Genomic DNA, 122,992 nt, shown 5'->3' with positions numbered 1-122,992 from the left:
AATTACTTGCAGGATTCAAATATAATGCAATAAAAATAAATAAATAAATGACACAGAAAAAATAAAATAAAAGGACTTTTTAAAAATAACCATAATATCACTAGAACATCTGAAAACGTCATAGTGTCCATCTAATGCAGTGCATACACGTCCCTGATTGCCTCATAACTTCTCCACTTCCTTTTACACTTCTTTCTCTTCCTCTTCTTCCTCTTCCTGCTTCTCCTCTTCCTTTTTTTAATTACTTGCAGGATTCAAATATAATGCAATTAGTTGATATGTCTCTTAAGTCTGTTTTAGTCTACCCATTTTATTTTCATCTTTTTATTTCTTTATTGAAGAAGTCGGGCTATTTGCCATACAGTTTCCCACAGTCTGGAGTTTTCAGATAGCATCCTTGTGGTTCCTCTCTCCACAGTATTTTTGTAAAATGGTGGTTACATCTAGAGCCTTGATTAGATTCAGATTTTTTTTTTAAATACTACTTTATAGAGTTTTGTTTTGTTTTGTCTTATCTTGTCTTCATGAGACATCTAATGTTCTGTTGTCTCTCTTTTTCCAAAATTAACAGCCATTAATAATCATGACCTGGGTCCATTATTTCATCGGGGGTTGCAAAGTGGTGATATTCTAATTCTATCCATTCCTCTGTCATTTACTACCTGGAAGAATTCTATAAAGAGAAACTTCCTCTCACTCACTAGTTGGTTACACTAAGGTGTAACAGGGCTTGATTCTTTCTCTTACTTAGCAGTTTACCAAATAATGAGTTGGTTCCCTAGCATCCTTCCAAGAAAATAAATAAGGTTTTTCTTTTAAGTATAATTATGTACTTATAGATTTAAATATACTTGATGAGTTTCAATCAATTGCAGTTATTATTCTCATGGATGCTCAGTTGTCTCATCATTGGCCAATGGGAGCCTTTAATTAGTGCACAAGTTCTTTTGACATGATTCTAGTAGTCTTTGAGAGCTTCCTTGCTTTCTGGTATGACAAGATTTTCAGAATTATCTTGTACATGCCCTGTTTCTGACCTGGAATCTTTCATTTCCCCCAAAGAGCCCTGGTTCCTTTTAGTGCAAAATGTTACTTAAAGACCACAATCTGGAGACTAGAGGTGTTATTGCTACGGAGTTGGTTAGTTTCTTGTCCTTTTCAGTGGATAGAGCCAGGAGATACATTTTTTTAAAGATAAAATGCATCAAGAATTATTACTGATACGTTCAACTGAAATTCAGGGCTATGGGGATTTTACTAATCATCATTGATCTTCCATCTGTTTTTGTTTGTTTGTTTCTCCCACACCAAAAAACTCCAAGAACATCAATATCATTACTTATTTGCTTTATTAGTGTATATCCCACTAGGGATATATGTAGAGTCAATTACTAGATTTTAAATTACTTGAAATAGTTTCTCTCTATGTGTTTATGACACCAACTCAATAGATAGGTTCATTTGTTTCATTTTGCTTTTAATTTGGAGGGGATTACTTATTTATTTACTTGACTTTATTTTGTTATTATATAAAGTATTTACATGGTTTTAAAGTCAAATCAATAAAATAAGTTATACTCAGTGATGTCTACTTTCTACCCTGTCCTCTCCACTTTGCTTCCTCCCTTCTGCAATAGATGATCATTTTTAAGAACTTTTTTTTTTTTTTTTTGAGACGGAGTCTTGCTCTGTCACCTGGGGCTAGAGTGCCGTGGTATCAGCCTAGCTCACAGAAACTTCAAACTCCTGGGTTCAAGTGATCCTCCTGCCTCAGCTGGGGGACTACAGGTGCACATCACCACGCCCAGCTAATTTTTCTATTTTTAGTAGAGACGGGGGTCTCACTCTTGCTCAGGCTGGTTTCGAACTCCTGAGCTCAAACAATCCGCCTGCCTCAGCCTCCCAGAGAGCTAGGATTACAGGCGTGAGCCACCACGCCCGGCCAGGGGGCTGCCTTCTTTTGACCCAAGCCCAGGCCCCTCCATTCTGGCCAGCCACACAGAGCTGTGGCCTGTCCGGCAAAGCCACTGCCACTTCTTGCCTTCCCAATTTTTTGCTCAATTCTTTCCTGTCCCAGGCTGTAGCATCCCTCCAGAAGCTACTTCCAGGCCTCTGCGGCATCCCGAGGAAGCTTCTTTTCAAGCTTGGAAAGGGCTCTCTCTCTCCATTCTCAGGGCCCTGCGGCTTACGTTGAGAGCTCCACCCTCTTCCTCTGCACCGTCTTTGAGGCTTTATTAAAGTGTGACATCATCACCACACTCTACCATCATGTCATTGCATCACTGTGTCAGGACATCACTACTGAGTGAACATGATCACACTGTCAGGTTGTCACTTCGTTGCTGGGTTGTGTGCCTCCTTACAGTGATGTCAGCACGTGGTATCACTGATTACATGGTTACTTCATCACAGCCCAGAATTGTTAACCCACAGTGCACTGACCCACCATTTCCTGGTCAATGTTAGTAAATTTCCATATGGTCATCCTGTTTCTGGGTTACATCTTTACGGCCCTACACTATCACTTGCATCTTTTCTTTTCTTTCGGTGTGATCATAACTCACTTTAACCTTGAACTCCTGAGTTCAAGTGATCCTCCCTCCTCAGCCTCCCGAAGTGCTAGGATTATAGGTGTGAGCCACCACTCCCAGCCTTCACTTGTATCTTTATGGTGACACATCTTTACTGCATTATGGTATTATGGGATTATTTTGGTTCAGTATTATACTGTTATTTTGTTGCAGAATAACATTGGCCCATCCAAACCGAAATTTGGAGGCTGGGAGAGTGGAGCAGGAGGTATATCTCCCAGTCCTACATCCCAAGGCCAATTCAGTCCCCTAAGCTACTTCTCTGTAATTATGTCTGTTGGATGTCATGCCCAAGCGTGGCCAACTCAGGCACACACACTCACTCACTATACAAAGGTGTGCCTGTCATTTCTAGTGCTAAGTCAGCCTCTTTTCTTGCGTCTGCTGATGGCCCCATCAGCTGCAGCTACAGTACACAACCCTTGGAGGCAGTCATCCTCGCCATGTCTCTCTCCCTCACCTTCCTATCCAACTGGCAGCCAAGCGCAGATATGCTACTGCAGTGAGGCTCCCCACCCCGGTCTTCTTGGGCCAGACACTTGGAGATAGAGGCCACCCAGCTTACCTCATCCCCCTCCATCTCTGTCTGCCTTTCTCATGATGATACTGGCCTCCTAATGGTCTCCCTGCCTCAAACTTCCCCTTCAACCACCCTGTCTGGTATCTAGAATTAACTTTGCAAATAAAACTTTGCATCTGACCGTCCTTAGAAGCAGTCAATGACCCCCTATTAAGGACAGAAAAAAGGCCAAACAGGCTGGCATTCATTGCCCTTTGGAAACTGGTCTCCTTCTCCCTCTCCCTCACCTCCCTCATCCAGTCAGTATCTAAGCCCTGTCAGTTCAACCCCTGGTAAATATATCAAAATCAGTTCTGGAAAACTCCCTTTCCAACTGTTTTCCTCCCTCCTCCCTTGAACAGCGCTGTGCTTCAGCCGGCCCTTGTCTCTGCACAGAGCTTGCTTCTTTTAGACCCTGGGCTTTGCTCTTCTAGCATGTCCTCTCAGCCATTCTCTCCACCATTCTAAGCCCCAGCTCTCAGCAGCCTCTCCCTCATCCGAGCCCACCCAGCACAGCTGGTCTGGGTCAGTTCGATGGGCTCACAAGTTGACTGAGTGTTCTCTGAAAGTTGCTCATCTCTCCAGCCACCCCAGCCTGTCGCAGGCTGCCAGGAGAGTTCTGACACTGGGAAGCTTGGCCCCAGAGTCAGGCTAAGGGTAGGGCTAAAACAGGGCTAGTTATTTCTTCATTCAACAAATATTTTCTGGTATCCATTAAGTACCAGGCCTTGAGAATAAAGTCAGGAACTCCATTCTCATGAAACCTAACATTTTGGTGGAAAGACAGACAATGCACAAGAACTTACCAGAGTGACATGTTGACGAGTGAGGAAGTTTGGGGAGCTGTGTATCAAGGGGTCAGGGAAGACTTCCTGGAGGGAGTGATATTTAGTCTGAGATCTGAAGGAGTTCTTCAAGTGAATGGCGGGGGTTGCAGGGTGGAAGGAGTACTCCACGCTGAGAGAAGGACAGCGTGTGCAAAGGCCAGGGGGAAAGGCAGGAGGGCTGGAGCAGAGAGAGCAGAAGAAGCATGCTGGAGGGGAGGCCAGGCTGGGGGTAGAGGCTGGAGTTTTGTGGCTTTTGAGCCAAGTCATGAGTTTGGACTTGATCTCTTGCAGGTCCACGGTGGTCACCCAAAGAACATTAAGCTGGAAGTTACTGTGTGCTGGGGGATGGCATGGCAGGATGTTACTTGTATTTTTAAAGATAACATCTGGTACTAGCAAGAGCCTAAATCAGGAGCACAGGCAGAGCTGATGATGGCTCAGCCTTGAGTGGTGGCAGAGAGCTAGAAGCAAATGGACCAGACTTGACATGTTCATGGAAAGTTGAACTGTTGGGACTTGGATTCTGATTGGATGAGAGGGATGAGGGAGAGGGAGGGGTCGGGGATGATGGCGGGATCCTGGCTTGAGCAGCCAAGTGGACAATGGCGCCATTTACACAGGTTCGGATCAAAGAATGGGACAATCCTGCCTGGGTTCTGCACAAATAGTCACCCAGGGTGGTGGAAGGGAATGACAGAGAAGTGCAGGGAGTTCTGGGGCCCAGCCTAGTCAAGGGCATGAAGAGGTCTTCCTGGGTTGGCTAGCTGATGGCAAGGCCGTGACTAAATATGGCTGAGGGTCCAAGATATGAGATTGGGCCTAGGACTGGGATCTGGGGGACCTGGAGGTCAGGGGAGCAGGAGGCCTGCAGACATGGAAGTGGACTCAGGGTGGTCCAGGGCCTGGGTGACTCCAGACTTGGTTGGTGACAGACGGCTAGGCTGGGCTGGGCTGCCCTCTCCTCCTCTGATAATTAATCCCGCACGGGGGCCGCTGGCGATGACAGGGCTGTCTAGCGTGCACTTAAGCATTAAATGACCAATTTCTGTCAGACTAACTTCCCCAGCCTCCCTATCCCCTCCCCTGCCGCCCACCCCCGCCTGTACCCCTCCCTCCGCTCCCTGCACTCTGAGTTTTTCAGCAACTGATGGCTCCTGGTTCATTTCTGTGGAATTAATTGGTCCCTGAATGAATTCTGTTGACAGGGCAATTTATCATGTGTTTGGGCTGACAGTGCGGGTGTCGGGGGGTAGGGGGTGGGGAGATGGACGGCGGGGTGCGAGATGAAGGGGAGGAGGGGGTCTGGGTTGGGGTGAATATTGACCATAGATGGGGGCCTGAGAGGCACCAGCCCAAGGGCTTGGGGTACCATAGAACACCCCAATCATGGGTTCATCCTTGGCTAGACATACTAATCCCACAAGTTTGAGAGAAAACCCCAAATTGGAGAGGACCCCCTAAACTTTGTCTGGCCTCTCCCCAACGCTTCAATCATCCCAAATGGGGGTATCCTCATTGGGGAAACTCAGCACCACCCTACAGTAACCCTCTGAAGGCTGGAATGGGGCCTGGGGCTCCAGGAGAGAATGAGGGAATGTGTGTGCATGTGCACGTGTGGCAAGAACGCTCATGCACTCAAGGAGTGAAGAACTGATTAGTCTGGGGGGTAAAGGAGCTGGTCCCCAGGGAGCTGGGCGCTCAGCCGGCCGGGCTAACAGGGGCCTAAGGGGCTGGCTAATTAGGGTACTGGAATGGTTTCGGCCAGCAGGGGTGTTGGGAGGAGGCTGGAATCATGGTTGGTCCCAAATAGCTGCTTCCTTTGTTTCCCTCCCCTAGTGCCCTACCCTGCACCCTCACAGGTCACCTCAGACCACCGTTCATCTGCCTCAATGCTTACAGCCCCCACGCCAGAGCCCTCTGCACAGACAGCAGGAAGAGAGAGAGGAACAGGCAGTACTAACTCCCAGATGGGGCAGATGGTAACAGACAAATCCATGTCTCCTCCTTCTCTAGTTTAAAAAGCTCCCCCTCGTTCCCTTCCCCATCTGAATGCATCCACCCCACCTTCACAGAGGGTACATGAACTTCTGGCCACAGAGATTGCCCGAGCACCTACAGTATACAACTACGGAAGCCTAGAGTGTCCAAGTGGGAAGGAGCCCTAGAGGCTATCTAGTTCTATATACAAGGACACCGGGCCACACAGAGAGGGTAGGGCTTGTTGAAGGTCATGTAGTGTCCTTATCAGCCAACTTCTGGGTCCCTTCTGCCCTTGGCTTGGAGGTGCCTCCATTCACACATGCTTTTTGTTCTGCCTCTAGGTTGCCTGTGGGGGCCGGGGATTCCTTGGGGGGTGGGTGTGGCTCTTCCACATAAGGCAGCGGAGGCCACACCTGGGCACTTGGCGATGGACAGTCACAAAGATCAGACCCTGCGAATGGGCCCAAGGTGCTGCTGGGATTCAGTCAACTGGGGAGGCTGCATGGAGGAGGGAGATGTGGATCGGGTTCAGGAGGGGAGGACAGCATCATCTTGAGGGTCCTGGCTGCTGTGTCCTGAGGATGGAGCCAGGGCAGGGGAGCCTAGGATCCACACCCAGCATGAACTCCCCCTGCTACTGGCCAGCGGTGTGCGCCTTCTGCTCTCACAACTGCCTTCAGAATCCTGGGAGAGATTCTTCCAAAATTGTCTACCCTCCTCAAGGCTGGACCCAGCCCTGCTCCCCTCGACTCTCAGCAGACAGCAGCTATGGCTCCTGTAATCTCTTGCAGCAACCCTAGCAGCCCCTATCCCCTCAAGACCTTCCTCTCCCCAGAAGAATTGTCTGCTTCCTCCACACCCTGCTCCGCAACCCTCCACCCCATTCCTTCAGGCCTCTTTCCACAAGCCCTTCATGTCTTCCACGAACAGCCTTCCATTCCCCTTCGTCCCCTTCGTCCCCTGTGACCCTCTGCCTCAGCTAGCAGGCTGGGTCACAGAGCCCTTGGCCTGAAAGAACCTTCTCTCGAGCTCCCCAACCACACAATCTCCGGGCCCCTCTCCTGTTCCCCTCCCTTCCAAATCTTTCAAAGGACTCCCACACTCCTCCACTTCTGCTTCCTTAGGTTGTAGCCACACCCCCACCTCCAGCAGCCCTCCCTCCGCCTGCAGAAAGCACCAGGTATCCCCTAGTCACCAAATCCAATGGCCTTTCCCACAGGTGTAGAACAAAAAAAAAGACTCAAATTTGTTTTATTCATGAAAAAATGTATCAAGGACCTGGTTTTAAATTGAAATTTTATTTTTCAATAAAGCCAAAATTAGATTTTTAAAAAAGTATTCTACAATACAGAAATCTCACCCTTGCCCTGTCCCCATCCACACTGCTCCCTGCCCAGAGACAACCATTTTTGTTAGACAGTTGTTTATCTTTCTGTTTATGTATATACAAGCAAATGTGATAAAAAAGATTTTTTTCTCTTTCTCACACAATGTGCCCCTCTGTTCTGAACTTTTCTTTTCTTTTTTGCTTAAAAATATAACCTTGTTATGTTTCCATGTCAGTTTCCTTCTGGAGCTAACCTGATCATTAGTGTAGAACCTCATTGTCTCTTGCCTTGGACGGTTCCCCCTGCACCCACTGTCTCTCTTTGTACCCCACTTCTCACATTATGGACAGAACACTCTTCCAAAAATGCAGACTTATTAAGCCCTTCTCTCTTGCTCAAAAATTTTCCATAGCTCTCACTCTCTGGAGGAAAAAAAAATCCACAGCCACTGGATCCAAACAGGGCATTCACGTCCTCCAGAACTGTTTGTCAGAACATTTTGGGTTGCAAATGACAGACCCCAACACATTTGCTTAAGCCACAGAAAGGAGAAGGTATTGGTTTATGGCCCTGGAAATCCAAAAGTAGGTCTTGCTTCAGGCTGAGCTGGTTCCAGAGGCTCACATGACAGCACCGGGGCTCTCTCTCTACCACTCGGCTCTGCTGGTCTCTGCTTGACTCTGTGCGTGGCTTCATGCTCCACGCAGTGGAGGGGAGTCCTTAGGGGTCCTAAGCCCTCATCATTGCAGCTCACGGTCCAAAAGAAGAGACTCTGACTCTTCCAGTATTCAGCAACAGCCCATCTACAATAACAATGAGAGAGAACCCCCATTGTTTCTAACTTGAGGTCTATGTGTAGTAGCCAGGGACACGGGGTTCTCATTGGCCAGATGGGAGTCACAGGCCCAAATCTGTGGTCAGGAGCTGATGGGACACTCTGATTGACAGAACTACCTAGGGTGGTGGAGGGGAAGTTTTCCAATGGAAGGAGGGATGCACCCTGGGTGCCCCCCATGGGGACTGGGGTAGGTGCTTTGCATTGTAAGGACCAGAGAGTCACCCCAGGGTCCAGGTCATGTGGGAATTATTTGAGGAGTTCAGCGCTTGTGAGTCTCAAACCTCTGGGCTAATGAGCAGAAACATGTGCCCTCCTCATTAGCAACTCGGCTACTCTCTCTGAGAGTCACTCTCCCCCATATGTGACCGAGGGCTCCTGCCATCTCCCTCCCTCCACTCTGTGATCTCTCCCCTGGCTCAAGCCCCCTGCTTACTTGTGGTTTCTTCTTCCTCATCACTGCATTTGTTTATTTGTTGAACATGTCCTGCGTGCCAAGCACCGTCCCAGGCATCAGGGAAACAGCAGTGAAGAGAGGGGACAGAACTCTACCCTCATGGAGCTCACATGCTAATGGGAGAGGAGGGGACATACACAAATAAAACATGTCATCTGCCAGGTGGTGGCAAATAGTTTGGAGAAGCAGGGAAAGGAACAGAGAGTGATGGGAGGGGTGTGCTACTTGATTTAAGGTGGTCAGGGAAGGCCTCTCTGTCAAGGTAATGTCGGAGTAGAGACCTTAAGGAAGTGAGGGAGGGAGCCAGTCATGGGGGTGGTGGGGCAGAGTCCACAGACAAAAGGCACATCAGGTGCAAATGTTTCTGCAAGAAGCACATCCCAGAGGCCATCGGGCTCAGAGAGCACAGTGAGCTGCAGGAAGCAATGGGAGGAGATTTAAGGTAGTTGTAGGGATGGGGGTAGGGTGAACAGCCGAACATGTAGAGCCTGATAGGTCAGTTTTAGAATTTTGACTTTGACTCTGAGAGATGGGGAGCCACTGGAGGATTCTGAGCGGAGCAGGGACATGGATTGCTGTACATTTTGGAGGATCACTCTGGCTGCTGGAGGGAGGCAAAGATAGAAGCAGAAAGACCAATTAGAACTTTTTTTTTTTTTGCAAGTTCAGGTGAAGGATCATGGGGGTTTGGGCCAGGATGGTACAGTATGGGGAGCCGGAAGTGATCATATTCTGGATCTATTTTAAAGGTAAAACCATCTGGTTTAGCTGACGGATCCGATGTGGGATGCAAAAGGCAAGAGGGAAGATCTGGGTTTGGGGCTTGAGTCACTGGTAGAATGGAGCGACCTTCACTGCAATGAGGAAGACTAGGGAATCCCTCAGGGTCTCCATCGGGCTTTGCAGCTCATGCTTAGTGGCCTAGTTCTCTCTATACTTCCTAGTTTTGTTTCCTGAGAGAGGAGGATTGATTGGTTCAGCATGGACTGTGCATCAGTCCAATTCTGTACTAGTGACAAAGTCACTGGCACAGATATGTTGTCTGTATGGGCAGAAGGTGGCTGTGGCTGGGGTGGCTTCCTTAAAGGAGCTGTGTGTGTGTGAGAGACAGGTACCATTTTTGACATTTCCACTGTAGTGTCCTTGTTATCAACTACTGTTAAGCTTAATCTCCTGCTACCTCCTCCTGCTCCCTATCTCTCCCCAGGTACCTGATACTCCAGCCACATTTTATCTGGTATTTTTCCATGCCTTCATGTGTTCCCTCAACCAGGGACACATTTTCTTATCTGTTTCTAACTGTCATACTTGGTGTACCTCAGCTGGGAACTCTGTAGGGGTGGGTGGGGACATTACTAGCAGAGTCAAATGAGTTTTGGGGAAAACAAGCCGAAGCTGGAGAACAGGCCCTCTTGTGCTTGGGGTGGGTAGATAGGACTGCAGTGAGAACAGGCAGCTGGCCAAGGACTAGAGAGCATGTTTTGGAACCCTTGGGCTGATTCCAAGATGAAATCAGCACCCCAGGAGGGACAGAGCAGGAAAGTTTCTGGGCAGAAATGGTAAACAATGGGGTCCTTGCTGTCCAACTCGGTATGAGGGAGACCAGAAACAGAAGATAAGAGGTCCTGGTGGGACCCATGTCAGAGGCCCTGGCTCCCAATTTGACGGATTGGGCAGAGCAGAGCTCCCTGTCTGGGGGGACCTGGAGGCAAAGCCAGGCACTGGGGACCAGGTACCTGCTATATACGATGAGGGCAGTGAACCCAGTGCCTTGGCAACTTCCAGAAACTCACATGCTGGGCATTAGGCAAGAGTCAGGAGTTCTGGGTTTTCGGGGGTTCTAAGCAGGATTTCCAAAATAGGGCGCATACCTTCCAGGGGATGCAAGATAATCAATTTGGTTGTGAGAAGAAAACATTAGAAATTCTATTGCTATGTATTCCCATCTCATCCTTTTTCTAATACATGTTTTATAAGATTTATGTCAATCCATTAGTATATTTGTGGAATTTGTAAATAAGTAAATATATTGGGAGTACGAGTTCAGAATTCTTTTGACCAATAGGGTGCATGACCAAAGAAATTTGAAGACCACTCTTCCAGGAGACTGGTGGTCAGATGGGGTGGCATCCGGCAAGGGACTGCCATTTGTTGAATTGTGGAATAAAGAGGAGACACAGGAGGGAAGGAAATGGACTTGAGGGGGGCGGGGGTGTGTGTTTGCTGATTTGTTGGGGGTTTTGCAGTTGTCATGATATGGGCAAATTGGCTTGGGGAGAGAAAGGTCTCTGGGATCCTGGTAGGGAGGAGGTGCCTCGGAGACACTGCCACAGCCAAGGGAGAAGGTCATTCCTTAGTCTGCCCCAAGGCCCTGCTTGTACACCATCTCCCCACCCCCCACCCCCGAAGCTATTCCTGGTAGCTCAGAGTTTCAGGGGCCTTTCAAGTGGGAGAAGGCTGAGATGGAAGCTGAGCTGGGAAGGTTTCTCCGGAGTGTAGAAGGAAAGTCTCCCAGGGAGAGACTGGGTGGACGCTGGGGCCTTTGTGTTGGCCAGAGTGTGTGAAGGCTAAAACTGGGAGGTTGCTGAAGGGATGGAGAGGGGACCTCCCAAGTATCTCTGATGCAGCAGGACAATCCTGGACGGTCACCACATCCCTCCCCCAAAACAGGAACAGAGACACGGGGACAGACACACAGATCCTACACTGGACACCCGGACACAAGAACAAGGATGTCTAAGAAGACAAACAGTTCTACTATCTCACCCCAAAACATACCCATGGACATACAGACCCATGCAGACGAACAGAAATCTGCTCACATGCAGGAAGCCAACCACCGACCAGCCCACCAACACAGGCGTCTGTGCGCCCTTTCTGGGACAAACCCAGACCACAGTACAAGGCACACTAGTCCCAGCAGCTGATTGCCAAGGCCCGGACTTGACACATGGGGCGCGCCAGGTCCCAGGAGCCCGCTCCCTGGGTTTCCGCTGGGCTGGGACCAGAAGTAAATGCAGATGGAGGAAATTTGCGGCAAGCGTCTGTGGTCTCCGCGGTTTCATTGCAGACTCTGGGGATAAAATTGCTGCTGCGCCGACGCGAAACTGCGCCGGATGGGGAGCACAGGGAGGAGATAGGACAGCCGACACCCCCCTCCCGCACGCACGTGGAGAGGGGCTTGGAGGTCCAGGTCTGAGAGTCTGCTGCACACTAAATCTGGGTGCAGGTGGAGTGGCAGGACAGCAGAGTCGGCCTGATATAGATGTGTTATTGAGTTATTCTGAAGTTTTGGAACGTGAGAACTCGCCCCAAGGGTGGGAGTGCCGTGTTGGAAAGTGGCTACTGCTGGGCAGGCTGGTCGCGGCCTTCGCCGAGATGTTCTCAAAGCGGTTGGAGGGAGTCGCAATGGGAGTGTAGTTGGGAGGATCACTGAGGGGGTTACTGGGGATAACCAGTGTGAAGGGAGGCCCGCCCCAGAGACAGGGAGAGACAAACCTGGAGCCATGGGGAGTGACATACAAAATTTTATTATTTATTATTATTATTAATTATTATTATTTATTTATTATGTGCACAAAAAAAAAAAAGAAAAAGAAAAAGAATCAAAACGAACCGAGGCGCTGAAAGCGGCCGAGGAGACCAGAACCGTCGGGGGACCTTTCGAAGGTTAGGCCTGGGCCGGGGTCCACGCCTCTGCCCGGTGGCCCCACAGGACTGGGATGGGCCGGGCCTCGGAGTTTGGCCCTCGGCGTCCTGGCCGCCCCGCTTGGGCCACTGGAGCCTGGCTGGGCGCCGGTAGTTCCCTTATTCTCTTTTCTCGTTTTCCTTTTCAAATAAAAAGGCTCGAAGGGGCGAGAGATCTGGGCGAGGACTCCAAGCCTTTTCGGATTTGTTCAAGGATTTTTATTTATTTATTTTCACTTTTATTGACTTTGTTTCTGTTATTTCGAGTCGTCACGATCCACGGGTGAGGAGACATGCAGGGCGCATCGCCGCTACCGAGAGAGCAACTACGGGGCGGGGCGGGTGGCCGCGAGGGGGCGAGCCCGGGGGCGGGAGCTGCCACCTCCGATCTAGCCTGCGAGGACAGGGCGGCCGGGGCAGGGCTGGGGAGAGAGGCCGAGGGAGGAGCAGAGACAGACAAGAGAGAGAAGGAGAGAGACAGAGACAGAGGGCGAGAGCAGCAGACAGGGCAGAAATGAAGAGAGGGGAGAGATGCCGGGAGGAAAGAGCGAAAACACGCAATTACAGAGAAATAGCCAACAAAACAGGCGAGAGGAGTCCACAGGACCATGTTCGTCATTTTGCATAGAGATTTCTTTTCTTTCGTAATTTTTTTGTAACATAAAAAATGCCCCCCTCCCCCAGGACGTGCTGTGCTTTAGTGGGAGTGTAGCTGCGTCCCCCCTCCCCCCCAGCGAGCGGCGACTCTCACAGCACAGACAGCGGGGCGTATCTACAGGCAGGGCGGGCGGGCGACCGGGACTCTACAGGGCGGGGCCGGACCGCGAGGAGGGGGAGGGGTTATATACACAGGGGTTCGCCTTCACACGACACACACCGTCTTTCTACAAAGCAGCAGCCTGTGGGGTTTTTGTGTTGTTTTGTTCCCTTTTGCAAAGACCATCATATTAAATAAATGTAGACTTTTGTGGCTCTGTTCAGTTCCTGCCGGAGGAGGAGGCTGGGAGGTGGCGGCGGGGAGTGGGCAGCCTCACACTTCCACCCTGCGGCAGCTCGGATGCCAGCTCAGAAGCGGCTCCCACCATTGGCAGATCGAGAGTCTGTGTCGGGGGAGGGGGCATCAAGTATCTGCTGGGGTGAGACCACTGTCCGCGCCCTGCGGAAACTGGTCCTGCGGCGGCCCGGGAGAGCGTCCGATGGGGCGGCGAGTTAGGGAGAAGAATGCAGGGTGTCGTGGGATGGGCAAGGCCGGGCAGGGGGGAATCTGGGAGGCCAGCAGGTGGAAGAGACGCTGAAGTAGGGGCAAGGCAGGACTGAGAGTCGGATCACGCGCTAGGAGGTGCCTGGGCCCTGGGGAACTAGGCAGTCCAGGTAGAGCAGGGAAGAGCCAGCAGTCCGGCTCGGCCGGTGCGGGCTGCTGGGGCCTGCTTTTTGGTCCCAACCTTGAACCTGATACCCTGAAAGCCCGTTCCTAGAGCCCGACCCCACGCCCCCATTCCACCTTCAGAGGCAGGGCACACCCAGAAGGCGGGGGCGGAATGGCTGGCTCAGGGGGTAGGGCATTTTTCCCAACGGTTCGACAAGGGGCTCTTCCTCCTTCTGCAGAAAGTCATTCTGTTCTTAATTTTCTTTGCCCAGTCCCTCCAGCGAAGCCTTCCGGCGCCCGAGCGTCCAAGACCGGCTGCTCCAGGTCTGGGCCGCGCTGCAGTCCGCGCTGATTGTGTGTCACAGAAACGTATCCCGGGCGCGCGCCTGAGGGCCGGGCCCGAGTCCGCGTAGTGGCTGGCCGGCTCCGGGGCCAGCGCGAGGGAGGCCGGGGCGAGCTGGGCCCGGCCCTCCTCGCCGAGCCGCGCAGTCCAGGCAGGCGGGCGAGGTTGGGGGCGGCGGGCCTGGGCCTGAGGGTCCCGCCTGCGGCTCCACCTGTCCTGTCGGGCCTTCGACGGGGTGATGTGAAGGGTTGCGCGGGTCCTTGGACGGGGATGGGGTTGGGGTGGCGGCCGGGAGGCATCGCGTCGCGTCGGTCCTCCCTCCGGGGTGGGCGGTCAGACAGGGACGATGTGGAGGCCGAAGCTGTCGGCCTGAAGCTTGATGTGGTCCCCGCGGTAACTAGTGGCGGTCATAGGCAGCGGCAGCAGCGGCAGGGGCGGAGCCCCGGGGGGCGGCACTATAATAATAAGGGGAACCTGGAAGTTAACACAGGAGAAGAATGGGCTGGGTGAGAGGACAAACAGGAGAACAAAAAAGGAAAGAAAAGCAAAGCAAAGACCTCCCGGGGCTGGGGTCCGGCGGGATCCGGGCTGGGAGAGCTTGGCTGGGCCGTGAGGCCAGTTGCCCCGAGAAGAACCGCGTTCACGTTGCAGGAGAGGGACCCGATCGGTGACGCCCGGCTGCGCGCCCTCCAGGGGGTCTGAGAGTGAACATGGCGTAAAGCCTCTAGCGAACCGGGAGGGAAAGCAAGGGAGAGAAGAGGAGGGGAGGGAGGCGGGGGCGTCCTCGAGGGGTCCCTGGGCCTCAGTGCTGCACTAACAAGCTTGTTCCCCTGGCCCGGCCGGGCACCCAGAGGTCAGGACGCTGGAGTGGGACCCACGTCCGGAAGCGGCCCGGCGTAGCCGGAGGGCGGGAGGGCGGACGCGCTGAGCCGCCGGCCAGCCAGGTGGCGTACTCACTTAGTAAGGCGGGGTTGCTGAATCTCCAAGCCTCGTTGTAGGCCGTGTACTGGGGGTGGCTGTACGGGTTGCCGGAGAACTCGCTCCCTGCGGGAGGGTGGGGAGTGGGGATCAGACACGCGCACACCGGGGCGGACCCGACGAGCCCCGCCGGCCGATTCTCCAACCAGCTCCGGGCCTGAGGCGCAGGTGTCGCGGGCAGGGTAATGGCCGTGCCGGGCGTGCGGGCCGCGCGGAGGCGGGGCAAGCCCGCCGTCTGCGTGGGGAGAGCGGGGGTGGGGGCGGAGGTGGGAAGCACCGATGCGCCTAACACATCGGCGTGGCGAGACCTGTGGGCTCGTGCCAACCCGGTGCTCCGGCGCTCCGGGCCACCCAGGAAGGGTTTGTCCGGGTGTGCCCATCCCGCTGCGTTGGGGACCAAGAGCCTTTATAGTGGACACTCCGCTTCTAGGAGTAACAGCCCCACGGGGTGGAAGCAGGGGCCTTAGGCTGGCGAAGAAAGGCCCTGGTGACACTGTCCCAGAAAATCCTAAGAGTGGCATCTCGGCGCGGTGCCAACACAAGGGGTGGGGGCTCTGCTGGGAAACAACCCCCTTCCGCCTTTCCCCTCAAGAGGTTCGATATGCGGGCCGCGCGGCAGGGGATGGAGGCGGCGGGAGGCAGGTGGACTGCCCGCTGGTCCGCGAGCGGTGAGCGGAGGGCCCCGTGGGCTGGGAGCCGTCGGAAGCTGCCTCCCTCCCTCCGCGGGAGAAAGGCCAGGCCTCCGGGTTTCCCCCTCGCCCTTTCTCCTGTGTGATGACCCCAGACTGTTTACAGTGATCCCTAACCGCGGGTTAAGTAGAGGAGAAGGGGCCCCTCTCCGAGAGGGAGCTGGGATGGGGGTGGGGGATGCAGCCACTGGAAAGCCTGTTTATTGACGAGGAGGGAAAGCATGCGTGCAGCAGGATAATGAGCTTCTGAGCTCAACTGTGACCAAGAGGAACTGAGCTATCTCCTTCCCCATCGCTAATGAAACAAGTGTAATTTCCTCATCAGCACTAGATTCTGTTTAACGACTCCCCCCTTGCCACCATGAGCTCTCTGCGGCTCCCCTCATCCCCACCTCCCTGCAGACTCCCCACCCCCACCTCCCCACTTCCCACTCCTCCCTCACCCCCACCTCGCTAAGACCTCCTCCAGCCTCCATCTGCTCACTTCTGGGACCTTCCCCCACAACGTCTCCTTGCGACCCCCCCCCCAGGCTTCTACTTCCCCTCCCTACTGGGCAGGAATCCCTTCACCCACACCTGCAACTCCCTTCAGCCCCTATTCCATAACACCCTGCAGCAAACATCATATTTTTTTTTTTTGCCATCACCCCTACCCCAAGGTCTGCTCACCCAGGGTTGTCCCTGAATGTCCCTGGATAGATGGGGCCAATCACCCTCCTCTATCCTCTTCCCTCCTCCTTTCCCCCACCAATGAGAGTCCAACTTCAGGGAAAGGCTACACAGAGGGTGTCCAGAGGGAGTGGGTTGCGGGCTGAGTGAGTCTTAACCCTCTTTAAGACAAGAGTTTTTTGATGATTATGCAAATAGGAACTTCAGCTCTCTTTGGCTTCAAGTCCCCCCCCCAAATCTGGGGTGAAGGGTTGGGGACAGCACGACCTCCAGCTGCAGTCACCAGACCATAAACACAGCCTCTGCCTCTCTGATCCACATAGCCTAAACCCAGCTCCTCTCCGAAAAGGGGTGGGTCAGAGCCCCGGAGGAGCAGTGAGGGCATGGGTTCCTCTGAGATGTAGGGTGTTCTGGCTTGTCTCTCTGAAGCCACAGTCTCTCTGGTTCCTGCCTAGCCTGTCTTCTGTTCCTCTTAGGGACTAGCTGCCTCCTCTCTCTGGGTTGGGGTAGGTTCTCAACACTGGTCTTCCCCTGTGGCTTGGTGTGGACCAGGGTGGCTTTGTCTGAGTGACTGACATGCCCCTGGAAATGGTTCTTGGCTCCAAGTTTCCATGGAAACCAGGGCAGGCTCTTCCAGGCAGTGTCAGCTGGCTGGGGTGGGCTGGGGCACTGAGGGCGGAGCTGAGGCTGAGTGCTCCTCAGGCACAGGCTTGGGTGGGTGGGCGCTGTGGAGGGGCCATGACATACAGTGGGTTGCACACAAGGGGGCACTTCTGTTAGTTTTCTCCCTGGGTTGCTTATGAGGGAGGATGAGGGACCAACTGCAGCCTCTGGGGAGAGAGAGGGACAGAATAGCAGTGGTTTGCAGTGTGGGATGTTGGGTCTCCTCCCACCCCCAGCCTCAGACTACAGACCACTCAGCAGCTCACCCACAATTTAGTTACCCCCGCCTAGATTAGGCAGCTGCAGTATTGTCACCTACCAGGCACCATTCCTGCCAGGGTGGAGGTGGGGTAGCTTCCCTGGCCAGTGGGGGGCACGTGAGGGGGATAACCAGGCAGAGTGGTGCTCGCCATGTCACGACCTGGAAAAACACAAAGGGGAAGGGGTGAGGTCTGGAAGAGAGGGGCCTGCCTCTACTCACACCAGGGTACTCCATGGAAAGAGGAAAGAGCTCTGCAGATGTGTGGGGGGTATGTGTGCAGCTCTGCACCTGAATGAACAGGCCAGTTGTGCCTTTGCATGTGTCTAAGCTTGTTAGCTAAACTCTGTCTGCTATCAGCTGTGTACGCTCCTCTGCGCTGTGTAGCTCTTTGCGTCTCTGTGTGTTCGTGTGTTTGTGTCTGCCTTTGCCTGTGTCTCTTTGCATTCCAAACCCAGATGGGGATGGGAGGAAGATGACCTGGTTTTACTCCTCCTTCTCAGCAAGATACTCAGCTGTGGTCTCTCCAGTAGCCAAATGGACTTCGATCATCTTGTTTGCCTCTCCTCTCCCTAGCACCCCATCTTTCCTTCGGGCTTAGAGGACACCCCACCACCACCCCCATAGGGGCTGATGGGTATTCCTTGTCCTCTCCAAGTGGAGCTGCAGGTGCTGGGCCTGGCAGGTGTGGAGAGCAGGAGACCAGCCAGTGGGCTGTTTTGCTTTTAGTGTTTATGGTATTTACATGATAGAAAACCATCCCTGAAGTGAATCAGGAGCTTTGAGCCAACAGTGTAAGTGGATCAGATCAAGTTCCAATGAGCAAAATCTGCTGCCCCACCAGCTGCTGGACTTGTGTCTCTGGAGGCCTCTGTTAGCTAGAGCCTGGAGGGTGGAAGGCAGGGCTTTCCTTAGCAGTGTCCTGGAATGGAGGCAAAGCGAGTCAATGTGAGGGAGGTACCCCTGGTCCACAGACATGCCTTCTGGAACATAGCTGGCCTCCCTTCCTTGCTTGGCCCCTGCATTGCTACAAAGGGGTCACCACCTCTCTTTGCAATTTAGCATGCTCTGATCTTTAATAACAATAATTTGCTCTCTCCTTTCTCCCATACTCCCTTTCTCCTCTCCTGGGCCTCCTGGGTCCCCTTTATCCTCCAGATGCCCCTCATCCTGCTTACCAGCCAGTACCACTCTACCACTCTAACGCCTCTGTGCAACACTGGGAAGGCAAGGCGTGGCTGGAGGAAGTCTGAACCGTGTATACCTGGCCTGGTTCACTTCTTTTCTTCGGTTGGGCCCTAGTCATCAACCTCCCGATGGCTATTCCAAAGCATCTCTGTCTTTGCCACTCTCCCTTTGAAGATGACCTCACCTTCTACACTCCTGAGATGTATGGGTTTCCTCACTCCTACCGTGACACATCTGAGTGATTCATCCTTCCCTAGGAATACAGAGCTACAGCTTGGGTTTCTGCATGTCCAGCAGCCTGCTGAACATTTTCATTAGCTGTCCCTCTGTCACCTCAAACCTAACCAGTATAAAAAGCAGATTCATCTGCTCCCCAGTCAGTTCTACTGACCCTCTTGAAGACCTTCAGACAAAAAACTTTGGAGTCCTTCTTAACATAGCCTTCTTCCTCCCCCTCTAGATGCAGTGCGTCACCAAGTGTTGTCAGTTCTCCTTACATCTTTACATCTGCTGGGTGTCTACTTCCTCCACTACCTTCACAGCTCAGCTTCTAATCACCTGCCCTTGGTTTGCCACAGCAGTTTTTTGTTTCTTTTCCCTGCCTCCATTCTTCCCCCTCCTATCTGTCCCAAATGTGGCTGCTTGGCTAGTCCTCATGAAACACTGTTTTGATCACACTACTTTCCTTGTAAAAACCATCATCAATTCCCTGTAGCCTACAGTTTGAATCAAAATGCTGCAGCTTTCAAAGCCTCCTAGGTACTCTCCCCACTCAACTTTCTCAGCTCTGATTCTCACCCCCCGCCCCCCGGTTTAATTTGACTGTTTTCACTGGCTTTCATGCTATGAACCCTTGTGCTTTTTGCCATGACCTTTTCTTCTTCCTTACTCATATAGTTTTCCTCTCCTTCCAGCTGAAGCCTTAAAACCTGACCATTCTACCCATCAGGGAAGTTTCTCTCTTGCAAACTTCTGTAGCATCTGTGCTCCATGGTTTACCATGCCATTATATTTCATCATGCATCAGCCTTGTTGTTTCGTAGCGTGGTTGCTTCTCCAAACACATCATAGCAACCTGAGGCAGGGCCCTGCCTTTTGCTTTATCCTGCATAGCTGAGAACATGCGGGATGCACAATAAATACCTGATTAGTCCTTGATCATTCTATTGCACTCACAGCCAATTCCTAATGAGTTATAATTTTTTTCTAATTTTTTCATATATGTTGGACTTCTTTAAAGAGGTAAGGACTGAGACAAAATATAAATGTTTGAATCTGCCTTTTCTTAAAAAGCAGTTTAAACAATAGATTATGAGTTTTTATAGGATGAGAGATTTACAATGAGGGACTCATATATTGTGACAGCTTTATCGTGCAATAGAATGATTTTCCTTTATACCTATCTAGTGTAGCTAATATCTTACATTTCCTAAAACTCAAGAACAGAGTAGAACTGCCAAGCAAGAGATCATTTCTGACTCCTAGAGAGATAGAAGAAAGAATTTGTGTTTGCTTTGTTGTGAGTTTTCTTTTATTGGCTTCTATTGTCAATAAAAGGTATACTCCTTCTGACCATCTCAGCGGAGTGGACCTAAAGTGGACAATGACAGCAATATCTATCAATTTCTAGAGAGATTAACGATATGACACTTACTGGTCAAAAAAAGGGCTAAGACAGAGGAGAGTTAGGGAAGATGTAGAGGTTTTGAAGCTAGACAGATACAGAAACACAATTTCTCCTGCCCTGTAATCTTAAAGTCTACAAAGCAGCCAGGAAAAGGAGAGTACCTCTTCCTTAATAAACAGGAATTTAAATGCATCTGAATTTTGATTTTTCAGCTACATGATTCCCACAGCCTGCCACACATGAATTCTTTGTCATTTAAGGTTTTGTCACAAAATCTCCCTAGCTTTATGAGAAAGAAAGGCTAGATGCCTAGAAAGTGTTTCCAGGGAACCTGGGGGCAGTGCTATTGCAAAGTTTATTTCTGTTGGCTTTATGTCTTGCAAAATGGTAAGGCCACTTCCAGCATATAGAAACTTTTGCATGCTGAAATCGACCCACTGAACTGTTGGTTGAAAGGTACATTTCCAAATTCTGTTTGACAAATGGAAGCTGGGAAGTGCCATGCAGAAATTTTTTAAAATGTGAGAGAAGAGGCCCGTGATGCAGAAAAAGCACGCACACTTCTTGGTGTTCTGCATGTCACTGTGCTCCTACTGCTGCAGGTTCTGTGACCTCAGTATCACCATTAAGAAATGCCCGTTCAGGACCCCTGAGCCAACAAAGGTGCTAGCCACTGCATACAAAGCAGTCTCAATGGCTTCATTAGTACACAGGTGACACCTGAAGAGCAGAAAAAAATTGACCAAACTCTTGCCAGAGCCATATATTCTTCTGGAACACCATTGTCAATAATGGAAAACACATACTGCAGGAAGTTTTCAAATTACTAAGACTGTCATACCATTTGCCCAGCAGCATTCTGTGAGCAAGCCTCTTTAGTGAAAGAATATGAATGGGTAATAGGATCTGTGCGAGGAAGACTCAACAAAGCACTGGGCTTTGCAGCACTACGGGTGGGTGGGCAAACGGCAGTGCAGACGGACTCTAAAACTGTAAGGCAGCACAGCCACCTCCTTTATACAGATAGGCAAAAGCACAGAAAAAGGAGGAATCACGGCGGACTACAACAGTTATAAAATAGGAAAGCAGTAAAGTATTTGCTTTGCTCACTGATAATGCCAGTAACATAAAAACAGCATCAGGAATCGCAAATGGATACAAACCCACGTATTCTTACAAGAGGATGCGAATTCATGTTGGATACTTGCTTTCTAAGGTTACAAAGATTGTTTTTTTCCTCCTAGAAACAGGGTCTCACTCTGTTGCCCAGGCTGAGTGTAGTGGTGTTATCATAGCTCACTTTAACCTCCAACTCTTGGGCTCAAGTGATCCTTTGGCTTCAGCCTCCCAAGTAGCTAGCATGACAGGCCCGTGCCACCATGCCCTGCTAATTTTAAAAATTTTTTGTAGAGATGGGATCTCACTATATTACCCAGGCTGGTCTTGAAATCCTGTCCTCAAGCAATCCTCCTGCCTCAGCCTCCCAAAATACTGGGATTACAGGCGTGAGCTGCCATATCCGGCCTAGGTTACAAAGTTTTTAAGGATGGAAGAACCTTCCGGATGATCAGTCTAACTTCCTTGTTTTAAAGATGAAGAAATGAAGGCACAGAAGGGCATAATGACAGCTAGTAAATGACAGAGCCAAAGTTTGAAGCCATATCTATGCCACACTGCCTCTTAATGATAATACGAGGTCAGATACTCCCCAAAAGAGCCAAAGAAAAGGAAAAGAAGTCATCCAACAAAATCTATCATCATGCTGCCATTAAGATTAGGCAAGGAAAAAGGGGCAGAGAGAATAAAACACTGACACCAAAAGTCTGTAGTAAAACTCCATGGGGTGAAGCATTGCTCTCCTTTGAGAGTTTTCTAAAAAACAAAGGCTTTTCAAGAAACAGTAGTAGTGGAGAATCTTAAAGTGCTCAGAAGTGTTAGAAGCACTGTACTTGATGAGGATGGCTTCTCAGTTCAACTGCAGAAGTCCCTGAAGATTCTAAAGCCAATTTCTACAGCAGTCACTACATCTGAATCAGACAGTGCAATTTTGTCAGACATTCCTTACCAAATGGGCCAGATCAAATCAACTGTTTTGGAGAATCTAAGTGCAGCTCCTCTTAACAAGTACAGAAAAGCAAAGTAAAAGACTTTATTAAGAAACTGAAAAATTTTAGTCATCAGATAATTTGTGCTACTTTAATTGTCAGGTCTAAGATTCAAGGGCAGAGTTGTGTTTCTTTCTACTTGTACCTGGACTAGCTAGCATTCATTGAGCACCTACTATACTCTGGGCACCGTCCTTCATATTTTATATGTATTATCTCATTTAATCCCCATACCACCCCCATGATATTGACATGGTTTTAATTCCCATTCCGAAGATGAGAAACTGAAACTCAGAGGGGCTAAGTATTATGTCCAAGATTTCACAGCTGGATGGCAGGCCCTGGACTACAGAACCAGCAGTTCACCTGGGAATTGATTACACAGTGATATTCTTCAATATTGTAGACCCAGAAAATAGATAACATATTTGGTCCAGAAAAGCAACCTAAGATCATGCTAAGCTAACCTTTCCTCCAACAGAACATCTTGTCACTTCTGGTTTCTTGTGTGTTTCAGTTTCTTCCATTTTGCATAGTGAGGATTTTAAATTGGGATTAACTGATCCCGTAGAGCCCCACAGATGCACTTCAGGGGTTCCATATAAAGCTGCTCATTAAATGTTATAGGTATTATATGTGTGTATCTTTCTGGGTAGATGGTACATGGCTTTTATCATATTCTTAAAAATATTCATGGATTCAAAGATTAATAAGCACTTTATAAAAAACCAAAAGAACCTCTGTTCTTCGTCATAAGACACTGATTTATTTGCAACTACTTGAATTGTACCAAGAAACAAGATCATATAAAGAACGGCAAAATAACATGTGCAGTAGCAGGGAGGCTTATCTCAAGTCAAGGAAAATGTCAGCATTCAGAAGATCAAAGAAATAAAAAGGAAGCCACCAAAGAAGCAGAAACTGCTGCTAGTGATGGCTCAGACAAGACTTATTAGACGTAGATTTATACAGCGAAAGTTATCTTCAATGAGTTCAGAGATGCTTTTCCTCAGCATCTTTCTCTGAAAATGAGTACTTTTGCTACCCAGTTGACACCACGGAGGACCCTAAGGCCAGAAAACATAACTCTTGTTTTACTATCCTCTCCTCAAGTTTTGTCTGCTTCTCATAAGGTGGTGGAAATGGAGACATTAGATTTCTTCAAGGTTGGCAGTCTGTGCCTGCATCTGACACACGCATTTATAATGCTTACAAGCACACACAGTTACAAAATTCGTAATTACTGCCCGAGTCTACTGTTCCTTTACATTACTATACCAGTTAGGATCACTTTATGACCCATCCTAGTTATACATAATACGCTAAAGTAACAAACTTTAAATCTGTCCAAGATGTTTTAAAAGGAGAGGAAAAGAGTTTTCTACATATTTCATTTTGTTTCTTATTTCCCAGGTTTCTAAATCCTCCCGGGGCTTTGTCCTCTGGGGGCCGGGGGACTGTGTGAGGGCCCCCAGCCCCAGGCACTGTCTTGGCCCCACACTCAACTGGCGGCTTGCCTGCGCCGGGTTCCAGCAGAGGGGGCTGTGCCCACAGCTCAGGGCAGCAGCTCCTGCAGCCGGTCTGGGCTTCCACTGACAGCTGGACTTTGGTCCCTGGCGTGTCCTAGGGGCTCAGTGAGCTCTGCACCTTGACAGCTAACCAGCTGGACACAACCAGTCATGCCGTTGCCACCCCTTCTCCTCCCAGCACACTGCCCTCATCTGGGCTGTGTAGCCTGCTGGCACCGGCCTCACACGAGGTGGTTTCCTTCCGCCTCAGCTGGTCCCTAAATGGAGCCGCCGCATCAGAATCCTGGGATCAGACTAGCGAGTGTTGGGGAGAATCACATTTTCAAAGGGCTATCTTCTAGTCCCACTGCCTCATCTTACAGAGGAGGGAACTGAGGCTCAGGGAGAGGGGAGATGTCTCCAGCCCTCTCCTCAGTTCACTTCCCCATGCTGCCTTCTCTGGCTCCATTCGAGAACTGCAAATGAAGACTGGAGCTGGGCAGGTGCTGGCACTCGGGAGGCTGGGCCCTGGCTCACGGATGGGCTCAGAGCAGGGGAGACCCTCGTGCTGGGTGGGCAGAGGTTAAGCCTGTTTGCACAGTCTCCTGATACTCCAGGTCTCCCAGTTCCTCTCCGGCTTTATTTTGTTCTCTGAGAGCACTGAATTGTCAGCTCTAATCCTTCCGAAAGCGCGGTGTTTTTCAGGCGCTCTGTGTAAGTGAAACCCTAATCCCAAGGAAAACGGCCACTTAAGCCGCTGGAGCATTAGGCTGCTCTCGGAGCCAGAGCCGCGGGATTTCCTCCCTGCCTGCCCGCCAGCCCAGCCGCCACTGCCACTGGGAGGAGAGGGGAGGATTCGGGCTGAAGGCAGGCAAAGCCCTCTCAGAAGTGACAATAGTGGCAGAGCTTGCCTCCCAAAGCTCAGGGTTAAAAAAGCACTGGCTTGTTTGTCCTGAGGCTATAGCTAACAGTGGAGGAAGAAAGGCTTCTGATCACCCTGGGGAAGGAGGGGGGGTCTTCCTGTCACCTTAGGAGTGGCTGGCCCTCTGGGGGAAACAGGTTTCAGGTCTTGCCTGGGTGGCTTTGAGGCCACCAGGATATTTCAGAGCCCTTGGTCCCAATACAAACCTGTATCATTCATTGGGACACCACTATTAGGATTTCTGGTCATTCAGAAAAGGTGGGGTTGACTGATTCACTTAGCTGATCTTTTGTTCTTAGAAAGTGCCAAATAATGGACTAAACAAGCTTAGTGCTAGGGGATCCCCTTTTGGAGAACTCCCCTTTGGGACACCCCAAGGATCTCTAAACAACATCTACAGCAGCTGAAAGTTTCCCTAGGTTACCAGCTAATCATGAAAACAGTGTCCCAGTATTCTTAATTAGGCACCCTTTGTTAGCCTGAGTTGGCTACTACGTGTACTTGATATAAAGATCATCGATTTCTTAAAAATATTTTTATTCAAGTTCAGACTGGCCTCTCTCTCTGATCTCTACATGCATTAGTGAGACCATACTGTGGGGGAACAAGCACAGTCCATTTGGCATGTTCAGCCTTTTGGGCCTCACAGATGGAGAGAAGAGGTGAAGGAGAGGAGGTGAGAAGAAAGGCCCATGGTAATGGGTCAAATTTGACCACAGACCTACATCTTTGCTAAGATGCCCCAAAACCCTCCCCACGACACTCCTCCTCTCTGCAGCCCATTCCTGGCCTATGTGCTTCTGCCGTGGCACCCTCCTGGGGAGGGCAGGCCAGCATCACCGGGTGGCTGGTAGGCACAGACGTGGACATGGGCTTGGAGCTGGAGGTTGCATGGCACAGCTTTTATGCTGCTCAGATTTGGCTTGACTCTCTGATCCCTAGAGTGGATTAGTGCCTCTTCTTTTTCACATCCTTTACCTCCAGAAGTGGATTGGTTAAAGGAGGAAGGGAAGGAGCCCTGATCCGACGACTCCTAGGCTGCAGGCCCAGGGCAGCCGCATATCTGTCAATGTCTCATTGCTATGGAAATGCCCTGGTAATTAAATCAGAGCTGAGGTTGGGGCAGGAGGTCCTTGGGGATGTGGCTAGAGGCCTCAGGGGTATGGGGAGGAGGCTTATTCTTTTCTTTGGGCCTCCTCAGTCTCAATGAAGGGTCTAGGACCTATGGGTGCTGAGGGGGAGCCCTCTGGCTTGGTTTGGCCTCCACAGTAAAGGGCTCTCTGACTTCCACATGTCTGAAGTTGCCCTAGCCCTCTCCTTTCAAGGTTGGAGAGGAACTCTGATGTCTGTGCCCTAAATTCCTCTAGCTAATCAGGGGCTTTGAGCTGACAGACAGGACTAGGAGACTCCCAGCCTCCTTCAGAAATATTTCTCGGCCTTTATTGCCCTCTCCTCCCCCAGAGGGGCTGGCCAAGGGCTAAGCTGTTTGTTTTATGGAGGGAAATGCAGTTGCATTGGAAGGGGGTTGTTAACTACAGGAAAGAAGCAGTTCCTGGAGGTCCTCAGGACTCTCTGAGTAGTAGGAGGAGGTTTCCCAGGGTCCACACCTCTATCTGCTAAAAGTCCACTTGGCAGACCATCTTACATGTGGGCAATGATCTGAGCTTCTAAGAGTTGGCGGTCCTGTCTCGGAAGCTACACCCATGCTGCTCTTACTGGTCCCCAGGACCCTGGGGCCAGCCCCTGCTTTCTAGCTGTGAACTTTGCCTCAATGGCCTCTCCCACCTCCATTCAAATAGGCCAGCTTTGCAGAGACCAGTGTCTTCTGTTCCCTCTCCCCGTCTTGCACACTTCCCTCTGCCCGGATCTTAGTTACAGCTTCCTTCTGAGCTGACGTCTCCAGGCATTGGGAGAAGTTTCTCCCAAGCTCTGGAATAGAACCACCTTCTCCCTGCTAGGGTGGGGAAGCTAATGAGGCTTCCCCCCTACCCCCCACTTACTAGGGAGGAAAGTACTGTCCTTGTCCCTAGCTCTCTAATGTTCAGACATTTTCACAAAGAACAGGTAAGATTCTCTGTTGAAACCCGCAGTCTGGGAGCCTGGATAAGCTGGGAACAGACTCCACTCCCAGAGCTGCCTGAGGCTCCGCTCTTTCCTTGCCTCCTAGACCCCAGGCAATAAGCCATCGTGTGATCTCCATTCTTTGCCCTTTGCTGTCCCCATTACTGACAATTTGTTGAGCACTGGTGGGGCAGGGGACTTGGGGATCCGGGTCTGTGATGAAGACACGACTGAAATTTCTCTTTGATCTTTTTTGGAATATTAAACATGCTTAGTTTATAGTGCTTTTGGATTATTTTATTATCTCCAGTTCTCAGGGGGTGTTAATTGTCCTATTGCTTCTGCTAACTCTCCCTCGTGAGAGTTTGTATTCACATGAGTTGTGTGATTTTTTGTAGTGAGCTCATCTTTAGTGGTGGAGTTTTTTCCTGTGGGAGTCCCAAGTGCTCTAGATTGTAGAATGTCTCCACAAGAAGGTCTGCCTTCATTCCTGCTGGGGTTTCTGAGTTGGTTACTATCCTGGACAAATTTTTTTTTTTTTTTTGAGATAGAGTCTCACTCTGTTGCCTGGGCTAGAGTGCTGTGGCGTCAGCCTAGCTCGCAGCAACCTCCAACTCCTGAGCTCAGCAATCCTTCTGCCTCAGCCTCCCGAGTAGCTGGGACTACAGGCATGCGCCACCACGCCCGGCTAATTTTTTCTATATATTTTTAGTTGTCTGATTAATTTCTTTCTATTTTTAGTAGAGATGGGGTCTTGCTCTTGCTCAGGCTGGTCTCGAACTCCTGAGCTCAAACAATCCACCCTCCTCGGCCTCCCAGAGTGCTAGGATTACAGGCGTGAGCCACCGCGCCCGGCCCTGGACAAATTTTTATGTAAGTTCTTGGCTTGGGGTTCCTGCAACATATTCATAGTATAAATCTGGACTCTGATCCAGGGTCAGGCCTGGGGTCTCCATTTCTCATGGTGACATTTCTTCCCCCTCTTGTTTCCCTGGGCTGTTGGAATGAGTTCGTGTGTTTCCTTTTCATGGACAGAGCTGTCCTTATTCTGTTCCTGGCCTTATGCAGGGTAATACTCAGATCTAGCTTCCTGATTGTCCTGGACCCAAAGTCATGTCTCCTGACTGGTGTGTTACAACCCCAACGTCTCCCACTTAGGCTCTACCCCCAGTGTGATGCCAGCAGTCACTCACACACCGCCCTGGCTCTGAGTTTCCCTCTATTTCTGGCACCACAGAGTGACATGTGGCTGTGTATTAACACTTTTTGTTATATTTTATCTATGTTTTGGTAAGCCTGGTTCCTAGACATCACTCTTGCTCCTCCATCACCTCTCTGCGACTAAAATGAGGTGGCGAGAACTGCACTTGCGCAGGGCTCTCCCAGTCCTTGGCAGCGATGCCCACTAGAGGCCAGTGAAGCCCACTGGGTGCAGCAGCTCTGGGGACTGGCACGTTCCCCAGCTTCTAGAGTGGGCAGCGTGGAGCTGCACAATCACTGACTTCCTCCTCCACCACCGCTTCCATCTGGGCTCCAGGGTGGGGAGCCTGCTCTCTCCTTTAGGGTGGACTGCCACTGGGTCAAGGGGCTCTCTACTGCTCAGAACATCTTCATCTCCTAAACTAGTTCTCATCTTCACCCCCCAGATCAGCAGCACCTCCAGTGTCTGTGCATGCTCCTCTGTCCCTGCAGCCCCAGCCAGGCACAAGGAGGGAAGGGTCGAGGTGAGGAGCCGTGGGGAAGTGGGGCTACCTTTTCTACCCGTGATGGGAGACTTGAAGGAATGAGGCTCCAGCATGCAGTTGGGGCCAGAGTCCTCACTGTAAGTGCCCTGACCTGGCAGGCCCGGGGATGACTAAGAGGTTGATGGTGGCCCCCTGTGGATCCTTCGGAGGGGTAAGAAGGTGATGGGAAGTACCAGCCACAGCCAGCCAGGCCAAGGAAGCCTGGGTCCAGAGTGCCCCTGACCCATTCTCTCATGTAGCTGGTCCCTTTTTCTTTATCACTTAGCAGAGACTCGGCTCCGTTCCAGACCAGCAGCCTAGAGCCGTGGACTGGAGAGAAGAGATGCCGCTGAGCTAGAGCAGCCCAGTGGCGGAAGGGAAAGTGGGTGATAAATTTAAATAACCAGCTTGACTTGGCAGCTTGCTGAGTTGTGATGCAGTGAAATTAAAATCTCGGCAGAACTTACAAACACCACCCAGGAAAATCAGTCTCTCTCCTTGGTTCCATGATGGAAGGTGGGGAGGGGAGGCTACGGGGCTGAGCCCTAGCCCCTGGCAGCCACCCTAGCTTGCAATGTGATTAGCTGTGTCCTGGCCCACTGGGCCCCACTCTCCCCTCCACACAATAGTCCAGGCTCCTCTCTCCTCTCAGTCCTGACCTTGTGGAACAGCTACATCAAGTGGCTGGTGAAGTTTGAAATCAGCCTCCAGTGCCAGGAGGTGGCAGGAATATCAATAAGGTCTGGCTTTTCGGGTTGGGCTAGGGCACTCCTGGGCCAGTTTCCTTAGCACTCATCCCTAAGGGTTGCAGCCTCAGCTGCCTGTCCTGGAGAAGGAGATGAGAGGGATACCTGAGATGTGGGAATGAAGAGGGCTCTTTGAGCACCTTGGCACTCCCAAGCCAGGCTGTGGGCACAGGATCACCTCCCTGCTCCCTCTGTTTTTTTGCAAGCATCTGCCCGGAATCATCTGCCTACCTGAAAGAGCCTCCCTTTTTCTTCTTTCACCAAAGTCCTTAATGTTCTCCAACAAAATAAGCTTTTTAAGACTCTTTGAGGGGAATTTCTACAAACACGCCAAGAGCCTCTCCCATACCCAAGCCCTGCTTGGAGCCCAGTTCTCACAGATGCCAACATCTTTCTAGAAGTCACTCACCCAAAGTTCACCTCTCCTGTGTCTGTTCTCCTTGCATCACTGCTCTCTGCTGCCCACAAAGTCCTGGCCCGAAGGCTAACATGCTGGACCCACTCCTGAGATGGCCCATGAAGTCTCTGGGCAATGCCCCACTGCTCACCTTGACAGTACCTCCAGCAAATTCTGTTTGTCCCCATAATTAACACATCATGAATCATTCATCTTTAATAGATTATGCAAATTAGGAGGACATAAAATCAACAAAGATCAATAACTGCAGCAGTTTAATTGCCAGCAAAAACATTTTAAGAATGAGGATAATCTGCAGCCCTTTCTCGAATAATGGCACTATTAATCCAACCACTGGCTCTTGGCCTGAGTGTGGAAAAATCATTCCCTACCCCAACTCCCACCTCCCCTCGCCCACCCTCCACACACTTCTCTGTTTTTGGTAATTTCCAGTTTCTGAGCGAGTTTCCCCGTCATTACCACTGGTGAACAGCTCCGAATGTTAATGGTTCTGCTTTTGTTACTCCTCGCTTGATTGAAATGTCGCATACAGATTGAGATGTTAGTGCTAACTTGCCACCTGGGAATGTCAAGCTGGGTCTGAAATGAACTTTTCTCACACTTGGATCCAGATGGATCAGCCGGAGATGTTCCCAGGCTGAGCTGGGACCGTTCCAGGGCCATGGGGGGGAAGAGGGTGGGGGCTGCTCAAGGTGGAGACACTTTTCTGCACCGGCCCCTGTGGCTCCTGCAGCAGGAGCCCCACCCTGAAGATCCATATCTCCACCCTCAAAGTCCCCCGCTTCTGGACTGTGGCCCCGAGCCCAGGGAAGCACAGCTGGAGTTAGAGAAGTCTCCTGGGTTTTTTTGCCAGTTGCCTGCGGCAGCCACCTTTGGGAAGTGACCACTGTACCTACCAGGAGATCAGGAGAAAAGTAGCCTGGCCTGGGCCATCTCTTTGCCTCGGGTCAGAACACCCAGCAGGTCAGAGAACTTCCGAGTTGGGCTAAGGAGGGCTCGTGCTGAGGACCCTCACCCAGCAAACCCAGCTAAGGTTGTCACTCTTAGAAGCCCAGTCCAGCTCTCTAACACTTCCAGAACTCAGCCTCTGACTTCCTAGGCAAAGAACTCCCCTCCATCTAGGCTGGAAACAGTTGTACCAGGACACCCCCTTAAGGAGAGGCTGGGAAAGTTAACAGTAGTGCTCTCCCAAGCCCCCAGGTGGAGGCTGGGTGGCCACTCACAGCCCAGTTCAGGCTCAAGTGCAGCCAAACTCTCAGATCAGCTCCCAGTCAGAACCGAGGCCCTGTCCCACAGCAGGGACTGTGCCTGCTCCCTGTCTTTGCCACTGGCGGTGAGGCTGGCTGCCTGCAGCCCCGCTGCCAGGTCCCCAGGCCGCCTCCGCTTGCCTGGCTCGGCAGGTAACGCCTCAGTGTCTCCCAATTCCCACTGAGACCCTTCTCAATCATCCTGTCTCCCAAGGAACAAACGGCACATTGGCTTTAGTGTCTCCAGAATAATTAGGTGAATTTTAATAACACTTCAATGTGTGTCTCTCCCACTTGGGCACTCTCCTGGCCTGGAAACCCTTCTGCAGTGCCAGGTGCCTTCCGCAGCCTGCAGCTCTGCAGCCTGGAGCTTCATCCACTGGCCTTTCCCTGGACCCCACCTGGCCTTCTATGCAAACTACCTCTGCTGCTGCTAATCCTCAGGGCTCCTGGCCATGGTGTCCCCTCCCCTTGCATTTGACCGTGGATCAGGCCTGACCCTACCTGGCTTTGCAATCAAGACTTGGTCTTAGTAACTTGTCTGGGAAGCAAGAGAAAGACTAGAATATTTGCATTCATCTGTAGCCCCAGAGAGCTGGGCGCCATGCCCTCAGCCCAAAGCCACAGCCTCTCATGCTGCCTGGATTGAAAGGGCCGCAGGTCCTCCCAGAGCCTTGGAGACACAGGCGTGTGGAGGCCGGATACTGGGCACCCATGCTCCACTCTCACCAGCCTGGCCTATTTGCCCTCTGCATTCTTCTGCACGGGTCCTAACAAGGGGCTCAGGATTCTGGGCACCTTGGGGGAGGCAAAAAAAAGGCAAAGCCTAGGCAGAAAGAATCCCAACAGCCCTTCTAGCTTCAGCCTTTCCAGGCTGGAGCCCACAGATGCCCTGACCACAGTTTTTTCTCCCCATATCTGCACACATCTGTTCCGGAAGCACCCTGGTTTTGGAGGCTCACTCTCTATGCAGATATTGTGGCGGGGGGCCCTCTTGTCACACTGGGCCCCAGATGGCATGGGCCAAGGCACCCTCCCCCACAGAAAGCAGAGCCCCTACCCTCCTAGAAGCCCCCTTACCGGTCACAACGGGGTATGTCTGCGTGCCTGACACGTTGCTGCCCAGCTCGGGGTTGGTGGATGCAGATAGACTTGACTTGACTTCATCAAGCCCAGGGGTCAGAGCTGGGAGGGAGTACTCGTTCCCCTGGGAGGAGAGAGAAAAGCGACAGCTCTCTATTGATGTGCACACACAGAGAAAGGGCTCGGTGTGCAGATGGGGAGGAGGAACAGGGGAGCCCTCCCAGATGGGGTAGAAGGAGATGGTGGGGCAGAGGGAGGGAGAGCTGGTGGGGTGGGCTTGGTGTATGATGGAGAGTTTTGTGCAGGTGGGGGTCGGCCTGACTTGCTGAAACTGGAGGTGCAGCCTATGTATTTTGGGTGGTTATCCCAGCACCCTTCACATTCCTGTGGCATCTCCTGCCTAAGAATCCTTGAGGGCAGATGTAGCAGTGGGGATCCCCTTGCTGAGAGGCACGGGGTATTAAGGTCCCCCTGGGGTAGGGAGCCTTGGGGAGGAGGAGCAAATCATCACATGATGGCAGAGGCAGTAGCTGTGAGAAGGGCCTAGTGGGACCTCCAGCCTGGCACTGCTGGGCTGACTGATCGGGTGCGGGTGCCCCTTTTTTTAAAAACAAACAAAGACAGCCCCACAGGCCCCTCGCTCTCTGCCTGTGCACTGGGGTATGAAATTGGGGAGGGGGAGAGTCCACATGGCTAACAGAAGGGTGGGAGGGGGCCAGTCATTGACTCTGAAAGGGTGTCCTGCCCGAAACACTCGGGTAATTGCCTTTTTATTGCAGCCACCGCCAAGCCAGACCCCAGAGCTGGGCAGACCAGGAGCTTGCACAAAGCAGGAAAAGTTGCTCTGATTAATATTACGTTAAATTAAAACTGATTTTCTGCTCTTTCGGGTCTGTTTTTTTCCCTTCCGCTTCCTGGCCCCCCCAGAGGGCCCCCTCCCCTCCCTGGCTGGACGGGATTGCCTCGTCATTTCCAATTCCTTCTCGTATTGATCTTCCTGTAGAAATCAGTTTTGTAATTAGCTGCAAATTAGGCCTTCTACTGGGGGTGAAGCTGCCCCCTGATTTATCACCAGAGTAATTCGCTGTGATCGGAGAGAAATTAAAATGAACTCAATTAGGCTTCGGATTTGCTTTATGGGCCCTGCTCTGAGTTTCAGGGGGAAAAATGACTGTGCTGGTGTTTAATAGTCTAATGAAAGTAAATAAAGGTTATTCATTGTAATACAGCCGGGGACTCGGGGAGGGTGCACCGAGCCGCCCGCCTCGGCCGGCTCCTCCTTTGTTGGTTTATGGCTCAGGGCACCTTAAAAAGACTTTTGATTTTTGTTTTATGAAGACAAACAGCTTATGGGATAAAAGGACGGGCGGGGAGAAAGGCAAGTGGCTGGGAGCTGTTGGAGTCTGAGAGTGGAGTTGTGCCGGGTGGCGCCTGTGGGCTGCACTGGCATACATGTGCGTTTGTGTGTGCGCGCACGCGAGTGTGCCCGTGCAAGCACAGCACGCCGTGTTGCGCTGCGGCTGTCGGCCTGGCTGGGCTGCATGTGTGGGAGGGATGGGAGTGTGCTTTACGTTCGAGTGAGTGTGCTGGGGGCTATGCTGATGTGGGGGGAGCCATGTGCTGGAGGTGTGCCGAGCTGGGGACTTGGGGAACCTACTGGCTCTGTGGGACCAATGGGGCTAGCGGTGATGCTGGGCAAGAAGAGCCCACAGGCCTGCGTAGACTTTCTGAAGGACCCTGAGGGGGGTTGGGCAAGGGACGCAGCCAGGGGTTGTTCCTGAGTACTCTGTGCAGGAACCACGGAGTGGCAGAGCTGGGAGGGACTTGACAGACCATAGGTCCAACCCCTTCATCTATGGATGGGGAAACTGAGGCTCTGCAAGGGGGTAAGATTTATCCAAGGCCATACTCTTGCATCCAGAACTCATCATTTCTAATTGCTATATACATACCATAATGATTTTTCTTAACTGTACCAGAGTGTCCTTGTGCAAGCATGTTCACACAACACACACACGGTGCACACATATGCAACACAGGCAACGCTGGGTATGCATGTGGCATTCAGTGTAGAAGTTCTTAAGGGGCCTTGTTCTGCCCAGTTCCTTTCCACTGCTACAAGCAGAAAGCTCCTTCCTCACCTGTTCTGATTTGATGTGCTCTGATGCCTGGAAGACGTCAGGGTAGGAAGGACGCTCAAAGACCCGATCCAAAGCTTCCAGCTGCTGCTGGGTGAAGGTGTCAGCTCGCAAGTGCTTCCGCAAACTGTCCACGCCACTCTGGGAGTCTCCATTGGGGACTGAGCCCTCAGACACATCTGGAGAACACACGGACCCACTTGGGGCATTAGCACCAGCCCAGCAGAGGCGCAGGAACTGTGTAGTGCGCAAAGGTGGTGGGTACCTGGCTCTGGCCCCCAAGGCTCTGCACCCTGACTGGGACCCCTTAACCCCAGCTCCTAGGTCAGGAGGCTGGCCCTGCCTCAGAGAGCCAGCTGAGGAAGCCAGAGCTTCTGAAGGACCTGGGAAGAGAAGGGGACGTGGTCACGGTGTGGGGGGTCAGGAAGAACTAGGCAGAGGTGGAGCCAAAGGGGCTCCTAGGGCCATCTCCCCAGGTCATGTCTGTCCCACGGCCTGCGTCAGCCTGGGGAGGAGTGGGGTGTCTTGGACCAGCATTGCTGAACCTGTGGAGAATTGAACTCGGCTCTGAGATGAATTTCAGTTCCACTGATTCCAAGGGTTGAAAATCATCAAATCTCCGAGGCTGAGTGTAACATGGAGACTGGGTGAAGTAATTAACCTCACTGAGGAAGGAGGGCCTCTGAAAGCAAGGCCGAGGCATTCTGCCTGGGTTAGGCCAGGACTGTCGGAGCAGGAGGAAAGAGGTGTCACTTGATCAGCAAGGCCCCTCCTAGGGCAGAGGCTACAGATGGGCCTTTGTGGATGTTGGTGTGCCCTGGCCAGCCTGTCAACCTCTGTCTCTGACCTGGACCCTGGCTCAGGCCTCTGTGAGGAGCCAGCTCCTTGGCTACCTGGTTCCTCCTGCGGGTCTCCAAAGGGAGCTGAGACTTGCTCCACAAAGGAAGGGCCACGGTGGTGCTGCACTAGTGCCCGCTGCCTGGGGGCTGCAGGCCAATCGTGTGTCCACGTCATGCTCTGCCCAGGCATTCTCGCCGCTCTGCCATCCCTGTCTCTGGTCCCTGGGAGTTTTCAGAGCATCCACAATGTGTCTGCTCTGCTGCCTCTCCCTGAACCCTTACCCTACAACTCTCCTGACCTGAAGGTGCATCCCCCCAGCATCAGCTCAGCCACTCCTTGGCCTCCCTCAGCCCAAGACCAGCTGGGGAGCCTTGGGCCTGGGGACAGTCCATGCTAGAGGCTCCAGGGTGTTCCTCTGGGACTGTTATATATATCAGTTTATAGGTGATTATACGATATGATATAATCAATATTGCATTATATACAGTAACACCATACAGTATCATTCGGGAGACCATAGAAAATATTACATATTGATTAACTCAACCTGCAGCCACCCTCCCTTGCTGGCCTCGTAGATGGAGCATGGGGTCTGCCTTCCCAACGGGACCTCCCATCTTCCCTTCACGCTCTATTCTGGAGGGGGTGGGAAAGCAAAGAAAGAGAGTGAAAGAGAGAGAGAGAGAGAGAGAGAGGGAGAGAGAGAGAGAGAGACAGAAGTCAAGATCAGGATCAAGTCTGAGATAGGCAGAGAGAAGCAGCCTCGATGCTATGCCTGCATTCCTATGACACAAAACTTGGTGGTTGTGGCTTTTTCTGCATAAGGCTCTGGAATAGTTTTCAGTCTCAGAGGGTATATGCATCCCTGTGTGTGAGTTGAGGAGTGATAAATTTATTTTTCCCTTTTGTGTGAGTATTCTCTGTGTATATGCATTTGTACATATATAAACATCCAGATAAATTAGGGTCTGTGTGTGTTTAAAGGACAGAGTAACGGCCTCTCTGCAAGTGTGTGTGTGTGTGTGTGTGTGTGTGTGTGTGTGTGTGTGTGTGTTTGAGATACTGCATGGGGAGCATGAACCCGCATCCCCCCTTTCTCCTGTGCCTGCCTCTTTTTCCAGGATGCGCCATCATCCTAATTTCCCCCCCTGCAGCTATTCACATGTTCCATTGTGTCTAATTCTTCCTGAAGCCCTCATACCTTTTGGGGAAGTCCTGCTGTCAGGGCTAAAGGAGGTGTCAAGTGTCTTTGTGTACAGTTATTGCAATGTCACTAAATCTGTCCTGGGGCATACAGGGTGCATTTGTCTGTGAGGGTGTGTGTGCATGTGCATGTGTGGCAGGACCCACATCATGCCTCTGTGTAGATTTGTGTATATGCCCGTGTGTGGCTTGGCTCACTCCACGCCTGTGCGTGTGTATGTGTGTGCAGGAGCTGAACTGAAGCTTTGTCCTCAGGTCACTGGCTGGAGGAGTCTCTTTGCCTTCATTTATTCAGGGGCCCTTCAGATCTTGACAAATCTGTCACTCTAAATTTGCGAGAGATTATGGTGCTCTCTCCCCAGCCCGCAGAGAGGTGATATATGATATCTGCTGCCCCTATTGATTGCCTGATCTGGTGGCAGAGGCCGGCGAAATGAACTTGAAATGAACATCATGCCTCAACTCATTGTGCGTATAATACACTACTTAATCCCACATTTTTCAGCCGCTATGGAATTCAATTGATCAATCATGTTCCACTGATAGTACTGTTTTAGGGGTTATTGCTGCTCCCTCCACTCACTGACCTTTTTATTTATTTATTTTTTTGTATACGCAGGCCCTGGTGGTAAGACAGGTTACAGAGGCAGCGGTGGAGGGAGAGGGGGAGGGCAGGGGGAAGGCAAAGGAAGCCTGCTACTGGCAGAGGTGGCAGCGGGAGGCGGGGAGAAGGGAAGAGGACGTGACTGAAGGTGGGGGAGAAGGAAAATTAAGTGGTGTGATGGAAGCACACAGAGAACCACCCCCAGCGGCTGGAGGAAACTCCCCAAAGAAGGAAGGCAGCAGGCACAACGCGTGGTGAAGGAGCACACAGCAAGTTGTGGGAGCAGCGAGGGGGCCACCGGGGCAGGGCGAGGGCAGTGGCATACTGCGGGGGGACAGGGAGGCAGCCCTCCAAATCCACCACAGGTCCCACAGGCTCTCGTGGGCTCTCTCCAGAGGAAGGGTGGTGTCCTTCCATCAGCTGGGCAAGGAAAGGAGGGGTGACGGCAAGGTGGGAGTGAGCAAAGGAGGTTGGGAGAAGCCCTGGGTCAGAAGGTCCAAGGAGGAGAAGCTCAGGGAAGGAGGAAGCCCAGAGGCATGGGAGAGGCAGAAAGAGGGAGAGGAAAAGGGGAAGAAGCCTCCCACAGCAAGCCAGGGAAGTGCTGGCTGGGGTGAGGACACTAGCTGCAGGAATAAAACCTGCTGGCTCTGCTTTCCTGAAGCCTGGGAGGGCAGCTGGGGGGGCCTGGGTGTGGGTGGCTTTGGAGGGTAAGAAGAGGAGGAGGAAAAGGAGAAGAGAGTAGAGGAGGAGGAGCAGGAAGGAAAACAAGGAAGAAGAGAATGGAAGAGGGAGGGAAAACGAAGCAGTTGTGAGTGCTGACCACCTGGAGGGCCCTTTCTGGACGATGGAGAGAGAGCTCAGGCTGGGACTTCCCATGGGCGGAGTCTCAGAGGGGATAGCAAGGGAGAGGAAGAGACCACGGTAAGGCCCAGATGATGTTGAGGGGCTCTCTGGCAGGGCCAGGCAGAAGCAGAAGTGGGTCTCGATCTAGGTTTCTGAGTGAGCCGGGAAGGAAAATGTGGGAGTCCTTAGGCAGCACCCATCCCAAAGAAGATTCCCCACCGACAGCCCCCTTGTGCTCAGCAGCCAGGCTGTGAGCTCCCGTGGGCAGGACCACTGAGGCCTTCCTGTAGCTCCAGCGCCAGGCATGGCACAGACTGCTCTATAAGTGATTGAATAAATGAATGAGACTCTCCTACATGGCATTCAAAGCCAGACCCCTGGCAGAAGGTTTAAGGACTGGCCACCTGACTGGTCAGGCATCCCAGGACACCCAGTCACTTGTCAGGCGAGTCCCACGCATCCCTGGCTATGAGAGGATATGGAAGGCCCTGCAGCAGGCCCCTGGGTAGACTTAACCCTTTCTTCATTCACCTCTGCTGCTTGTCAGCCTCTAACAACATCGACTCTGGTCCACAAGAAGCCCTTCCCCCTCTCGGCAACACCATCCTGCCCATGTACATACGGGCATCTACCCAATGGCCAGAGAACACTGTGTCCCCAGTGAAGAGCAGAACTTAACCTCCGAGCTGCTGAGCTGCCATCCAAAGTGGGTGGCAGAGGCTCCTTGAGGACAGGGCCCAGAGAAGGCCTCTACATTAGACTCCCTGCACCAAGAGGGCTGGAGGATGTGGCCATATGTCCTGGGCTTTGAGGAGCAATTCTGATGTCCAGTATTCTTTCCCACTATCAGGCTATGTTTTTAGAATGAGGTTGGAAAATGTGGTTGCTGTAGGTTTAGTAAGACCCACAGAACAAGGAAGGGACCGTGTGCTAGTCAAACAGTCTCCATATATAGAGGATTCAGCTCCATTCTCCTGTCCCCTGCCCAGCCACCATTCTGTAGTAGATCACAAGTATCAAGAACTTATTACATGCCATTGTTTTACTTTATAGAGCTCACTTAATCCTTCCAAACAACCCTGTGAGATAAGTACTGCGATACCCATTTTAAAGATAAGGAAACTGAGGCAAAGAGAGGTTAAGGAGCTCATCAAAGGCCATGCAGCTAGTAAATGATGGCCAGATTTGAACACAGGTCTGCCTGACTCCAGAGCCTGCCCTCTAAATCATTTCATTCTGCTGGCAGGGGCTGGCAGGGTGCCAAACCCAGGGGGCCCAGCTGAGGGCCACTTTGCCCCATTCGGGGCAGAGCCTCCCTTGTAGCATCCCTAGTTCTCTGCTTTGCACCCTCCCTGTACTGAGGCTGCAGCCTGTGGCACATGTGCTGGCTGAGTGCAGACTGTGTCCAGATGATTAGGGGACAACTGGTCCAAATTCTTCAGGTTGCAGTAAGGAAAACTAGCTGGGGTGGGTGGTCAGGTGGGCAGGTGACTTGTCCAAAGTCACATGACCAGGGAGTAGGACTCTCGGGACTATCACCCATTCCAGGTGCTCTGTCCACTACAGCGTGAGCACTCTCAAGGAGAGTGAGCTACCTGCCACAAGTCCTCTTTGGAACACAGACAGGATATAAAATAATTAAATTAAACAAACTGCTGAGTTAAAACTTTGACATATATTATTCCTTCAAGGGGAACAAAGCTCATATTGTCTTCTCTGACTGCTTCATATTTGCTTAGCATTTAACAGAAAGTCTTCATAGACTTTAGGTTGTATGGGCCTCCCAACCACTCTCCAAGGTAGGCAGGGATTATGGTCCCTTTTTGCTGGTGGGGAAACTGAGGTTCAGAGTAAACGAAGTCAAACTAATTTGAGGGTAAGTGGCCAGCTCAAGGGCATATCCACTAGGGAGCCTGGCACAGGGGAGTCCACAACTGTGGACTGAACCAGTGGACAACAGTGGCTGTCTGCCCACCTGCTGTCCAGAGTCTGGGGCTCCCATTGGAGCCAAGAGAACTACAATACCAAAGATCATCTTGACTAGAAGGAAAGCCACCGACATGGCGACAGTGGTTACTTCCTGATCATGAGCAATTTGTATTTTCTTCTTATCTAAGTTTTTTTCCGTATTGTGCAGGCTTTGTGCAGTAAGTGTGTACTACTTCTAGAATCATTATTAAAAATGTCTTTATTCCTCAGCCAAAAGATCTGCTGCTATTCACTCTCCCTCACACCTAGCACCACAGGCCAGAACCCTAGCTGGCCAGTGAGATCTTAGCAGCTCGGGAAGAGGAATAGTCACTGAACATCATGGCTTGGGGATAGGGCAAGGGGCAAAGGACAGAAGTGTTCTTTCTTCCTTGTATTTTTATGTTCTACCTCGATTCCCAAGGTGGTCACTCCAAAGGACAAGAGGTAGACAGTCATAGACAGAAGGAAATAATGTCATTTCCTTGGTGAGAAAGCACCAAGGCTCATCAAATCCATAAAACCGGGATGGGATTAACAGGAGCTGCCCACCAAATCCCAAGAAGCAGGAGTAGGCATTTGAGAAGAATTTTTTTTTTTAAGTAAAGAACTATGCTAACTTCAGTTTTCTAAACCCAAATATAAATATCTACCCATCTATGGGGAAACTAATAATATTAGGGCTTTCACCTACACTCATTAAATCTCTTCAACTTTACAAGGTACTTAGTATTACTCCAATTTTTCAGAAGAGGAAAGTCTCAGAGAGACAAAATTATTTGCTTAACACCACACAGCTAGTAAGTAGCAAAGCCTGGGTCTGAACTCAGGAATGTCTGACTCCAAAACCCTCTCCACTCCACCAAATTTGCCTTCTTTGTCAAAGATCATCATCTTCACCATCATTTATTGAGCACTTACTATATTCAGGGCAGGCTCTAGGTACGTTACACACATTATCTCTAGTCATCACAGAACACTTACACAGCTCAATTTTATAAATAAGGAAACAAGCTCGGGGAGAGCTCAAAACATGTGCAAGATCACACAACTGGCAAGAAACAATCTTGGGGACAGTAAGTCTTAGTGATTGAGGAAGTGGGAATAGAGGGGGAGTGGGCAGGCTGGGGCACTGGGGTTGGAGGAGGGGCCGCCCCCCCTCTGTCTTAGCCTCTCCACACATCACCTTCCCCCTCTGAGGGGTTCACCCCCAGGCTGCCCCCCAGTATCCCCAGCTGCCAGTTGTTGCAGTTTCAAACTCAATTGTTCTCCTCGGTAGTGAGGCAAATGGAGTCATTAATTACCTTCTATCGGCTGGGCTGAGTTCAGAATGCGATCAATATCCCCGCTTGTCATTCAGAGCAGCCTGCCAGAGCAGCCCGCCAGAGCAGCCCCAGCCCCACCCCCATGGCGGCAGGACCACGGAGGTCTGGGCTGCCACCTCAGCCCTCCCACCTGATTGGGAACAGGGTTTGAGACGCTGAGGAGTGGGGCTGCTCCCCAGAAGGTGGGCACTCTCCAGACTGGGAGGAGAGCAAGGATTGATGGCATGGGGAGGGCAGGGGCAGAGACGGGGTGGGGGTGGTGGAGGAGAACCAACCAAAGGAGTGCTGGGGAATGAAGAGAGAGGGGAGGGAGATAGGAACGGTGGAGGAGGAAAGAAGGGAGGAAGAGAGGATGGAGGGAAGCAGGGAGGGAGGGAGACATAGAGGGCAAAGGAGGGGAGAGGAGGGAGGGGTGCTGCCACGTGCAGGAAGGGGCTCCAGAGGGCCAGGCTGTAGAGAGAGCTGCGGCAGCACACCGCTTCTCCAAGGAGGTGGGGCGACATGCCCCATTGCCTCCCATCCTTAAACTGGTCAATCTGTGAGTCTGGCCTGTCCATGAACCCCAAGGTGAGCTCAAGAGGTGGGCATGAAGAAACCCTCGGAAATCTGGCCTGAAGCTTTGGCTCTGGACAAGACCAGGTTCTGCCAGCCTCATAGCCCTGGCAAACCACCTGCTAAACTTGACCAAGCCCAGCTTCTGAACACTCAACGAGTTCATGAGCAGGGGAGGCTGGGGTGGCCTGCCTGACCTCAGTCTTGCTGTGCCCATTTACGCCACCTGCCTCTAGGGACACAAACTATACTAGCGACTCTAACATAATGCTGGACTAGAAGTGACATCTCCTGGGTTGAAATCCTAGTCTGGTTGCTCACTTCTATATGACCTTGGCAAGTCCCATGAGCTTTTCTGGATTGAGCGTCCTCAGATATACACAAGAGGGCTGTTAGTTCTTCCCTTAGCAATATTAATTTCTCCTTTCTCTGTGTTCCAGTAACCATCTACTGAAACCTTTATTATAGAAATAATACTAATAATAACAAAAATGGATCCAGTTCCTATTACGGTACCAGACGCTATACTTAACATGCATACACTGATTTAATCCTTACAATAACAGCAACTAACATTTATTAAGTGCTTAGCATATCAGGCACTCATTTAACAAACGTACATATTTTAACTCATTAAATTTTCACAAGAACTTAAGTAGGAAGCTCCCATTATTATCCCCATTTTGCAGATGAGGAAATGGAAATGCAGAGCTTAAGGGGCTTTCCCAAGGTTACACGCCTCCCAAATGACGAAGGAGCCAGAACCACACCCAGACGATGTGCCTCTGGCAGCTGAGCTCACAACCTGGGAAACTGAGGGCTAGAGAGGTTAGGTAACTTGTCCCAAATGACTTAATGACAGCCAGTAAGTGGCAGAGCTGAATTTGGAATCTGTATGTGTCAATAATTACTTTTTAGTGTTTGTTTTCTCCTCTAAACCACAAATTTTGAAGGCAGGGACCCCATAGTTTTCATCTTTGTAAACCTAGCATAAGGCTTGACCCAGAGCAGGTGATCACAGATGTTGGCTGATTTGTTGACTAGAATTCCAAAAGCAAAGGCTGATCAATTCTTAACCTGCCTTGCTCAACACTTTACCTTTGAGAAGGAAAAAGAAGCAACAAAGGAATTGCTACTCTGGATTCAGTATCAGTCACATTTTACAGCTGGAAAGTATCATGAAGAGATTTTAATTTGATTCTCTCTTAGAGATTTAAAATTTTTAGAAAAACAAAAAACAGGCTCAGAGAGGTTATGCAATTTTCCCACGTCCCGTAGGTAGTTATTGTTATCGGAGAATGAGAACTGAGGTTCCTAGCCCAGAGCCCTGTCCAATATTGCAGACCACTGAATTCTGACCAAGAAAGAAAAGCCGATAAAAGGGAAGGGGGGATGCGGGGAGAGATCAACCGCATCCAAAGGTGACAGAGTGGAGGAAGGGGGCAAACTGCTCCATGTCCAGAGAAAGAATAGGTATATCCCATGGTAAGAGATTCTAAGAGAGAACATAATTTCATACAGACAGCATGCTCCAAAACTGAAATTCCGCCTCTATTAGCTCAAATAATCAGCCTGACAAAGTAAAGGGAGCGGGGGAGGGGTGGGAAGAGAAGGACATTTAAGAAAAATCACTGTTGTTGAACACAGATAAGCTTTAAAATATGATGAGCCTGGATTTTAAAAGGACATGTACACCGAACAGTGGAAGATTATGCAGCCATTAAAAAATCATGTTTTCAAGGAATATTTAATGATATGTGAAAATGGTCCTATATAATGTTAAGGGAAAATAGCAAGACACAAAGCTGTATATATGGTATCATTCCAATTTTAATAGAAAATTATATATATAAAATTATATATGCACAGAAAGAAAAGGCCTAGGAAAATATACCAAATTTCAACAGTGGCTATCTTTTGATAATAAGATTATGGGTGATTTTCTAAAAATTTACTGTCTCTTCAAAATATTTCACGATAAGCATGTATTGTACTTCTGATCAGACAAAAGTTATTTTTTTTCTTCTTATAAAGGACACACAACAGATGGAAAGAGGAGACCATAACCAAGGATGGATATGAGAATAGCATGAGCCTGTCAGAAAGACAAAAGCTCGGAACAAGCTGAGACAACAAAAAAGGGCCTTGGTTGCTATGTTTGGAGAAAGAACAAAAAGGAAGGCAGGTTTAAGCTCAGTCCTTGGGAAGAGGATGTAATACCAAGATAGAAGAGAGAGAAGGCAGAACTCTTCAACCCTCAGCTTGCCTTGGTCTTCTCCACCCAAGGAAAGAATCTGCAAAATGGGACCAGCAGGAGGGCACTGTTGCCTGCTCAGGGAGGGGCCGGGCAGGTAACCCCTAGCCATCTCAATCGTCAACTTTCCCAGGTCCAGATAGGACCCTAAAATTGTGATTGATAATCCTTGCAATGTCACAAAGAAAGGGCACGAGGCAGCCCAAGGCAGGAAAGGGTGAGGAAGCCCAATGTCATCCTGCCTTGCAGAAAAGGGGGAAAGGTACACTTATGTAAATAACACTCTAATAAATTCAGTATCAGGCTTTGGAAATCTTTTAGAAGAAATTATTATATAATTTGTGGGCACTGGAAAAGAACATAGTGATACTCCAGAGCTTGCACATACTCACGCAGAATAAGTTGTGGCACATTAACTTGATATCAATGCTTAGATCAAAACCACCCCCATGAAGACATCCCCAGCTGCCCTGGTTGGAAGCAACTGCCTTTTTTTTTTTTTTTATTCTCCATAGTACTTCATGCCTTGATCACATTCTGCATGTATAACGATGTGTATGTCTATCTTCCTACTAGATTATAAGCTTCTTGAGGTCAAGAACTTTGTCCTAATTGCCTTTGTAAATCAGTCCTGCCATGCTTTGTACATAGCAGGCACTCAATTTGCTCATCAACTTAAACTGGATTTTAAAAATTGATTTATTAAGGAAATTCTGTGGATGTTGTGAATGTTAATATTTGACAAAGAAATGCCCTTTCTAGCTTTATGGACAAGATGAAGAAAAGCAAAATGGCTGGTGGCTTTTGGGCTCAACAGTACCTAAAGCATTCACTTATGGCAACTAGGAGGGAGGTCTCCACTGGTGGTCATGTAGCTTTCCTGTATTTTAAAGGAAAACCACTCTTTTTTAAAAAAAACTACTTGGATGATGATATAGAAGACATCCTTATGACCTTAATCAGGTGGAATTAAGAACCCAAACCAACAAGATGAAATTCAACAGGGATAAATGGAATGCCCTATGCTTAGGTTAAAAAAATCAATTACACAAGTGCAGAATGGGGTAGACCTGGCTTGATAGCAATTGATGTGAAAAAGATCTCGAGGTTTTAGTTGACCACGAACTCAATATGAGCTTGAGTCTGACACGGCTGCTAAAAAATCGAATGTAATCTTAGGCTACATTATGGATGCAGAGTCTCCAGATGGGAGAGTGGCAATGGTTCTACTGTGCTTGGCATTGGCTAAACTGTCTGTGGAGTTCAGTGTTTGCGTTAACCTTCAAGAATGAATTCAGAGATGGGTACCCAGGATGAAGAGGAAATTCCCTCAAGGGCAGGGACCACATCATTTGGTCATGAGAATCTGAAATCTACCCAGGCCCCAGCCCAGTGTTTGCCAAGTGCTCAGTAAACAAGGCTGAATGAATGGAAGGGAGGGAGCGAGGGTGTCAAATGGAGATCTTTGCCACCAACCACCTCTCTGTGTGGTCATTACCTCTATAAGAAACTGAGATCCAGAGGGATTATGTAGTTAGCCAAAGATCCCAGAGCAAGTAAGGAGTGGAGATGGAGCCCACATCCAGATGTGGACTCTAAGTCCTGTGCTCTTCCCGCCCCCCACCTTGGCTCAGGATGAAGGCAGTGTCCATCTGTGCCCTGTGTCCGGGCAGGGGCTGTGGCCTGGCAGGCAGAACTGCTGGAGGGGAGAGGTCTGTGGTGAGTGGCCGATAAGACTAGATGACCCTTAAGAATCTGTAACTCTGCCTTGTCACCACTCTCAGCCCAGCCACTGGCCCCCCTCCATGTGAAGAAAGCCAGTCTGTGTCTCAGCCGCTCTAGCTCGCTCTCGTAGCTCACACCCCTGGATTCCTATCCAACACACGCCATGTGGTTCAGCACTCCGTGAACAGCCAATTGTCTGAGGGGTGACAGCTTTGCCTTCCCCAATAGACTGAAAGCTCCTGGGAGCCACGTCCTGGTTTTCTGATCCTCTCATACATCCAGCACAGTGGGCTCACACTGGTACAAAGATCCCCAGAGAGGAAAGCCTAAGTTTCTTCACTATCCTACCTATTTACACACCAAGGCAGTCAGAGACTCTTAGCTCTCTAGAAACCGCCTGAGGACAGAGGATAGTCTGAATGACCCTTCGGGGCCCTTGTATTTCCTAAGCAACCTGGGGAGAAGGAGACATGGAGGAAACCTAGAACCCCAGGGAATTGTATCAGCACAGTTACTTCCCCATTTTGCATGCGCCCCCTCAAGAAAGGAGCCCTCAGTTACCTGTGGAAAGAAGAGTGTGGCACCCACTGCCAAGGCACAGCCAGCCTGGATGTGTGAAGAGGTAGGAGGAGGGAGAGGGCTGGAATGGGAGGGGGGAGGTCAAGGCCAGAGGCATCGGGAAGGGAACACACAGGTAGTGGGAGGGAGAAGACAGACCCATAGGAGGAAGGGGAGCAGTGAGCCTTGGGTGGGCCTGTGGGAACTCCCGGGGTGATCAGCTTTCACTCTGGGAGCTGGCTGTGCAGGGCCGGCGGTGGGGTAGGACGGCCTGCTGAGCGCATATCTGCTGGGACCCAGCCCTCCTCAGCCCTCTCTGGGCTCTCAAGGAAGGGGAGGGGCCCTCTGCCTGGTGCTGTCCCTACTGGGCTCCAGCCAGGGCCAGAACCAGTTAGAAATCTCTGGAGCCAGGAGGGAAGGGGGCTTTGTTAGCTCAAAGGACACAAGCAAGGCGAAAAATTACATACCAGGCTGCCCTAAGTATGCTTGTTTAGAGAAACTGCTTGCATTTATGAAGTCTTTGGTGCGGAAAGCAGGGTTGCAAATGACTGCATCAGAGCGACAGTAAAGGCCATTAATTTCCTGTTATGTTTTCCTGTGTTGGGGGCTTTATTAATTTAATTTTACACTGTCGAACAACAGCGAGAGCTGACACTGCCACACCGCCACGGCTGGGGTTTTCTTTTTGTGTGTGTAGCAAGGCTTTGCCTGACATGCAAATCAACGCTATTACCAGAACCAATAAAGATGTGTGGAGGGACGAGGGGAGGGGAAAGGAGAGAGCAGGGGGAGAAAGGGCCAAAGCCATCCTCGGCCAGTTTCCGCCTCCTGTGCCCAACATCTCCAGGCTTCCCAGAGCATCCTCCGCCATCCACAATTTCTGACCATCCTTCACTTGCCCTCCTACCTTCTTCTTCCCAATTCCCTGCCTTTGGATGACTCTAGCTCCATCCTCCTCCTCCGTCCCAGCTCCTGGCACAACCTGAATAGAGACATGAAGTTCCCAGGAAGAGGCGAGAGCGAGACTTCTCACTGTCCACCCCCAGCTGAGGCCTACTGCAGAAGACACGGGCGGACGATGTGATGTTGCCAAGCCCGCAGTCCAGAGTGAAGGCCTTTGCGACATACTTCCCTATCAGCATCTTTCTCCTCCACACTCTCGTTTCCCCTGAAGTCAAGGCTCCTGGCCCACTTACATATTATGAGTGCACACGCGTGAACCACGTGCTTGTGCGCACGAAGAAGAGTCAAGAAGGACAGATACTCCAGCTCACTTATAGGTCCCTCTGAGAGCTCCCATACTCCAACCTTGTCAACCACTTATTTCCCTTCAAGCACCAGGGAAAAATATGGTCTCTAATTGTTTTTACTTAGGAGACTCCAATAGCTACCTTCAGGGCTGTAAGGTACCCACTTGGTCTAGACTAAGGTGCCAGAGAAAAATGGACCCCCAGCATCAGAAGAAAAGGCAGGTTCCTGGGGACCCAACGGTACCATATTCTGGTCCCTTTTACTGCTCAGACCTTATCTCACTGCTCCAAGCCACAGGGTCCCTCACCCAGAGCAACTTCCACAAGCTGACTGCTCTGGAGGGTTCGCACCACCCTCAGCTTACCACACCATCAGCCCACCCAGGTGCCCGCACTGCCCAGGGGCCTGGTCAGCCACCTGCCCAAGGCGATGGAGCTGGCAGGGGACGGATGAGGGGAGGAAGGGCAGCTTGCCTAGCTACTCTACCAAGCACACTGTCTGCCTTCCTCCATCCCAAGCTGCCCAGGCTGCCTGCGCCCAGAGAGGTCTGTGTGAGCCGGGGAGTGTGTGAGTGTGTGAGTGTGTCCGTGCATCTCTCCCTCTGTCACTGGCTTGCTCACTCTCCTGCTTGCACTTTCTGCTTCAGGAGCTGTCTGGCAGGCTCTGAGAGGCTGCTGGATGAAATCCAGCTCTCCCTAGGAGGAAAGCATGAACTTCATAAACTGCATTGACTTTAATGCAGGTTCCCAGGGCGGCTTTCCTCAGGCTTTTCTTCCCTCCCCTTGTCTGCTCTGTCTCGATCACATTTTATCTCTGCCCCTGTGTGCACCCAGACCTCACACACACACACACACACACACACACACACACACACACTACAGCCATTTCTCCAGGAAAAGAGGAAGCCTGGAGCAGAAGAAGGGCAAGGTGCAGAAACTCTGCTTCCAGGAAAAAGCCTCAGCCCCAGCCCTGGAAAGGCCCCCAGGAGATGCCACACGCTGGTCTCCAGTGGAGATAAGCACAAAGGGTGCTTTGAAGCAGGCAGGCGGCGCCTTGGGGAGGGAGGAGATGCTGACATTTCATGGGGGTAGCCGAATTAGGGGCCACCTGGAGGCTGGGCCACAGGGCTCCAAGAAAGGGAGGGAGAGAAGGCAAGGCCTCCACGCAGGTTGAGGTTTGTGAGGCCTCTCTTGTCTAGTGCTGTCAAGGTCAGCAGGTTCGGGTTCACCGAAGGGTCAGGATGGTTTGAATTACTGGCTCTGCTGCAACCCGGCTGGGCTCGTGATCATGATCATCTCCTGGCCCCTGCGTCAGGCCCAGCCCTCCCCCAGCCCTCTTTGCCTTTCCACCCCTATGGGGCTGAATAGGGAGAGTCCCAGAGAGTCCTAGGGCCACCATGGCCCTGAGGAAGGCAGGACAGGGAGGGGTCCTTCTCTGGGCTCCAGGGCAGGCAGCCATGGCCGAGGAGGCTGGCAGGACCCATTCCTCTGGCAGGCAGAGGTCCTGGGTTTCCCTGGCCTACATTCTCTCCAAACCCTTTTTCGGAGGGGTCCCCCAGGCCAGCTGTTTGCCCTTCTCAGCTGCCTGCTGGTCTGCAGAGGAGGAGGTGCCCGGGGAGCCAGCCCACGAGCGCCAGGGCCCAGGGCAGCCTCAGCGCCCGTTCCTCCCTCCTGCGTCCAGAGCCTGTGCTTGGGGGAGAAGGGCAGAGCTGAGGCAGCGGATTTCTCGCTCGCGTCCTTGCTGGGTGGGGGAAGGAGAGCGATGCCTACCTGCAGGGCTGGGAGGTGGTTGCCAAGCGGAAGACTAGGAGTTGAAGACATATTCTGACAAGATGGGTGTTCATCCACCAGGGTGCAAGCAAGGAGGTGGGAGGAGGACCTGACGCCTTGCCGCAAAAGTCATATATCTCTACTACACCCACCCCAATTTCCACTGGTGGAGGGGCACACACAGAGCCCCCCAGATCAAATCTGCACATTCTTCTCTGCAGGGTAGGGGTCGACCTATCTATTCTGACTTTCTGGCACTTTATGAAAAAAAAATACTCTTTTGTGCTAAATCTCAAAAAACTTCCCCAAACAACCAAATGTAACTCTTTATCCACAACAGCATGAACTAGTTGGGAAACGAAGGTGGTTAGTGATTTGGCTGCTGTGTCTGGTATAAACGCAGAGATTTATGTACAAGTTCATGCACCATGTCAGCTTCCCATAGCCAGGGCTAAACCCCAGTACTTTCCACAGAAAAATACAAGTCATGTGTGCACAGGGCCCAAGGTAAGGGTCTTAACAGAACATCAACATAACCTGCACCTGCCTCTGGATAACAACATGGTCAATGTCCAACAGGCTCGTGGCCAGCATTATCCAGAGAGTTTGGTTAAAATATGTGATCCAATTGAGATAGAAAAATTCCCCCCTCGGGTATGAACAGTCTAATTTCCCTGGTTACTAGGAAGATAAAATCACAGCCATGAATGTGTGCTCATAAGTGGGGTATTTTTTTTTTTTTTTGGCGTCTTACTGAATGCTGACCTTTGAACCTGAGCTCTTTCTTGGACTAGAGTGGACATCAGGCAGGTTTTGAATATAAGTTGGAAACTGAACACAGGTTGAGCTTTGTAAATGCGATTAAACCCAGGCACTTGTCTAGACAAATGGTTACCTTCATATAGATTTGGTGTCTGGACTTTCACAGGACCTGGCTCCCAGGGAGCAGAGCCTGTGACATGTGCTAGATAGTATAGTGTGTGTGAAATCATATAATCCCAGTAAGAATCCACAGAGCACCTCTCCTTAGGGAAACACAGATGCCACTTGGCTTCCAACATAATGTCTCCTCACAGCGCTGAGCGAGGGCCTGGGAGGACAGCACAAGCAGGGAGAGGCCCTGCAATTCCCCAACCAGGAAGTTGCGTACTTCAGAACTTGGAGAGCACGCAAGCCCCAGGCCCACGCTCCCCCGTGGGTCCTCTCTAAGAAGGGAATCGGATGGCTGGATGTGCGCGCGCACACCTGTGCGTGCACACACTTGTGCGTGCATGTGTGTGTGTGTGTGTGTGTGTGTGTGTAAGGATTAGGTGGTAAACAGACATAGTTGTGCCCAAGTGCTGGGTTTAGGTTAAGGAATTGGTACAGCCTCATTTTGTTTACCCAAAATGGTACAACCTCATCATGTCTTCTGGGCTCTCCTTAGCATCTCTCCTGCTCCTTCAGGCTGAATCTTGTCCTACTAAAATAGTGCACACTCAGCAAAACTTCCCAAAGCCCTTCCCACGCAGGGAGAGCTCAGATCCCTCTCTGGTTCCGCCAGCTCCTGCATCTGGACCAAAAGGCCGATGAGAGAGTCAGGTTCCGGATCAGGCCTCTGCCTCTGAACACCTGCCGTGCTCAGCCCTCACCGGGGTCTGAGCAAGCCTCCCACGTTGCGCTCACCTGTAGACTTCCCCATCGCTCTTGCCCCAGCCTCCTCCAAGACAGCAGGCTGTGCTGGAGCACCCAGGGCCTGGACAGCAGGGCAGTGGTCCTCTCTGCTCTTCCCGGGGGTCCTCCTTGCCTGCCTTTACCAACCCTGGCACTCCTCTCACTGCGCCTCCAGAAGGAGAGCCGGGAAGAGAGCTTGGTGACCAGAGCATGCCTGGTTTACATTAATGAGCTACACCCAGCGTAACCCAGCCACCGAGGCAGCCTGCAAAAGGAGGCGATCGCGGGCAGCCAGGAGCAGAGCTGCTCAGGTAATTGGTTTATCTATCTGGAAGCAGGGGGAGCAATCTCAGCACAGACAGACTAGCAGTAAAGTCTCTTCCTTAAGGCTATTTCCTTTGTCTTTTCAATTGCTTGCACATCCATGTGAGAGAGGGAGAGAGTGTTAAAGAGAGAGGGAGAGGGAGAAATGTTAATTTGTGAATTAATGGCTTTTCTCAGCGGAATTGTAAATTCAAATGTCACCTCACACGGTGACACCACGGCTGGTCTGCTGAAGAAGCAATGATAAGATCCCCCACCTCCCTCGGTGCCCCTCCCTCCCCAAAGATAGCTGTGGAGTGGAACATGCTACTTTTAATTTGCAATAACAACACAACAGAGGTATGCAGTAATGACTGCCTTCTTCCACCCTCCTCCTGGCTTCCTTCCCCCCACCAGGTCCACTGGCTCCCCCATTTTCTCTCTCCCCACCCCCTTCTCAAACAACACCTCACCTTGCCCAGGCTGCCCCCAACCCCACCCCAGCCAGTGCCTGATCCCATGGGGGGATGCCTTTGGAATTGACGATGCTGCAACCCTCTCTTCTCCTTCAATAATCAGGGAATTAATGACCCTGAAGTTAAAGTGAAGCTGATACCGAGGCCCTGCCCGGCGTTGGGAAAAAGCCTTCATTGTTTTCAAGCAGGAGGCGGGCAGCAGTGAGGGAGATTCATGGATGGAGATTGAATATGCAATTTTCTTTCACCTTGCCAAGAGCTGCCCCTGGGCTGTGCCTGGCCTAAATTTTTCCTTTTACCATCTCTGCCTTATCCGGCCCTCCCACCTCCCTTCCATTCTTTCCAGAAAATTACCTTCAAAATTGATTTCCACTTTTACAAACAAATATAATGGGAACACAGGAAAAAACTTGGGCCGTGATGAATTAGGGCTGTCAGGTGCTTCCAGGTCTCCTTTGCTTTTGTTTTACTACCCGATCTGCTCTTTGTTTTTCCAAGGGCTGGAAAGAGTGCCCCCCATCCACTGAGTGCCTGACCCTCCAGCCCCCGGGGCCTCAGCCCCCAAGCCCCCTCAGCGGCCCATGGCGGAGTGATCCAGGCTCTGAGACTCTATTAGCCTCTTGGTTTCCCAGTGGAAGCCTGAGCCACCTCCTCCTTTCCCATTCTCTGGCCCTTAGGAACCCACTCTCTGAACATTCTCTAACCGCCACCCCCGGGCTATTTCCCTTGACCCCCACGCCATGTTCCCTCTGGCCCTCATACCTCTTAAAGTCCAGACCAGATGCAAACCTCCACCTCCTCTAATGTGGACAGGATCAGTGTATACCTCAACTAGAGCAAATAAGAGACAGACAAACACTGAGAGATCCTGAAAGACAGGCAAGTAGAAGACTGGGGGCAGGACCCCAAGATTGGGAGACCAGTCTCCTCTTCAAAAGCTACAGGGTTCTGAGTGGCAACTCCCACACAACCTGGGGGTGTGAGGGTTCCCGCCTCAGTCTATTGGGCCCTAGGTCACCCCTGGAGGTAGGCTCAGGATAGCCCACTCATTTGCCAGCAGAATGTAGGGTGATGCCTATGGAGCCCTTTGGGCCAAATTCTACAGACACTCCTATGCCCAGGACTGTGGACACTTGACACACTCAGGCCTGGCTCAGAGCTCTCCCTGGTGCTCGTGGACAAGCAGACAGTCACACCTGGCACTCTCTCTAAGCATGTCCACTACTTAGAAAACCGCATGCCTTCCCAAACGCATGACATTCCACATCCCCTTACACCCAAAGATCTCAGTGGTGGAACACATATTCACACTTGCATTAACCACGTTAAAAATTACATATGAGTCCATAAAACAAACATACATTTTCCAAGGTAAACAAATAAACTTGCATGTGGGAGCAGAAATGTACACAGATGGCTAGAGGGAGAGATGCCCCCATGCTAGAAAAAGAAGGGGGTCTTTACTTATATTAATCTAAAATGCCTGTGGTGGCTAAAAGATGACATGTGGCCCAGCAGGTAAGCACAGAGCAAACGAACAGGTAGAAGTGGACAAAGGTTCTCCCAATCACATGTGTGAGGCCAACATCTTTCCTCCACTGCGCTGGTCCCATCCAGGTTAGCTTTTCCCAGCATCAGCTAAAGGCTGCCCCAGTTACAAGGAGCTGCACCAAAGTTAGGGAGCCTGTGCCCAGATAAATTTCTTTCTGACACAACTTCATTTCCCCTTGAAACATAAACCTGCCATTAGGCTTTCTTTCCCAGACACACAACGACCCATCCTCCAAGATGATGTAGGCTCAACACTCTATGCCCGTGGTCTCACAATCCTCCCCACAGCTCTCGTGAATTAAGTGCTGAGAGCATCTCCAGTTTACAGAGGAGAAAACTGAGCTGCTGAAGGTTAAGTAACTTGCCCAGCTAATGAGTGGCACTAGGAGTCTGTGCCTCACTCCAGAGCCCATACTTGTCCCTCTGAAGCCACACTGCCCATCCATGTCCAGCTCCAGGGACTGCATACTGGCCCCGACCCCACACGCTCCTTCTTGGTGGGGGTCTCTGCAGTCTTGCCTTGCCTCAAGCCAAGTTCCTAGACAAGAGCAGGGGCTGCTCACTTTTGCAGCTTAATCCCCTCATTTGCTCCAAGTCTAACCTGAGCAACTCATGGGGACTTCTAGGAAGGAAACTAACTAAAGAAATAAACTGTTTCTTCCAGTTACGGCTTCATCCAAAGCAGAAGGGAGCTATGAAAGGCAGTGATAAGACTTGGCCATTTGCAGCCGTGCAACCTGCCCTGCCTGCAAACGCACAACTGCACCGGCTTGGCACCACTCAACTGCACAATTCATTGTGTGCCTAATTAATGGAATGCAAAATCACAGCCCCCTGCAATTCCACACCTCAAAGGATGATACCAATGTACCTCCCTCACACAGATCACCGCGCTCACCATATGACTTCATTTGGATTTTTGGACAAGTTATGTAATTGTTCTGTGCTTCAGCAATGCGTCCATCTCTGATGGACGGTGATGCTTTGGGCCCAGAAGCAACTGGGTGAAGGCAAAAGACTTCTGGTTTTCAGGCTGACTGTAGATAAGGCAATAGAAATGTCTCTGTTGTCCAACCATGAGCCAGGGCACACAACGTTCAGGGAATCAGTGTCCCTTCAAAGGGCCCAGGGAATTCAGCCCTAATATGGCCACCCATAACCGCAGCTAAGAAGAAGTGAAGAAATTAGCAGGGTACTAAATGGGGACTCTACCTGCTCGAACTGATGGACAGCCTGTCTTCTGGGTGCTTCAGAACATAACTTCCTTATCTATCTGGGCTGTCTACCTGTCTCATTCCAGGAGCTTCTGGACTCTCAAGAGGAAGGTCAAAGCTTCTTGACCAGCACTTTTCTCAAAGGGAAGTCTGGGGCTTTTCCACACTCCCAAAGGCCAGGGCATGGGAAGGAGTCCTAGGCAGGCTCACAGTCACTGCCACTTTTTCCCCAGAGCCACAGCTGACCGGCCCTTTCGAATATCCCCACAGATATGATTGCTGTGAATACTGATAACGCCATCGATATTCCAAGTGCCAATGCCAACAATGTTCTGGGTATTATCACTGTGAACACCAATAACTACTGCTGAGATTGTCTCCAATAATGCCAGCACACACTGCAGTGATTGTCCTCGCTAATGCCCACCACCCTGACATTGTTAGAGCTGAAGAATGGGCCGCACTGTACCCAGAGGCAGGAGCAGGAGCAGCTTCCTGGAGAGCAGAGAGGCCCAACACTTGCTCTCGGGGTATGACACTTCTAGAGAGATGCCACAGTGACTGGGGCCAGAGGAGGGCCAGCCTGGCAGGGGCATCAAGGGTCCTCCTGAAGGGAGATGTGCCCCTCCACTCCCTCTAAGGTCTAGTCCTGACATGCATCCTTGGTCCCATTCGAACACCCCTCAGTGCCCCAAGTCAGTTTTCTCTCTTGCCTGCAGTCCTGGCCCAATAGCTGAAGGACACACCTGGGTGTCTGCACAGCCCATGCCCGAGGCTGCCTTCTGTAACTGGCCTGCCAGCCGCTTTGCTACCTTGGCCTGACTGCAGAGTTGGGCTACATCATCTTGACACATAATTATCTCCCCTATTCTTAATCATCTGAGCTGCTCCCTAATGCAAACTGGGCCTGGCTGCTTGGTGGCATCCAGAGTGGGGGAGGGGAAGGAGGGGCAGCAACAGATCCACCTTTGTTCTCTCCTCTCCTCTCCTCTCCCTTCCCATCTGGGTCCAATGCAGCATACTGGGGAGGGGGCTGGGAGAACTGGTCTCCCTCGTAGGCTCAGCCTCCACCAGAGAAAGGCCTGGGCTGGTCAAGAGGAGGGGAGAGTAAGCGTGAGAGAACTCCCCAAAGGGCAGGGCCTCTGATCTTTCCTGTCACCTGGCTAGACATGCAGATAAATGTTTCAGAGGACACTTAGAGGCCCGTTATCCCTCACCTTGAAGACTTCAACTGCTTCCTGCAATGTGGCCCTGTGCCCTCACTGTCACTGCTGGAGGATGAGCTTCCCAAACCCAGCCCTGCTCCTGCCCTTCCTGCTCAGACACCTTCAGTGGCTGCTCCTGTCTTGGGGGGTGGGGGGGCAAAAAGTCCAGACTCCTATATGGTCCAGTCCTGGTCTCTGTCCTGTGACCCTCACCTCCCACCACTTCCCAGCCAAAGCTGCCCTGCAGCTGCTGGCCAAAGGGCCTTCTGGTCACAAGGCTCAGGCTATCAGGTAGAATTTCAGGCTACCATTGTCTTTGAACATTCTCCTCATTCATCCCTCAGGCCCCTCCTCAAAGAGCAGCCCTTCCCAGGGTGTACTCCCTCCCACTGGGTGGCCTACAGCCCAGACCTCCATCACAGCAGTGGCCGAGGGCCTTTCTGCTCTCTGGGCTCACGTGTTCTGCATGTCCCCCTAGAGTATAAGCTCCTTAAGGACAAGAATCATATCTTGTTCTGCTTTGGGATCCTGTAGCACCAAGCCTTTCTTGAAACTGCTGTGCAGGAAAGGTTCAGTGAACCGAATTGACTTGGAACAATGAATGTGATCACCTGCTCAGAGAGGAGAGCGCTCTGTTCTGAGCCAGCCGAGCCCAGCCCTGGGTAGCCGCAGCCTCATGCAGTGCCTCCCTGCCCCCGGGCCCCCTCCATGCCCCACAGGAGCCCAGGCATCAGAGGACATGTTCGGCCACAACCTCAGACTGACAGGGGAGGGCACGGAGGGGGACCTGTGCCTGTGGCCTCCCTCAGCTCCCTGGACAGTGCACAGTCTAAAAAGCACAGGTGCTGCTGGTTAAAGAGGAAACCTTCCCGTTTGAGGCAGATTCTACCAAAGCACGCAGGGTGCTAGGGAGCTTGGCCGAAGCCTACGTGTGGGAAGCCCCAGGGAGAACTGGGACTCAGGGCCTTTCCCACAGCCTCCCCCTGCCCATCAGGGGCTGCCGCCAAAACAACCACAATGAAATTTAGTGAGTGGCAAAGGCCGTGGCAGCCAAATGGGTTTGGATATTTTGGAAGAAGGAGAAATAGAGCCAGACAAGCTGTTTCCCTGTGAAACGAGGCCATTAGGGCTTCTGGAAGGAGGCCAGCACCAGGTCATCACTGTCTTGCCAGGCCTAGGCCTCTCCTCCACTCTGGCCCTTCCGCTGGAGGCCGGGGCTCTCACGCTCTCTTCCCTCTGCCTGGGCCTGGGGACTCTCAGCTGTGTCCCTTTTCTCCGTTCTTACCCCACTAAGCTTCCCCCACCAAGGGCTTGTCTATGCTTGGGATGATCATATAATTTATTGTCCAAACAGGACATTTTTGAGAGAAAAAGGAGATGCTGACTGGCCAAGATGCAGTGACAGCAGGCATAAATATGGACCGACCGGGCTAAGGGGAAGTGCGGGCACCCTCGTGCCCACTGTTTGAGGATTCTATTCCCTGGGAGATACCTTTGAAGTCCTACACCTCCTAAGACCAAGAGGCCACCACTTCCCCAGCGGGGACCATGAGAGAATTGAGGCAGGAAGCAGGCCTGCGACACTGGTGTCTGCTGCTCTGAGTCTGCCAGCCCTGTGCCTTGGCCTCAAGCAGTATAGAACCAGGTGGTCACCAAGGGACCCCCAATGTCACAATATCTGAAAAACACCTTGTCCCAAGCTCATCCCTACCACCCTCTCCCCTCATTTCCTTTCTTCTCTCCTCTTCCTCTTCATTTCCCATTCCCTCAGCTCCCTGACCAACAGCCTGGCTGCACCTCCAGGGAGCAGAGTTCCAGGGAGCAGAGAGGGGGCCAGGGGAGCCCACAGGGCATCTCCACTCTCAGAAAAGAACAGAGAGAGGCCCCATGAAGCAGCGTCTGCATGTTACAGAGAAAGGACACCAGGGTCGGCTGAATGTGACATCGCTCCCCCACCTCCTGATGGGCTGGGATCAGGTGAGGATGAGGTAGGTTGGCCTTTCATCCTCAGGTCAGAGAGCAGCTGTCCCCAGGCTCCAAAAGCTTCCCAAGGTAAGTGGCCCATGCTTCTCCTCCCGGCATCCCACAGGGGAGACGGGGTGAGTCCCAGGAAGGCAAGGCAGCGGGCGGCTGAGCAGATGGTGAAGCTGATGGCCCCACCAGCAGCCTTCCTCCCTTTCTCCAGGAGCCAGCAGGGCAGTGGGGGGACCTGGGCTTTGCCACTAAAACTGATCTCACGGCAGAGCAGCTGCAAGGCCAGGCCGAAACCGGAGCTCCAGGTCCAAGGACAAAGCATGCAAAGGGGAGGCCAAACCTCTCCCTCCTCCCTACCTTCATCACGTTTCCTCTTCTCGCCATTGGAGCGAGGAATCCCCAGGATCCCATTGATGGAGTAGGACCCCACTGGGTCATTGGAGGCGCTGGAGACAGGAGGGGAGGCCGTGCTGGGAACTGGGCAAGAGAAAGGAGGAAATGCCGTCAGGATAGCACTTGTGATCACAGGCCAAAGCCCCAGGGCTAGGGGCAGAGAGAAGCAGGGGACACAGGAGGGATGAGGAGCCCACACTCCCCTTCTTCCTCTGAGGCTTAAGGGGGAACATGTTGCCATATACAGTTAAGGCTATTGTTCACTCCTGTGCAGCCCTGGGGTAGGTGGTGGCTAGTTGACTCTAGGCCTTCTCTGCAGATCTGTGGAGTTCACCAGGGCCCTTAAGCTCACTCCCCTGGAGACAGAGGGATTGCAGGCCCAGGAAACACCAGAGGTGACTCTCTCTAGAAAGCACCTCAGTGGTCCTCTGGAGAGCACAGCTCCTGGGATGCCTCCTTGCACAGCACAACCAGTCCCCAGGGCTGTGCAAATCCTACTAATCAAACCCTAGCTCATTGTTCCTTGGTCTCCTGGGCTGAGTCCTTGCCAATCCTAATTTAGAGCCCGTGGCTTTCTAAGATCTGTCTCTGATTCTCTAAGAGACACAAGGCTGGTCCTGATGTTCTCAGGAGTGTGTAGTTCTCTCTCCCAATTGCTTCTTGTCTTGAAATCACTTGAGAAGTTCCTAATTTTCCCTTTAGGACACAGACTAGTGAACTAATTCACTCCACGGTGATCAACTCAGGTACAGCCCGGCCTAACCCTCCCTCCCGGTACACACTGTAACACAGGCCTAGAAAACAACAACTCCTGCCAACTCCAGGAGGGCCGGGACCAGTCATTTCTACTTCCTGCTGGTCAAGAGAGAAGGGAACAGCTGCCAAGAGGGGCAGCAGGAAAAATTTAACCACAACCCAGCCCCTCAATGCCCAGGCCTCCTCTATGGCTAGAGCAGCACCAAGTTTCCCATGAGCCAAAGGGAAGACAGTCTGGGTGTGTGTCGGGGGCACAGGGCGGGTGTCAGCAGGTGCTCCTGTAGGCCTGGCCCATGTCAATCAGAGGCCCTGCGCATGGGTCAATAAATAAGGAGGATAGAGAGGGCAGAGAGCGACAGAGTGGATGAGACAGACAGGGAGATCAAGAGTGACAGGCTGAGAGAGAAGAGGCTGTGAGGAGGGAGGGGGGAGACAGTGGAACAGGCCCAGAGCCGCTCATAAGGAGAGGGGAGGAGAGAAAGGGAAAGGCAGAGAGAGGAAGAGGAGGAGAGGAGGGGAGAGAGAAAGGACAATTTTAAAAATTAAACAAAGATGGAGTAAGGAAGTTGATGTGAAAGAAAGAGGCTGCACAAAGGGAGATGGAATCAGATAAAACAAAAGATGATGGAGAAGGAGGAGGAAGGAAGAAGAAAAAGAAGAAATGCTAAAGGAAACATTGATTGGGAGAGGGAGGGGCAGACAGGGGAGGGGAGGAGAGGGGATAGGAAGAGAGGAGGGGAGAGGAGAGGTTGACTAAAGCAGGGCAGAGGTGAGGTGACATGGGTGGGAGGCAGAGAAAAAGCCTAGGGAACCAGTCTCTCTCAGGGACACCCTGAGCTGAAAGGAGCTCAGGGAGAAAGGGACTAAGAAGCTGGGTGGGCCTTGGATCTCGTTAGGGTGGGCAGGTCCCAGGGGTGGAGTTGCATTTCCTGGCTTTCCCTAGGTGGGACCCACTTCCCCCCACCCTCCCCGAGCCCTCTTACCGATGGTGTGGCCGGGGGCAGTCACTCCTGTCCCAGCCCCATCCGGCGTTGGGTGGAAAGGCTGCTGAACTTTGGTCCGGATGATTCTGCAACAGCATCACAACAGCATCACACTTCACGTGCTGCTCCTGCCCTGGCCAGTGCCAGCCCGGCCCGCGGAGGTGCTCTCCATCTCCCAGACTCCTCAGCTCTTTCCCTGTCCATCTGCTCCCCGCACCCCTGCCCTCGCTGACTGCTGCAAGGCACGAGGCTTCCCTCCTGTTGGCTCTGCCGATCCAACCCAGCGCAGCCCTGGGCAGAGGCAATCTGTGTTCCGTCCTGCCATGAGAATTCATCCAAACTGCAGCTAGATTTTTGGTAGCGAGGATCAGGGCAGCGGAGCCAGTGGAGCCTAGCATCCTTTCTCTTTCTGGGGCTGGGGACTGCCCTGGTGGCTTGCTGTCCACCTTCCCGCCTCAACCACACAGACATCTCCTTCGGGTACCAAGACCTGGGTTTTGAGATCATTCTGGAGCCGGCCTTCCTACTGGGGCCGTGTCACAGTCCTCCAGAGTCGGGGGGCGGGGTGGGGTGGGTGAGATTTCCCCATATCTTGAACTAATGGGAAGTAGCCAGGGAAGGGCTGGGTCACAGGTAACCCTTTTGTCCCCAGGATGCCAACATAGCACAAGGTCCCTTTGCCAGATGTCAGGCCCTGAACAACCTCTTCTTGAGCCCGTCTACTGCCCTCAGACAAGTCAGACCCCTGTCCCCATCCACTGGCTGGCTTAGGGCTTCCTTTTCTGAGGGTCTTACTTGGATCACAGCGTCTTTGCCAGCCTAATTGAAAAGTCTGGTGCCCTCCCTGTATGCCCTGGGAGGAGGGGACCAAATAAATATTCCAGGGCTGGGATAAGTCTGCTTTTCAATGACCTGAAAAGCTGGGGGCTCAGTGACGCTAAAGGCCAAAGCTGAGGCCAGGACTGAGGGAAGCTCCCCTCCACCCACTGGTCAAATGAGAGGACTTCAGAAGTAACTTTTCTGACCGCGCTGCTCCTCCCCACAGAGGAGTGTGTGAGCCAAGTTCACTTCAGCCAGCCAGATGAGTCACAAGCCACAACCCACCTGGCTCTAGCCAGTGTTCACTGAGCACCTGCTGGACACAGCCCCTACCTCCTGGGGCAGGGGAGACTTATACCCAGAGAAAGCCAAGTCACCCAGGGGGATCAGGTGGTTAGTGCCAGAAGGGTGCAGAGGAGGAAACATCCCCCTTGCAGGCAGGGGGATCGGGAAGAAGTCGCCCAGGGGTGGAACTTGATGTCGATCTTTAAAGCAGAGAGGGGCTCATGTCAGAGGCACTGGGCTGCACAGCAGGGGCCCTAAGTCCGGTTTCTGGCTTTGGCATTAAGAGGCCACATGGCCTTGGGCTCACCCCTCAACTTTTCTGGGCCTCAGCTTCTTCAGCTGTAAAATAAAGGGGCTGCACTACAGGATCTCCGGGGTCTCTTTCCCCAGTGAAAAATAACATGATCCCAAGGTGAACAAAGAAGCGCAGGGGAGGGCATTACATGCAAATGCCAGAGGAAGGTGGAAGCACAACTGGGAAGCCCAGAAAGCACGATGTCGCAGGGCTTAGTGCCTAGACCAGCCGGGCAGTCACAGCGGGGGCAAGTGAGGGAGTAGGAGGAAAGAAGCTGCAGGCTCAGATGTGACGATGATCATCGCTACTGTCCACTTACTAAACATCTACTCTGTGCCAACGTTATACACCACTTACGCTGCTTGTATGTACTGCTGTTCATTCTCACAACAACTTCCAAAGCACATACTATTATCCTCATTTTGCAGATCGCAAACCAAAGCTGATAGAAGTTAAGTAGCACACTCAAGATCATACCACACATTGGGGCAGAGTCAGAATTGAGTCTCCAAAATCTATGCTTTATGTTACTTTGTCATCCTTCTCCCAACATGTAGGAACCAGGTTTATAGGATCTCAAGCCATGAGCAGTGTCTAAACTAGAGGGGACACGTGCAAACTGATCCCAGTAAAGCAACACGTGGGCATGAGACAACATGGAGCTGGTCTCAGGAAAGGGAGGATGGCCGGGATTTGGCAACTAGCTAGGGTCGACCACGGCTCTAAAATCCCAGTTTTGTGTAACTGGAAGCTTGGTGATGTGTCTCACTGTTGGGAATGTGCCTGCAGGGAGGTGGCTGGTTTTGGCGTAAAGTAGTGGTATTGGTCCTGGACACGCCACATTTGAGATGGCCGGGGAGTGTCCACGTGGACATACATGCCCATGCGTCAGCTGGCGCAGCAGACATGGATTCAGGGGAGTGTCAAGGAAAGCAGTGTTGGAAGGGACGAGAGACCTAAGGAGCGGATACTGGGGGACACGTACTTCAGGGACGGGGGAAAAGAACCTGACCTTGCAGAGGAGTCAGAGACTTGGTCATGCAGGAAATGGCAGAACCAGGATTGGGTGGTTTCGCCTAAGTCAATGGACAAGAATATTCAAGAGAAACATAACCCACAGTGCCAATAGTGACATGAAGCCTGAAGGGAATTGGGAATATGAAAAGGCACAAATTTGGGATTTTGGTGGCCATTGGTTACCCTGAGGAGAGCATTCTCAGCAAAGTGTCTAGAGTAGGAGCCAGACAGGATGAGGTTGGAGAGTGAATAGGGAAGAAAGAGAGCAGGGTGCAGTGAGAGTAGACTTAGACTATTGCCTTCAGAAGCTTGTAGACCAGGAAAGGAGAGAAAGTGTGGAAGGTCGAGGGTGGAGGGTGGAACAGGCAGCTGCGTGGAGGGAAGGCTTTCTAGGGTCGGAAACATCCAGATGAGTTTGTAGCCTGAGGAGGAAGAACCAGTGAAGAAGGAGAGACTGAAGTTGCCTGAGGGACCGCGGGTAAGAGAGCAAGGCAGAACAAGAATGGTCTGGAGGGTAGAGGGGAGGTCTTAGCCCGAGATGTCATATTTTTCAGGTGGCCAAAAGCTTTGAAAAGGAGCTTACACAACTTTTATCTCTCAGCAAAGCAGAAGGTAAGGTCATCTCTCAAAAGTTGGGGGGAAGATTTGGAGCATGGTCACCTGGAAAAGACAGTAGCTGAGGGCAGTGTAGACTTGTCTACAAGAAAAGTCTAGAAAGATGCTGAGCAGCTCAGAGAAGCTGCTCCTAATTCACTGCAGCAAAAACTTCCGAGGTCTCACCGGGCCTGTGGGTGACTCTGGCTTGAGGGCTGATGGGCTCTGGACTCAGGGAACTGCAGGGCTGGGGCTGGGTGAGACAGATAACTGCACGGGCTTGAGGAGTTTCTGTCTTTGTTACCCAGAGCCTCTGACCCCTGGGCCACTGGTGTAGATTTAGCTGAGGCAGCGAGAGATGGAAAATCACTACTCCCTGACAGCAGCTTGGTGGTGTGTGGGGGAGGAGCTGGGCAGGGTGCCTGCTTCGAGTCACTAAAGCTCTTGATGTCCACCTATGACCCCAGGCAGTGGGCACTTGCCAGGCCCCAGAGCTGATCTCAGGGAATTTAAAAACTGGGATTATGGTAACCTAATGGTCATCCATGGCTCTCTTGCATCTCATACAACAATCCAGCAACTCATGGGGACTCTCACCAGGGGTTAAAGGATGACGCTAAGCAGTTATTTAGGATGACTGCCTGATACTGTTTCCTCATGTTCCTCCTCCTCCTTCTCCAATTCTTTTTCATTCTTGGCCTCACAGGGGACAGCCAGACACGCCTATGCCCCCCATGGTCTCAGGCAAGTTTGGCCTGGAAGCTCAAGTCCCCACATATGGATCCTTGGAGGGTGCAGTTGGGACCCTGGAGGGCACAGCTCTACTCGGAGTGGGAGGTGTCATTTCCCATTTCCACGGAGAGATTGCCCTGCCAGGGTGCCCTCTCCCCACTTCTGTTTCCAGCACGCGTCCCTTCACTGGATGCTTTTCCTCCTGCACCATCTCAGATGAGAGCTCACCCTTTCCTGGGGACCTCTAGGACTTTGGCCTGGGCCTAGCATGGGGCCTTCCAGGCACTTGGAGTCTCTAACACTCACAAGGAAGTGAGTATAGCAGTGGGAAGAACGGTGTGGGCTCTGGGCTCAGCCTGCCTCCGTCTGAATCCCAGCTCTGTTACTTACTACCTGTGAAGCCCTTGGCAGCTTCTTATTCCCTCATCTGTAAAACAAGAGAATACTACCATGCACTTCACAGGACGGTGGTGAGGATTAAATAGGATAATCTATGTAAAGTGATTAGTACAATGGTTGGCTCAATAATAATAATGATGATTACTAGTATTATTATTCCTAGGGGTGACACCTAGGCCTTGCTGTTTTCAATTTAGAGCCAGGTGCAGGCAGGAGGCCTCCCTGCCCAATATGCCCCAGCCTGGTCAATGCAGGTGCTACCGAGACCCTCGCAAGAGCACTGAGAAGACAGGAAACAGCAGCAGCAGCAGCAGCAGCAGCAGCAGGGTCACAGTCTGACCCCAAAAGAGGTTGCATCAGACTCTCAGGAAGACACACTGGGAACTGGACAAGGCCCTGGCTGGGGCAGCAGGAAGGATCCACAGAGGACCCCAAAGATACTGGGGTGTGTGGTAGGGCTTCGGAGGAAAAGATGATGAGGCAGGTGGTGAGGTCACTCCCTTGTTGGTTAAATCCCCAGGAGGCCTTTACTTCCCAGCAACTTGGAGATCTAAACAGTCTCGTGGGCCCTGTGAGTTAGAATAAAAGCCATGCTTGCGTCTTCTATTAACAGTCTGTTAGACTCATGAAGAAAGAGAAGCTTGCAACCTTCTAGGAAAACATCAGGGCCCTTTACTCCTCTCTAGTCCTGCTCTCTCCCTCTTCCTCCTTCTCTCATTCCTTCCTCCATGTGTCATTCTCAGTCTCTCTCTCCCCTCTCTGTCTTTCTCTGTCCCTCTCTCCATCTCCCCTCTCTTTGTCTGTCGGTCTGTCTCCTGGCACCCTGAAGTCCCACTGTGGCTATGTGAGTTTATCGATTCCTGGGAGCTGGGGGAAAGTGGGAGGCAGGGCTGGGGTGCAGGCTCAGGGATGGAAATAGAAGGCTATAAATTATTTGTGACAGGAAAGCAATAGTGGCAGAGTGCTGAGCACAAGTCCTGTGTCACTATTAGATTCCTTTTAGCCTGATGACACTGTAAAAAAGGTTAAGTGTCTGCTGGAATCGTACACCTGGGGGGCCGGGGCAGCCTGGGAGCAGAACAAGCCACTGAGAGCAGGTATATCAATTCTCCAGGCCAATAATATTCCTCTCATTGATCGCCACGCAAAGTTCAAAAATCTCATTACAGCCAGGCAGACCGGGAACTTTTTACAAATCAATAGAATGATATAATGTATGTATACTTAGTACAAATGTATCTATTCATCTATCCATCCATCCACAGTCTGCCTCAGGGTTTCCAAGTTAACCTACCCATCATATTATGTTATGTTATGTATGATATTATATTGCATTATATTATATGATAATAAATGGTGTGCAAAAACTCCCCCTGAGGTAGAGACAAGAAGAGGTCCTGTTAGCATTGAGGTGACCTCAGATAGCTCACCTTGGAAGGAACGAGGTGGCGGCATTTTCAGGACTAGGCTGCTCAGGATTTCTAGGAGCAATGCTTCTTCAGCAGAGACTCCAGTGAAAAACAACAAGAAAACAAAAAAATACTGTCTACTGAGTATGTACTATGTACTGGGCAATGTTCTAAGTGCTCCAAACAAATATAGTTCCCCTAATCCTCACAACAACCTATTTTACAGATAAGGAAGATTATAATTTGCCCAAGGTCACCCATTTAAGAAACGGCAATTCTGTGATCCGAATTTAGGTAGACTAACCCCAGGGTCCATGCCCTTAACTATTAAGTTATACGGCCTCCAGTGGAGAGAGACTCAAAAGCCCAAAATGCAAACTCTGGAATTCTGTTTCCAGTTCCTTGTTCTATTGTGTTCTAAGAAATGCAGGGTAAGGGGCTCCCCTGAACCTCAGTATTCCTCATTAGTAGACGGAATAACACCTGCTGGAACCAGCTGCTGATGGTAAGTATGCATGGCATCTCCAAGTATGTCCCCATGAAATCCTGTCCAGCTGCCTAGGACAGACTTCCTTCCCAACTTTGAAATTTTTCCCTAGAGGAACAGAATTACTTCCTAGAGGAGTCAGAACAAACCAGTGATATGACCAGGCTTGGAGCAGGCTGCTTTTAGGAGCAAGATGTCAAGTATCTGCATGTATGTGTTATATATATGTATAAATCAGCATAAGTTGTCCCAGGGTACACTGCGAACTTTAGAGTCTTTGCAGAAAATACTTAATCCCTGGTATGGGGAAAATCTTTCCTGATTGGGTAAATCAAAGGAACTCCAAGGTAGAGGGTGTTTCAGACTAGCTGGCCCACTAAGCCACACAAGTGGTGGGTGGGGCCTCTGCCGGGGACGTCAGGCTGCCTGGGTATTATAAACTGGATCATTCTAGAGGACAAAATGATATTTGCTTCAGCAAAGGATATTTTGCACAACTGATGCAGGTTATTGCTTCAATTCAAGTCTTTGAGAACTGCCGATATCAGGCACGTATCCCTGGCTTGGCCCAGAGGCAAGTTAGCAACACAAACAGCTGGAGACTTTTCATAACAGAACCTTGAGTGAGTTATCATAGATCATCCCAGAGAATTTCACCTCTCCTGAAAATGCTTCCTACTCCTGAAAACTCTGAGGAACTAGAATCTCCTTTCCGTATATCCCAGAAACTGAAAAACTGAGATTTATTTCCTCCTCCCCACAGGAACCCAAAGGAAAGAGCCTCTACTCTCCCTGCACAGGGCTCCCCTACCGGCAGACCTGCAGCACTTAACACACACCCAGTTTTCATGGCCTCTGGCTGTAGTTTGGGCAGAGCTTTGAGCTGTTTGCTCACGCTCACTCACACGCACCACGGGTTACGGTTTGGACAACTGACCATATGTCAGGCACCGTTCTGTGCATGAGAATGGCCACTGATGAGGTCAGGCCATTCTTCAGAGCCATGGGCAAGACCTTCCATTCTGGCTCGAGCAGGATGTGGCTGGAATACATGGGATCCAGGTTACCAGGGTTCTTTCCAAATGTGTCAAGAGCTTCTGCCTCTTTTGTTGCCTCTCAGAAGTCATAACTGAGCTCTAAGAAATGAAAGCCCTACCAAAAAATCTTGCAGAGGGAACTACTGTCCTTGAACTACCTGCATTAGAATCCCCTGGGGTACTTGCTAAAATGTAATTCCCTGGGTCACTCCTCAGACCTCCTGAATTAGAATTTCCGAACTCTCTAATAGTTGAGAAAACTAGCTTAATCCAGGGGTGAGGAAAGCGTCTTTCTGGTTACACAGAGGATCCTTGAGAGAGCTGGGAGGAAGTCTTAGTGAATTAAGAAAGTTTCTTTCTCATCCTCTATCAATCCACATTTCTCTCCCTCTGTTAGTCCTGACTCTAAATGACACAGTCACCAAAATTCAAGAAGCTATCAGTTCCTCTCTGAAAACTAAACTACAGATGAAAAATAAAAATAATTTCAAAACAGTTTTTGGTACATTCTTGGATGATAAATTCGCAGCGGGTTCCTTAGATACAGGCATAGTTTCTGCATCAACTTAGCCTTGTAAGACTGGCATTGAGGGTGATCATCCTTCTACCACGTGTCCCTGAGAGCCCAGGCCAGAGATAATTTACCAGGCTAGATGGGCCATGGGGCTGGCCCAAGGGGGCAATAGTGGTGGTTTATATGATGAATGGTAAGCATATGGATTGATTTAACTTCAAGATATGCATAGGTTTAAAAATTAAGGGGCAATGTGTTTAACTAACCATTTGGAAACCAGTCTGCGGTGCATGCCAAGCCCAGAGCGTGACCAGACTAGCTCTTCTCGCCATTGGCCCTGCCCTCATCTATCAGGGCTTCTGGCTAGAGCTGGGGTCTACCAGCTGTCCACCCCTCAGGCCTGCTTGGAAAGCTCAAGAGGCTCGAAGACTGCCTGACGTAAGGGGAATGGGGTGCTTCTATAGATTCATTGCCAGACTCTGCACCTGTCTGTCCTCCCTGTCCCACCACAGGCAAGCCCACCTCCCTCTGTGAGCAGAAGGAATCCTGGAGGGGTCCATACCTCAGCAGCGGCAGACATGGGGCCTTCTAGTAACTGCCTGGTCTCCCTGCCTCTAGCCCTCCCACCTCTCACCTAGCCACTCCAGTATTCAAAAACAATCCATTAGTCTCTCTCTGTCTCCTGAAAGAATGTGATGGGGCTAAACCCTACAATTGCTTCCTATTACCTACAAGATAAATGCGAATTCCTCAGCCTGGCCTTCAAAATCTTCCCCAATCTGAGGCCGGGCGCGGTGGCTCACGCCTGTAATCCTAGCACTCTGGGAGGCCGAGGCGGGCGGATTGTTTGAGCTCAGGAGTTCGAGACCAGATCTGAGCAAGAGCGAGACCCCGTTTCTACCAAAAATAGAAAGAAATTAATCGGACAGCTAAACAAATATATAGAAAAAAAAAAAATTAGCCGGGCATGGTGGCGCATGCCTGTAGTCCCAGCTACTTGGGAGGCTGAGGCAGTAGGATTGCTTGAGCCCAGGAGTCTGACGTTGCTGTGAGCTAGGCTGACACCACGGCACTCACTCTAGCCTGGGCAACAAAGTGAGACTCTGTCTCAAAAAAAAAAAAAAATCTTCCCCAATCTGGCTTTAGCCTGGCTTTCCAATCTATTTCTCTCTGTTCCCCACTTCCTCTCAGGGTCTAGCACAGAGTGAAACCTTGTTTTCTTGCTTACTCAATTCACATTGAGTCCTCTCCTGGACTCTGAGCTCTACCAGGGCTTTCATGCCTATTTTTCTCACCACTGTCTTTCCAGCACCTAGCAACAATGCCTGGCATAATGTAAGTACTTAATCACTATTTGTTGAATAACAAATGAATATTATTATTATCAATAATAACTTAATCTTAAAGAACATAGTAGGTCAACATACGCCTACTATGTACCAGGTACTGCACAAAGCAATTTACATGGATTATTTAATTTGATTCTCACAATTACCTATGAATATTATTATCCCTATTCTATAGATGTATAAGCTGAGGCTCGGAGAGGTTAGGTAACTTGCTTAAAGTCACACAGCTGTTAAGTAACTGAGCCAGAATTTAAATCTAAATCTGGGTATCTTACTCCAGAAGTCATGCTGCTAACCGCTGGGGGGAATGAGTCAGTCCTATCAAGAACAGCTGGTAGAATCTAATGAGAGGTTAGGCCTGAATAGAAGAGCTAAATATAATAATAGTAAAAGCAATAACTATCATTTATTTCATATTCACTATAAAACAGGCATTGTCATAATGCATTTTCTCATTCAGATTCTAGCACTCTGTCAAATAGTCATCCTCTCTATTTTACCTAAGAGACAACAGAGAGGCTAAACTTGCCCAAGGACACAGGCTTAATATCCTCAGAGGCAGACTGTGGATCCAGGCCTGTAACTTCAATGTCTGTAGACTGAACCATACAACATCTTCTGGAAATTTTGTATATTAATATTTCTTTGCATTTATTAACTATTTGGACATGAACAAATTTTTCCTTTAGTCTTTTCACATCCATGATTTGGACAACTGGGTGAATGTATATGTAGACAATTAACAGAGATTTCATGTGGCTGTGATTCTAAACATGCTTATCCTTCCTCGTGCATGTGCCGTAGTTGTATTTGATAAGCATTACGTCTGTGTTATGAACGAACCACAATTTTAGATTAAGTAGCTACAGGTTTCAGTGTATTTTATATGCACTGGTAGGTTTTGTGGTCAGATTTTCTCAATTCTTTTCATCATTCTAATTTCCAAATCACTTACATGATTGCATGATGATACTACATATAAATATGTTTCTGCTTCTATATTTTTGAGAATCTGTTTCTCTGATTAGTGTATCTTTATATTCATGTCTGCCTCAATGCATTGATCCAAGATTTATAATAGTGGATATATTTATCAAAACCTACTTCATGAACATCTGCCAAGTTATGCTGCTTTCTGTCAAATACATAAGCCACAGTGAGACTCCACAACCATCATTGTTCCCTTCCCAGGGTGTCTGAGATTCTCAAATCACAATTGTGTTTTTATATTGGTCCACGCTCCAGTATTGATGTGCATAAATGTGCATTTGTAGACCTGTGTATCTCTCGGTCTGTGGCCAGCATGGGGTGGGGGTGGGAGGACGTGGAAATGAGAGAATTATTAAATGCCAAGTAGATACGCAATAAATTCCATTGATTTTATAAACTCCAACTTGTCTTCAGTCTCCTTCCATTCTTTATCCTGGGGGCATTGCAACAAAAAACCTATTTTAAATACCTTTGCTTCCCTCCTTCCCCCTCCCCAAAAGAGTGTCAATATTTTATTTGGATTTTTAACTTCGCTCCATAACAGTTGTTTGACCTCCTGACTCGTGCGAGTCACATAAATTCTGGGACTTTATTCAGGAGCCATGTTCCTGCTATTGAATAAGCAATTTGGGAGGGTGAATTAATGACTTGTGCTGTTGCTGGAAAGTCCCTGAAGAAATATTAAAATTGCTTGCAGACTGAATCGATACTCAGTGAACACCCAGCAAGAGGGCTTTGGTTCTGGAATGGCCACAGAAGGCAGGGCTCAGTAGAGGAAGGGGAATTCCTGCACCCAGCTTGGAGAGCTCCCCCCTCTGCCTTTCCCTCCACCCCTAGTGCTCTGTCATTTTCAGAAACAGCAAAGTCTTATTAAACCCCAACCAGGACAGAACTGAATTGTCCTGTCTCCAGAAACAGGCTCAGGGGACAGTTTACTCTCTTACTAGCAACGAGAGCCCGGAGGCCTTATTGGAGGTGATGGTCTGGACACATCCACCTGCTGGAGAAATGGGATGGTGCTGCTGCTTTCTGGCAGGCTGCACTGTGCTTGGGAGGACTGCAGCTGTGACCATTTTCTGCTGGGTGTGCAGAAGGGTTGAATGCTGCACTGCTGGTTCTATTTCTGTGTGCGTCTGACCGATGTTTACTATCGCTCAAGTGGCCACACGATTTCGGCCTTTGTGTATGAGTGTGTCCATGGGATGGAGAGTTTGAATTGTGCTGTGTGTTACCACGTATTGCATTGTGTCCGCACATGCCGGCAGCTGGCTTAAGGTTTGTTACTTGGTGTTTTGTGGTATTGTATCGAGGTGACTGCACTGTGTGTAACACTGGGTTAGAGGAATTTGAGTATTGTTTGGTGGCAGCATCTATGTCTCTGCTTTGAATTATTGTGTTCATTGATCATATCAGCATCTTTTTTTCCCTAATGTATGTCTCAGAGATTAGGTTAATGGATATCTCCTTGGTGATGTGGGTTGAGTAATGATGTTGGATCTGGGTGGTGGTATATGATTCGGTAATTGCTTTAATTGCCTTCGTGGTGTGGTGGTGGGTGAGAGGGCCCATTCTTTAGCTTTTTAAGCTTATGCTGGGCCAGTCATTTGCACTGCTGCTTTTCAGAAGGAAGATTCTAGAGATGCAGGACAAATCTCTTTTTGATTATTAAATATACAGTTCTAGTCTTCTTGGAAGCAAGCTGCCCCTGCTCCACTGAATAGTTCTGGCTTCTCCAGACCGGCGCAGGTCCTGGTACCACCCTCCCTGCATCTGCCTGATTTGGAGACTTAAGCCCCTGGGCCAAACCCTATGCCTGTTGAGTCTAGATCCATGCTGGAGCTGGAGGAGGATGGATGGGAGTAAACTTCCCAGTCCCAATGGGAATAACAACAGGAACTCTAGTTCCAAGAATCTCCATTCTGCTCCACTCTGTGGCCCTGGCCATCAGCATTGTCTTCCTTCCTAGTATCCCCAGATGACGTGGCTTAGCAGTGGCCTGCACTGAGGGACACACACCATGGAACAGTAGGGGACACGTAATGTGCGTGACCATCTACTGGGGAGCAGGTCCTTGTTCTGAGCTTGCAAGTAAGTGCGTGAATATATAGCTGGGCATGAGACTGCAAAATACAGAGTTCCCCAAGAGATTACCCACACTGCACTTCTTTGATTCAAAGTACGTATGAAGTATGGCATAGTGGATAATCACATGGGTTTTAGAGCCAGTACTTCATGGGTTCAAATCCTAGTTGTGCTACTTAGCCTGTGACCATGAGCAAGTTATTTAACTTCCCTGTACTCCAGTTACTTCATCCATAAACAATCCTACAAAGCCCTATGGGGTTGTTTATGGTGCTTAAATCAATTAATACATGTAACATGCGTATAACAGTCCTACTGCAGTAAACACTTGTTGGCTATTATGATGATGATGATGAGTATAAGGGCTTACTGAGTAAAGCAGCCATAAGATTGGCCTGTGCATGTGTACAAACATGTATACATGTGTGCTAATGTATATAAAATCCTGAGATAAATCAAGGTGTGTTTGTGTGTTTTGAGCAGAAATGTGCAAAAACTGCAGTCAGGTGGCACAGAGGCAGAGGGTAATTCTCTCCTTGGCCTTCTAGCCCATTTGGGCAGTGGCAGGGGTTGGATTGAAACAGCTCACGACTGCCCACCTCCACGCAGAGGGCAGCATCCAGCCCTGCAGTGATGAAGAGGCAGAAAGGAAGATGGCAGCCCTCAACATGTTTTATACTTACTAAAAATTTTAAGGATAATTGAGCTCTTAAGATTCAAATTTAGCTCATTAAAAAAAATTAACTTTCTAATTTAAAAAAATCAGGACATTTACTAACTAATAGGTATAAATGAGGAATAGTGGAAGCTAGGTATTAAATTTGAGAACTAAGGAAGGGGTATGCAAGGTAGCAGGTAAGTGACTGTGAGAGCATTTCGGTGTGGATCTTAGGGAAGTCCGTTGAGCTGAACTCGGTTACCCAACTAAGCCAAAGGGGCAGGGAGAAGCTGAGGCAAGAATGGGATTGCATCTTGGCCTCATTCCTTGGGACTTCCCATAAAGATGGGAAACACGTCATTGTGAGGTGAGTTTGAGAAACTTTGGTTATCATCTTTGCTGTTGTCAGGCAAAGAATAAATGAAAGAATTTGCAGTTGTTCAGTTACTTTGAACCATTGCACCGAATAGATTAAGCCCAAAGTAAATTTTTTTCCTGAAAAATTTTTCAAAAATCTTTTACCTCTTAGCAATAGAAATAACTGCAGTGACTGTCAAACTCCCATGCTTCCCTGGAATATCCAGATATGTCAGACAATAGTAGACAGATTTGGTTTGCATTTGCCAAATATTTGCTCACTTCCCTCTCTCCCCTTTCTTCATCCTTTGTTTTATCTCCATTTTCTCTCCTCTGTTCCCCTCCTCTTCCTGTTTACCTTCCTTTCCTCTCCTTTTCATGACATTTAAGAATCAGAGGAACCCTTCAAACACGTCAAATAAAGATTTTTTTTCCCTACCATTTCAGTTTTTTCTTTAAAAAAAAACTACGAAATGCAAAGCACCACAACCACGAAAATGCCATGAAGCCCAGAAAATGCCAACCTTCAACTCCTCAAGCAATAGCAGGCTCATCCCAGAGAAGGAGTATGCGGTTATACAAAGTACACACACACACACACACACACACACACACACAAAACCACAGAGGCTGGGCTCTCAAACAAAGTGGACAAAAGGTGCAATTATCAGACTAATTCTGTTGAATGGTTAGATAACTGAGTCATACAGGGTTTTTGTTTTTCCTGGAAATACACTGAGCAGGCCCTCTTCCTAAATCCAGCTGGGCTTACACAGGACCATAATTCTCCCTGGCATTCATGATACACAATCCTGTTCACAGAATATCCTTTTGGCTCTTCAAGCTTTTTTTATTTCAAAAGATTTCAGTGTTGGTACATACACAAACCGGAATGCACACACATTGACATAGATTGCAATAATAACTAGCATTTATTGAGCACTTAATACTTGCCAGGTGCAATTCTAAGCAGGTTCATGTGGATTAGTTCATTTAACCCTCACGAGAACCTATGAGAGTGCTACGTGATTATCCCCACATTACACGAGTGAGGAAACGGAGGTTCAGAGAGAATATGGAATTGGCCCCTAATATTCCTATAGCAAGGAGGAGCGAAGCTAGCTTCACATGATGGCAGTGCCTCCACAGAGCCCTTGCACTACGCCACACAGTTTTATGTGAATTGCCTGGCATATAATAGGTATTTAGTAAGGGTTTTCTGAACAGATGAATGAAAAAATAAATGACTAAAAGGGCGTGTCTATTAAGAACCTGATATTCTTCCTTAAGATGGCAACGTGGACTCCCTTATGGAAGCCAGGACTGACAGACAACATAAGCTTATTTGAACAGAGTGATCTGACCTCCTGACCAATTTTCAAGGGGAGGAAAGTGCTCACCAGCTGTGCTCATTCCGATACTAACTGCTCTAACCATCAGCTCTTCACCTGACTTAGGGCCCAGCCCAGCCTCCCTTCAAACCAGAAATCAGACTCAATGTATCAAAGATGCATTGAGTATTCCATGACCCTGTGTTTCCTGGAATATTATTCTCCAAAAACAGGTGTTTCCCAATGTGCTGATTCTGTGCCTGGATAAAAACTGAGAAATTCAATCAATTATGTGGACGTTTCTAAATCGCCAGATCTTTGACACCATATCGACAACATTTATAGATGATTGACCAAAGTTTTTGATTTTCACCCAGATATTTGGGAGTTGCCACAGTCATTAACCTGTTTATCAGCGATTGCTCATGCATTTCCAAGAGACATAAGTGAACGCTAAAGAGGAAAAGAATAACCCAGAATGATACAGATGAAAGAGGACAGGGGGTGGTAGCTATTCAACAAAACCAGTCAAGCAGAGGGCGTTCCGGGAATGGGTTGCTACCTCGGAGATACATTAGAACATGGATCCAGCTCGCAAGAGACTCATGTGCTTACAGACCTTTAAAAACCTCATACAGCTGTATCCTTGATTGTCTACAGAGCTGTACCCAATCAGATCCCTGCACAGCAGAGCTGATGGATCAATCCCAGAGTCCAGCACAGAGAGCAGCTTGTCCACGGCGCGACCAATCCACCCTCTCCATACTGACACCCTCCGGATGCCTGCGCGCCTGTGCATTTAGTATCTCCACGTATTGCCAGTTCAAGCTGTAGATTTTGCAAAGCTTGGCATAAAGCTGGTTTGTGACTTTGTACGAGTGCCCCTATTTGTGATTTAGTGCTCTGCCTTTTATCATCCCTCCTACCTCCCTTTCCTTTCCCTCTCTACTTTTTAATGCTATTTACAACTTCCTTATCCATAGAGCAGCACAGCTATCTTTCAGTGTTGCTAAGTGATATACCCAAATGATTTTTCTTACCCAGGCTTTCTCTTCCCTCAACTTAATTTATGTTTGCGTAAATAGGAACTTTTTTGGATCGTTCCATTCGATAGCATTTAGGGCTACCGTTTTTATCAAAGGGATCATGGCTCTAAAGGCCTCCTTGCTAGAGACATTTGTTTATTCTTACGAGCAACCGGCTCTCCCTCTGTGAATAAGGCTGCGTGCGTGCAGGCGTGCATGCACAATGTCCTCCTCGGTTTGTGCTCTGCTGCCCCATGTCAATGCCGCTTGGCACTGGCAGGAAGAGCCCAGTGAAACTGTGACATGAACAGCAGCTGACCCTCAAACTACTGGAGATAAATCCAAGCTCTGGGCCTTTCCTGCTGATGGCCACTTAGTTCTTTCAGGAGCGGGCCTACATATGCCTGGCAGAGCTGCTTCTTCCAAATCTGCCCCCCTATAACTCCCTTCATCTCAGAGCTGCAGAGGACGCTTGCAGTGACATTATTCACAAGTAGGGTTTGGGGGGTCTAGAGGTGTGAGTTGGTAGAGAGGACGGGTGGGGAACCAAGACAATGCCTCCCTGTGTTCCTGGGTCATCTATTTCTTTTCTCCTCTTTAATTCTTTCCACATCTTCTCCCCACTGCTAACTCTACTCGACCTTGAACTCTGGCTCTCCCTTCACATAAGAATCTGTCGCACGGGGGACAGTACCTCCAAAGAAGCAGTGACTTGGCCTGACAGGCCTGGAGACAGGTAGCCAGAGGCACTAGCCCATCACTCCACTCCCGGAAATAAATCCCATTGTATTTGCATTTTAATTTTCCACATAAACAAAGGCCCAGAGTACTCGCTTGGGCAGCATCACTGGACGAATTTAATTAGAAATGAAAAGTTTATAGGGCCCTCTTTAATGCGATTAATGCTCAGTTAACATTTATCACATTCGTATGCTGGGATCGCCTTTTCTAAGCAGCCACTGGCCATTAAATGAATTTCTCTCAACTTTTTTGTACCCACCCTGGGAGGCCATTTCCTGCGGAGTCTGTGTGGCCTTCCAGGCTGTCTCCTTGGGGCCAGGGGATCCTTGGTCCTCAGAGCCAAGTTCAGGGAAGAGAGGGTGGGGCAGAGGCAGATGTGCACATGCTGGGTGGGAGGGCAGGGGGTCAAGAATGAGGATGTTTCCAGGAGGAGCTGGACCCGGATCAGGGTTGTACCCTCTGCAGAAAGCTGAGTGCTCAGCCCCATAGACTGGCCAAAAGGCTTCAGAACCTCTTCCCGAATTAAAAAAGATACCCCTTCCCCAACATAGTCCATGCCCGTGGTCAAAAACCAGGCCTTAGCTGGGGCCGGTCAGTGTCAATCCTGTCCGGCTCCCACTTCTCTCTTCCTGTCTTCTGCTGTCTGTCTGCTACCCTTTTTCCTCTCGCATCTGGACTCTGTTAGGCTTTCCCTCCCAGGACCACAGTGACAGCGTAAGGAACCCAAGTCCCAACCCTGGACATACTGCCTTCCCTCTGGCTCTCCCCGACACCAGACAGTCACAGTCGGAATGCTGCCTGCCCTAGTGTCAGTTCCATGGAGAAGTGAAGAGAGGGGAACATGAAACCTCTATTGGTCCCTGGAGGAAGGATGGCCTTCCTTATCTTATCACATTCTCTTCACTCTTCAATTAGAGTCTACTGAGATTGGCCTCCTAACCCAAACCAGCTAACCCATACTGAGTACCAGGTAACGATGAGGAGGAAGAGAAAGAGGAAAATGAGTAAGGGACTGGGGAGAGGGAGGGGAGGCGCCCACTCTGCAGATGATGAAAGGAGATAACTATCTTGGCCTTCGTTCCTACCCAAACACACGCTCCCTTTGAGGACGTCAGCAGACACAAACAAAGCAACTGCTACCAGTTCTCCTGGCACAACATTACATGCACCCACAACCCCGCCATCACAAACTTGACACACTCACCTCCAGGAGAGCAAATGCACGCTGGTCACAAGTGTTTGCATCCCAAGACACGTGCATGCACACAGATCAAATGTGTCAGGACCCTTTGTGTACCTTTCAGGACCCCCTGTCATTGATCCAGTAGGACATCTACTGTCCATTCAACCCTGTGCTCTCTGGAGAACATTTGCTAACATCGCAAACATACAGGTCATCCAAGCGATGGCAGGGACTTTCATTCTGGGACCAAACAGTTCCTTTAGCCGGAAGCCTTCTGCGTAGCAAACCACCAGCTCCCAGTTTGACAAGACTACTCCTTTGGAGAGCTCCCTGGGATGCCAGGGCCATTTAGACAGCTTCCAAGGGCATGGATGCCAGGCTTAGGTAGATGCCACTAGCACACACACTCTTTCCAAAGCAGAGCCACACAGAACCTCCCAACACATAATCAACTTCTCTTGGGACAACACACCAAAGCAGGCCCTACTGCTTGCCCTTTAGAATTAGGATGAAAGCTCACAAGATAAGAGGCAGAATGGTTGTCCAGCCAGATACTGCCAGCAGGCTCCCGATCTCCTCCAGCTTCCTTAACCTGTCTGCCAGGGGTGGGCGGGGCAGCTGGGTCCAGCAAAGGCCCCCCGACCCAGCATCAGGGGCAGGGAAAACTGCTCCCAGGGCTCACTCCTATTTGCTCAAGCTCTGGAGCCACTTTTGTTCTCCCTTTCCACCCCCTCCTCTCTCTCCCAGTCCTCTCCAATCCATCCTCTATCTGATTTCTTTTTTTTTTTCAAGATGGGGTCTCACTATGTTGCCCAGGCTGGTGTTGAACTCCTGGGCTCAAGTGATTCTCCTGCCTCAGCCTCCCAAGTAGCTGGGACCACAAGTGTGCACCACCACACCCAGCTCCCAATTTCTTGACACTGCTGTGCCTGCAAGGTGAATACAGGTCCCCTCCCAGCCTGCTGTCCTGCCCCACAGCCCTACCAGGAGCTGTCAGTCCTGCCCTCTGGCTTGCCCTCTTCCCGGTTTGCTGCAGAGGGAGATCACTGCAGTTTGGACAGGACTGAGGGCAGGCAGAGCAGGAAGTCCAGAGTGAAGTGGCCAAGGGCTCCGGGTGGAAGGGTCTCTAATCTGGAACCTGCCAGAGGTGGGGAGCTCCTTCCCTTCTGCTTGGTCTCTCCTCCACTCTACCTCTCCAGCCTTTCAGGGACCAGGCTGGAGTAACTGCATTGCAGCGGCCCCACAGCCACTGCCGGCCTGCCTTGCAGCGTGCCGAGGGGCAGGTGACCACGGCTGCACCACATGCTCCTGTGGGGCCCTCTCAGAAAGAGCCACACAGCTCTGGCCCTGCCACTTTACCTCCTATCCTGCTTCCTTTGTTCCACCCTCTTCTCAGAAACTGCCCACCTTTCTCCTCCCTGGCTGGTCCTCTCCTTTCTCCTTTGCCACCTCTGGGCCACTCCTCAGGCCCCCAACAGCCTGGACAACCAGCTGCCTGGATCTCTGGCTCCCTCCAGCCACCTCTGAGACCTTGCAGGGCTACCATAGACCCCTGGCTCAGATGAGCAGATCCAAGCCTTTGGCTCGAACTCTGTAGTTCTGTGTCCCGTGCTCAGCCATATGCTCCAGTCCCAAATGAGCCCATCCAGGCCAAGGCAGCTCCCGGACAGCCCCCTTCCACCGTTCAGCTTCACAGCCTCCTGCTCCCTCTGCCAGTCCTCATCCTCACTTTCTGTCCCCTCCCCAGCCACATCTCACTCTCTCCTCCCCTAGCTGTAGGGAGTCACAATCTCTCCACCCCTCCCTTCCCCAGGAGCTTCTGGACTAAGGGGCTCAGGAAATGTCCTGTCCCTTGTTCTTGCACTGATGTTACTGCTCTGGTCTAAGGCAGAGAGATAAGAATGTCCAGTTAGGTAGACTGGCTGAAATCAGGCCCAAAGCTGTGTTAAATTTGGCTAGCACAGAGTTTTTCCAAACTCCAGTCTTCCTACACTGGTGCCTGCTGGCTGGGCTTATGTGCTCCAGCTACATCTGCCCAGTTCTTGCCTCCTTTTGTCTCATCTCCTGTAGCCTCTCCAGTGTACCCTCCCTGCCGGGGCCCTGAGGACATTGGTGCACATGAGCCCTGTGGCCATGGGTTGTCTCCATGGCCGCCCTTGGCAAACACCAGTCTGGACTTTGGGGCACTCCTTTCCTTCCCCCCACATCCCTACAATGAGCCTGAGCCTCACTAGAATAGGAGCCACCTGACTCCCAGCCTCTCCTCTCTCTCCTCTCTTTATGGAAACACAAAATGTCTTTTTTTTTCTTTTTTTTTTGAGACAGAGTCTCACTCTTTTGCCCGGGCTAGAGTGCTGTGGCGTCAGCCTAGCTCATAGCAACCTCAAACTCCTGGGCTCAAGCAATCCTACTGCCTCAGCCTCCTGAGTAGCTGGGACTACAGACATGCGCCACCTTGCCTGGCTAATTTTTTCTATTTTTAGTTGTTTGGCCAATTTCTTTCTATTTTTAGTAGAGACGGGGTCTCGCTCTTGCTCAGGCTGGTCTCGAACTCCTGAGCTCAAATGATCCGCCCGCCTTGGCCTCCCAGAGTGCTAGGATTACAGGCGTGAGCCACCGCGCCCGGCCACAAAATGTCTTTTCATCATATTATCTCTCCATAAACAAAAGAAGGGCCAGTTGCTCTCTCGGTTGTTGAGAATGTGCCAGAGAGGAGCCTGGCTCTATAGCCTCTCCTGTCTCCCTCCCTCCGACACGCCTTCCTCTCTTACCTGAGAGTTTCCAGTGCTCAGGGGCCTGCCCCTCCTCCAGGGCCATTTCCTCTTCCTTCCCACACCCCAAGGACTCCCTGTGCCCTCTCCAGGAGGCCCCAGGCATCTGCCTGTGCCATAGTGCTCGCCTGGACTCCAAGCCTGCTCCAGAGGCCAGCTACGCATTTCCCACGCCCGGAGAGTCTCTTCCTTACGTCCCTGGCACCTGGATTATTGAGGAAGGTCTCGGAGGCTGGCCTGGGGCCTGGCCCTGAGGAGAGCCCTGACCTGCACTGTCCCAGTGCTGCTGCCATACCTCCTCCTGGGGGACCTGGTTTGTGGGTCACTGGACCACAGCTCTGGAAGCAGTGTGCCAGGAAGGGCATCTTCTTGGTTACTTATGCAGTTGGTCCCTAACTAGCCCCTCCAACTGGGCTGAGACTCAAGTGTCAAAGTGAAGATGGACAGCTGGTCACACGGCTTTCCATCATAAAGGAGGCATTGCTGCAGCAAAGCCTCTCTAACTGGGGGCTAACTGAACTACAGGGTGTTATTAATACAATGCTAATTATTGAAGGAAAATCTGGCTCCTATTTGCCTAAATTACGACATGAGAAATCTTCAGCCCCACCCTGCTCCTGCTGCCGCCTCACCCACAGGCCAGTGACTGCCTCAATGATTGATCTCACAGCCCAAGTACAAGGTGTCCGGCCTTTCTCCGTGGCTTCAGGTCACATCCTGTGGGACTTCTTCCCTTTCCTCCTCTTGGCCTCAGAGCTCTAAGAGTAGACACAGGGAGGCACATACACACACACACACACACACACACACACAAATCCACACACAGGAAACATCAACCTCTACACCTAAAAACCATCATGAATATATTCAAGCTGCACCTTTCTAACACCAAAACAAATAACCTGTTCAACAGGAGGAAACCATCTCAACCCAGCAGTTCAGTGGAAGATAGATAAACCCAGGGTGATTTAACTTTTCACCTGTCTAATATTTCACTTGTCAGTTGGGCATTGGTTGTGAGACACTATTTCCCACTCGTCGGGTCTCAGGGCCCTTCCCCCTTTCTCTGGACTCACCCACATGGCCAGGGAAGCTGCACTGGGCACAGCTGCACCTGTAGCTGCTTCCCCTGTGAGCATCTGAGCTCCGGACACCTGGCTTGGAGGGATGGGGTGGGTATAAGAAGAAACAACAGGGATTCGGAGAATTGGCAGGTCAGATGAACACCCTTTCTACTGTATTCCTTTAAAGAACTGAAGTGAGGCCGGGCGCGGTGGCTCACGCCTGTAATCCTAGCACTCTGGGAGGCCGAGGCGGGTGGATCGCTTGAGCTCAGGAGTTCAAGACCAGCCTCAGCAAGAGCAAGACTAAAAATAGAAAAAATTAACGAGGCATGGTGGCACATACTCATCGTCCCACATACTCGGGAGTCTGAGGCAGGAGGATCGCTTGAGCCCAGGAGTCTGAGATTGCTGTAAGCTAGGCTGATACCATGGCACTCTAGCCCAGGCAACAGAAAGACACTCTGTCTCAAAAAAAAAAAAAAAAAAAAGAATTCCAACTCCAGGAAGAAACAAGGAAGGTCTAAGGACAGACCTGAGCATTAAGAGGCAAAGTTGTAGAGTAGCTAAGGCTGGAGCCCTAGGAAGCTGGGAGCAGACAATGGGGCCCCTGGTTTAAGGTGTTCCTTCATCAGTTCTGCTGAGAAGACTGGGAGGCAGGACTTCCATCCCATGTGGGCTTGTAGGGAGACCCCTCTTCAGAGTGCAGGTGTCGGGGGCTGCAATTAATCTTCCACACCAGTTACACCAGTTACCACCATTGCTCCTCTTGCTCTAGAAGCTGTAATATTCTAGTCCACGAGCCAATATCATCATACCATCATACCATCATATAAAGAGTCACACTATCCCATTGTACCAGAACAAGCCCGTTCTCCAAATGCCTTCCAAAATACATATTTCCTGCCACCCTAACTTCCAACGCTGCCTCTCATTCCCTGAGTCTACTTTGCACAATGCCCCTCCTTATGCTGATGTGCATGCAAAGCTACTGTTCTCCCCTGCCACATGCCCCTCCCTTCCCAGTCTCCCCTTCTCCAGGTCCCCGTTTCCCTTCTCTAGGGGCTGCTCCTGCCTGGCCCCATCTCCACTCGGCTAATTCCCCCCGTGGCCCCTCTATTGAACTGTTGTGCTGTCCATTTCCCTGTGACAAGGGCTCTGGTTACAGAGTTATTGATTGGTTTTCATGCAGACAGATGGGCCCTTCCTGGGCTCCCATCGAAATCCCTGGCTGTATAGGCTGATTGTTGCCTCTCGGGGTGTAGGATTGCACTGGAGACCACCCTCCATGCAGCCTCCTGTGCCCAGGCCATGGACGGTAATAAATGGAGGCAGCCTGAGCGATAATAAAAGCAATTGAGTAGGTTACCTGTGCAGACACAAGATTTATGCCTCTTCATATTTGATGTGATTGTTTTATTGAGTTCTCAGAACAGTTGGGACACAATTTATTTATTTATTTAGGGTTTTCCCTCTCTTTTCTTCTCTGCATCATCCTCCAAAACCCACCTGGAGCTGTTGTTAGGCCCAAGCCCTCCTGTCTGCCCCCTCTCAAGAGTTGCCAGCTGAGGTAAGAACTCAGGGCAACGGGCCATTGCTCTCACCTGAAAGCCATTTTCTGGCCTGAACACCTGCAGAACCAGCCAACAGGGAGACAGTCAGACCAACAGAACTGCTGGCCAAGAAAACCAGTCTGAAGTAATTGAGGGGCCGGATGCAGTGGCTCATGCCTATAATCCTAGCACTCTGGACGGCTATGGCGGGAGGACGGCTTGAGCTCAAGAGTTCGAGACCAGCCTGAGCAAGAGCGAGACCTCTGTCTCTACCAAAAATAGAAAAATTAGCCATGTGTGGCGATGTGCACCTGTAGTCCCAGCTACCCAGGAAGCTGAGGCAGGAGGATCGCTTGAGCCCAGGAGTTTGAGGTTGCAGTGAGCCATGAAGACACCACTGCACTCTAGCCAGGGCAACAGAGCAAGACTCCATCTCAAAAATAAATAAAAATAAAATAACTGAGGAAACAAAATTGAGCTTTTCAGGAAGATAGCTCTAGCCCATTTTACGGAATAAGACTACCAACTGTCATGCCTATTTCACATGTTATTATAATGATGGGCAACTTCTACAACAGGGGACTCTCTGGGGAAGGACAAGTGAGCAAGGCTTTTCAGACAGAAACTAGCTTGTTTGTCTGCTATTTGTGAGCCCAGTCTGCTAGGCTCTGGGCACCAAAGGCAAATTCTCTGTCCTTATTTCTCTCATTCCTCTGTGGGTAGAAATCTTTTTAACTCTCCAACTTGCCCTGGCTCTCTGCCATAAGACCAACAGCCCTGACCACCAAACAGCTGCAAGGGTACGGAGATGCAGCAGACAATGCCGCCCCTCTGGCCCAGCTTCATGCCAAGCCAGGTCCGAGAGTCAAATATGCAATGTTCTGAGGGAGAAACAAACCTTACCCCTGAGCATGTCTTCAACATTCCCTTGGCTAAGACGAGCAGCTACCAGATTTTTTGGGTCTTTGAAAGAACAACTATAGACCACTGTCACCCCACTGCCAGACCTCTGACAAAGACCCCAGAATGACACAAAGGGGACATTCAAATAGTCCAGGTGAAATTCTTTAACGCGCCGCTGGGATTATAGCCTTCTTGAAGCCCGCGTTGCCACTGGTAGGAGAATGAATGTGCTCACTTAGAGCGAAACAGGCTAAGGGCGAGTGTGGGTAGTGTGTGGTCAGTGAGCAGTTGACTCTGGTAGAGTCCACTCCAAGATCTAGGAATGGGCAGTGGCCCTGACCCCAAAGAGTGTCAGTCAGGCTGAAAAAGTAGAAGCTGAGGCCCTTATTGTCAGCTCATTCCAAGATAGCACCCTCAGGGGATCTTCAGTTTCCCTAGACTCTAGCTGGGGTTTGTGCCTGTTCTTTCAAAGGAGCTGTATTCCCTGCCCAGAGCAACAGCCAAACCAGAAGACTTTGGCATATAATCAGGAAAATCCTTCCTGCCTAGTCAGTTGTTCAGTGGTGTAACCAAGTGACTTTTTCCCCTTTCAGTAGCATGGATCTCCTTCCACCTCTTCCCCCTCCAGGCCATTTCTCACACCAAGTTTCCATCTACAGTCACCTGTTTACAAACACCCACTCTCTACAGCAGCAGCGTACAAGCTGAAGAGCTGGCAACTCCATGCTCCACAGTTACCTGATGTTTAAAAAGATTCAGATAAATTCCACATACTAAGCAACCCAGTCAATCCTTGGGGATTTTTGACAGTGGTCTCTAGGAGTGGGGAGGTCTTCCTGACCTAGTCCTTTGATTCAGAGAGGCATTTCTAGAAGGATTTGCTAATAGAGAATGCAGGTTGGATGGCCAAGTCTTTATCACGACAGGATCAGAGAATGTCAAAACCATTTTTAAAGCATGAAAAGCAATTTAGTTTATAACCATAACAGCATATTTCAAGTGCGGCGACAGCATCTGTTTTGGGGAGGAGAAGATGAAAAACCTTTGGCTCAGGTGGGTGAGCATGTGTGGACTTCCTTCCTTGCCAACCACCGGCTCATGTACGTCTTTACTCGTAACTGTTATAAAGTACTCAACACAAGTGGGCACCTCACCAGCAATAAAGCTCCAAACTCAAGAACCACTCGTTCCCTGATGCACCACACTTTCTGCACAGAGGAAAATCTCCAGGCTCTTCCTACAGTGAGTGAGAATTCTCAAAACAGAGAAAAGGCAAAGTTCTGACATAACCAGCAGCAGCAGAAACATCCTGTCTTTATCAGGCTTCAGGGTGAAAACAACACATCTCAGCTAAACCTTCCCACTTCAGAGCAAAGCACCTACAGGAATGAAGCTAAGGGTGCGGTACTCACATGCATTCCCCCGGCCCCCAGAATTCTTTCCAACATATGAACCATGGGAGGATGCTGGCCCAAAGCAAAACTGAGGAGAGCCGGGCTGCTCCTCATTGACAAGGCAAGCTGGGAAGCCTAACTGCAGACCCAGGGCTGGCTGCCCACACTGCTGGCGGCCTCCCAGTCCCTCTCCTCCCACTCCTTCTCCATCTCTAGTGACACCTGCCCACAGATGGCCATTTCCCCACACCCGAAGAAAGCCTCTGTGCCCCTCAGGTGGCAGGGCTCTGTGCTGGGCGGATTCTGCAGCTGCCAGCGCTGTCAAGCTGAGGCCATTCTTTCCCACTCTCATCTCACTTGCGGCTCCCTTGTCTACTTTGTCCCGATTCTGGTGGGTGTACCTTGAGGCCTCTGGAGCTTGGTCCTGGGGTCACCTGTCCCCTGCACTCTGTGGCTTTTCTGAATAAAAGCACTCTCAAACTTGTGCCTAAGCCAGCTTCCAAAATCATCTCAGCCAGTGAGGGGTATTTGCTGGTGGGAGGGAGGACAGGGCCATCACCACACCTGTCTTATCACTCCACTCCTCTACCCCATTCAAGAGAAACAAATTACCTAAACCCTACATGTCTTGGGTTCCTCCAATTACTTGAAAATCCTATCACTGACGACAAGCATTTCTCTTAAATGTCCTCCAGAGCACCACTACCCAGTCCTCAGCAGGGACACCCTTGGCCCTGCTCTTCTCTGCCCAAGACCTCAGTTCCAACTGCTCCCAGGACCAGCAGTCAGCCAAGAGGCTAAGTCCCCAGATGGCTCAGAAAACAATGCTTTGTGCCCTTCCCCTCCTGACTGCCACTCTAGCCTTAGCCCCAAGCTTCCCCAGCCTCCTCCCCTGGCTTTTAAATGCAAAGGACTTATTCCTCTCCCAAACCACCCAGCATCTTTCTCCAGTTCCTTTGGAAGATATCTGAATGTCAAATCGCTATGCTTTCAATACCTGGCTGAGCCAGGCCCAGGGAGCTGGAGGGTTTTCGGAGGGTGTATAATTAGCTGATCAGTATTATGTTACCCTGTTCATAACTGAATAACCATTTTAATACAGATGGCACACACCGGGATAATTTCTGGGGTCGCCTCACAGTACGTTACAGCACGAGTGTGGCAGAGGGAATCTTCTTTAGCCAAGGTACATTCTACCAGCTAATTTTACCTGCTGTTTTCAGGATGATTTGGTATAATTCCATATCATTTGCGAAATATTAAAAAAAAAACTCTTTATACGTGATGCCAGTTTCAGAATAAGGCACCATCTGAATTATTAGTTGTCCTGATAATGAGCCTATGAAGAGTAGAAATGATAACAAGGGCATGAAACCCTTAGCCCTCTTTTCATGTGGGGCTATCTTAAAATGGGTGGCCCAAGGCTATCTGGGACTTGCTTCTGACTGACATGTGACTCGTGCGGGCTCTCTGCGTACAGCTGTCAGGTTGTACAGCTCTGCAATCTCTTTCCCGAGCCTGGGTTCCTGGGCCCAACCACTGTTTGTATGTTCTGTAGCTACCACAGATAGGCACATTGGCACACTCACTGGGGTTTTACATGCATAGAGTGTGCACATGTGCTCTACCAGAGAGCACACTGGAGTGGTTTGGAGACTAGGAGACCTAACTATCCTATATGTTGAGCTGACTCTGGCCTGTGTCCCCATGTGCCTGAGCCTGTCATCAGTGCAAAGACTTCAGCCTGGCACTCTAGGTGGCTGGGGGCATCGCCCAAGGTTCAGTCTCAAGGTCTAGAGCTCTCCCTCGCTACTTGGCACCCCAATCTTTGTCCAGCTCCTCTACTCCCTGACAATTGCTGGCTGGCGGTTGGCATTTTCTCTGCAGGCCTGGACACCAGTGCTTGTAGGCCGGAAATTTGTGTGGAGCTGGCTAGCAAGACCTGGGCTCCTGGGAGGCAAGCTTTGTGGGAGTTGGCAGGGAGGGTGGGGGAGCCAGGACAGGCAGCTTCCCCTGGGGAAGGGAGCATGCCTTTAGAAAGAGAAGTCTGTTTGGAGGCGATGAATAGACACTGGTCATTTTAACGGCACGGGCTGCGGGCTGTGATTGTCTCTAGATCCCGAGGCGTGTAATCTTGGAGTCTTAATTACCACAAACACTTGGATTCATTTCCAGGACACCGGCGGGAGAAGCCTGGCAGGGAATGCCCTGAACCGGAGACAGCTCTGTCTGTCTATCATTTTGCCTCCCAGGTCCCCTCTCCCTGCCCAAAGGACTTCAGGCTGGGAGTAGGGAAAGAGGGCAAAGCCGGACAAAGAGCAGACACCAGGTGCAGTGGAATGCCCCTCCGCTCAGAAGCCAGGAGCTGGAGTCCCACTCTACAGGCCCGGGTGGCTTACTCACCTGTTGATGGAAGAGACGCTGGGCACTGTGTCGTTGTCGCAGATGCCCTCTGCCAGGAGCCGGTCTCGGATCTCCCATGCGAACATAGTCGGATTCTGTCTCTTGTATTCAGCAATCTTGTCCACCACTTTGGGCGTTGCCACTTTGGGCTTGGAGCCGCCGATCACACCAGGCTTGATGCTGCCAGTCTCGTAGTACCTGCCCCAGGAAGGCCGGCGGGGTCAGCAAGAAGTGAGTGGTGGCAGGGGCAGGGGGGCTGCAGGCTCTGGAGCTGCTGAGCCACTCTCCCGCCCGAGGCATCGGCGCACAGAGGGAAAAGGCCCAGTGTCTTGTGGAGGATGAGGAGGACAAGGGGGATGCTCCCTCCAGGGAGACAGCCACACCAGGGGCTGGGTGCACACCAGCCAGCATAGGCACCCCTGGGAGTGAAAGACCGACCTTTCATTTGGAAAAAGCAGAAGGAACAGCAGCTGCGAGGTCTCCAGGCTGACTAGGGCTGAGGCACCACCTCAAGCCCTTTCCTACTGAGCGCAGAGAACCTATGGGAACCAGGACCCTTCTTCCACCACCCGAGCACTGCGTTTTCTCCTTTTGGGGATCCCTTTCCTCTCCCCACCCCATTCCTCCACCTCCTGCTCCCCCCTCCATCGTATTAACTTGCTAGAAAAGGCATCCCTCCTCTTCTGGAAAAGCAGGGGAACAGGCTGCTCTCCTTTGAGAGCCCTGGAGCAGGGCAGGCACTGAGTGACTCTGCTCCACCCTCCTTCCTGGAGCCCGCAGCCACCACCTGAGCACCGGCTCCAAAAGGAGCAGCTCTCCAGGTCCCTTTGGGGATCTTCTTCTCCCACTTGGGGTCCTCGACTTTTAGCCAAGTCCTCGGGCGGAGACCCAGGGCTGGCCGGGGAAGGAGGCAGGGCGTCTCCCGGGACAGCTCCGAGGCCCTCACCTGCCCAGGATTTTGCTGACACAGCCGTGGCTGACCCGCAGCTGCCGGGAGATGTCACAGGGCCGCACACCCTGGTGGGCCAGCTCCACGATGCGCTGCCTCACCACGTCGGGTAGGGGCCGGCCGTTCACAAACACCCCCCCGAGCTGGTTCACACCCCCGTGCCCTGCTGGGGAGAGACAAGAAAAAAAACAACACCCCACACACAGCAGGGACCGGCCATTAGTCAGTGTCCGCGACCCGGGACGTGCGAAGGGAGCAGGCAGGGAGGAAGTGCACATTCCCGAACTCGAAGAGATAGGTAGCTGTCCCCACCACTACGCAGAGAATTGGGAATTGGAACCCGCGGGGCCCTGGAGACGCAGAAGCGCAGTGGCTGAGCGGAGGGCCGGGCAAGAACGCGACTCAGACCCGTGCGCGGCAAGGTAGAAAGCGAGGGAAGGAATGGAGAAGCTGAGCGAGAGAAAAGAGGGGACAAGGAGTGAAAAACAGTAAAGAGGAATTAATGCCAGCGGGAGAGAATGTAGGAAAGCGAGGAGAGGAAGGGCCAGGCAGAGGACCGAGCTAGTGTCCAGCGGGATCCCGCTTGCGCCGCAGGCGAAGCGGGAGCTGGTGCCTGCAAGGGCTTAGAGGCGATGATTTTGGGGTGGGGGTGCGGTTGGGGCCCGGTTCACTCTTCATCAGAACCCGGAGCACAGAGAGGGCTAAATCCCTGACACATGCACACCTTTGCTGTCTCTATCCTTGTACTTATTTTTAATCGGAATTTTTCTTTGCTTGTGTTTTTATTCTGTTTTGAATTGGGAGTTTTTCTCTCCTTTATGATTTTTATCTTTAGAGCGGGCCATATTTCCCCCTCATCTCCCTAGTGTCTAAAGCGGAGGAGGGAAGGTGGAAGAGACAGGGGCCGGAGTCTGCTGCGCTCAGAGACGGGAAGGCGGCCGAGAGCAGCGCGGCTGCGGGTAGCAGCGGAGAACGCAGGGTGCTTGGGCTCGCTCGCCTGCCGCGCCGCGCCGGGCTGGGGCCCACCATTTCACCCAAGTTACATGGCACTGGCCGCCCCAGCGGGTTGAGGACTCCCGGGGCACCCTGTGTAGCCGGCCCAAGCCAGCTCGCATCTCTCTGATCCCGCAGACCTCGGCAGCCGCCCGGGAAACCGAGCGGCAAGGGCGTTTGCTCTCCTAGACAGGAGGAGGGCACTGAGTTTCCAACCCGGCTGCAGCGCGAGCTCCCAATCTCGGAGCCGAGGCGGCCTCTGGGTGCCAGGCCTGAAGCCGCTGCTCGGTGCCCCATTCTCTTTGGCCTATAGCAGTCTAGAAATCCTGCACCCAGAGCGATCAACCAGGAGCCGCAGTTACTGAGCAATCGAAGCGCAGAGACTTCTAGCGGCGCAGTCCGGCCGGACCGGGCAGACAACCTGAAGCCTCTGCACTGCTAGCCTCAAGCAAGTTTCGGAGAAAGCGGGGACATCTGCGACACCCCCCCCCCGTCGTTCTTCTCCAGTCCCCTTCTGGGGGGACCTAGAGCAAGCTTGGGCGAAACCCCTGGGGAAAGGCCTCTGATTGGGCTGCTGGGGGAAGCTGGAATCTCTTATTTTATGCCCTCACCCCTCTAATCTCCCTATCTCTAGCCCCACTTCTCATGCCTCCCCTCCCTCCAAACCCCAACCATCAATAATTTAGGCCCCGAGAGAACTCGCGTTACCGGTATGAAAAGGCGGCAGCTGCGGGCAGATTAAAGATGAATAATTCAGCCTTCTTGGGCTCCTGGCCCGGCCCCTCGTCCCCAATCTAAGGGGTGGGGATGGGAAGGGGGTACGGAGGGAGTCCAGGGCTAGGGGTCGGCCGGGAGCGGGCGCTGAGTCGGGCCGGGAATGCGCCACTGCCGCCGGCACCAATTCGGGCCGCGGTGGCTCAGAGGCCAGTCCGCCGGCCGCGCTGCGGCTCTCTTCCCTGTTCCGACCACCTTCCGTTGGGCCTTGCTCCCCTTTGGGTTTCAAAGTGGCTCCGGTGGGCGGCCAGGACTCATCGAATTCCCGGCGGAATCGGCAAGAGAGGAGAGAGCTGTGGCAGCCCGGCCGCGAGGCAGGCGGGCCGGGCGAAGACGGCGTGCGGACCCGGTTCCGCTCCCTCCGAAAAAGAGCGAGGCTTTCCAGCCCGGAGAACTGTGGCGGCCTGATGCCCTCGGCTCGGATTGCCTGTGCTTGAAAATTATTTAGGGAAATATATTTTATCCTAGGAGTGTTTTTTAAAGCTCCCCGTGTTAACGCTAATTATATGCTTACAGAAAAACACAGCTCTCCCTCCTTGGCTTTCTTGTCCTAAGGGATAGATCCAAGCCAGCTCTAAAAAGTTTCCTTGTGAAGTTACAAATTATCCTTAATTATTAATCTACAGATGGGGGGGAGTTTTCTATTTAGAATTTTATCTAGAAAAAAAGCCTGCAAAAAAATCTCAGAATAGTTTTCTAAGCTAAAGACATGACATAAATTAGATAAATTCAAATTTCATTAAAATAATTCCTTTTTTTCCAATTTTTCTTCCCTTCTCCTCTTCTCTTTTTTCTGTAACATCATTTCAATTTGTTCTTTAGTTTCCTTTCTCTTGTTTGCTTTCTCTTGGTTTCTCTTTTCCTTTCTCCCCAGCTTTGGCATTTGCCTTCCTTTTGTTCTTTCCCCCTCATTTTTTTGCTCTTTGCTGAGCCCCTGGCCAGGCTGCTGGCTGCAGGGGGAGTGGGAGGCAGGCAAGGAGCACCTAGAACTGAGAGCAGAGCTGTACTCTGCCCACGGCCGGCAGGGAAGGCTGCGCTACTGCTCGCTTCCTGACTTCAATTTCTTCTGGAACCTCTCTTTGTTTTTAGAGCATCTCCCAGGCAGAGGCTAGGAAAAATGACCACTGTCTTGACAACCTCTGATTCCCAACCCAAGGAGAAGGGAAGGGGAAGGAAAGGGAAGGGAGATGGGAAAGAATGGAGGAGGAAGGAAATATCCCAAACCAGCCCACAAGAAGCCTTGGCTGGGCTGGCAGGGCCCGGAGACGGTGAGAGCTGAGGGTCAGAAGGGGGCACCCCACCCCCACACTTTTCTGTCTGATTGTCCTGACACCAGGCTGCCCAAGCTTGGAGTCTCCTGGACACCCATAACTCTGAGTTTGAGAAAGGTAGAGATGACAGGAGGGAGAAGGGGGGAGGCAAACAGAAAAGAGAAAACAACAAAACACAACACCCTGAAAACTGCCTGCCAATTAGTACCCCAGCCCAGGGCAAGAGGCTGATTAGGGAGTGGGTGGCTGGAACCAAGGGCCCGGGGCAGTGGATCCCATGACCTAAGAAGGAGCAGGTGGAAGAAGCAAAGGTAGGTGATGGGCACCAAGGAAGGTAGGAAGGCAGGCAGAGGAGTAAGTATGGGTGACAGAAGGCAAAAGGGAGAGAAGCTGGAGGCGTTAGAAACACTAGGCAAGGGAAAGAGGAAGAATGAAAGGAGGGACCAGGAGAAGCCAGCGTGGCCTCCAAGATGGGACCTGAGCGCGGGGGCTGGGGCCAACCTGGAACTGCACAGGGTTGGGACCGAGAGCCCCGAGCCAGGACAGGAGCCGGGCGCCGGTACTCACGGTGCATCGCGGAGAAGGGGTCTGCTTTGCAGTGCATATCCATGGGGAGGCAGAGGAGCGGGAGCAGCGCGGCCGCCGCCGCCGTGTCGCCTCGCAAACTCAACTTCAGGACTTGAGGAGAAAAGGGAGGGACGGTGGGGGAGGGAGGGTGAGCGGGCGCCCGGCTGCTGCGGGGCGCGCGGGGGCGGGGGGGCGCCGCGCTGAGCTCTCGGTGGCTCCTCGGAGCTGGCCGAGGCTTGCCACCGCAGCGGCCGCAACTTCCCACCGTCGGGGCGCGGGGCTGAGCGGTCAGCAGAGCGGCCCCGGGGCGGCGGGCCAGGCCGGGGGGTACTGGGGGCTCATGGTTCGTGCTGCAGCCGCGGCCAAGGCTGAAGCCGGGCGGGGGAGGCGGCTCTCTCAGCTCCCCTGGAACCCGGTCATCAGAGAGGCGATGGTCGGAGAGGGCGCGGGGCAGGGGCAGCCCGAGGGCGCCAGGAGGGGAGCGGGGCCGTTCCAAGTGCCGGCGAGTTGGCGAAGTTGGCAGAGAAGTAGCAATCCCCGGGATGTCCGAGCGGGCGCCAGCGGGAGGGGAGCGCGCGAGCCCGGCCCCCGCCCCCGGAAAAGGCTGGCGCACGCCGCGGGGGCCGAAGGGCCGGGAGGGAGGGAGGGAGCCGAGCGGCGCCGGCAGCGCTGGGCTGGCCCCAGGTGGGTTGCGGCTGCGAGAAGACTCGGCCGGAGACTGGAGCCTCGGCTCCGGGTGTGTGTCTCTCTAAAAGCTGCAAAGCCCCCTCCAGACCCCCTCCTCCTCCCCGCGCTGGGAGATGGATGACTTGTCAGACAAAGGCAATAGATTCCACCACTCTGTGATTCGCCAGCGCCGGAGCCCCGAGCTTCGGCGAGGAGGGCCCCGCGCCTGTCACTCCGGTGCCGGCAAGGGGGAGGGCAGGGGAGGGGGAAATGGGAGGGAAGAGCGAGCGAAGGAAGAGAGAGGGAGGGAGGGAGAGAGAGAGGGAGGGGAGCGAGCCAGGGGGAGGAGGAATGGGAGCCCGGGATTAAAACTACACTGAGAAACGAAACTCGCCGATAAGATAAACGTTAGATAAGGATAAAGAGCGGCCAGTCTAATGAATATTCAGGCAACGACAGCGGGCCGCGGAGCGCGCGGCGCTGAAAAGCCAAGCTTTCAGTTCCAACTCGCCCAGCCCTGACATCCACCGGCCAGTGCCCTCATGGGCCGGGCGGCCCCGGGCCCGGTTAGCATCCACAGCCCTAATCCTACTACCCTCACCTCTGCGTTCCCTTCCGTTCCTTTCTGGCTCTTCCTCTTTGGTTCTTCCCTTTCGCTTTTCCCTCTTGAGGTACCTCCTCACCCACGCACCCCCAATTCGCATTCCGGGGAAAAGTGCCCAGCAGTTTTTCCTCTCTTGTCCCACGCGCGGCTGCGCGCAGGGCCTCCCTCGATCCCTTGCCCACCCGATCTGGGCAGTCCAGTGCGCTTTAGAATGGAGCTGGAGACCTCCAGCGAGGACCCATCTGTCTCGGTGGGACCCCATGGAAGACAGGAGAGCCCAGGGACTTGGTTCCCGGACTCTCAGGTGGCCAGGGATGGGGACTGGGGAGAGAAGACAATGCGCAGCGGCAGGTTGCTGGCGGCAGAGGATACGGGAGACCGAGGCTTGCTCTCCCCGGCTGAGGAGAAGAGGAGGCCGCGAACGCGGCTGAGCGCCGCCCGCTGCTAGCTCGGAGGATCCGGAGCTAGCGCAGGAGGCGCAGTGCGCCGGGCCGGCCCCACTCCTGCTGGAGCCGCTGGCCCAGCCTCTGCAGCCCTCGGCGGCACTCGTTCCCTTGCACACTAGGGTCTGCGTGCATGCACCAGGCAGGAGAAGCCCTTTGTCTCCTAACTGGTTAAGTACAGAATATCCGGGAGATCTTTATGAAATATTTTCCTTCGTCTCATAAATCATCTTGGCACTTCAGCTGATGTTTTAACTCTCTCTCCCTCCTTCGCTCCCTCCCCCCGCTTTCCTAGGGTCTGCAAAAGGGCGGCTCCGAAAAGCCCGCGCTGCGCTGCGCTCTTGCCGCCCAGACGCGAGGTTCTTTCGGCCTCTGTCCGAAACCCCAGGTGCTCCGGGGAAGCGCCACGGACTTGCGCCCCTGTCCCTCTGGCCGGAGCCTGGGCCGCAGATAGGCAGATAGATTAACGCACTCGCCTGACTCAGCTCAATTCAGCCTACTATTGAGCGTCTCGTACCCGGGTTTTCGGGGCGACCTTAATCCTCGGGCGGGGCTCAGACCAGGCTCAGCCGACAGGGTTTTGAGCCTCCCACTCCTTGGGCTGAGTTCTCTGGGATCCTGGGATTTTCCCTGCCTCCTGGATCTTTCTGAGCCCGATCAGCTTAATCCACCTGCGGGGGATAAAGTTTGGGAGGAAAAAAACATTCTCCACTTGACACCCCCCTCCCACCCCTCACCCCACTTCCCTTGGGCGGTGGAGCAGGTTCCCTCAGGCGAAAGGTTGAAGGCGCAGGGTCCGGCACGAAGGTCAGTCTCTTCCTCTAGAGGCCTGCAGATGGCGCTCCCGGGTTTGCTTTGGCCTCACAACCCACGAACACGCACTAACTTCGTGTGGGAAGCGAAAAAGGAAAACAGTTCGCGCAGCCTAAAGGGAACAGCTCTCAGGCCAGGGAACAAGGGTTCTCAGGTGGAATTAGCCAGTGCTGCCTTGGGTTTCCTTTGGGGAGGTAACTAGCCCAGAATTGGGGGAGAGGGAAGAATTCAGGAAGGGTCCTTATGGAGAGGTGCTCAGAACTAAAGTAAGCCTTGCCCCAGGTCTCCCTATGTTGGTCATCCAGGACGTTGTCTTGGGGAGTCTGAACTATTGGAGGAACAAGACTGTGGGTAGAACGCCCTTTCCACACATAGACTCAGATTTTTCTAGAACCAGCTAGACATATCCTCATGTTACACATAGGGCAAAGACAAGCATTTTCACAGATTGGGCAAGAGGGATTTTCACATTTTGTAGAGAAGGAGAGTTAGTGCACAAAGTGTGTTGAAAGTTGTACTCACACATCTATCCTTCACATGCACGCTTCCATGATAGTCTAATTCCCAAGCAGCCCCTGAGAGCCCAGGCATCTGCTCCTGGTACCCTCTCCCTAGCACTGTGATAGCTGGACACACCCTCCTGCCAGGCTAGCCCCTGGCAGCTTCCTCCTTAGCCAGCCCATTCCTGGGTCTACAAAGCCAAAGAGCAATGCTCCCTGGTGATTAGGAACCCCTTTTAGCCAAGGTTCTGCCTTCTCCTAGGGCTCCAGGATGAAGGGCTGGCCTTCATCCCGTCACTGGCCTCTTCCTCTGACTCTGCCTTTCCTGTTCTTTTTCTATGGAATCTAGTAGAGGGGGAAAAAAGCAAGAAAGGAAAAAAAGGGAAGAAAGAAGAGGAAAGAGAAAAAGAAAGAGAAAGAAAGAAAACAACCCAACCCCAAACACAACCCAGGCTCTGACCTGTCAGGGTTGGTTGCTTTTCCCGTCTGCCTCTAAATGAACCTTTTCTCTCTGGTGTTTTCAAAGCGGCCCTTCCACCCCCCAACCTAGGGGCATTTACACTTCAAACAAGACACCCGCCTCCCTGCGGAAATTTAAAGGCAAATAAACTTTTGGGGAGTTGCTCTGATACCCATCTCGGGATTTGCTTCATTAGCCGCCTCTGTGCATCTGATCTGCCCAATAAATCTTCCTTGTGGATCTCGGCTCCTTCGCTTTCTCCGCTCCCTTCCCTGCTAGGCTCGCCCGGCGCCTAGCAGCCCCCACACTTGCCTCCTCCCTCACCTCCTCCCTGGAGGCCGAGCTACTGCCGGCCTGGCTCTCTGGCTGGGCCATGCCTGCTCTGCCTGGGTATAGGTGTCTGGAGGCGGGTAAGCACCCTCCCCCTCGTGTGTACCTATGCATGGGCGCCCCAAGCCAGGCCCAGTGCAATTCGCACCCGCAAGCTCCCAAATGCTTTTGTGGGCATAGTGTGCAGAAATGAAGTGCCCACGTAGACCCTGTTCACTACCCCCGCTGGCACCCACTCCCTTCTCGACTTTTCTGCTCCTCTGTTGGTTTCCCGTTCCCGGCTCAGCGCTTTCCGTCCAGGCGAGAAAAGGCAGAGGCGTGGCTGCCTCCCCTCCGCCCGCGGGGCCCTGACCCAGGGCCCAGGCGCCCTGCCTAGAGAAGTTTGGGGAGGCAGCTGAGCCTTGGGGGACCTGGCGGGGGCAACCGGCAGCTTCGTGAGCATCCCAGCCGTGCCCCTCCCCCGTGGCCTGGGCCTGCCTTCCTCCTTCCACCTCCCGGGGAGCGGCAAAGGGGAGCTAGGCCTGGGCTCTGAAGGAAGGGATTAGAAATTCCAAAATTAAATGTATCTCCCCAGGAAATGCTCCCCACAGCGCGGACCAAATTAAACGCATTAAAGTTCAGGGGGAAAAAAAAGCTGTTTAGAATCAAGGGGGGAAAAACTAGTCCAAAGGGAAGAGAAGCAGAAACGAAGGAGGGCAGAGAGCAGGGTAGAGCCGAGCTACAGCTCCGCAGTCGAGCTCCATTTCTGGATTATTCCCAGTTTGGGAACTCACCACCACTATCACTAAAAAGAAAAGAGAAAGAAAAAAAAGTTCTGACAATCGAACTCTGGGACCGACGCCCAACAGTCCACTCGCCCTCAGGGTCCCGGCGCACCCCGGGACGCCTACCCTCTGCAGTCAGATCCCCGGCAGCCGGCGGACGCACCCGGCCCCCTCTCCAGTTTGGCCTGACCGGCTCCCGCCAGGCCCTTTCCCCTCCTCTCCCCCATTCTCTCCCAACCCCTCCCCCTGCCTAGCCCTCTGGTCACGTTGGAGGATGGGTTTTTTTTTTTTTTTTTTGGAAGAGCTTCTGGTACAATATGGAGCACCATGGGCTGCAATTTCACACTCCACAGCACATTCCCCCTAAAGCTACTTTCTTTTTTTTTTCATCTAAGACCCCCTAATTTCAGTTTCCTCGCTCCCTCCCTTGCTCCCTCCCTCCCTCCTGCTCTCACTCTTCTTTTCCCGCTTTTGTTCTCAATATTTGGGCTCCCTGCGTGAAGCCCAGGGGGCCTGACTGCGGGCCGGCCCCGCCCGCGCGGTCTGTTGGTCCTGCGGAGGCTGCGCGCACGTGCTGGGCCTTTATCCTCCCAGCCCCTCCCCCTTTAACCCGGCTTCCCCTCACAAGAGGTCCTTGCGACCTGCCCGGCCCTTCGCAGCTCCTTTGAGGGACAACGACAATGCAAGCCACTTGGCCACCAAAGCTGCCTCTTAGTGGCACGGGCCAGCCAGGTGGCTGCCACCCGTGGGTCACCCGACTGGGGGGCTGGAAAAAGTCAAGCCAGGAGAAACCGGGCCAGCAGGTCTACAGGACAGGAGTGGAAGGCCCTGTCCAACAGAGAACAAACTAGAAGGGTGGGGGGAAGGAGCCCAGTGAGGGCCTGGTACTCTGGGCTCAGACCTGGACGCAACCTCCCCAGGCACCCATGGACCTCTGCACAGCTAAAGGGTCCACTAACCTCACAGCCTACCGGAAAAAGAGGCAGCCACTACATGTATAGTCCCTTTGCTTCTTTGAGCCTCAGTTTTCTTACCTATAAAGTGGGGATAATTGCAGTTGTTTACACCATGGAGCTAACCAATAGGCATTTTGAAAAAAAATATTTCTATAGCAGATTATGGAGTAAATGCTCAGCTTTCTGAACCCTTAACCTTCCATAAAGAGGTAAGGGAGGAATCTGAGCCCGTAGACAGGGCAGGGAGGTGGCTATCCAACTTCTACCCTATAAAGGTTACTGGGGATTCATCACTGCAGCCCCTTCCTGTGTTCCTCCCTTTCGGGATATTTTCCCCTTTCCATTGATTATACCACACCCCGTCCAGGTTTATCTCTGGGTCCTCTCTCTATCCCTCCTGCCACTCCTCCATTCCCACTTCCTGCACCCCCTCCCCACTGCACAAGCGCAGCTGCTAGAGGATCAGTTAAATTCCTCACCGACCCCCCCAACAGCCGGGTTAATTGTGGCCTCAGGCGCGGTCCCCTTCAGCCAGTCCGCCAAAACCATTGGGAGGAGCTGGCCCATTGGCGGAGACTTAGGGAAGGAAATCCCGTCCGGTCCGGTTCCAAACAAAGAAAGTTGGTCCTTCCAGGACCTGCAGTCAATCTGCCAACGCCAGAGCGGAGATGAGACGGTGGGGAGAGGCCTGACTGGGGGAGGCATGGAAGGAGAGAGGAGGGGAAGAAAGAGGACGCAAAAGGGGCACTGAGGGAACTGAGACAGGCACCTGCCTCTAGCAGGCCTGAAGAGCTGGTTTGGGGCAACCGAGGTCCCCACAAGGCCAGCTGCCTCTTCCCCTCCTCCCCAAGCCAGGGTGAGAGAGTCCCACTGAGGCTGGACGCCGGTGGCGAAATGGGGATTAGCCCTCTTCTCAGCCGGGCCCGGAGCCCGCGGCCTGACCAGGCTGGGGTCTAAGGAGACAGTGCAGTCGGACCGGGACGTCCCCGCGTTACCCACCACCTCCACCGCGACGGAGGGGGCTGCGGAGGGAGGAGACAGGCGGCAGCAAGGGGCAGCCGAAAGGGGACGGAGTGCAGGGGAAGGGGAGTGCAACTCCAGATGCCTGGAGACCGCAGGGAGCGACAGAGCCACAGCGGACATACAGGGAAAGGAATGGGCCAGAGCGGGTGAGAGCGCAGCAGCGCTGAGGAACAGTTGGAGAGGGGCGGGAGAACCCGGGCCGAGTTTCCCCGGAGTTGCGAGCAGACACCAAAGCCACCGTCTCGGATCCATCCGCGGCGCGCCCGCCCTCCCTTCCTCCTCTCGCAGCAGCTGTGTGGATGTGAGGAGCAGGCGGAGAGCGTGCCACAGCCGGGAGCGGGTAAGGCAGGGGGACACCCGCCAGCCAGACAGGGAGACGGAAGGGCTGGGACGCCAAGGTGGGGGACAGGCTAGAGACAAAGGACCAGAGTGGAGGGGAAAGGGGACAAGGGGCGAGAGGGAATAGCTGAGACAGGGAGAGGCCCAAGGAAAAGGGTTGTCTCAGAGACCGGCCCAGGTTTGTGTACTCCTGCCTGCCCCGCGCACGCCCAGCCTGGAGCCGGGATGTCTAACCGGGGCTCCTGGTGGCCTCGGGTTGGGACAGAGGGTGTCGCTGGGAGTTGCTGTGGCTGTGGGGCTGTGTAAGTGTGTGCGCGTGTGTGCGCGCGCGCGTCACGGCACAGGCAGGCGGAGGAAGGGGTGGGGAGGGGAGTGCCCTCACTGTAGGCTTAGACCCCTGCCCCAGGCCACTGCAAGCCTCCGCCCTCCACGGTCCAGAGCCGTCCCTTCCCCGAACTTGAAACAAAAAGGCTGAACGGAATCCCTCAGGAGCCAGGGAAAGATCTCTTTCTGGAAAAAGTGCTTTGGTTTGAGACTTTAAGGGTCACCTGCATCCAGGATTATTTCTTAACTTTCTGTAACTATTCCTAGAAAAGAAAAGGTGAAAGGTAAATCTCGGACCAGAAAAAGGTCCTAGGAGTTAGCTCTGCCATGTCTAGACCTGAGGATAACGAACACATTGAAGAAACCAACTAATGGAGGGAGGAATCCCCTTTCAGTTTCTAAATCAATTAAGGAGAATTTCTGTGTCTCCTTGGGGGCTGAACGTCTTCTGGTGAGCGGATCGTGTGAGTGTTGTGAGGGTGTGCAGAAAGTATGTGTTGGGGGCGGGTAGTGTCAAAGGGTGTCTAGGCAGACAGCTGTGTTTCAGGCGGGGCAGAGAGAGGAGCTCAGGACCCATATCCAGCACCTCCCCCTCCTCTCTCTGTTCTCGGCCGGGGCTGCTCCGAGGCCAAGGCCTCCTCAGTCTCTTCCAGCGGGGCCGCCAATCAATCCTGCAGGTCAACACAGCAATTAATAACAGGGTGAGGAGGCCTGGCAAAAGAGGGCGGGGAGGCGTCAGGCTGTGTCTCCCGCAGGCTCCCAGGGCCCGGCAGCCAGACAAGGGAGAGAGGGGGGTTTCCGAGGGTAGAGAGAAATCTGGGAACTCAGTGTAGGCCTGGGAGAGGGCCCAGGGCCGCAGGAGGGAGAGACAGGGGACTAGCAACAGGGAGCCAGAGAGCCACGTAGGACAGGGCAGCGGAGAAAAAGGGAGGACATACAATGAATGGCTTGTTTTTATGATTCTGGGGGTATGGGCGGCGATAGTTGAAGACCACAATTGTCCTAGTTGCTGATTCTCTCCCCTTGCCCCTTCTCTCGCCCTTTCCGGGTGGTTTTCGCTGCTCTGGAGCAGGCTCAGTGAGACTAAATAAAACCCGCATCCTTCGCAAACCCCGCTGCGGCGGTTGCGCCGGGGCGTCCGGCAGGCACGCTCAGTCACGCGCGTCTGTCATTGTCATTTTGAGCTAGCCGGCTGGTGCCAAAAAGGGCGCAGGGCCGTCTAGGGGACAGAGGGCCCCCAGGGAGTTGTACCCGGGCCAAACGTGGCTATGGAAGGGATGAGGCCAGGGGAGCGGCCGGGAAGAGGCAGGGGGCGGTGAAAGGAGAAGGAAAGAGAGAAGGCGGCCGGGAGGGCGGAAGACTGCGGCTCCGCTCGAGGGGCCGCCTGGAAGGCGGTTTCCTTCTCTCACCCACAACCCTGCCTCCTGCCCAGCTCCGCAGCTCCTCCCCACTCTTCCCCGAGCTGCGTCTGCCTGGAATGCTAGCCCCGCACCGGCAAAGGCGGGAAAGGAAGTGAGGGAATGGGAGCGCGGTGCGCAGCCGGGCCGCTAAGCCCAGAGACCGGGAGCGGCTACCCTAACCCGCCAGGCGCAGGTAGGCGCAGGCGCCTCTGGGTAAGTGGGGAGCGCCTTGGTCTCTCCTGGAGCAGCCCGAGCGCCAGGAAACCTGGGATGAGGACCCCGACGGGCGCTCAGGGATGCCCCCATCGCTCTGCTTTCTCCTTCCGGAAGCTCTGGGGTGGAGGCCTGGATGCCTCTGCTGGGAGACTTGCTGGGACTGGGAACTTGGTCCACGCACCTCAGGCCTGCAAGGCAGGGAGAAGCGCCTGCCCGGAGGGAAAATGGGAGTATCAGGAGCCTGAGCAAACAGGGACAGGGAAGGAGGGAGAGGTGGAGACGGGAGGCGTCAGGAGGTAAAATATATTTCAGAGGGAGTGAAGAAGAGAGAAGCTCTGTTCCGGAGGAGAAGAAAGGGGGAAAGAGGTTTCCAGGAAGACCCAGACATTAGGTCTGTCCTTGGGCTGCATATTTATACGGTTGAGGGGGTGCACAGATGGGCTCTCAATTGAATTCCATCTTCAACACCATCAGAGATTGATTTTGTACTCGCTTTTAATTTTGCCATAATTAATTAGATCATTACAACTGTTTGCTATTGATCTCCCTACTTAAACCTCTGGTGCGGAGGGTATGCCCGAAGCCCTAAAAATCCAAGAGGCCATAGTCAACAGTCCTGGGGACCCAGGTGCCCCAGTGGGGACAAGACCCCAGGAGGGAAATGGGGACAGCCCAGGGATTGGGCCAAGAAGCTAAAGCAAGGGTAGTGCTGGGGGTGGGACCTGTATTAGCTGAATCAATTGGAACCTGAGCTGGTGGGGTGGGGGCAAGGAATGAGATGTGGGGAAGATGAGGAGGGAGTCAAAAAAGGCCCAGAGTTAGGCCTTTACCTCAGTGCAATTGTTTGGAAAACTCTGGAAACCTAATCCAACTCTTTCCTCTCCCTTCCCACCAATCCAAAATTAAGCCTGGCCACATATTTTCCTACCCCTGAACTACACCGGGGCACCTAATGATCGGTCAGAGCTGAGTTGGCAGGCCTGGGGGCAGAGGGAGAGGAAAGAATTAAAAAGAGAGCAGCCCTCCACTCCCTTAGCCCTTTGGGTAAAGTTTTACATTCTCCTCCCCACTTGGGTTCCCAGGGGCCTGCCACCTCTCCTCTAAGCCTCCCTTGAGCCTCTTAATTTTTTGAGCAGAGCCTTCTCCCCACCCAGTTACACGCATCCCCACTAGTGTTCGCAATCAAATTCACAAGACCCTCACACACAGGTGCACACAGACATGTGCACACAGCATTTTCCCACCCACTGGCATAGGTGCTGGCCCACACCCACACTCCCTTCCCTCTGGAAACTAAGGCTATCCCACTGCTCTCAACTGGGAGGAGGTTGTGCAAAATATTTACATGCCAAGAGAAAGTGGAAAGTCCTAAACACAACAGAAAGGAAAAGACAACTTCTACAAAGAGACCAAGAGAAGTTGTAAAACTCACGTTTTCTGAGTGGAAAGTTTTTAGCAGAAGATTTGGAGGACACTGGGAGGGAGGTTCCAGGAGGCCCCAGTGGTGGGGACAGTCCGCAGAGCCTCAGTCCCCAGCCCTTACAGTCGCCCGCCCCGGTCCCAAGCGGAGGAAAGAAAGAGTGGGGTCCGCCCAGGCGTTGGCCGCCCCCATCCCTCTCAGGTGCTCCCCCGCCCTTGCCTACAGCGCGGACGGGTCTCTCCTCTTACCTGCCCGACCCGCGCGCTCTTCCATGCTGTGCTCCCCGCCGCTGCCGCCTGGGCCTGGGTCTGAATTCCCGGCTCCTCCGCCGCCCGACAACGCGTCTCGCTTTTGCCGCCGCCACCCGCAGATCTGGGCGCAGCCACCCAAGACCGAGCGGCTCAGATAACCCAGGCTGCCCGCCGCCTCGGCTGTGTGCTCCGCTCACGCCCGCACTCACACACCCCGCCGCGCCGAGGCACAGCCGCACGCCGAGGAACCCGGGCTCTCCGCCCCGCGCACACGCGCGCACACGCACCGAGGCCCCCAGCCAGCCGCAGGCAAGCCGACGCCCTCGCCGCCGCAGGCACTCACAGACCGAATGAATCCCCAGTCTAGATGCCGCACACCCTCTCACCTCACCCCCTCTTCCTCACTGCCACAACTCCCCTTCTCTCCTACAGCCTCGTAGGCAGGGGTCTCCTCCCTGTCGCCTCTTCCCCAACTTTGTGCGGTTCCCCTTCCCCAGCACTCGCTCCACAGCCTGCCACATGCCCCTTGTCCCAGACTCAGTCTCCAAGATCTCCACAGGCATGTCCCCACTTTCTCAAGCCACACAGTTGTTCCTGGGGGTCCCTGTCATCACCGTATTCATTATCACTAAATCCCTCACAGGCTCTCCTTGCCCTGGATTCTTTTTTTCTTTTTAAACTCAATAAAAGGGAAAAGTCCTGGCTTCCTTGCCCATGAGATGGTGAAGACACCCCACTCCTCCCAAGCTCCTGCCACACTCACATGGCCACCCGCTGGAGCCATGCCCCTCCACAGCGGTCTGGTCTCCTCACCCCAGTCTCTTGGACCCTCTGACTCACACTGTCTCCTCTCCAAGCACACTGCTGCTTTCATTCCCGATCAAAGGCCCACTTTAACTTTGTCCCACATCATGCCTCCCTAATCTGGAGATCTGGAACCTACACCTCTCACACCTTGGTCACAAATTCTCTCTCAAATCTCTTACACCCCATCTTTCTCATATGCACCCTCAGACTTCTACTCCTTACACACTCACATGCCTCCTGAGAACTACTGCTCCCACGTCTGCTCTCCCCGTGTTTCCTTTCTCATTTGCTCCACTTAATACCCCCACCCACTTGCCCTGGGCTTCCCATTCACGCAGCCTTCCCGGCACTCACGGGGAAACAGCTCAGGCTGTCAGGGAAAGGGCTGGGTAAGCCCTAGTGTGCAGGCAGAGAGGCCTGTGGATGGTTTCATCTCTGTACACACACCCCAGGCCCTGAGCAGAAAGGCACCAAGGCAAGGGGTGGGATGCAGGTCCACTGGGCCCACTTCCCTCAGAACCTGGAAGCCATCTACTGGGACCCCCACCCACTTCTGCTGCACTTCCTCTACAAAGGTTGTGCACTAGGGACAGGAAGCTGGAGGGGCACAAGAGCCCAGAGGCAAAGCCTATATCATGGTTCCCTGACTTAAATTTTTAAAATTTTCCTGTAGGAATATGAATTTCTACCCTTTCAGGCAAATCATGACCAAATTATCATCTTACCAATATTTGTGATTTAAAACATCAGACCTTGGTGGTGTTATTTTTTTTTTTCATTAGTGATTTTCCAACACCAGCCCACAAAAGCTTAAAAGTAAAATTTTTTTCATTTTCTTATACCACAGAGCAACATTTCCAAGGACAAGGATGGGAGGGCAATATGTATAAAAGAAACCCTAGTCACATACACAAAACCCCCACAGTATCATGTGATCCCTCCATTGCACACACATAATTAGCCTCTCAGTGTCACCTACTCAGAACCACACCCAGTCACACACAGGGGCCATGACCTGCTAGTCACACCTTCCCTGCATAGCTCTTTGTGCCTTTGTTTCCTCTTTTCTGAAATAGTGATAATAATCCTTGCCCCTGTCACAGGTTTCTCAAGAAATGTGTGTGTGCAAGTGGTTTAGGAAATGTGAAGTATGACCACACATACTTTAGGCGCATTTGCTCCTGTATCATCCATCAGGGACTTGAACTGAGACCCAGTGTCCCAGACACACACATAGGAAAGTACCCACTGGGGACCAGGTGTTTTGAACTGGGGACATACACTTGGTTCAGTGTCCCCTGCTTGCTCCCAAGCCAGTTCGTCACAGTTACCTGAACACAGGGCCCAGGGTTGGGGCAGTGCCAGGGCTGGGGCCTAGGCCCAGGGGAAGGTAGCAGAGGCCATTGTGCTAAGCAGCCTGTCGCATACCAGAGGAGCCATGAGGAGGAAGGAAACTTCTTAGCTCTCGGCTCTGACACTCTTCCTCCAGAAGCTTGCAAAGTGATGCCAGTCAAAGGGCCCAGCCTGGTACCCCAGTCTCCCTCCAGCTTCCTCCTTCAGGCTCTGCCTCTCTTTGTCTCCTGGCCTCACCGCCGTCCCACATTGTCTCTTGGGCCCTTTTGCTCATTGCCTGCCCCATTGATTGAAAGTCTCCCTCAGGTTCTCCAAGGAGTCCCAGGAAAAATGATCCACCAGCCTATTGATTCTTCATTAGAATTACATTTTCACGTGTGCTAAATTGGTTTTAAAAGCTTTTTCTGTTGTTATTGTCTTGTCAGACCCTGCGGTCCAGGGCAAACCAAGTTTAAACGTTGTGGCTTCTTAGGAAAAAAAATAATCACTGGGGCTGGGTCTGTGATTACTCGCTTTTCTGCCTTATTGTTGTCATGATGACAATTGTGATTTGGTTTAAGTATCTTTAGGAAAAAGGCCCTGCAGGAGGCTGCTCAGGTCAGGATGGGGCTGGCTAGTGAGGGATCTGAAGCCCCTGGAGGAAAGATATCAAGGCAGTTTTTCTTTTCCTGAAAATTAAATTTAGCACTTGAACCTGTATTGTTTCTGGGACAAGAGGAAAGGTGAAAGTTTTAAAAAATCATTATCTCCTTACTCCACCTCCAGATGAAATAGAGAAGAAAGAAAATAGAGCCCCACTTACTCTAGCTCCCTCCCTTCTCCCCTAAATGGCTGGGGGTGCAGTGGGGGGAGGAATATGGGTCTTCAGCAAGGTGCTAAGGGAGAGGCCACAGTCTTCTGCTTTGTAGCAGGACAGAGGCCAGGTCACAAGGACACTGGTAACCATTATACTCTGCGCTGGCCAGTTAGGAATGATCCAAATGAGGGGAAGGAAGAGGGAAGAGAGAGGCAGAGACTGGGGTAGAGTAAGGTACAGAAGAAACCCAGAGAGGGAAGGGTTCAGGGCCAAGCTGACAGAGCGAGAGAAACAGTCTACCAGTCTGATTGGCAGAGACAGAGACGCAAAGGATAAAAGGACAGGGAGGGAGGGAAGGAAGGAAGGAAGTGGGAAGATAGTAGAAATAAAGGAGAGGAGGGGGAAAGAGGAGAGACCGAAAAGAAATGTACAGAGGAAGGGGACGAGAAGGAAAGACAGAGAGGAAGGGAGGGAAAGAGATAAAGGCAGCCACAGGAGCCCCAGGGAGCACCCGGTGCCTCCAGCCTGTCACGCCCCCAGCCCCCGCCCTCCTTCTGGCCTGGCAGCCGGCGGGCTGTGCTGGAGAGTGGGCACCGGGCGGCGGCGGAGCCGAGGCAGGAGAGCCGAATGTCTTCGTGATGTGTTTATCCCCTAATCAGTTCATTAGTTATAAACAACATGACATTAGAAGTTAGGAGGCAGTTGATATTAATTTTTATTTAACTAGTTGATGTTTAATCCGTCACGCCAGGCTGGGTAGCAGCGAGAAAGATCTTCCTGACACAAAACCAGTTAGAACTTCATAAGACGCAATCAGTGTCCGCGCGTTGAAACAAACAAGAGAGACAGAGACAGTGAGACAGGGAGAGACAGAGAGACAGAGAGACAGAGGCAGCAGAGAGACAGAGGCAGCCCCGCCAGAGACAGAGACAGCGTGGCGGGCGGGGAGAGAGCTAACCCAGGGCGAGGACTGGGGTGGGAAATTAGCTAGACAGACGGAGAGCGCGGAGAGGACCGCTCGGCGAGGGGCTGAGAGCCCTGGACCGGTGCTCCAAGCCCAGCATGGCCCCGCGACGGAACAGTGAGGGACAGGGGGCCGGCGACCTGGGAAGGCCCGACCAGGGCAGCGGCGGGGCGTCGTCCAGGGCCCTGCCAAGCCTCTCCGCTGCAACTATCAAGCGCCTTCAGGCGAGGAATGCGTTTGGTGTCGGCGGCCTGGCGGGTGGCCAGGGGCTAATGTCCTAGCGAGGCGAGGCCCCAACTTTGGGAAACTCCTCTCCCTGTCTGGAGGCCGAGTACCTCCTCCCTCTCTGCTCCAGGAAGAGTGGGCCCACGCAAGAGAGGAAAGGAGGAAAAGGAGAAGAGTTTGTGCTTAGCGGCTCAAGTTTGATAAAGTTTGCAGCGGTCATAAGACAGAGCAAAGTGTGTGTGTATGTGTGGGCTTGGCACTGGCAAAGAGGGAGGAAGCAAGGGACAGTCTGGGGATTCTGTAGGAGGGAGAGGGCATTTGCCCGAGTTTGCCTACGCCTTCACGAGCGTCCCTGCATGCGAGGCTCTGAGCAGAGACCAGCTAAGCTGTGTTGGTCGCGGGCTCCTCGGGTGGCGGTACCTGGAGTCTGAGACCCTCCTCTCCGGGCTTACCCGGGTTAAGCTCCCCCCAACCCCTCCCCCAGAGCACGAGAGCTCGGCTTTTTCCACCTTCGCTCGGGGCACTGGCGGGCACTGGCTTGGTCACGGCTTCGTGCGCAGGCACGGGGGCGGGGACGAGCTGTAGTTTTCCGCCGTCGCAAAGGACACTGTTTGGAGGGGCAGAGGCATCCTCGCCCGCGCGCAGACTCAAGCCGAACATCTCACCGTTTGCATGTTAATCTGACTCCACCGCGAAAAGGAAATCGCTGAAATTCCGAAGAAAATTGCCTCCCGCCGACGGTTAATAGTTAACTCAGACAGGAAAGTTCCCAGGGAAAGGCGAAAGTCAGGGCGAGAGGTGCAAGGGAGGCGGCCAGGGAGGCGCCTCGGGAGGGCCGCGGCCCAGCCCGGGTCTCTCCCTTCGCCTGCCGCACTGGGCCCCTCACGCCTCCCCTCCGCGGGCAGCGGCGTCCCGCACCCCGTAATCAGCATCGTTTAGTTCACAAAACCCTTCCTGGGAGAAATCTGTTCCCTTGTTCCGGGGCTCGGTTCAGCACCTGATTCCGCCGGGTGAGGCGAATAAATCACTGCGGCGGCTGGGGAGCCGACCCGAGCCCGCCAGACGGGGGCCACCGGGAGAACGAAAAAGTGAGGAAGGCGGCGGAGCCAGGAAAAATGATGCAGGGAGATGGCGCGACCCCAGCCCAGGGAGAGTGAGGGGCCCGGGAGGGGAGACTCAAAGAAGGAGAAAGACCCAGAGGGAGAAAAAGGGCCAAAATAGAAGAGGGGGAGATACAGAAAGAGACGGGCAGAAGGGAGCCAGAAAGAGTAAGACAAAAAAGCGAACGAAAAGGAAAATGATGAGGGGAAAGAGAAGTTCGAGAAGAAGAAAGAGTGAGGAGGAAGATTAAGAAGGAGGGGACAAGAGAATAAAGAAAATAAATAACAGAAAACCAAAGGAGCAAACGCTTTTGTTTATCTACAAAAACTCCCGGGCAAGGCGTGGCAGGGAAAGCGCGCCCCGCAGCGGTGAGGGCGCTCGCGCGGCGGCCGCAGACCTGGGAGCCGGGGCGGGGAGCTCAGCCTGAGCACTCCGGACTCCAGGCGGGGTTCGGCGCACAACTGGACTCCAGGTTGAACTTCCAGGGCGCGGAGCGCACAGGAGCATCTGCCCCAGGAAAGACTGCTGTTTGGGGGGGTGGGGGGCGGAGGGAGGCCGTGGGCCCATGGCGGGGGAGGGGATGGGTAGATAAAAGGCTCTGACTCTTTCTTGGACGCCCACGGGGCGCCTGGGACTGTCTGCCCCGGCGCGAAGGGAGGGGGGACCCGGGATGGGCGGGCTGCGGTCGCTGACCGCAGACCCCCAGCGCCTCGCAGCTCAGACCTCCTAACTCTACAGCGGGCCCTGGGAGAACTCCCCCTTCGCGGATCCCCAGCGCCCAGGCCTGAGCGCCCGGCCACACTCGGAGAAAAAAGTAACGCAGCCAGAACCGCGACCCGGCGCCAGCGGAGGGCGCATTTCCTAAGCCGCCTTCCCGCGGCGACCGAGAGGCGCGGCGCGGATTCCGCCCGCTCCCCGGCCTGGTCAGGCACTAGGCTCCCCTGGCCAGAGGGTAGGGAGGAGGACAGGAAAGGAGAGACAGAATAGGGAAGGGGCGGAGGGGCGGTGCAGAAGAGAGAAGTTAGACAGGAATGAAACATGGGAGTGCAGGGCAGAGGGAAAGGAGGGCGTGAGGATGTTAGGGAGCGTCTCCTCTCCTGTCTGACGAGGTCTGTGTGGACAGAGGTGGCAGCCCCCGCCTTTTCTGGCCTCACCATTGCGAGTCCCTGCGCTTTGGTGTCCCCGGAACGCCAGACTGGAGACTGAGACTCCAGCAAGGCCGCTGGAGGCCTCTGTGAGAGTGGGACTGAAGGGACGGAGTGGAAGACTTTCCTGCCCGCCAGGCAGCCGCTGGGATGACAAACGCCTGGAAATTTTTGAGACTTCTGGGTCCACGTGGCCCAACTCACTCTGCTCCCCACTCCCTCCCTCTGGCGTTGGCCCGGGTGGGTCAGCCACAGAGCTGGACTAGAAGGGTGGAAAAAAACAACAAACCTCCAAGAAGGAGACCTGCAGGTCAGTCAGTTCCTACCTCTACATGGAGACAGGGTGCAACTGATGTCCTGGCCAGAATTCTTTGGGCTGGAGAAAGTAGGGAGGCAGCCACTGAGCTCGGCCAACTCAGAGAGGTGGGGCGTCAGTCAGTAAACCTGGGTTGGCTTGTGCTGGGCACTGGTAAGTCAGATGCTAGTCCTGCTTTCAAGGAGGACATTACCTGGTGGCAAAGAGCTATAAACCAAGAAATTCTGGAAGTGTTAAGATGTGGACTGGGAAAGGTGACTGGGATACAGGGAAAGGCCTTTGGGGGTTTCAGGGAACACTCCATAAAGGAATGGGGTCTTGCAAGATGATTAGATGTACACTAAATGCAGGGGATAAGTGGGTGAGATATTCCTGGGCAGAAGGAGCATCAGGATAAAGGCATGGGGAAGGGGGTGACAGCCCACCCAGTTGGGGGATCAAAAGGATTCTGTGAAGCCAATAGGTGGGTTAGGTGTGAGGCAAGGGAAGTAAAACTGGGAGGTAGACAGGGCTAGGTCAAGGAGCACTTTTGCTAAGGAGTTTTGATTTTCTCCTTTAGGCTGTGGATTGTTGACGGATTTTAAAGGATTTTAAACAGGGGAATGAAAAGATCCGATTTGGAGGAGAAAGAAAGACCATATGGACAATGGGCTGGAGGTAGAGAGAGCAGCAGACCGGGTGAGTGGTCTCTGCAAGAGAAGATTTGAGGTCTCAAAACAAGTCTGAGGGAAATAGAGAAGTTAGATGTGAGAGGTGGAAACAAGATGGTCACAAATTGTGTGTATGGGTGTTGTGGGGTGAGATGCTAAATTAAGGTATACCTAGCTTTAACCTCAACTCTGATTCCTCCTCTGCACACTCCACTCCTCTTCCCTTGCAGACTTTCCCCAGTAGTGGTTATCTAAGTAGAAACCATCTATCATGTCCAGAGGTGATGCTTTTCTCCCCACCTCATGCTCCCTTTGCCAGGCTGTCTCATAGAACAATGCGCACTATGGAAGAGGGTAACTTTTCACCAAATCCAAGACATCTGAGAAAGCAGAATCCAAGAGTAGAAAGCGGAGCAAGTAGTCTTGAGGTGGGCTCCACCTTTGTCAGATCGGAAATTACCAGTACGTAACCATGGGCAAATCCCTTGAACTCGCTGTGCCTAAATGTTCACATCAGTAAAATGGGGACAAGAATTTCTGCCTTATAAGTTTATAATGCCTGGCATGCAGACGTTTGATCATATTGATTCATTCCCTGCCCCCACCCCAGCCCTGGACTTGTTCATGCATTGATTGAGCACTGTCTCCTGTGCAGGCACAGGGTTTCTCGGAGATACAAAGAACAGTAGTATAATGATACTGGAGAAGTTGTCAATCCAGGGGAGAGGCCTGGTGACCCACCGGAGCAAAATTAATGATGAACACAAAAACAACTAACATGTCTGAGAGTTTATTGCATGCCAGTCCTTGTTCTGGGTGCTTTATATATAGTAATGCCTCTAACCCTCACCTATTATTATTAATCCCATTTTACAGATGAGGAAACTCAGGCACAGAGTTTTAGTAACTTATCCATGATCACACAGTGAGGGTGTGGCAAAGGGGCGGGGTCTGTATCTGGACACTGTCTCCATAATCTACACTCTTCAAGCATATGCTATATTAGACATTTCTAGTCCCCAAAGGAAAGTCTGAGGGGAAGAAACCATTGTGGCTGCGGCCAAGAGGACTCTGTAAGGGCATGATTTGGTGAAAACCAGGAGTCCTCCTCCCTTCTCCCTTCCAGATCCACCACCTCCATGCTCTTCTCTTCTCTCTGCCCAGGGCCCCTAAAACTGAGAACTCAGAGCTGGCTCTTGCAACCAGGCTAGCCAAGACTCTGAGGCTGCAGGGCCACCTGGCCCTCCCTCAGCCCTTCAGGAAGCTCAGAGCCCCCACCCCAAGAGCTGTTGTTTGTTTTGGGAGATGTTTCTTCCCAGTCAGGCCCAGTCCCACTCCAAGGTGCCCTCAGGCTTTTCCAGTGTCCATGCCTACAGCCTCAGTATGGGGGGAGGCTCCCTCCATGCCCCATCCCAACTGGGCTCAGCCTCTGATCAGGCCTCAGTGGGTCCTTGACACTAGCCAGAGACAAGTATTCCCTGGACTGATCCTGAGGCCCCATACACAGGCCTGACCTGGATCATCCCATGAAGACCCCCCATGAGACTGGCCAAGGTGCCGTGGGAACTGCAGAGGAGCACAGAGGACCCCAGCCCATGAGCCCATCCTCACTACAGGCTCCCTGTGCCCACACAACAGGCACTGTGGCTGTCCTCAGAGTTGACCTCACTGTGGCCAGAGAGCTTCCCCCACTCCATATCCTAGAACTGCCTAGAGTCTCCCTTTCTCTAGGCCCACAGAGTTCTTTCTCCTCCCCATCCCTATTGTGGGCAGTTGCCTTTGCCAAAATATAGAAGTTGAAGAAGTTCTGGAGAGATCCAGTTCTGTGGTCCAGGTCTGTGGAGACCAGAATGAGCAGGAACGAATATATGTGTGTATGGAGAGGAAGGGCCTGGGCCTATGTTTTTGGAGGGTCTCATTTCCACATCAAATACACTGAATGGCCTCTTCCAAATGACCGTTGAGTTCTTTAAAACAGTCACTGTAGCTGAGTAGATATTATTCCCCAAATGCTAGTACCATGGAGCAAAACCATTTATGGACTGCTCTTAGAGTTCTGCCTTCCTAGCTTGCAGCCCAGTCTTTTGAAAACCTCCCTGTAAGATGGTCGGGTGTGTTAGGCCATAGGCCAAAGCATTCAGAGCAGGCACTGGGGATGGAGGTGACCGGATGGATGTAAGTCAGAGATGGGAGCTTTCTCTCTTGCTGCTCCGCCCTAGCTCTTCCTATCAAGGAAAAGTGCTGCATATGTTGGGGTGGGGTGGAGGTGCTGCCTGCCCAGTCCCAGAAGTAAATATATTCCCTCCCACGGACAACTGCTTCTCTAAGTCTTAGTTTCCTCATTTGAGAGGTGGAGCTGGCCTCTTCCCTTCTGCTTGGGGTAATTAAAGCCTTAAGGCTCCCAGCACAGTGCCTGGCACAAGATTGGGCCTCCATGAACGTTGCTGTCATCATATGCCTTTGAAGTAGCCCACAGTAGCCAGTCACAGGTTGGAGGTTCACAGGCACTCCCTGGCACGGTGGGAGCTGGAAGCTGGGAGGGTGGCTTCCTGGGGCAGAGCCGAGCCTCCCAGGCCTGGGGCCGCGGACGCTCTAGCGTCTGCAGGCGCGGGGAAACAGACAGGGCGGGAGGTTGGACAGCCCAGTCAGACGCGGGCAGGGGTGAGGGGAGCGGGATGAGCGCAGAGTCGCCCGCAGCCCGCGTTGGAAGCCGGCCTGGCCGCCGCCGCCCTGCAGCACGCCGGGCTTGGAGCGGTCCCGGGGCCCCGCGCGTCCTCCGCACTCCAACCGCCTCTTGCCCGCCGCCCGCCCCGCCCGCAGAGCGCCGGCGCTCGATTAATAATCATAAAGCCCCCGCTCACCCTCCTCTTAAAATTAATAACTCTGTAATTAGAGTCATTTCAGAAGCCTCCTGAGCCGCCGAGGCTGGCCGGGCCGCCGGCCGCCCCGCGCGCTGGGCAGGAGGGAGGAGGAGGCCGGGCGCGGCGGCCGCGGCATCTGCAGGTACGGAATGAGAATTAAAATCGCTCTCGACAATCCAATACACTTTTTATCAGCCATCTATCTGAGAGCCGGGCCCATTCATCATCCGAGGCATTCTCCCTGAAAACAAGACCCATTCAGATTTTATACAAATTATCATATTTATCATCGTCTCCAACTCCGGAGTAACATCTCCGCAAAGTGTCTGCCGTCTCCCCGGGGAGCCGCGGCTTGGAGCGCCCGAGCCCCGCCCGGCAATTCCCCCGCCAGCCCTCCCCCTCCTCACCCCTCCCCCCCAGCCCTCCCCCACCTCTCGGGCTTCCTCTCTGGCCTTTGATCCACTGCCTCTGCTTCCCCCCACCGCTCTCTTTTCTCCCTCTTCCATCAATCTCTCTCTCATGTCTCTGCTGCGCTCTACTCTCTTGCCCGGTCTCTCCCTGTGGCCTTTGATCTACACTCTGCTTTCCTCTTTCCTCCCAGTCCGTATCCCCCTCTCCCTCTGTCCCCCGTGGCTCTCCACCTGGTCTCCCGGCCCGGTTGGGTCTTCCCTCCTTCCCCATCTTTCTGTCTCCATTTCTGCGGGTCTTCCCTCTCTCCCCCTCATCCCATCTCCTATTTTCCTGGCAGAACCAAAAAAACGAGAAGGGCCATTTGAGACAGAACAGCTTGAGACACCCCTTGTGGACTGGAGAGGTGTTCCAAACTGGGGCTCCCCAGGTTGATTGGAGGGGTCGCCTTGGGCCCACATTCAGGAGTCCCAGGACGTGAAGCAGGGCCACAGGAGAGACATGTCCATGCGCATCACACACTACAGCTCTCTACCCACAACACACTCCCCCCCACCACAGCCCTCTCAATTTACAGTCCCCTCATACCGCGCATACACACAGCCCCCAATACACTTAAAGCCCCCCACTGCATACACACCACACACAACTCCTAATGTACCTAGTCCCCAACATGCACAGCCCTCAAGACACGCATACCTGCAGCTCCCTAACCACACTCGTGCAGCCCTCCCTATATACACACAGCCCCCAATACATACGCAGCTTCCTACTGTACATGTAGCCCCCCAATATGTACAGGCACATAGACGCAGGAAGACACACGCATTCCACACGCAGGTGTGCAGATCTATGTACTCTCCTCTCCTAGCCTCTCCAGATTCTCGTCAGCCCCCCCCATCTCTTTCTTCTCTTTCTCTTTCTCAGCACTCACATATCCTTCAGACGGGAACAGGTCAAGGACGATAGTCCCTGGAACAACTTCTGGCTTGAGTTCCCCTGTAACCAGCAAGACCTCAGCTGCCCGCCCCCGCCGCCAGCACCTGGAAGAGCCCTACTTGCTCTGTGCTGACCGCCAGATGCTAATGAGTCTTCCCTAGGTCAGGCCTGCAGATACCAGGACATTTCAGCAGGGGCTTTTATTCAGAATCTAAGGAAGGAAGGCACGAATGTCCAGGACATGCGTTTCCTTGTTTTTTTTTTTTTTTGAGAGAGTCTCACCCTGTTTCCCGGGTTAGTCTGCAAACGCATCATCATGGCTCACTGTAACCTCAAGCTCCTGGGCTCAAGCAATCCTCCTGCCTCAAACTCCCAAGTAGCTGGTACTACAGGCGCATGCCACCATGCCCGGCTAATTTTTCCATTTTTAATAGACATGGAGGTTTTGCTCTTGCTCAGGCTTTCTCAAACTCCTGACCTCGAGTGATCCTCCAACCTCGGCCTCCCAGAGTGCTAGGATTATAGGTGTGAGCCACCGTGCCTGGTGCCAGAACACAGGCTTCTGACTCAAATAACTATCTGTAAGTGACTGCTTCTTTTCTAGGCCTCAGTCCTGGGGGTGACCCTGGTGGCTTCTCCGGGAGCAGCCAGTCTCCAGTATTACACCGAGCTCCCCTCTAACCTGGTCCATCCTCAGTTTCCCCTCAAAAGGCTGCCTCAGTGGGTGGCTGTGGAGGAGCCTGTAGCTGTGTGTCCTGTGGGTCATTGGTTGGTTTATTAACTCCTCACTTATTAATTCAAAAAATATTACTGAGTACCTTGTCTGTGCCAGAGAGCACAAGAACCTATGTCCCTAAAACAGGCTAATTCTAAAAACTGTAGCTGAGTGATTCCCCGTGAAAGAGTAATAATAACATTTGAGTATCTATTTGGTTCCAGAAACTGTTTGCATGTGCTGTGTCATAAGTCTTACCAGGGGCTCACACATGCAGATGCCTGTAGGAGCAGGAAGAATTGGGAAGACAAGTGGGAGGAGGGTTGAGGAGGAACTAGAAAGGATAAGACCTCTCTAAAGGTCATGGTTCCTCAGCTCTGGAGACTTGCCATGCAGAAGTGGGAACTAGTGATGCCAAGTTGTCTAAACTTTTTTTTTGAGACAGGGTTTCACTCTGTTGCCCAGACTAGAGTGCAGTGGCGTCATCATAGCTCACTACAACCTCAGACTCCTGGGCTCAAGCAATCCTCCTACCTCAGCCTTCCTAGGAGCTGGGACTGCAGGCATGCGCCACCACACACGGCTAATTTTTCTATTTTTTGTAGAGACAGGGTCTCGCTCTTGCTCAGGCTGGTCTCGAACTCCTGGCTTCAAGAAATCCTCCTGCCTTGGCCTCCCAAAGGACTAGTATTATAGGCATAAGCCACTCACCCAGCCAAGTTATCCAACCTTTTAAGAGCAACCAAAAATATTGACTTTTATTTGAAATTCATTGGAAACTTTAAAATGAAAAAAAAAAAAAACCAACCTACCTGGGCAGATGATCAAATGACAGATGTGCAAAGACAGTCACTGAAGCTTTGTTTGCAGATTAGAAGTAATCTAAGTGTCCACTATTAGGAGCCTGGTTAAATGACTTATAACACGTCTATTCAATGGAATACTAGGCAGCCTTAACCAAGAGTGAAGTGACATTGAGAGATCCACAAGGTAAATTAAATGAAGAAAAAAGGCATGACATAATGTATAAGATACCATTCATTTGAGAGAAAAAGAGAATACACACATGTACCTGCAACACTAGTTCTGGAAAGATACACAAGAAACTGGGAACAGTGGTTGCCTTGCCTCAAAGAAGGGGCAGGGGTGGAAAAAAGACTATTTTCCCCTGTATACCCTTTGGTATGTTTTGACTTTTGCACTAACTGTATGATTTACCTGTTTACAGTACAGGCTGAGCAAACATGGCTGAAGGCCAGCTATGGCTTTTGGGCCACATGTTTATAAACACTGATCCTAATGGGGTGTCCCTTTGAAGCAGATGTTATTGACTCCATAATACAGATGACAAAGCCAAGGCTCACTTGGATTAAAGTTGCACAGCTGCTCAGGTTTACACAAATATTTGATGGCAGAGCTTAGATTCTAACCCCACATCTCTACAAAAAATAGAAAAATTAGCCGGCATGGTGGCATATGCCTATTGTCCCATCTTCTCGGCAGGCTGAGGCAGGAGAATCGTTTGAGCCCAGGAGCTTGAAGTTGCAGTGAGCTATGATGACACCACTGCACTCTGCCCTAGGCAATAGAGCAAGACCCTGTCTCTAAAAAAAAAAAGTAGAACAGAGGTTACTAGAGGCTGGGAAGGATAGGGGAAAAAGGGGATAGGAAGAGATTTGTTGAAGGATTCAAAATTACAGCTAGACAGAAGGAGTAAGTTCTAGTGTTCTATAATACTGTAGGATGACTATAGCTAACAATAATATATATTTTCAAGTAGCTAGGAGAGAGGATATCAAATGTTCCCAACAAAAAGAAATGATAAATGTTTGAGATGATGGATATGCTAATTACCTTGATCTGCTCACTATACATTGTATGTACTGAAACATCACTATGTACACCATAAATATGTACAATTATATGTCAACTAAAAAAATAAAAAGAGTAAAACTAGAACAAAAAAATACATTGTGGTGAAAATCAACCCAGTCATTCCATTATCTCACAGCAATGCCTTCAAGTCCCTGTCCCCATGTAGGAACCATGGGGGCAGCATTGTATAGGGGCCCCAAGCAGGAAATGGAGGTAGACAGCAATAGAAACAGAGAAGTAAAGGAAGAACTGTGGCCTTTGAGCAGGAACTCATCCCATTGGTGGCTTGAGTTCTATGGCTAAAATTGAGGCTGAATGTGACTAAATGTCTGATGTAGCTTTCTGTGCACACGGACATGTGTATACGCCACTGGCTCTCGAGGCACCAAGTTCCTGCACAAGTTTCCCTTCCCCCCACAACCTTGTTCTTCAGCCAAGTCTGGCCAAAGAGCAAGTGAATGGGAAGATCCAGAGATTCTTGACCGGCAGCCCCCCAGTCCCCTCAGCCACAGGTCTAGATCCCTGGTGCCGCCCCCAACCCCAGTGCATGAGTAAGGAAGAACAACGGGTGGATATTGAGGGAGCGTTCCCCTCCCCCTCAGTACACGTACATGTGTTTATGCGTATGTTGACAAAACACAAGCTCTGGCAGGATCCAGTCTGAGATACAGATGACAAATCTGGCAACCGACTGACCAACTAGGCCTTCCCTAAGGCCTCGAGCTTTACTTCCAAAAAATTTATTTAACAAATACTTATGAGGTAGTTGCTATATACTTGGCACTGTTCTAAGCAATTTACAAGTGTGTTAGTTTCCTACTGCTGCTATAACAAATTAGTAAAAATGTAGTGGCTTAAAACAACACATTTATTATCTTACATTTTCTTTTTTCTTTTTTTTTTTTTTTTTGAGACAGGGTCTCATTTTGCTACCCAGGCTCAAGTGCAGAGGCTTCGTAGCTCATTGCAGCCTCCAACTCCTGGGCGCAAGGGATTCTCCTGCATCAGCCTCCCCAGTAGCTGGGACTACAGATGAGCACCACCATGCCTGGCTAGTTTTAAAATATTTTGTAGAGATGGGGTCTTGCTATGTTGTGCACACTGATCTTAAATTCCTGGTCTCAAGCGATCCTTCCACCTTGGCCTCAACATTTCCTTGGTGCTAGGATTACAGGTGGGAGCCACCATGCCCAGCCCCAACATTCCTTGAGTTCAGAAGTCTAAAATGGGTTGGCAGGGTTTTGTTCCTTCTGGAGGCTCTAGGGGAGAATTTGTTTCCATGCCTCTTCCAGCTTCTAGAATCCACTCACATTTTTTAGCTCATGGCCATATCACTCCAATCTCTGCTTCTGTTCTCATATCTCCTTTGTCACTGATACTTCTATTACCCTCTTATAAGGATCTTTGTGATGACATTGGCCCACCTGGATAATCCAGGATAATCTCCCCATCTGAAGATCTTTAATGTAATCACACTACAAAATCTCCTTTGTCATAAAGGTAACATATTCATAGGTTGCAGGGATTAGTATGTGGACATTTGGGGGGGTGGGTGTCAGCCATTATTCTGCCACAGTAAGTATTAACTCATCTAACCTTAATAACAACTCTGTGAAGTAAGTACTATTACTATTCCCATTTTGCAAATAGGGAAGCTAAGACAGCCAAAGGTTAAATCATTTGCCCAAGGTCATACACTTCGTATATGACAAAGCTACAATTCAGTCCCAAGAAATCTGTCTCCAGAGTTTGTGCTCTTAACCATCACACTACAAGTGTTTGGAGGCCTGACAGAAACAGGTATTCTGTGTCTGCACCTTCAGACACACACCCTACATACTCAGAAATCTCACACGTCTATGTATTTTTCATACACATACACACACACATGCTTTTCACATATATGTATTCTGCTCAAATACATATGTACTACAGGTACACGAATATACATAAAATGCCTGTATACACACATGCACAAACATCCCCTCTGCTCTCATACTCTCACACTGCACACATGTAATGAATGCCCTGTACACACATATACACATTTATGCATACTATCTCATACACAGCCTATACAGAAATACATATTCTGCATACACAGCAAGCATATACTTTTGATATTATTTGCACACACAAACATCCTGTTTCACAACCACATAATGTCCTCTGATATATACACCTTGCACACACATGCACACAGAACCATGCAAACATATATCCTCTTTATAAAAACAGTTTGTTAAAAGATATATAATGTTCCTGCAATGACATATGTATCCTCTACATGAACAGACCATGCACAGACATACATTCAGCAAATACCTCTGCTATCTGGACGCATATCTTGCCCACACATAAATTCTGTGCATGCACACATATCTCTCACATAGAGATTCACTTGGCATATTATAAACACATACCCTTCATCTCACAACACCATGCCCTGCACACCCTATTTACATACGTTTACATACCATGCATATGTGCTCAAGTACTATGTACATACATACCTTGACCCTGGTTACACACATCTTGCACGTGAGCGCGCGCACACACACACTCCTTTAATAGTAATAGAAACGTATGAATCCATGCTGCACTCTCTGCTTTAATCAGTACTTCACATAAAAAATAACCTCATAAGTGTACAGCCCTATCCGAGTTTTGAGGCGCTTCCTCAGGCATTCCCCAGCAGTAGATGGGGTTATGCCCATTTTCCCGGGGAGGAGGCTGAGGCAGAGGAGGGGCGGGGCTAGTCCAGGGCCGCCCCGCCCCCGCCCCCTCCCGCTGCGGAGGTGTGATCAGCCCCCGTCTCGTATCCCTCAGCCTCAACAGAAAAGTAGTTCCAATACCATGTTTGTTAACTAGGTTATCTAGGCTGTGGAAGATTTTAATGTTGAATTTTATAGCTTTACCACGCTCTGCCGTCCTTGTGAATATTGTAATATTGCATTTTTTACAAGTTACTCTTCTGTTAATGTTCCAGCTAGTAACTTTTATAATCCTCCTCAATGAAATTTTTTTGTATTCTTCCGCACCGTTAACCCCAATGGCGGCGCCTCGGCCCCTGGCAGGAGGCAGATACGAGATGAATTCCTCTTTAATCAGAAATAATAATAATAAAAACACACACGCGGCTCCGCTGCCTCTCGCTCTGGCTTCCCTCACCGCCGCCTCCGCCTCTCAGGGCCGCCTGTGGGCCCTGCGGCCTAGGCCCCGGGCGGCCTGCGACGGAAGGCGGTGCAGGCGGTGGCAAGGGCGGGCCCGGGCCCTGGGCCAGTCCGCCCCCGACGCCCCTGCCCCCGAATCCGAGTCTCCAATCTTGGCCCGACTTTTCAGCCTCCAGCGCCAGCCCCCTTCTGTCTACTGCCCCTCTTTCTGCCTGTGTCCATCTGTCTGGGCCCCTTTGCTGCTGCCTTGGCCAATCACTGTTTCCCCCTCTTCATAGCTGCCTCTTTCTCCCAGGCTCCCTTCACTCTTTGTGCCTTTCTCTGCTCCTGCCTGTTGCAGATCTCTTTTTTCGTCTGTCTAGCTTTCTTCTCAGCCTTTTCTCTTTCCCATCTCTTTATGCTCCGCATTTCCCGTCTCTACATCCTTCTTTTCTTTTTTCTTTTCAGAAGACCTGTAGCCACTTGGGGTGGGCAGTCCTTGTACTGAGATGGACCCTGGTTAGTGAAATGGGGCTTTGGATCAGGCTGGCGCTGGGCTGAGATTGGGCTGCATTTGGAACCACTAGGTAAGGGGAGCATGAAAGAGTTATGGCCGTGCAAGGGGGAGGGGTCAGCTGGGGAGAGGTGGCATCCAAGGGTTGAGGGGTGAAGGTTGAGTCAGAGGGGCTTGGCTTCTGGGGCCTGGGGAGAGAAAGCAGCTGGCCTCAGGAGCCCTGGTTTAGTGTCAGACACAGTCTTGCCCTGGGATCCCTTCTATCTAATGGGAAAGACTCACCATGGAGGTAGGGGGGAAAATGGGCTGTTACCTAGACAGATGAGGGCTGCAGTTTGGAGGAATCTTGGTGGAGGATTGTGTGCACATACTTTTGAGCTAGGGCGAAGTGCCTGTCTTCATTGATAGTAGCACAAGAAAATGTGGTCCAGGACTACAGTAGACCGCATGAGTTCCTTCGTTCAGTCAACAAATATTTATTGAGCATCTACTATGTAGCAGGCTCTGTGCTAGATCCAAGGAACACAACAAGAGAAAACACAGTTCTTGACCTCATAGAACTTGTGCACTAGTGGAGGAGACATATACTAATCAAATAATCACACACATATATCTTTGCAAATTGGGGTCACTGCTAAAGATTGGTGAGCTGGGGAAGAATATATCCCTGGGGCTTTCAGGAATCCTATAGGGGCTGGCTGGGGAGAGCAGATTGGACTCAGGGCCTGATAAGGACTCCAGGACACATTCCCGGGCTTTTCATCTTCCTCCCCATGCTCAAGCTTCCAAGAAGTGGGAGGGAGAAGAGGGAGAGCAGGGGGTAGAACTCCTCCAAAGAAGTGAGATTTTATCAGCTGCTTTGTAAGACTCTATCCCATCAAATTTTCCTGTTGACTTCTAAAGCTGACCACTACAGAACTCTCCTCCCTCATCACACAGAGGGGATGGCGGTCCCACACGTGGGAACAGAGGTGCGCAACATCTGGAAAGCTGAGCCCCAGCACAGCCGAACATCTGGAGCGCTAATCGCAGGAGCCTCCAGCGGCCCTGGACGTGTGGTCCTGGAAAGGGATGGAGAGTGGGAGGGCTCAGCTATCCGGGCACTCAATACCGGTGTCCTCGTGCTCCCCAGTCTCGACCCGGCCAAGAATCCACCTCTGCGCAAGTATGAGTGTCATGACCCCCACCCCGGCTCCCCCGTTCCCCTGAGTGTACCCCCACCAGCGGAGTCCCAGGCCCTGCTCCCCACTCCCGCCTCCACTGCTGGCCAGGAGCGTGCAGGTGAGGGGGGTATTGTTAAGCGGGGACCTGAGGAGGGGAAGGGAAGAGGGACCGGAGGGGGAGGATGGGGGAGCAGAGGGGGCTGGTAGGGCGGGGGCGCCCGGAGCGGAGCGCGGAAGCTGCGAGCGCCCGCGACAGTAAAACATCTGTAATGTGCCATTCGCCGCTGCTCGCTGATTGCTCATGGATTAAAGATTAAAATCTCGGCTTTGGCAGATGGGGAGAGAGAGGAAACTCTTACGAGCACGTTTTGCATCTGCATTTCATTCTGCTCTGTTCCCTGCGCCACGCCTGGTGGAGCCCGCCCTACCCCACCGCCCACCCAGCTCCCGGCTCCCTCTGCGCCGCCAGGCTGGCCAGGACCCCTGGGGCCACTGGTCCTCTTCCCACCCTTCCTGTCGCCCCGAACCCTGGGCTCCAGGCCCCCCTCGTCTGGTTCTTATCTGGGGTTCCAGCCCTACGATCCCGTGTTGGTCATTTCCCAGCTCCTGCCCAGCCTCTAGGCAGGACATGAACAAACCTCCCCAGAAGAGGGGTAAGGCTCCACTGCAGGAGCTGGGGGTGCCACCCACATGCCCACGGTGCTAAACTGGGCACGGAGGCCAGGGAGAGCTGAGGCACAGAAGGCGGATACAATTGTGATACTCCTGGCTGTGGTGAGAAGTAATTGCAGCATAGCCAGGTGGGCTCACCTGGGCAATTGTTTTCCCTTCTGTTTTTCACATGGAGCTGCTATGGAGGCAGGAAGTGGGACAGGAAAAGGGAAGGCGTTCAGAAGGATCCCCAGAAACTCTTGGGGTGGAGGTGGGGGACTCCTGGAACAGGGCCTATTCTGGCTTTTGGATAATCCCTGTAGATTAGTTTGGTCCTGGCGCACTGAGGAATTGAAAAGTGTGCTCAGGCACCTGGGATAGATTTACTGGCTTCCCCATTCTCCCCCTCCCTCCCAGAATGTGTCCCTGCATCAAACTTTGTTCGGGAGGGAAATCCAGGCAGAGAGAACTAGAGACAAAGGACTGTCAGAAAGACAGGCATCAGACAATCAGAAAAACGAACAAAAAGCTGCAGAGTGGCATGGCAGATGTGAGCACCTGCATCCATGGTGGGAGGAGAAGGCTGGGGAGATGGACAGAGGGGGGCCCTGCCTAGTTTTCAGGCCCCAGCTGGGAGGAGGAGGTTGGTCTAGTGTGAGCAGAAGAGAAGCTGAAGAAGGATGCGTGAGAGGAGGGTCGCTGTGGCAGATGTAATTAATTACTGCATATTAAAATGTTTGTTTACAGAGATGAACATCGGCCGGAGGTCTGATGGTAATTAATTCACAGCATTTCCCAGCCCTCTTTGAGCCTGAACCTCTTTGGGGGGTCCGGGGGGTGGACTGGGCTGGGTAAGGTGCTGGCTTGTTCCTGCCCTCCTCTCACCAGGGATGAGAGCCCAGATTGCTGATGCTGGAGAGAAACTCAGACATCACCCGCTCCAGCCCTACCCCCCACACACACTTGGGGAAATCGAGGACAGAGAGGACTTGTAATTAGTGATTTGTTCAAGGCCACCAGCTAGTCCGTGGTAGAACCAAGACTGTAGTCTCTGCTTCCTGGAAAGGTGTTCGAGGCCAAAGGAACGTTGAGGAGTTGGTGATCTTGGGCAGAGATGATATAATGGAGAGGGCAGAAAAGGCAATCAGAGGTCCCTTCCCTCTGGAGAGATGAGGTCGGGTAGCATGGTTATCAGGAAGTAGCTTTTCCTCACCACTGCACCATCCTGGGCCAGGAGAAGGGAGGTGGAAGCAGTTAGCATCTTCAGCCTTAGGGTCTGATTGATCTGTCAAGCTTTGTGATCTTGGGAAAATAATGTAACCTCTCTGAGCCTTTCTTTATCTAATGGACACTTCCCTTGTAGGGCAGTTGGCAGGAGTGCACTGGTTGTAAGGGCTTTCACAAAGGAAACAGAGGCAGTGGCACTTACCCCACGTGGCTTCCTCTGCTCACACACGGTCACCCTCAACAGCAGAGACACAGCTAAATTCACAAACATCCCTCAGCT

The 122,992-nt window shown here is 51.9% G+C and overlaps 1 protein-coding gene across 5 annotated transcripts; it reads right to left on the bottom strand.

Moving 5' to 3' along the window:
- Positions 1 to 12,712: 12,712 nt before the first annotated feature.
- Positions 12,713 to 91,926, bottom strand: PAX2 (paired box 2). 5 transcript variants are annotated; one of them, XM_012661666.1, is made up of 11 exons: positions 91,342 to 91,926; positions 87,734 to 87,902; positions 86,788 to 86,985; positions 59,399 to 59,484; positions 57,624 to 57,743; positions 34,002 to 34,177; positions 31,858 to 31,984; positions 17,292 to 17,393; positions 17,057 to 17,139; positions 14,931 to 15,017; positions 12,713 to 14,447 (listed from the first exon to the last, which is right to left on the bottom strand). In XM_012661666.1, exons 1-10 carry the CDS (start codon positions 91,382 to 91,384, stop codon positions 14,931 to 14,933), a joined length of 1,191 nt encoding a protein of 396 aa, XP_012517120.1. In that variant the 5' UTR covers positions 91,385 to 91,926; the 3' UTR covers positions 12,713 to 14,447. The 5 variants fall into 5 exon arrangements, with proteins under 5 accessions (XP_012517120.1, XP_012517121.1, XP_012517117.1 ...); XM_012661663.1 differs by lacking the exon at positions 17,057 to 17,139 and adding an exon at positions 52,085 to 52,153 and having other exon boundaries at positions 14,307 to 14,428; positions 91,342 to 91,384; XM_012661664.1 differs by lacking the exon at positions 17,057 to 17,139 and adding an exon at positions 52,085 to 52,153 and having other exon boundaries at positions 14,371 to 14,447; positions 91,342 to 91,384.
- Positions 91,927 to 122,992: the final 31,066 nt, after the last annotated feature.

This window comes from Propithecus coquereli, unplaced genomic scaffold (genome assembly GCF_000956105.1).
Source record: "Propithecus coquereli isolate 6110/MARCELLA unplaced genomic scaffold, Pcoq_1.0 Scaffold73, whole genome shotgun sequence".
NCBI classification, from domain to species: Eukaryota; Metazoa; Chordata; class Mammalia; order Primates; family Indriidae; genus Propithecus; species Propithecus coquereli.
Note: the sequence above shows the minus strand (reverse complement) of the source record. Positions and strands in the feature narration are given on the sequence as shown.

What these genes read in the sequence shown, in the direction of transcription:
- PAX2 (XM_012661663.1), bottom strand. Translation starts at nt 91,384, where the DNA reads ATGGATATGCACTGCAAAGCAGACCCCTTCTCCGCGATGCACC. An exon ending in GTCAGCAAAATCCTGGGCAG is followed by an intron (nt 86,986 to 87,733) that starts GTGAGGGCCTCG and finishes TTCCTGGGGCAG; the next exon opens with GTACTACGAGACTGGCAGCA. An exon ending in GAAGAGGAAACGTGATGAAG is followed by an intron (nt 52,154 to 57,623) that starts GTAGGGAGGAGG and finishes TATTTGCTCTAG; the next exon opens with TTGAGGTATACACTGATCCT.